We start from the raw sequence: 144,179 nt of genomic DNA on the forward strand, positions 1-144,179 counted from the left end.
GCATACACCTGTGCTCCTGCACGGTGTATGGAAAACATGTACTGTTGGGGCTCTTTGAAGAAAGGAGTTGGGGAACATGAATGTACAGTGAAATGATCATTCATATTAAATTTATCTGGATTTAGATGCAGAGTCCCCTCACTATTTATATAAATAGCACATTTAAATACTTGTTTTCACAATAAGAGCAACTACACTTTGTGTCAATGTAATTCACATGTAACATTGATCTACTGATAGACCATGTTTCTAAATAATCATTACCTCTGGTTGTAAGCTACTAAACAGTCACCTACAGTATATTCCAAATATTGAGCTAATTTCAATATGTTTTGTAACAAAAGACAACACCTGTGGGTAGAATCTATAGGATGCCTCCGAATATTGAAAATCATTAGCGAATCTCCGTCTTGCTATAGAGAGTTCTTGATGAATAGATCTGAATGATCTATTTCTCATTTTAAAAAAATGCAATTTACCAATTAAACTTTCCTCCTGGGGAGCTGGAGCTTCAATTAATTTCTGTGACTGTAAATTAAAAAAGTATTACATGAAAATATAGAACCTTTTCTAACCAACCATAAAATTACATTAGCAAACCTACGGAACTGACTTTAACCTGGGAGCATGGGCGTAACTACCATAGTGCAAGTAGTGCAGCTACTATGGAGCCCACAGCGGAGGGGGCCCATCTTCCTTGTCAAAGTTACATGTGTTATATACATTTTTCACCACTGGGTGGTACTTGGGGCCCTTACAAACTTATGTTATGGGCCCTTCAAATTCCTACTTATGCTATGGGCCCTTCAAATTCCTACTTATGCCTACTTATGTATTGTTCGACTGAAAGTGAAAGACAAATAAGAAGAATGAAAGTGAGACTGAAGAGTTCAAGTAAACTCATTGCTTAAATAACTACAAACTCTCTCAGATAGTGACATAGTGCATCTCCACTTGCAGCTTAATGGGCATAAGTCAGGGTTGCCAACATTCTGGCTTCCTGGAGGGGGCTGCCAGATCGGCAAAGCAATGGGGCGTGGTCGGCATTGGGGAGAGCGGGGCGTGGCCACGCAATTGCGTCATGTGGGCCTGTCCCCACTACTCAATGCCGAGATTACCAACATTGTGAAGCAGGGGGCGTGGCCTCTTATAACCGTGGGGGGGGCTAGAGGGGTCGGCGGCTGCCGAGATGCTTGTCTGTCTTTCCAGGGAGCCCGGAGTGGCACACGATTTCTGGGAAACTTCCAGCCGAATCAGAAGGGTAGGCAAGTATGCCGTAAGTGGTCGGCCATGGGGAGCTCACATCAGAGCTGACGAGAGCAGCGCCGGGCCCAGATGACAGGGGGTGTGGCCTAATTGGGGGAGGCATGGCCACGCCCCTTTAGAAAGAAATTGGGAAAAAAATATTTTTTTCAGCTCCTCTTCTGCGTGCCCCTCAGCCTGCCGCACAGCCAATGGGGGGTGCGATCAGTGTGATCGCTCCCCCCGTAGGCATAGGAGACTGCTCCAGCTGCTGCTTTAGCAGCCGCAAGCAGTCTCCCAGTGCAGCCCAGCACACAGCAGCAAGTGCTGGGCTGCTGTGATTTAAGAGGGATGGGGAGCGGTAATTTGTAATTTGTGCCCACTCCTCCCCCCCCTCTCGGCGCCCCTGCCTCACATGTAGTCTAAGTAAAGTTTTCATATAATTACAGGAGGTCATTTGACTTAGGTGCTGCAAATCCAGGGCAGTTCATTATTTGATCATCAGGGATTTTTTCCACCTCTATAGAACAGCTCACTATTTGGTGTGAAACATTCAGGTTTGTGGTAACACCATGTGAAGAAGAAAATACATCATCTCAGTGTTTAGTATTCTGGAAATGGTTATAAGGACGTTTTGAAATCTATTATTTTATAGTCAGAAAGATTATTTACTATGTACTTTCTGTTCCTGTGTTGTGCAGATGTGCCTAGAGATAATTAATGCATGCCCCGATATTAACTATTTGATGGGCACCAAAATCTTCAGGAGAAGCAATGGAAACCCCTATGGTGCATATGTTACCTTGTGTGTATACGGAATGGGATTGAAATGCCGGCAGAGGTTCAGCCGCCAGTTCAAATCCTGACAGCGGATGCCGACAGGGGCACATAAGTACCCTAACCCCCTTTGCCCCCTCTAACCCTCCCTTAGTGGTGCCTAACCCTAACCTACACCCCCGGGGGTGCCTAACCCTAACCCCCCATTACCGCTCCCTAAACCTAACCCTCCCGGGGGGTTGCCTGACCCTATCCTCTCCTGCCCCCTAGGGGTACCTAACTCTAATCTCCCCCAAAAAAATCCTGACCCAAACCCCACTAGACTCCCTAATCCTAACCTTCACATGACTACATCCTGTGTATACTATACACAAATACGCTGTTGCATACAGGACCGCTGGTATAAACACTGGTTAGGGAAAACCATGGGTGTTCCTGGGCAGGAATTGGGAAGTGGCCCAAAGTTGCAGCTGCGGCAATGTCTGCGTCCCCATCAGAATCAGACGCACAATGAGGCCTAGATGATCATTCATTATGTCTTTATATGTAAAAGTTGGATTTGCTCCATGTGTATTATAACTTTGCTCTGAACCTCTCTGTGTTATGGCGGCAGTACTGTTAGGTTCCAGAAATACTGCTGTACCAGACTCTTGGATATTCAACCGTGGGTTAGTTCCTCAGCTCCTTAGTTCCTGAATGGCTATGTGTTTGGACACACACCTGTGCTGGTCATTGTCTCATTGCATACAGTACATTGGAACTATTTCAGAGTTGTATCTATTTTTCATCTATGCGCAAACATAAAATGCGCCCTGATTTGCATTTTTCTGAATGTGAGATGCAACCAACTCTGCATAAGTACCAAATGTGTTCCCCGCCACTTGCAAATGATAAAAGCAAATGCATCTGGATTACAACAGGAGGCATGGCTTCATTGTGAGTACTAAATAGGGGCAAAAACAAAGTCCACCACCAATACACATTACAATAAGTGATTGTAAAGTGTAGATAATAAGTACCCAAGTCACATGGAGCATGTTAAAAGCAAATCAAACAAGACAAATATAAAACTGTAACATTTTAAACTCCACACTAATAAATATATAAACAGCATTCCTCTTCTTAAACAGCATAGGTATCATGCTTTATTATTTATATACTTTTAAATTAGTGTCCAGTACAATGTACAGTAATTTATTATAATCTGCAGCTGCAGCAATTATGCTATATTTACATAATTGGATGTATCTGAAACATGTTCGTTGAATCAGATGTGTCCATCAACTGTCATCATCATCAATTCACAACTTGCACTAGAGGCCGGGTATCCGTAAGCCTTAAATCTCCAAACAGGCACATTAGCAGCTGTTAGGTCACCATCTTAGGACACATTTCATGGTGACACCCTTAATGTTCTTTGGTTATATCTAAATGCCACCTCCAATCCCAATCTCAACCCATACAGGGCAGGCAGCCGTAAATGCAAACTATGGATGAGTCACCAGGAAAAAAGATGCCCATCGAGAAAAGACACACATGTGGACATATAGAAAAAGGCGCAAGTTCTGAGGAATAAATGCTGCAACTCACATTTACATCCAACTCTGAAGGAAGTCCATTATTATTATGATGGCAAAACACCTTCTAATCTATCCTTAACACATGTATAGATAAATAGAAAAAATAGGATTTCTTTTAAGCTGTGAAAATGAAAGCCGCCTGGAGAACCCTTAGCCCAGACTCTGTGGCCTTAGCACATATCCTAGCATAACTAAAATGTGTCTTCAAGGATATAAGAAATAATCACTGAACTTTTTGGCTCCATATCCCCACCTGTTGGTCACAAATGTTACTGAGTCAGCTGTTCTGTTTTTTTTTTCCTTTTACAATTTCTAATTTCCGTAAAACACATGTGCCATAAACCCATTAATATAGAAATTAAGTACAGTAGTTCAAAGAGAAAGTACTGTAGATACATGCCTTCTGCATAGAGCAGTGTGGTTCATGTGGCTCACTGAAGTTGGCCAAAAAAAGCTGCAATATCACAGGTAATTTCATACAGTTGGCTGGCTATTGTAGCATATATGACCAAAAAAAAAACAGTTGTAATGTCAACTAATCACTTACTGGATCTGTGACAGGTATTTTTATACATGTGGTTGGAAGATGACTGCAAATGAACTCTATCAGTCTGTGAGCAAACAACTTCCCCCTGCAATAGAAGGTCTAGGTCGTGCTGGAAGTGAGTGAACTGTACATTTATTCTGCCTCACAGTATGGTCTGCATGTAGTCAGCTTTACATTGTCTATTTATTTATTTGGTTCATGCAAACAAAAATTGTAAAGAAATTAATATATTTCACAAACTGTTTTATTTTTACTGTGTAAGGTTTATTACAACCCATTGTTTACCGAGCACAATATACATGAAACATTTTGCTCCCAACTGAGAAATTATTTATCATTGTTCCAATACTCACATTTCACATATACGCAAGAACATAATACACAGTCGAGTCACATTATTATGACCACCAGCTAGTAGCCAGAGTAACCGCCAAGTGCAGCACAGACAGTAGCTAGGCGGGCACCGCAAGTGGCACAAGTTGCTGGAACTATTCTGGAGCCATGCTGACTGCTGTGCATCCCACAGCTGCTGGAGGGTGCATGGTGGAGTATCCATAGAACAAACACAATGATCGAGGTGGTAACACAGATGCTCAATTGGGTTCAAGTCAGGGGAATTAGGGGGCCAGGGAAGTACTGGGAAGTCTTGGTCATGCTCGTCCAACCACTGTCGGACATTTCTAGCCATGTGAAATGTCGCATTGTCTTGCTGGAAGATCCCATCCGCCTCAGGGAAGATGATCAGCATGTATGGGTGTACGTGGTCTGCAAGGATGGATTCATAACCAAATCGGTGGAAGGAACCTTCCACATGGATGAGTGGGCCCAGAGAATGCAATGAAAACATTCCCCAGACCATAACGCTGCCACCACCAGCTTGTTTTCTTCTTCCAGAAATAGTTGCAGGGTGTTTGTTCTCTGATGTTTCTTGTCTGACATGCCAACATCCATCTGTTCGGTGAAGCAGAAAACGTGACTCATTGGAGAAGGCAACCCTTCGCCAATCAGCGGAGGTCCAAGTCTGATACAGGTGTGAAAATTGAAGCCTTTTCCGCCGATGCACCTTTGTTAGCATAGGTGCAGCGACCATCCATTTGCTTTGGAACCTCATATGCAGCAGGGTTCACTGAACTGTCATTTAGACACACATCTGGTGGCCCCCAGGTTCATTTGATGAGTGTCAGTTGGCCCTCACGCACCTTCAGAGCTGATGTTCACATCTCACATCAGTGGCACCTGGTACTCCACAGTTTCCAGGTCAGTTATTGCCAATGGTGCCATTTATCCAGTCATGATACACCTTAACCACAGCAGCACCCGAACAGTTCACAAACTGCGCTGTTACAGAAATGCTGCCACCCTTGGCACAAAAGCCAATAATCATCCGTGTTTGCAACTAGGATAAATCGCCCCTTTTACCCATGACAACAACACGTGATATGTGTGCAGATGGCCTATCGCACACCTTATATATCCACCAAGCCAGTGCATGGCACGTGACGTACTTCATGGGCTATGCGCTGCTGAAGTCTATGAAGGAGGTGGTCATAATAATGTGACTCAACTGTGTATAAGAGATTACTAAGGTCCTTTGGTCCCTATGGGGGGAATTCAATTAAATGTGATGCTGAAGAGTATCAGGAATGAGTGCCTGGAGCTATTCAATTGGCCACACTGTAAACTGACAAGAGGATTTCTGCTTGCACCCTCCTGAGGTGGAAGCAGAAATCTGACTAAACTAGTGCCGGGCTTACCGTGTGCACCAACAGCATCGCTCCTGGCATTTAAGTCGGAGAATGCCATTTACCACAACTAAACCCCTGTCTTTAGGCCCAGTAAACTGCATTTCCCGGCTTAAGTGCCAAGCACAATGATGACAATTGAATAGCTCCAGGCACTCATTCCCGACACTATTCAACATCGCATTTTATTGATACCCCCTAAGCTTGAAGAAAAATACTCATTAAATATGTGTATAGGTTTTATGAGGGTTGTAAGGTGACTCATATGAATAATATACAAACTCTAATAATATTGTTATTGTTGCTGCTGTTATGCTGGTATTATTGTTACTAGTAGCAGCAGTAGTAGTTAGTAGTAGTAGTTATTGCAGATCCTTCAGTTAGCATTATATGCTTCGATTTTTTTTCCATTCACATATATAACTGTACTGTAACTTTTTTTTAAAAAAAAACAACAACTCTTTGCACTTTGCAACTGGAGGTGTCATTTACACTGTATGGCCAACAAGCTGTGATATAAATGCACTCATTATTTGTAAAAGAACTGAGCCATCTAACATAACCAAAGCAGGAAAAGAAAAGTGCCTATTTTATGGCACATCGCATACAAAGTCTATCTACAGTAATTGGACTGTATGTAGTTCCTACACGTGCATCCGCTGTCCATAATGCTGAAACGTGCGAGGACGCGCTTGTTCCATTCCTGGGTACAGGGCGCTGTCCAGCCGGCGGTGCTGATCGCACACAGGGGCTTCGGGCTCTACATTGTCTTCTGGGAGCGACCAGGCGCCGCTGTCCGTGGTGCTGAAACGCGTGCTTCCTCCTTTCCTATGCACATATGCACAGGGTGCTGTCCACTCGGTGGTGCTGAACGCTCATGAGCTTAATGCTACATTAATGTCATGTGTGAACAGACAGAGCGATATGTGAGCCCTTTTCTCACACTGATCCAGATAACTTTTCAACGCTAAAGGGAGGGAATAGCCAAGACAAAGGGAACAATTGACTTCTCTGCATGTGCTACTGTATCCAGAGCCAGTGAAGCAGAAGATACTCTTTACAGGTAGTCACGATTAGAGGGAGGGAGAGCAGCAGCAGGCATCAGGCATCAGGGCAGTAAGAGAACATCTGCTGAAGGCAGCAGGGAACCATCGCACAGAAAGCACCCATGCTCCCTCATCTGTTTTGTTCGGATGCCCCATCCCCACCTGATGATGAGAGAAGCTTTAGGGTGCACCCACGTTCCGCCCGCAGTAACATCAAGCTGACAAGACCCTTCCCTACCTGCGAAAATGGGGACTCAGACTCCGCTCTGTCTTTGGACTCCAGCGTCTTTTGCAGCGATTATTCAGCAGCACCCAAGGATCATTTCACTATCAATGTTGGGGGCAGCAGGTTCATCATCTCGCAGCAAACCTTGTCCAGCCACCCGCAGACACGCCTGGGCAGACTGGCATCAGGAGGGGATGATGTGTATGACCTGTGTGATGATGCCAACTTACTGGACAACGAGTATTTCTTTGATCGCAGCTCTCAGATGTTTGAGTATATAATGAATTACTACAAAACGGGGCGTCTGCATGTCATGGACCAGCTGTGTGCAGTATCATTCCTTCAAGAGATAGAGTACTGGGGCATTGATGAGCTGAGCATTGATAACTGTTGCCGGGATAGGTACTTTAGGAAAAAGCTTAGGATTGAGACTCTGGACATTAAGAAGGATGAGGAGGAGATAGAAGCTGAAGAAGACGACTTCACTGGGGTTGTATTCGAACAACTGAGACAGAAGCTATGGGACGTTCTGGAGAAACCTGGATCCTCGGTGGCTGCTAAGACCTTTGGCACCGTCTCTATGACATTTGTAGTCGTTTCCATAGCAAACATGGTTCTAATCTCATCCGATGCCAACCCCGTAGACCAACCTTTTTTAAATGTTTTGGAATACATCTGCATCACCTGGTTCACAGTGGAGCTGGCGCTCAGGTTTCTCTGTGTCAGGGATAAATGCCGTTTCATGAAAAGTATTACTAACATTATAGACATTATTGCAGTCTTACCGTTTTACATCACCCTCTTAGTGGAGACCTGGTATGGGGAGAGCACTGAGCTGGAGAACGTCGGGAGGATTGTCCAAGTCCTCAGGCTATTGAGATCATTAAGGATGTTAAAACTCGGTAGACATTCAACAGGTAATGTATTAGCTCTTCATACAGTACTCACCCGAATAGAACATTAATAATGAATGCAGGGCTCTAGGTCAGGTTCAGTTATATACTTTGGAGTTTGGGAATTCACAGCATCACTAACATTATTGACCAGCTGAGAATAAACCATTACTTATGAGCTTTGATTACAGCAAGGGACAATCTCATGCATCTACACAGCCGGCTTAGTTTATTCAAGAACTGTTGAGTAAAATCATAATGATTGTGTTGTCAAAAGCAAAACTTATCTCATCACAATGAAGAGCCTCTCAGGGAAAAACTAGAGTGATTTATTTCCCCTACACTACTGCGATAAACCCTTTACTGTATATCCAGTATATTACCATAAACATATATATATATATATATATATATATATATTTGTGTGTGTGTGTGTATTACTGCCTAACAGCCTTGAGGTCATGAGTTCAAATCCTGACCAAAGCACTATCTGTGGTGTGGAGTTTGTATGTTCTCCCCCTATGTGGGTTTACTCCAGTACTGCTCATAGTGGTAAATGAATTGGCTTTTGAAAAAAAGAAAACAACTCTAGTTTGTATATGTGTCTATGTGATAGGGAAATATAGATTGGAAGCTGCACTGGGGCAGGAACTGATGTCAGTGACTGAAATATTCTCAGTAAAGCGTTGTAATATATGTTTGCAATACTGTACTGTAGGTTGAATGATGAGCACTGACCAGGAAATAAGGATGAAAATAAATTGCTTTCTGGAGCTGCTGTAAGATTGGTGCCATAAGGGCAAAGGCTGGACTGAAAAGCTACTGGGATGCATCTTCTCTGTTTGCCCTACGGGCTCTATTCAGCAAGCAAATGTAAACTTAAATCATGCAGAAATTAGGGTTTTTGCATAATTTAAGGATTCCCATTATTTAGCAAAGGATTAATGGAGAAGATAATGCAATTATTTTCTCTGTTAATAAGGTGCTCCTACATTATCGCACTGTAGAGGAGTAGCCATTGGCCATGCAACGGCGTTCAAATGGACAGGCACGCCTGTATTTCTCCAATCACTCCCCCATCACCAACCCCAAATGCTCACAGCCTGTCACTCACTCGGCAATGGATTCCAGAGTGTGTCCGTAATCGCAGTGTGATCGCCACGCACGCACAGTGCGGTGCATATGCATGCACAGTATGCAACAATCGGCCGATCTGCGTATGCGGTTGCAATTGTGATCCATGCTGAATCAGGCCCAATATCAGCACTGTTGCTGAATAGACCCCAATGCCTTAGCTCCCCCCACATCTCTAAATAGAGGAGGCAGCTATTTTTCAAGTTGTGCAATATTCATGAGACTGAAGCCTATTCCTAGGAACTAATGACAGCACTGAAGATATGTCTTTGTACTGTTCCTCAGAGATGCCACTATTATAGTTGTTAACAAATCGATTGGCTTCCTTCTCAGCCTGTCCGGTACATGTTGTTGCAGGTCTGTTTATTTAACATTTTTATGTCATTGGTACAAACCACTTACTGACTGTACAGTATCTGGCCTTTGATGCAATGGTGCAATCATACAGTGTCTATCACAGGATCATGAAAGCTGGAATATGATCACTGAAAACAAGCTAAGAGGTCAATTGTCAGTAGGCCCCATCCTCTGGCAATACGGCTGACTTTTAGCAAAATGGATAAATCAAACCAGAAAGCAATTTTAGTGATTTTCTTCTTTTTATAGCCATCCTGCGGTGGGAATAAAAGACACAGTGTTGTAATGATACATGGACCACCATAACATTGTTACAGTAAAGATGCTTCACCATGAAAGTGCTAAAGCCAGCGAATCCTACCACCAGCAGGTGTTACCGCCAGCACTAGCATTGTTATCCCCACCCGTAATCTTCTGTTGTATATAGTGAAGTGAAAAAAAAGGTTTTACCACTGTATAAAACATCTATTTTCAGCTGCAATAGAGCCGTTCTCCTACTGAAAATTCATTCCATTAAAAATGTAACATAATTTATTTATTTAATTCATTTAATGTTACTTCTTAATGTTTTTTTTTATCATTTCTGTGATATATTACATTTGTGTCCAATGATAATTTGAGACATAAGTGGGCCCAGGAACCAGAATAACTTTAGTATGTCTCCATCATATCCTAATAAAGTGTTTTCACATTTTCATTTATGTTTCTGTTGGTGGAAATGTTACTGTGTAAGGATTGCTTTCTCTTGGGTGGGGGGGGTATGGAACTTGAGGTTACCATTAAAACAGTTTTTTATGTCTTTTCATTGTCATTATCTTTATTTATGCTCATGTTCTCCATTACTCTCCAGCCTCATGCCCCCTCTATGTCTCCCCAGACTCATGCCACACATTGTGTTTCTCCAGTTTCATGTCACCCATGTATCTCTCCAGCCTCATGGCTCATTTGTTATTCTACTGCATAATTCTCCCTGTGTCTCTCCCTAGCCTTATGCCCCCTGTTTCTCTACAGCTTCATGCCACTTGTGTCTCTCCAGTCTTTTCTCCTCCCCCTGTGTTTCTTTCATGTATGTCCACACTCTGTTTTGCTCTCTGTTATCTCTGCCACCCCCCAATCGCTTTCATCTTTGTCCCCCTCCCCAATCATCTCCTTTGCTCTGATCTCTGCCCTCCTGGGTGGGAAGTGCTTGTGGGTGGGGCTGTGGGTGGGGGGGAGCATGCAGGGGTAGCCTGGGGGTGCCAACTCTAAGCACTGACAGGTGTCTTCACCAACCTTTCCATCTCTGCCTTCCCCCACACACCCCATCTGTCTCATCTGTCCCTTATTTTTCCCCTTCCCTTCTCTCTGTTTTTTCTGTGTCCCCTTCCTCACTCTTTTTTTTTAATCTATACCCCTATCTCTCTCATCTCTGCCCCCCCTCCCCCTGTACAAATTTGCAGCAATGGCAGCATTAGCATCCACTTCTAAAACAGACCCCCAGTCACAGAACTAGTTTGGGAAGATACTCATTGTATTCTTTCACTTTTTAAAACCAACTGCCTACAAGGTGAGTGGATACAGAAAAAGAGATATATTTATTTGATAATATACTCGCCTGCACTTTACAATCTGGAAAAAACACAGTAATAAAACAAAAATGGGAATAAACAAACAAAATGAAGAAGCGATAAACAACACTCCTGCTCCATCAGCTAATTCTATGCAGAAAATAATAATAATAATAATAATAATAATAATAATAATAATAGCATTCCTTATATAATACCAACATTTTCTCATTGTGAAACTAACAGAACTAATCTAGAATAATAACAATGATCAAAGTATAAGGAAACACAAGCTGAGAAGTGCCAGCTTAATAGAGTTACAGTATTGTCCAAAGGAGATGCAAATAATAAAATACAGTACAAGGCACAAGTGACTATTTTTTATGGTGGAGCAGTCATACAGTATACAATGAACAGTATATAAATGTATTAAGTGTCCAGTATTGCTGTAAGAACCAAACACCAAACCTGTTCCAGGGCAGGCACAAAGCCAAAGTGTGTGGTAGAGCATATATGAGGGAGGATCTAGCAAAATTAGGATGGGGTATTAATGCATATGTAGTGATATTGATTAAAAATGATAAAGAGAGGGAGCAGGTATGAATATATCTGTGGAATCAATAACACTGTACTGTTCTTACCCTATGGTATGTGACAGTGATACTCCCACTGTACTGTACTTACCCTATGGTATGTGATACTCCAACTGTACTTACTGTACGGTATGTGAGCGAGAAGTAAAAATAACTTGCCGTATGTTATGTGATATGCCAACTGTAATGTACTTACTGTATGGTATGTGATATGCCGACTGTACTGTACTTACTGTATGGTATGTGATACACCAACTGTACTGTACTTACTTATGGTATGTGATACGCCCACTGTACTGTACTTACTGTATGGTATGTGATACGCCAACTGTGCTGTACTTACTGTATGGTATGTGAGCTAGAAATAAAAATAACTTGCTGTATGTTATATGATACGCCCACTGTACTGTACTTACTGTATGTTATGTGATATGCCCACTGTACTGTACTTACTGTATGGTATGTTAGCGAGAAGTGAAGATAACTTACTATATGGTATGTGATACACCCACTGAATTGTACTTACTGTATGGTATGTGAGCGAGAAGTGAAGATAACTTACTGTATGGTATGTGATATGTCCACTGTACTTATTGTATGGTATGTGATATGCCCACTGTACTGTACTTACTGTATGTTATGTGATATGCCCACTGTACTTACTTACTGTACGGTATGTGATATGCCCACTGTACTGTACTTACTGTATGGTATGTGATACGCCCACTGTACTGTACTTACTGTATGGTATGTGAGCGAGAAGTAAAAATAACTTGCCGTATGTTAAGTGATATGCCCACTGTACTGTACTTACTGTATGTTATGTGAGCGAGAAGTAAAAATAACTTGCCGTATGTTATGTGATATGCCCACTGTACTGTACTTACTGTATGTTATGTGAGCGAGAAGTAAAAATAACTTGCCGTATGGTATGTGATATGCCCACTATACTGTACTTATTCTATGGAATGTGAGCGAGAAGTAAAAATAACTTGCCGTATGCTATGTGATATGCCCACTGTACTTACTGTATGGTATGTGAGCGAGAAGTAAAAAATTTACTTACTGTATAGTATGTGATATGCCCACTATACTGTACTTACCGTATGGAATGTGAGCGAGAAGTAAAAATAACTTGCCGTATGTTATGTGATATGCCCACTATACTGTACTTACTGTATGGAATTTGAGCGAGAAGTAAAAATAACTTGCCGTATGTTATGTGATATACCCACTATACTGTACTTACTCTATGGAATGTGAGCGAGAAGTAAAAATAACTTCCCGTATGTTATGTGATATGCCCACTGTACTTACTGTATGGTATGCGAGCGAGAAGTAAAAAATTAACTTACTGTATGGTATGTGATATGCCCACTATACTGTACTTACTGTATGGAATGTGAGCGAGAAGTAAAAATAACTTACTGTAGGTTATGTGATATACCCACTGTACTTACTGTATGGTATGTGAGCGAGAAGTAAAAATTAACTTACTGTATGGTATCTGATATGCCCACTGTACTTATTGTATGGTATGTGATATGCCCACTGTACTGTACTTACTGTATGGAATGTGAGCGAGAAGTAAAAATAACTTGCCGTATGTTATGTGATATGCCCACTGTACTTACTGTATGGTATGTGATATGCCCACTGTACTGTACTTACTGTATGGAATGTGAGCGAGAAGTAAAAATAACTTGCCGTATGTTATGTGATATGCAGACTGTACTTACTGTATGGTATGTGAGTGAGAAGTGAAGATAACTTACTATATGGTATGTGATACGCCCACTGTACTGTACTTATTGTATGGTATATGATACACCCACTGTGCTGTATCTACTGTATGGTATGTGAGGGAGAAGTGAAGATAATTTACTATATTGTATGTGATACGCCCACTTTACTGTACTTATTGTATGGTATATGATACACCCACTGTGCTGTATTTACTGTATGGTATGTGAGGGAGAAGTAAAGATAACTTACTGTATGGTATGTGAGGGAGAAGTGAAGATAACTTACTATTTTGTATGTGATATGCCCACTGTACTTACTGTATGGTATGTGAGTGAGAAGGGGTGTGGTATAACAGATAGACAAAAATTAGTTATACAATGTCTAGATCTACCCCAGTTGTTAGACAGTCAGTAGATCGACAGGTACAAAAGGTCGACAGGTACAAAAGGTCGACACACTAAAGGTCGACATGTAAGAAGGTCAACAGGTACAAAATGGTCGACAGGGTCAAAAGGTCGACATGGAAAAGGTCGACACGAAAATGGTCGACATGTTTTTTAAAAAAATTGTGTAAATACCATTCGGACCCTTGCGGGCTCGCTTCGCTCGCCACGCTGCGGGCATGGTGGCTCGCTTCGCTCGCCACATGGATTTATTCCCCCCATGCCCACTTGGATGGTAGGGAATGACATTGGATGGTAGGGAATGACATTGGACACTGGCTCATCTTAAGTGCCTGACCCTAAACCTAAAAAAAAAAAAAAATGTGTCGATCATTTTTGTGTCAGCCATTTTCATGTCGACCTTTTGACCCTGTCGACCATTTGTACATGTCGACCTTCTTACATGTCAACCTTTAGTGTGTCGACCTTTTGTACCTGTCAACCTTTTGTACCTGTCGATCTATTGACTGTCTAACAACTGGGGTCGATCTAGACATTGTCTAACTAATTACTGTCTATCTACAGTCCGGCACCCAAAGTGAAGATAACTTACTATATGGTATGTGATACGCCCACTGTACTGCACTTATTGTATGGTATATGATACACCCACTGCGCTGTATTTACTGTATGGTATGTGATACGCCCACTGTACTGCACTTATTGTATGGTATATGATACACCCACTGCGCTGTATTTACTGTATGGTATGTGATACGCCCACTGTACTGCACTTATTGTATGGTATATGATACACCCACTGCGCTGTATTTACTGTATGGTATGTGAGTGAGAAGTGAAGATAACTTACTGTATGGTATGTGATACACCCACTGAATTGTACTTACTGTATGGTATGTGAGCGAGAAGTGAAGATAACTTACTGTATGGTATGTGATATGCCCACTGTACTGCACTTATTGTATGGTATATGATACACCCACTGTGCTGTATTTACTGCATGGTATGTTAGCGAGAAGTGAAGATAACTTACTGTATGGTATGTGATACACCCACTGTACAATTGCGACCCGTGAGAGATCCCGGCTGAGGTGGTATTTGCGTCCATCTTTGAATCAGGCCCTTTGGGCAGTGCGCATGTGTGACCTGGTAATGTATGGTCTCACATGGTCAGAGGTGCTCAGGTCCCTGGTGATTTTTTTTTTTTTAATAATAATAATAATAATAATAATAATAATTAGCCATTTAAAAAAATAATTCTGGCACCACAATGAGCAAATACAAGAAGTCGCGTGCCTGATACAGAGGTGGGTTAGGTGACGATGTCGGACGCAGTGGAGAGATATTTGACTACTGCGCATGCACCACAGACGCTCTGCATACATGCAGTGATGGGCTTGAGACGGCAGTCACACCAAGGATTTTTTCTTAAACTGAGAGACAGGTAGTCAGCATTGGGGGAGTGGCTACAAAAAACGCAGGAGTGTCTGGACCGATTTCTGGGTGTGCCCTAGTAAGCCTCTGCAAATTCGTACACAGGGCTCGATTCAGACCCGATCGCTAGATACGTTCGCATGCAGCGAAATTATGCAAATCCGCGATCGCATGGCAAGGTGATAGCACGCCCACTGTAGCATGCGATTGCGGTGTGTATGCAGACGCCCACCAGCCTGTCTTAAGATGCCCACTTTCCTACATCATGTCCAGGAACTGGTGTGTGCAACCATCGGTAACATCGAGTACCATTGGAAGCGATCGCAGCACTTCTGGCTGACCATACCCTACCGCAAGCACTGCGAGTGATTCAGTGTGATTTTCAACCATGAGACGTGTACTATGATGCTGTGTCTTAATTATGCACGCCTCTGAAATTGCATTGAGGCGTTCAGGCACGCCTGCGTTTGCACCATCACTCCCCCGTTTTCATTGACCATCCCCTGTTATCACCCACAAACGGCTTGTCCTGTCACTCTAGCTAGCGAGCTGTCTATGCGTAGTTATGGGAAAAGGTTAATAGGGAAAAAGACTATGGTGGCTGTACAATGGTGAGATCTGAGGGAAACTACATTCAAATTATGTAAATTCCATTTAGTCCTTGCTCCTTACCATATACAGTATAATAGAAGTAGAAATAGAATTAAGAAGAGTGCCTTAAAAGCTTCCACCTTCACCAGTAATCTTACAAAGCAGTAGCGTCAGTGGTGACACCTAGGTTTATATATACTAAAGTGAGAGTTTTTAGAAGTGGAGATGTTGCCCATAGCAACCATTCAGATTCTACTTAACATTTAACTAGCACCTTCTAGATGATAATAGCTAGAATCTGATTGATATGGGCAACATTTCCCCTTCTAAAAACTCTCACTTTAGTAAATACTGTATACCCTCAAGTGTGGCAAATTGACCCCCTGCGCGCACCAGAGGTGTATGCGCCCAAAAAATAGGTTGCCCTCACGAGAAAGGGACATGGCCTCACAGGCCACCTACAGCTTCATCATTCTGGGGGTGTGCACAGTACTCTCGGAGATGCCGGGCTGCCCCCAAGACTCTTCCCGCACTGCCGGCTACTTCTCAGTGACCGAGAGCCGGGTCCTGCACACTAACATCACAGCCCAGTGCCCGGCTTCTGGTCACTGAGGAGGAGCCGGCATTTTGGTGTAGTCTCCAAGGAGGGTGACACTAGGAGCAGTCCCCACCTCCCGCACCCTCCTAGTGACGTCACTGTTACAGAAGTGTCCTCCTCATACACCTATCCTGTCTGTGCCATATGCATGGTGTGACTTGGACACTCCAACATGGGTAGTGATTCCTGGACTTTCATACTTAGGCACAAAACGCGTGGCATCAGGCATGGCACAGTTCACTGGTATCAGACCTCAGTCTTTTGCCTTTTTACCCAGGTTAGTGTCTGAGTCACACACAACCGCTGCATGCAATGCCAGCTCCAGTATCCAGGGTACCCATGCATTGGACTTTTGCTGCATTAGTGATGCATATTTTTTTTTAAAGTCTGTTCACCAATGCCCATGGTTCACCAATCCAGGCTATTTGGCATGATTTGAGGTTAGGAGTATCTTTATTTTCTATGAATTACAGAAATAGTCTCTGGACTTTGGGCCTGATTCATTACCGATCACAACTGCAATTACGCAGGCAGACGGCCGATTGTTGCATACTGCGCATGCGTATGCATCGCAGTGCATGTGTGCGAAGGTTCCACTTGTGATCACACTGCGATTGCAGTGACTATGTAGACCCATTGCAGAGTGATTGACAGGAAGTGACCAATTGGGGGTGGTGACGCAGGCGTGTCAGTGCGTTTAAACGCTGTTACCGGGGCGTGCATAAATTGGCCGCTGTGATGGCATACGCAGCTTTAGATTTCACTGCCTACTGGAAGGTTAACAATTCCCGAGTAAGGCGATCCTGCAATCTCGCTCACAAACTCCCCAAGCCGCAGCATGATTGACATACTACACAGCCGCTTGTGTGCGGATGGGCAAATCCGTCTCTGAATCAAGCTCATTGGTCACACATTAGTCGCACATCGGTTGCACATCGAACCTCTGACCAAGCGATGAGGTTAGCAAATTCTGAGTAAGGTCTGACCTGTTATAATTGTGCGTGAGTGTCCAATGGTACTCAATGTTACCAAAGTTTTACAGACTTGTAAAGTACTACGTATGTGAGTAAGGGGATGTGGGCGTCCTTATGTAGGCTGCGTCAACATTGCGATTGCAACATTAGCATATTTTCACAGTGGGTCTGCGTGCGTAATCGCGATAGAGATCCGTAGTGAATCAGTCCCATTGACAGCATTAAATCCATCCTTCTGACATGGATTCACATTGCAATCAAGGGACAAGAACTCGCATATTTCTGATTTAATGAATTAGGAATTTATCCGGTTGTTAATCTATGCTGGCGGAACCTCTCCCATGCCTTCTCTATCTGTATTTCTTACAAGTTGGTTTAACCTTGTCATTTCTATCTTTTTGACATTCGGCTCCAATAGCAATGGTCGGCAGTGCTGTCACAAGTGTATGGTTGCCAGGGAATTGCAGATCTTGATGACGGACACGCATTCAGGCAGGAGACAGGAGTCAGTGCTGATAGTTGTCATGAATTTTGTAAATGGTACATCATGGTTACATTGCAATAGAAAGATGTGTGCTATTACCTGTTATTGCAGGAATGTTTAGGGAGAGTGAAGTTTTGTACTAAAGGATAACTATTATTATTAAACTGAATTGTAGCATACACACAGAGATGTAATTTTAATACATGAATGTATGAAACAATAAGAACATAAAAAATAGAAGTAAATAACACAAAAAAGAAATGTGAATGAAATGTATCTATTATTCTCTGTTGTTATATGCATGGGATCAGAGAGTAGCTGCAGCTAAGTATTTATAACTAATGTGTGATCTCGCCCTGATGGGAAATGTGAAGTGTTTTTGTAGGTGTCATTTTATTCCTGATGAAGAATTCATTTTGTAAGATGAATGCACTGAAACAATGGCAGGGGTGTAACTAGGCCTAAGAGGGCCCCATTGCAACATTTTCTCAGGCCCCCCTAGGTCAATGCCCCCCCGACAGTCCTGCTGCTCCCCCTCCATTTATACATAGATATAGTATATCAATCTAAAATGTTAACTAGTGTTATATACTGTATATATACAGTATATATATATATATATATATATATATATATATATATATCATTTTATTTTGTGCAGTAAATGTCTCCCCACTCCTTTACTTATATATATATATATATATATATATATAGTAAGGGCACAGTCCTATCCATATATTAAGGCTGAATAGAAAAAAAATTAAATCTGCATAGAGAAAGAGAACTCCGAAGGAGGGGGGGGCAGGGTGTTTTAGGGGCTACACCTCAAAGCTATTGGAGGTACCGGACTGAAATTTGGCACGGGCAGTTAGAACTGTTGCTCAGTGCTGCATGCAAAATTTTATATATATATAGATAGATAGATAGATAGATAGATAGATAGATAGATAGATAGATATGCCTGATAGTGTAGTAGTCAATGTTAACTTAAATTAGATACATATATATTCATATGCGCGTACCATAAATATGCTTGTATATTAAGCATATAAGGAAACAATCCTTAGAACACAATCAATCAGTTTCCACAGCAGTCTTGACCTACAGCCAAAGTTCACCCAGGGAATCGCTGACCAGATAGCTACAACCTTATTGGAGCAGGAGAATTTCCTTCCATAGTGTGGTATGTTTTATAAGTATATGATTTTTAATACACAAATATATATTTCACACACAAAACAAACAAAAGAACGTAGCTTATCTTATAAGTTGCAATGATCAATTCCAGTAGTGGGACCTCCAGATAGAGCTAACAAAAGTCCATATAAGATGCTTTAAGGTAGGTCTAGATGGTTTGTAGAGATGGTGTATCTTCCCCAATGCATTTTGCCTTTAACAAGTCTTCCTCAGGGGTCTTACATAATAAAATTACAGGGGGCTTTTTATACCTCTGTGTCCTCCAAGATTTGGCCGGTTTTGGTGCCAAAAATGTCAAAAAACATCACTTCCGGTTCGCGGGCATCCAGAACTGGAAGTGTGCGCCCACTCAGGTGTCCCCATCCGAATTTGTGTTCCACAACCTCTACCAGAAGTGTACTTCACTTAGGGTTTGTGGCTAATGCAGGAGATGTTCAGGACAGCTCCTAACCTCACAAATCCCCGACTAGACTGAGTCTGTCTAGGGGATCTCCTATATTAACACATGACTATCTGCTAGTTCATGTGTTATCAACTCAATTTTCTTCACAGATGAGTTTTTAACTGAACTGCAAAGTATTTTAGTGTCCGGCCTGCATAATAATATCCTAACGAAAGACAAATATCAATATGTCCTCAATAGCAGACCCACTATACCAATCTACTACCATCTGCAAAAGATTCACAAAAATATGGACTGCCCTCCAGGCAGACCAATCATAGCAGGCATTGAATCATTAACAGCCCATTTATCTGAGTGCGTGGATGTCTTCCTGAATCCTCATGTGAAAAATTTGACCTCTTACTTACGACTAGTGTTTTACAACACATGGAAAATTTTAAATGGAAAACTGAATTTAAATGGGCCACTATAGACGTGCAGTCACTCTATATGTCTATAATCATGAGAAAGGCATTGAAGCATGCAAGAAAGTCTTAGAAAATGATTCTATGCTAAATGACTCCCACAAAGATTTTATCTGTATTTTAATACGTTTTATCTTAACTCACAATTATTTAAAATTTTTAGATCACGTTTACTTACAGATTTGAGGGACTGCCATGGGCACAGTTTTCGCACCCAGTTATGCAAATATTTTAATAGGCCAGTTGGAGGAGCAATCTGTATTCCAAGAAAATAAAATTCTATAAAAGATACATTGATGACATTATCATAGTGTGGGATGGTGAAGAAAGTGATTTTGAAGAATTTATTAATTATATACATGAAAATGATTTTAATCTCAATTTCACTTTTAATATAAGTAGTAACCATGTAGAATTCTTGGATCTAGTACTTTCTAGTGAAGGAGAGAAAGTAATCACAAAGAATTTTATTAAAAAGTTAGATACAAATAGCTACCTTCACTTTAAAAGTGGACATGCTATACGGTGGAAAGAGAATATATATCGTACTCTTAATTTTATCGGATTAAGAGAAAATGCTCTAAAGAAACAACTTATCAAGAACAAGTACAAGTGTATACAGGTCGCTTCAGATAGAGGGGATACCCTGAAAATATTCTACAACAAGCCCTGTCAAAAAGCGAACAGAAGAATAGACAGTAGCTTTTAGCTCTGAGTATTGAAATACCAAAAAAGAAGGAAGATTTTATTCCATTTATTACTCAATATAATAATGATGAGGTGAAGATTAAGAAAACCATCACAAAGCATTGGAGTATTTTAAAGATGGATCAGGTTTTGGGAGAGATATTGCCAGATAGACCTGCAATGGTGTTTAGGAAAGCAAAGAATTTGAAAGAAATTTTGGCTCCTAGCCGATTGAACCACAGAGATGAACCAAAAAAAACAAATCATGCCTAAATGTGTTGGCTCCTACAAATGTGGACACTGCAATGTGTGCAAGTATGTGAATCCCATTAGAAGAACTTTCACTAATTTTGACCAGACAAAGGAATATAAATTGAAACACTTCACCAATTGTATGACTACCTCCGTCATATATATGATTGAATGTGGATGTAAACGGAAATACATTGGAAAAACTAAGAGACCTCTGAAGCTAAAGATCCAAGAACATCTGTGTAATATCAAGAATAAAGTTGAAAGTCATCCGCGCTCCAGACACTTCTTGGAGACACATAATTAATCTGTAGACAGCTTTTCATTCAAAGCGATAGAACATGTCACTCTGGGCCCAAGAGGAGGTGATTTAATGAAATTATTGGCACAGAGAGAGATGTTTGTTTTGGATTTATGAACTCAATACACTTGTACCACATGGTCATAATGAGGGATATGAAATAGCCCCGTTTCTTTAATGACTTCCTAAAATTAGCAAATTCACCATGTGGAAGTATTTGTTTTATGTGATATTTAATTTATTATAATATAATTTTCAATATACTTATTGATTCATTTTATACTTTCTTCCTGTACTAGATATAGAAAAGTTTGTTACTGGTCCCTGTACTGATATTAATCTATATTTTGGTTAAAATTTGGATATTTTTGATGTGTTTAAATATATTTTAAACACACTTTTAATGTATTATATATACAGTTTCTTGTGTTGAATATGTGGATTTTAATAGTGCTTTTTAATAGAAATGGTTTTATCATTGAGATATATTTATATCTATTAATATGATTTATATTGTAGTTCCCCTTTTTATCCTGGTCTGCAAGATTTGGCAATATGTTGGGTCCCTTAGATCCCTAAGTACTGTACTCGGGCAAGTACAATTGAAACTAATATTTAGAAAAATAATCCTCTGACTAAATGTTTACTTAGGAGTTTGAGCTCCAACAAAATGGCATCCGGAGCCACAGTAAGGACTCCAAGAAAATGGAGTCGATAACAAATGGACTAGCAGGTAGTCATGTGTTAATATAGAAGATCCCCTAGATAGACTCAGTCTAGTTAGGGATTTGTGAGGTTAGGAGCTGTCCTGACCACCTCTGGCATTAGCCGCAAACCGGAAGTGTACTTCACTTCCGGTTTGCAGAAGAGGTTGAGGTTGTGGACACAAATTGGGATGGAGACACGTGAGCGGGTGCACACTACCAGTTCCGGATGCCCGCAATCCGGAAGTGTTGTTTTTTGATGTTTTTGGTGCCAAAACTGGCCAAATCTTGGAGGACAGAGGTATAAAAAGCCCCCTGTAATTTTATTATGTAAGACCCCTGACGAAGCCTTGTTAAAGGTGAAACGCGTTGGAAAAGAGACACCATCTCTACAAACCATCTAGACCTACCTTAAAGGATCTTAAATGGACTTTTATTAGCTGTACCTGGAGGTACCACTACTGGAACTGATCATTGCGACTTATAAGATAAGCTATGTTCTTTTGTTTGTTTTGTGTGTGACATGTATATTTGTGTATTAAAATTCATATACTTATAAAACATACCACACTATGGAAGCAAATTCTTCTGCTCCAACAAAGTTGTAACTATCTGGTCAGTGATTCCCTGGGTGAACTTTGGCTGAAGGTCAAGACTGCTGTGGAAACTGTTTGATTGTGATCTAAGGATTGTTTCCTTATATGCTTAATATACAAGCATATTTATGGTACGCGCATATGAATTTATATGTATCTAATTTAAGTTAACATTAACTACTACACTATCAGGTGCTTGTCCTTGTCCCCCCCTTTCTTCCTAGATTACCCGACCTACCAATCGGTATTTTCAAGGACTAAAGCTGCCACCTGAATTGTTAAAAGGAGTATAGCGTGAGTGACCATTAGAAGAAGGTAAAGATTTTCTGACCAGTACCAAACTGCCATTGAGACTGAACAAATCTAAGGAGCAGTGCCACAAATCTACTTCTTTTTTATTTTATATATATATATATATATATATATATATAAACACCATAAGTCCGGCTCTCCCTGGTGTCAGGTAACTTGGCCCGGTGCCCGCGAGGAGGAGGTAGGTATTGAACATGAAATCGCGGCACTCAGGATACTTGAAAAAAGCCAAATTTAACGCGACATCATTAAAAGCAGCAACGTTTCTGTGCCCACAACCGGCACTGTCCTCAGGCTAAAGAATACAGGACAGAATCTTACCTTAAGTAGCACCCGTGAGACATGCAGACGCCCTAGCCGGAAACGGGACCATACACCCGTGCCGGCGGCACAAGAGAGTGACGTAATCACTCTCAGCATCATATACCCATCACCAAGGTAACACAACACAACAAAACAAAACAAAACAAAAACAAAACACAAAGCACTGCTGCACCACTGTGCGTAATAGATGAATGAACTGCAATATAGGTACAAAAGATCATAACAGTATATATTACAAAACAAGACAGACTACACAAGCACTTAAGTCTAACTGTAAGGAAATGCATTGCTAATTGGAGGCTGAACAGACACTGAAACCTAACCAAATCAGCATAGCTTAAATGAAGAGCATCAATATAATAAAGACAAATACAAACATTGCATGGCATGAAACTGGTAAACTCAATATAGGTGTCACAATCACAACCACTACTCAAATGAAATGTTGTAAGCCAAGGTGCTCGTTAAGTCCCTTGGGAGCAAGAGTCCCTAAACGAAAAATCCAGCTACTTTCCAATTGAAGAAGTTTCAAAGCGCGATCACCGCCCCGCAGCGATAGAGGGACGTAATCGATCATCCGATAACGTAGAGTAGAAAGTGGATGTGGAACCTGACCAAAATGACATGCCACCGGTTACTCACTAGTGCCGCTCAATAGAGCTGCTCGAATGGCAGATCTATGGGCAGCCATACGTTCCTTAAAGGAGCGTTCGGTTTTACCGATATACGAGAGCCCACACGGGCAGATGATCTGATAAACGATAAACTTAGAATTACACGTAAGTCTAAAATTAATAGAAAATTTTTTAACGGAATGTGGATGACAAAAAGTGTCACCAGGAATTAGAAAACCACAGGTGGTACACGTACATTTGATACAACCTTTCTTACCTGCCAAAAAATGACTGGGCTTGTGAGACAAAGAGGTGTGAATATCGGGTTTAACAAGAAAATCTCTAAGATTACGCCCTCTTTTGTAACTAGCCATTAACCTAGTATCAGCTAACTTAAGATCTGTATCAGATTGAACTATGGGCCATAAATATCTAGATGTCCGATTAATAAGGGAACTAGCAGTGTTATATTTAGTAACCCATGGTAAAATATTGGTGTTAGAGCGTTTATCATGTTTCTTTAGTAAGTCCTCTCTAAAACCGAACGCTCTATCGCTGCGGGGCGGTGATCGCGGTTTGAAACTTCTTCAATTGGAAAGTCACTGGATTTTTCGTTTAGGGACTCTTGCTCCCAAGGGACTTAACGAGCACCTTGGCTTACAACATTTCATTTGAGTAGTGGTTGTGATTGTGACACCTATATTGAGTTTACCAGTTTCATGCCATGCAATGTTTGTATTTGTCTTTATTATATTGATGCTCTTCATTTAAGCTATGCTGATTTGGTTAGGTTTCAGTGTCTATTCAGCCTCCAATTAGCAATGCATTTCCTTACAGTTAGACTTAAGTGCTTGTGTAGTCTGTCTTGTTTTGTAATATATACTGTTATGATCTTTTGTACCTATATTGCAGTTCATTCATCTATTACGCACAGTGGTGCAGCAGCGCTCTGTGTTTTGTTTTGTTTTGTTGTGTTGTGTTACCTTGATGATGGGTATATGATGCTGAGAGTGATTACGTCACTCTCTTGCGCCGCCGGCACGGGTGTATGGTCCCGTTTCCAGCTAGGTCGTATGCATGTCTCACGGGTGCTACTTAAGGTAAGATTCTGTCCTGTATTCTTTAGCCTGAGGACAGTGCCGGATGTGGGCACAGAAACGTTACTGCTTTTAATGATGTCGCATAAAATTTGCCGTTTTTCAAGTACCCTGAGTGCCGCGATATCATGTTCAATATATATACATATATATATATATATATATGTGTGTGTATACAGTATATATATAGCAGATCACTCCCACCCCCATTTAAAATATATTTAAATGATTTATACTCCTCCTTACCCCCACCCCTATATATTACATTTAATGCCACCCAACCCCATAAATGATTCCTTTAATTATTCACACCCCCCAGCTCTATATTTAATTATATATTTAATGGTTCTCCCCCCTCTCCCCCAGTCCTCCCTTGCCCCAGTCCTTATTTATTTAATGTTTATCCTCCCTAACCCCCAGCCCTTATATAATATATTAATGATTAACTCCCCACCTAGCTGTAAAGTTTTACCTACAGACCTGTGGTGGGCTGCGATTCGATAAGTCCTCCTATAGTTTATTCCCAGCATGTAAGGCAGCTCCAGAGTCCAGCCTCTGTGTAGTCTACAGCAGTGTAGCTCGGCTCCTCTTCATCTTCTTTAGGGATGAGACGTCATGACCTAGTGTCAGTAGCACAGCGCCGCCACCGCCGATGTGTCATTACCACACAGGACTCAGATGGGAGGGGAGTAAGTAGAGACAGACAGGGAGTGAGCGGTGCCGGGGACACTGGAGGCTGAAAATAAGCAGAATCTGCTTCCGACAGCAGCGCCATAGTTATTCAAAATAGCAGATGGGTGGGTTCTGAGCGCAAAATAAGATCTGCTGCCTATGGCCACTGTTGGGGTACCCTCATCCCCAAGGTATGAATGGAAAATCAGATTATAATGACCTGTGCTGGGCTGCAGTGGGAAACTGCTTGTGGCTGCTGAGCAGCAGCCACAGAAATCTCCTATGCCTGTGGGGGAGGATGATCACTCTGATCGCACCCCCCTGGCTTTGTGCCGGGCTGAGGGGCTCACAGCACCCCTCTCTCCAGAGCACAGCATCTTGTTGTTTTTTGCTCAAGGGGGCATGGCCACACCTCCCTCGATTAGGCCACGCCCCCTCTTCACCTGGGCCCGGCAGGGCTCTCTACGAGCCTGGGTGAGTGTCTATTTACTGTTTAAAAGAACAGGGGTTCCGGACAGCACCCTGAACCAGACACTCACAGGCTTTAGGTAGATGATAGGTAGTAAGTACTGGTGTGCAGGTCATCTTAGCTCAAAGTCTAGAAATTAGAAGTTAGTAACTATATTGCACTAATATTAAAGAAAAAAATAAGTATATCAAAATAGCTTAAGTGTAAGGACTGAGACGCCCACTTTCATCATCTGTACATGCCGAAATACCGCCTACGGTGTCTTTATACGCCACCATCAGTCACACCAATGAATCTTACACCAGCCCTATGGCAGGTGCAGAGTTAATGTATCATCTGAGTAAGTGAACGTTTGAGCAACCAATTCAGTGACACAACCGCGACACCCTATAAGGCCCATAATACGGACCATTTCAGCGCATCTGTTTAGCCACCTACCAGTCGCCACGCAGGGAACGCCCAGCATTTGCGCCAAAGGAGATTTTAGTTATTTACAGTATGCCCCTGCAATATCAATCCACTCCGTCAACATCAGCATCGCGCGTGGCTCTGAAATAGGCCCATAGTTTGCTAAACACCCAGAAGACTTCTCATATAGATATTATGGGGTCTATGTACTAAGTCTTAGAGATAAAGTGGATGGAAATACAGTACCAATCAATCAGCTCTTAACTGTCATTTTTCAAACACAGACTGTAATATGACAGTTAGGAGCTGATGGGTTGGTACTTTATCTCCGTTCATTTTATCTCTCTCCAAGGCTTAGTACATAGGGCCTTATTCAGCACGGATCGCAAGTCTGCAATCGCACGCACCCGCTCGCTGTGAAAATATGCAAATGAATGTAATCACAGCCCCCCAGCTTATAAAGTAGCCCACTTCCCATTACATACATCCTCAAGTCAGCAAAAACATCGGTAACATTGAGTAACACCGGCCCCTCACTCAGAGTTGTGGGTGAGCTTGACATGCCTCACAACCTGCAATGCTTCCTGTCGCCGTGTAGAGCTCTGGCTGTGTATGCCATCACTGGGGCTTAATTATGCCCGCCTCGGTGACAGCGTTCAAATGCACAGGCTCACCTGCATTCCTTTGCCCACCCTCCCCTCTTCACCCACAAATGCACTTGCTGTCACTAATTTCCTTGTGTATCTGCGTATCTGCTACGATCGCATTCGTGATCGCAGCAGCTGGCTCACACACGCGAACTGTGGTGCATACACCTACAGAACGCAAACATTGACCAGGTATGTGCGAACGCAGACCTGTGACCCAAGCTGAATTGGGCTCTTAGACCACTATCCAAATCGTGATCATGTTCCATGTTGACCAGTATAGGAGGGAACTTTTATTGGAAACTATAGCAACCACAAAAATGGGTTATGGTTCTCTGCTGATTTTTATTTCTCAGCCTGATATATGATGGGAAAAAAAGATAAATATTTTAATTCTCTGTAAAAAAAACCTTTGTTATACTGTACCCCCCAGTAATTGAGGGGTTTACATTTAGAGCTCATGCAACTTTAACTTATGTCACCTCTTCCATAAGGACCTTTGGAGTGTGCAAAAGAAACACTGCTCCCAATAATTTGAATCCTTAGAGAATTTATCTTGTACGTTTCATCACAGTATTGTAACTTCCTCAGAGGATTGACATGCACATTTTTCAATGTTGTTTCTTTCTCTCGACTCTTCAGGCTATACTGTATTGTCATTGGTGGAGATTATGATTGTGAAATAGCGAGACAAAAATGGCATGCCCAAGACATGTGGCTTACTGAAAATGCATACTTATATGGAAATATCTTATATCTGGAATACTCCTATCCAGAAAATTCTCAAAATTAGAAAGCACAAAAAGTTCAATTTGAAAGCTTCATGTCATGATACACATAATGTTCTTCCATAATCCCTGTGGCGAAAGCAACAGAACAATTTACTGCTGAGGAGAATTCCAGGAGGGATGTGAGAAGATGGGGAAATAGGGATAACTTTCTACATACATTACTACATATTGGGCAAGGTGCTCCAAATTACAGAAAATATAGCTAGAAAATCAAATGTCCCAAAGCATATTGTATTGTAGATCCCATATATACTTACAGAAGTAGGAATGGTGTGTCTATAATGAGTGCAGGGTGTGTGGTATACATGAACAGGGCCGTGTCTTCAATTGGGCTTGTTGGGCTGCTGCACTAGGGACTGAGGCTTCAAGTGGCCCGCCAGCCCCCATGCCCCACAGCCGTGGCCAGTTGGTAAATAAATGATTGTGGTTTTTGAGAGCACTGTATGTATTCCGACCCCCCTTGGTGATAAGCGAAACACCCCCCTAACCCCCCCCCGCACGTGATGATGAGTACTCACCTGACCTGTCACCTCAGTGACTGCTAGATATGCGAGCCACAGCAGCTCCGCCCAGGCCAGGCAGTTTGGGCTTTAGTTTGCCTGCATTGAGAGCTGCTGCCGTCGCCGCCTGCCACGTAGTCTGGTCACAGTGCCGGACTGGAGGATTTGTTCCAATGTCGGCGTCCCAGTCTCAGCCTCCTCAGGAGTCAGGACTTAGGAGACTCCTCTGACTGCCAGGCCAGGCCAGCCACTGCCGACCCAGCAGGTAAGAGCCTGTTCTCCGTGACAGGGTCTGACTGGGCAGTCCTTCATTAGGGTTTGGGATTCGGGAATGGATCGGATGTTACATTACATGGTCTCCCACTAAAAAAGTGCAATACATACCAGGCTAGATAGCACCAATACGGGATGCAGGCTTCTCTTGTGTATTATATGGTGGTGGCTTGCATTGTCATATCAGTGTTCTAGGCAGCCAGCATATATACACAGTACTGTAGGTAGTAATACACATAATTAATGTGCCATACTGTATATATATATATATATATATATATATATATTAGGGGTGTGCACCGGCCACTTTTCGTGTTTTGTGTTTTGCTTTTGGATCTGGATCTTTCTTCGTGTTTTGGATCTGGATTGGTTTTGCCAAAATCACCCTTCCGTGTTTTGGGTTCTGGGTTTTGTGTTTTGGATCTGTATTTTTTTTTTAAAAAAAGCATAAAAACAGCTAAAATCACAGAATTTGTGGGTTTTTATGCTCCTATTCAATTATTAACCTCAATAGCCTTCATTTCCACTCATTTCCAGTCTATTCTGAACACCTCACACCTCACAATATTGGTTTTATGGCCAAAAGGTTGCACCAAGGTAGCTGGATGACTATGCTAAGCGACACGAGTGGGCGGCACAAACACATGGCCCATCTAGGAGTGACACTGCAGTGGCAGACAGGATGGCAGTTTGAAAAACTAGGCCCCAAACAGTACATACTGCAAAGAAAAAATAGAGGTGCAAGATGGAATTGTCCTTGGGCCCTCCCACCCACACTTATGGTTGTATAAACAGGACATGCACACTTTAACAAACCAATCATTTCAGCGCCAGGGTCTGCCACATGACTGTGGCTGAAATGATTGGTTCGTTTGGGCCCCCACAAAACAAGCTGGCAATTAATGTGTCTCTGCACAAACTGGCTCTACGGAGGCAAGATGTCGTCCTCATCCTCCTCATCCGCCGATTCCTTGGATAAAACAGGAAAAAGGGATTTAGGTGTCCCTGGACTGCTTACAGTCTTACCCAAAGTTTCTGAACTTGACAGTAACTTTTTATGAACGCGCTGGAGGTGACGTATAAGGGAGGATGTTCCTAGGTGGTTAACGTCCCTACCCCTACTTATTTCACCTTTACATATGGTGCATATGGCAAGACAGTAGTTGTCTGGATTTGGATAGAAATATTGCCAGACCAAAGAGTTGGAATGTTTGGTCTTCTGCCCAGGCATGACCGTGATGGGCTTTTTCATCCCACAGACAACAATTGTCTCCCCCGGAGCCTGATTTAAACAAACCACATCTCCATCAGAATCCTCCTCGCCAACTTCCTCCTCAGCGCCAGCTACACCAGTATCCTCATCCTGTTGTACTTCAACAGTGACATCTTCAAATTGCATATCAGCAAGTGGACTGTGGGTGCTCCTTTCAGCACTTGCAGGGGGCATGCAAATGGTGGAAAGAGGCACCTCTTCCCGTCCAGTGCTGGGAAGGTCAGGCATCGCAACCGCCACCACACTTGGACTCTCCTTGGGGATTTGTGATATCTTCTTAGAACGCACAGTTCTTTGCTGTGCTTTTGCCAGCTTAACTCGTTTGATTTTTTTAGCGGGAGGAGGGCTTCCATCGTCATGTGAAGCTGAACCACTAGTCATGAACATACTAGTCATACTACTATGACACACACTAGTCATAGGGAAAGACCTTAGCCGTTCCTTGCCACTCCGTGTCATAAATGGCATATTGGCAAGTTTACGTTTCTCTTCAGATGATTTAAATGTTTTTTTTAAGGTCATTTTCCTGAACTTTGTCATTTGGGATTGTATGTGGCCTCTACTATGACATTGGGCATCGGCCTTGGCAGACGACGTTGATGGCATGTTATCGTCTATGTCATGACTAGTGGCAGCAGCTTCAGCACTAGGAGGAAGTGGTTCTTGATCTTTCCCTATTTTATTTTTATCAGAGAAAGTTTGGTCCTCCATTTATGTTATATTGATTTGATATATATGTGCGGCTAAGGCGCACACAAACACAGAAAATATTTTTTTATTTTTGCTGGAGAGTAGTGCACTTTGTGGGTTACACCACCCTTTAAGAAATGAGCCATCTGGCTCTTTACTTATGGGACACAGGCGCACGCTTGGCGCTGCTCCTTTGTTGATACACGTGCAGCCACAGTGCACACAATTCACAAACACAGAAAATATTTTTTTATTTGGTTTGGAGTGTACTTTGGGGGTTACAGCACCCTTTAACGGTCAAGCCAGCCGGCCCTTTACTTATGACACAGGCGCACGCTTGGCGCTGCTCCTTTGTTGATGCACATGTGGCTACTGCGCACACAATTCACAAACACAGAAAATATTTTTTATTTTGTTTGGAGTGTACTTTGGGGGTTACAGCACCCTTTAACGGTCAAGCCAGCCGGCCCTTTACTTATGACACAGGCGCACGCTTGGCACTACTTTGTTGATGCACGTGCGGCTACTGAGCACGCAATTCACAAACACAGAAAATATTTTTTTATTTTGTTTGGAGTGTACTTTGGGGGTTACAGCACCCTTTAACGGACAAGCCAGCCGTCCCTTTACTAATGGGACACAGGCGCATGCTTGGCGCTGCTCCTTTGTTGATGCACGTGCAGCCACAGTGCACACAATTCACAAACACAGAAAAAATATTTATTTTTTTTGCACTTGGGGTGAGCACCCCTGATGGACAGAGCAACCCCTGGACAACACTACAGCACCCCTTTAGGACTGGAACACTGCACAGGATTTTGGAGTGGACACAGCCCCTATGGACAACTGACTGCACAACACAGTCCAGCCAGCCCCTATGGACTTTGAAGGAGTGAACACAGCCCCTATGGACAACAGCAGCACAGCACAGCACAACACTACACTGCACTACACTACACTACACTACACTACACAGCCCAGCCAACCCTAACTCCCACCCTCCCTCTTCACTGTCCACAGCCGAGTGAGAAAATGGCGCCGACGCGGGTACCTTATATAGGATCCAAAACCTGCGAGACCTGGAAGGCGGGATGATGACGTTTTGCCTCGATTTCAGATCCGAGTCAGGCAGGAAAAGTCGAGCCTGACTCGGATCGGCCTCGGATCGGGGGGGCTCGGGGGGGTTCGGATTTCAGAAATCCGAACCCGCTCACCCTAATATATATATATATATATATATATATATATATATATATAAAAGAGGGTGAGAAATAGGCGCTCTCTGTGACAACTTTTCTCCATTTTAAAATCGTAAATTGCGTACTTTAGCTAGAAACGACTGCTAAAGTACCGCTGACAGAATAGAATATCTGTGCTTTTTTTTTTTCTCGTGAAAAATGCTTTCATGTATTGGGGCTGGTATTTTGCAGGGCCATAAAGATGCACCAAATGTTTTAAACACTTGGCGCATTTTGACCGAAATTTCAGTGGTCGTTTTTTACCAAAGTACGCAAATTACAAAAAAAATGTTGCTAAGGTATCATTGGGGGGGCTGTCCAAAGAGTTCTGTAAGAAATCCCCACATATTTACCCCAAAATAGGCTGAAGAAAAGTTTTCTCCAGTTTTTAGGCGAAAAACGGCCATTTTTTCACCGTCGTTGGCAAAATCAGCCGATCGATATATATCGGCCGATTGGACAGCCGATTCGCCAACGACGGCGAAAACGGCCGATTTCGTCTCTAATGGAATATATTCCAAGGAATTCATCATAGTAATTGTATCTCTATGAATGAAGTATCAAACTATTGCGCAGTCCCATAGGCACCAACTTATCACCAGGTATTGGACCTTATTCATCAGTGTACGCTAGTGAACAGCTGAACCCAGATTCCCGATGGTCGAGAACCTGTGAAGGCGCCGGACCCGTGCTGCACATGTGCCATACGGGTCCTGCGTGTTCGCACACAGGGCCTGATTCAGACCCGGTTGCAAGCGCTGAGCGCTCGCAACTGGGTCGATAGTGGCCCAGAGCACATGCGCATGACGGAGCTGGCTCCGTCATGCGCATGCGCGAGACCCAGATAGCGACGGGCAATTCGTCGCTCCGGGTCTCGTATCAAAGGGGGCGTGCTGTCGATGTTGAGTGACAGCATTCCCCCTTTGGTGGGCGGGCTGGGGGCATGGCTGCCCAAACGGAGGCATTCCAATGTGAACGCCTCCGTTTGGGGGCGGCCCCACTGTCATCACGAGTGATGTCAGTGGGAGAGCTTTCGGCTTTTTTACAGCCGAAATCTCTCTGGGGCTTGTGGCAACGAGACCCTACCACAAGGGTCTCTTCGCAAGCCCGATGGTCGCGATGGTCTTGACCATCGCGACCATCATCATGGCCACTCGCAATTTGCTTTGCGAACGGCCAGGAGGCCATTCTAAAAAAAAAAGAATGGCCCTGATTCAGAGCGAGCGCTCTGTCAGAGTGTCCGGCTCTGAATCAGGCCACAGTCCGGCAGCAGACTGTCAGTGATTGACAGTCTGCTGCCATTTGTGGGCGGGGAGGGGATGGCGACGGCTTCCGTTTCCCAGTCGCCAATGTTGGAGGCGAGGGAAGAGACCAGGATCTCTGTCGGCTGACGGACATTTCCTGGCCTTTTTGTTGTGTCTGCGGCCGATATGATCGCAGATTATCCGATGCTGTGTCCTGGGACGCAGCTTGGATAAGTAAAGCATGCAGGAGGCATGACGCCATTTCGCATCATTACCGTAATTGCAAGGACAGAATTGCAAACCTGCTTGCGTGGAGCTCTGCAATTCGGTCCTGTATTGAATCAGGCTCTATGGGCCTGATTCCTGATTCTGACCCGCTCATGAGCGCTGAGCGCTCGCAAGCGGGTCGATGGTGCCCAAGTGTGCATGCGCTCGACAGATGGTGCCCGTCGTGCGCATGCGCGAGACCCAAATAACGACGGCCAAGCCGTCGTTAAGGGTCTCGCACCAAAGGGGGCATGCTGTTGATGGTAACAGAGCCGAAATCTCTCCCACTGACATCACTCGTGATGTCAGTGGGGCCGGCCCCAAACGGAGGCGTTCACATGAGAACGCCTCTGTTTGTGCAGCCGCTCCCCTGGCCCGCCCACCAAAGGGGGCGTGCTGTCACTCAACATCGACAGCACGCCCCCTTTGGTACGAGACCCCGAGCGACGGATTGTCCGTCGCTATCCGGGTCTCGCGCATGCACACGACGGAGCCGGCTCCATCGTGCGCATGCGCTCTGGGCCACCATCGATCCAGTTGCGAGCACTCAGCACTTGCGACCGGGTCTGAATCAGGCCCTGTGATTCAAACATCCACTCCTAAAAATTCTGAGGGGTTCTTGGATTGTGCTGTTTAACAATCATTTGGTTGATTTTACCCATTAAAAAATGAAGTCACAACCACTTTCAAATCAGTTAAAAATTGTCGATTTGTAAAACATCTGATCATACATCATTTGTCTCATGCGATATTGGACGTCTTCTATCGTATACAGACCAATTTGTGGATTACACAGAGAACAGACATAACAATTTCTTTGCATTGAAGTCAGGGCTGTACTGATAGTGGCGCCACTGCCCAGATTACAAAACCAAGGGGGTGGCAATGCAGTCCATCCCTGGTCCCTAAAATCGCCCCATAGGCTCTCTGCTCACTATGGCTTCACAACAGTGACACTGGGGCCAGAGATAAAGAAGAACCGGAGTTGAGTTGAGCTGTACGGCAATTGTGGGGTAAGGCACCGGAGTGGGGGGAGGGTTATGGATATTACAGGAAGTATAAGGGGGCGGGTGCTGTCTCCCTTGGTTACTGGGCCTGGACAAATGTGGTGGAGGAGATTGGTTTTTGTTTGCAATCAAAGCTTGTCAATCTACTAATTGCTCCAAATAACCAATTTTTGTAAATATTAGGACCGAAATCTTTGACTTCTATTCTTAAAAGGGCTTGTGATCTGAAACTACAGCTACGATTTTCTAATAGAGAATAAAGAAAATTATCTTTTACACTTGGAAAAATGACACTGCATCTATCTATATAGATGGCTCCCATAAATGAATGAATGAATTAATTAATTGAAGCAATTCACCGAACTAGGGACATTTTGTGCTGGGATGTAGTCAGGAAGCCGACAGTCTAAATCCCGCCCGCCGGCTTCCCGACTGTCATATCCCGGCAAGGTACTAAAGACAGGCGTCGAAATTCGTCACCTGTCATTAGATCTACACCGGAAGACTGACGCCCGGCATGCCGTACGAAGGTACGCCGGGCGCTGGGTGTGGACAGCCGCATGGAGGGAGGGTTAGATTTTAGGGCTCCGGGGGGGAATTAGGGTTAGGCACCCCACCCAGGAGGGTTAGGTTCAGGCTAGTGGAAGGGGGGGGGTTAGGGTTAGGCACCCTGGGGGGAGGTTAGGAACCCCCCGGGAGACTTAGGTTTAGGCTGCGGGGAAGGGGGGTTAGGTTTAGGCACTTGGGTCGGTTAGGGTTAGTCACTAGGGGGGATGGTTAGGGTTAGGCACCCCTAAGGGATGGTTAGGGTTAGGGTAGAGAGTAGGGTTAGCAGTACTTACCTTATTTTGCATTCTGGATCTTCACCTCTGCCCGGCGTCCGCTGTCGGGATTTGAACCGGCGGTAATACCTACTAAACCCTTTGTGCCTGTACCTGTGCCTTCCTGCAAGTAATGTTCTTTATATTGTGTTGTTGTCACCAAATAGTTTACATGGTTCTTTGAATTAACCCCTGTTCCCCCTTTATTACTGTTTTACATCAATTGTTACAACTGTCTTTTTGTCAGATAATGAAAGATTATGTGTACACTGGGCCTGATTCATAGTAGTACGTCATTTTGATATTTATGCAGACCGAGTGACTGTTTGCCATCGCGCTTGCGTATAATCCAGACTGCGCACGCACATCGATTGTTTTGCGATTACGCTCACACAGAGGATTCACTCGCAGCATTTAGGAGAGGCAACGCGGGTGGCTAGGCAAATGCAGGCGTGTCTGACCGTTTAAACCCTGTTGCCTGGGTGTGCATACATTAGTTATTGCGATCTCCGTCGTAGCATAAAAGCTCTCTGCGTGTCAGGAGAGGCGCTGTGTTTGACACAGGTCAGGCTTTCCGCACATGCTGCATGGCTGTCCTATCTGCATCGATGTTACCGATGTTTACACTGGTGCGTGGCATCGGATGGATAGGAGAAGGCAGCAGTGCGCATCTCTATCCTTGGGTAAGCTTTGGAAACATTAGTATATTTGCGCTGCATTCCGTGTAAAAAGATGAGATTGCATTAGCGTACATCAGTGTATTAGCGTACATCTCTGTATTAGCATACATCTCTGCATTAGTGTACATCTCTGTATTAGCGTATATCTCTGTATTAGCGTACATCTCTGCATTAGCGTATATCTCTGCATTAGTGTACATCTCTGCATTAGCGTACATTTCTGTATTAGAGTACATCTCTGTATTAGCATACATCTCTGTATTAGTGTACATCTCTCTATTAGCGTACATCTCTGTATTAGTGTACATCTCTGTATTAGCGTACATCTCTGTATTAGCGTACATCTCTGCATTAGTGTACATCTCTGTATTAATGTACATCTCCGCATTAGCGTACATCTCCGTATTAGCGTACATCTCTGTATTAGCGTACATCTCTGCATTAGCGTACATCTTTGTATTAGCGTACATCTCCGCATTAGCGTACATCTCCGCATTAGCGTACATCTCCGTATTAGCGTACATCTCCGTATTAGCGTACATCTCTGCATTAGCGTACATCTCTGCATTAGCTTACATCTCTGCATTAGCATACATCTCTGTATTAGCGTACATCTCTGTATTAGTGTACATCTCTGTATTAGCGTACATCTCTGCATTAGCGTACATCTCTGCATTAGCGTACATCTCTGTATTAGTGTACATCTCTGTATTAGCGTACATCTCTGTATTAGTGTACATCTCTGTATTAGCGTACATCTCTGCATTAGTGTACATCTCTGTATTAGCGTACATCTCTGTATTAGCGTACATCTCTGGCGTATTAGCGTACATCTCTGTATTAGCGTACATCTCTGTATTAGTGTACATCTCTGCATTAGCGTACATCTCTGTATTAGTGTACATCCCTGTATTAGTGTACATCTCTGTATTAGTGTACATCTCTGTATTAGCGTACATCTCTGTATTAGTGTACATCTCTGTATTAGCGTACATCTCTGGCGTATTAGCGTACATCTCTGTATTAGCGTACATCTCTGTATTAGTGTACATCTCTGCATTAGCGTACATCTCTGTATTAGCGTACATCTCTGTATTAGTGTACATCTCTGTATTAGCGTACATCTCTGGCGTATTAGCGTACATCTCTGTATTAGCGTACATCTCTGTATTAGCGTACATCTCTGGCGTATTAGCGTACATCTCTGTATTAGCATACATCTCTGTATTAGGGTACATCTCTGTATTAGTGTACATCTCTGTATTAGCGTACATCTCTGTATTAGTGTACATCTCTGTATTTGTGTACATCTCTGTATTAGCGTACATCCCTATCCTTTCTCACCTACCCACTATTTAGAAATTAGCCTTGAAATACATTGTTCTCCTGCTGCTGCTCTCTGTCAGTCATTACATTGGTGGCTTGTAGAGTAATTTACCAAATGCAATATAAAATATTTCTACTAACTAACATACAAACCCAATAACACTTGCTTGCTCACACCATGCTCAGTGGCGGTCCAGGGGGGCCCCGCACTGCACACACTGCACCCGTATTTTTTTTAAACTTACCTGTCCGTGGTCCCGCGTCAGGTGTCACTGCTGCTCAGAACACCGGAAAAATGCCCGCCGCTGCCATTCTCCGGTGTTCTGCGCATGCTGGACACACTCTAGTGCCCGGAGTCTACTATTGCTCCGGTGGCTGGCCAGCCACGTCAGTCGGCTGCCTGCCACCAGGGAGAGGGGAGGGGGCCCCGCACGAGGAGTGCACACAGGCCCCCTCCTCTCTTTTAAACGCCCCTGACCCTGCTGCATATTTAAGTGTTATGCAGCAATGTTTATAAATCATGTACTTGTCCTGCATTGTTTGCACTGTTAATAACTGTTTTTCTTGTGTGCTCATTTGTTTATGTACTGTGTAAGGCGCTGTGGAACCCTTGTGGCGACATATAAATAAAGGATAATAATAATAATAATAATAGTAATAATAATAATAATAATAATAATAATAATAATAATAATGAACAAAAGTGCAGCAACAAACATCTCTTCACTGGTTTCTCCCAGCTCCACCCCTTTATTCTATTATCTGCCCCTCCCCCCTACACACACACACCTCCAGTTCACCACCCATCTGTTTTAATAATTGTGGAACTGCCGCGATTATTATCTATTCATTTTGCGGCAGATATTTTAATTTTTAACAAAAAAAATCCCTGTGATGTACTAAGGAAAACTCACAGGGACAGCGGTTGCGATAACCGCTCTCCCTGTGAATTATATCCCTGCCATTTTATAGAAGTCTGTCACATTTGTGAAAGACGTTCTACGGGGGAAGCTGACACTGCGTATATGCACACAGAGGGCCTGATTCAGACCCGGACGCAAGTGGCCGATCGCTCGTCTGCCGTACGAGCGGAAATATTTAAATCCAAGCGCTCGCTCGTATGTTCGCTCGTAGCTAACCTTCCACCCCATATTCTCCCAACCCCTCCTCTAGCTAGCGAATGTACAAAATAGCGAGCGTCCATCTCCTCTTTGGTTGCAGTGAGCGCTCGCACAAGTCAATTCCGGAAGTGACCCTGTCAGTTTTCGATTGCCTGCTATTTCAATCAGCAAACATACTTGAATCGATTACTGGCAATCACTATATTAATTACCTTAATTGTTTGTTTCACATGTTTGCAATCCTGTTTTTTTTTTCAATGTCAATAAACTTTATTCTTGTTAGTGTGTGTCATTTCTTCCGCAGAATACGTACGGTTTGACCAAGGGGATGGTTTTTCTAATGTAAAAGTTTGTTTGAATGCTACTAATGTTTTTTTTTTTTTTAAATGCAGATTTTCCATTTTTTTTTTTTAATTTAAATTAGCTTACGCATGTCACTGCATCAAGCCTATCATAACTCACATTATAATTGTGAGGGTGTAGGTCACATGACTCATACACTAACCGATAGAATTGTTCCTGTTAATTTACAAAGTACATTAGCCAATCAAAAGTTTTCTAGGACCTTTATTAAAACTGGTTTGTGTAAAAAAAATCATTGCCATCAGGAGAGCCAACGCTTTCTGTAGGCACGAACTAATGGTGCTAGTTGAGGTCATGGACGAGCGCATTACTGACCATCCGCTCCCCATTACCAATCTACAAAAGCGTAGGGCCTACGCGGAGGTGCACCGCCGCCTGCGTTCCCTCGGCTATCACCGTAATATCGGCCAGTTGGAACGCAGGTGGTCGGATCTGAGGCGCCGATCACCACGCCTGCTGGCCCTTTTGCGGCACCGGATTGGCCAAAGTAAGTGTTTCTGTGTCTGTTTTTTTTTTTTTTCTCATACCTGCGTGTGCTTGTTTACAGTATATCCCTGTTTTTATTATTATGGTCATACCTGCGTGTGCTTGTTTACAGTATATCCCTGTTTTTATTATTTTATCCAAAAATTTTAAAAAAAGAAAAAAAATGTAATTAAAAATGTTTTTCTCCATCATTTAGGGGCAGAGCGGATAGTCAGACGGCGCCGACGTGTGGCTCGTCCCCTATCCCCCACTCCCACCCAAACATCCCCTGCCCACTCTTCCAAAATTCCCCCTCCACCCCAGACCTTGCCATCCTTCAGTCCCCTCCCTCTCCTCACCTGACCATCCCTCCAACTTCCCCTTCCCCTCAAAAACCACCTCACTTTTCCACACCCTCAATTCCCTCAGCCATAACCCCTCCTCCTTCACTTACCCACTGGCCCACCTCAGATGAGGAGGATTCCGTGGCTCCAGGCCCAGTCCGCAGTGTGGCTGGTATGTTTACATTGTAAACTATGGGGTTTTTTTTTGTTTTTTATTGTGTAAATTAATTTGTTTGATGTTGTCCTTTTGCCTGTGCAGTTCAAAGTAGTAAAGTAGTTCAAATGTTTTTTATATATATCTTTGTGAAACAATGTCAAAGATGTTTTCCCCTTACACATATGACACATGTCCAAACACTCCCACTTGTGTCTTTCTTGTTTACGGTACCAACAAATGTCGTAGTTTTGCTTAGGTTTAATACATACATACGAAGGAAATGGTTGTTTAATGAAAAAAATAAATTTATTGCACACAAATAATAAACACCAAGTGAATTGTCAAAACAAAATCACACAGTTAAAACACACACAAAGACCAAAAAATTCCAAAATCCCCCCAAAAAATAAAATCTAGAACTGTTTGAAGAAGTAGCATGCCAACATGAATCCACAAATGAGGAGAAGAAATCATTGTTCCCGAAGTTATATCCAATGTGTCCACATAAAGTCATTTGTGTTGATCAGGTAGTATGCATGGATTTTTATGGTCAATTTAGGGATTAAACAAAAAGAAAATGTAAAAAAAGTTAAAAGTGTACATTAAAATAATACATGTCTACATTGTGTCAATTAAATAACTTTGTGGAAATAATTACCTAAAAAATCTGGCAACAATTTGATCGCATATGGTCCCCCCCACATACTGACCTCCGACCAACCTCGGGGGGGCCGTCCTCAGGCAAGGCATCCTCTGGCTGCATTGGGACACCACTCCTTATGGCGATGTTGTGAAATATCCCACACATGACCACAATTTTGGAAACCATAGCCGGCAAATACATGAGGTCGCCACCAGAGCGGTGGAGGCATCTGAATCGGCATTTTAAAAGGCCGATACAGCGCTCCACCACCTGCCTGGTGGCTGTAAGTGCGGAATTATAATGACTTTGTGGCCCTGGTGTGGGAATCAAATAAGGAGTGAGCAGCCAGGGCGTGCAAGGGTAATCACTGTCTCCTGTGAAAATATAAAAAACAACATCAGGACCATTGTGTACCAAGCTTTGCATTGGTTTCAACAGAAGGTGTCAACTTACCCAGAAGCCACACATCACCAGCTTGTAGGTTATTTAATATGTGCCAAATCCCTGATTGACAGATAACGAAGGAATCATGTGCACTGCCTGGGAATTTGGCATTCAGGGACAGGATCTGGAGGGAGGCATCACATACCACCATTACATTCATCGAATGAAAGTGTTTTTGGTTCCTAAATATTGCCTCCAGCATTGCTGGAGGCTGAAGTGGTATGTGTGTGCCATCCACAATCCCTATGATGTGTGGGAAGCCAGCAATTTGGTAAAATTTATCCTTCACCACATTAAGGGAACCCATATCCAATGACATTTTAATAAATTGATGGAGGTGTTTAAATAGTGCATCCATCACTGCCCTCAGGATCCTTGAAAAGGAGGATTGGGAGATTCCAGCGACTATTCCCACGGTGGTTTGAAAGGATCCTGAGGCACAAAAATGTAACACCGACATTAATTGCGTAAGTGGTGGTATTGCTGTTGGACTGTCAATTTGCCATTCAAGATCACTATTAATGAGAGAGTGCCTATGATGATTTTTGGAGGCAGACGGTAGAGCCTTAACACCTCATCATCTGGCATTCCAAAAAGGGTGACACGTGTTCTATATATCTGGGGCCTTGCACGCCTACACTGCCTACGCCTGGGACGAGGTTAAGGTTGGTCGGGTTCTGGAACCATGGCCAAGAGAATACGACCAACATCAACCTGAAATGTTAAGCAAGGTAGTTATTGTTTTAGACAAATGTGTTAAGAAAAATATACTTATCTTTTCAAAGAAAACCAAAGAATCTTACAGGCCTGGGTAGTGTCATGTGAAAATCCACCTACATTTCAAAAGGAGAAAATATTTTTAAGAATAATTTTATAAACTAGGAATTAAACCAAATATAGTTTTCTAAAATTTAGAGAAGGGAGCACACATAATTTCGCAAAATAGTACGCTACATTTAGACTTAAGACATGATTTTACACAGAACAAGCACACATTAGTTCGCAAAATAGTATGCTACATTTAGACTTAAGACATGATTTTACACAGAACAAGCACACATTAGTTCGCAAAATAGTAAGCTACATTTAGACATAAAACATGATTTTACACAGAACAAGCACACATTAGTTCGCAAAATAGTACGCTACATTTAGACTTAAGACATGATTTTACACAGAACAAGCACACATTAGTCCATAAAATAGTACGCTACATTTAGACTTAAGACATGATTTTACACAGAACAAGCACATATTAGTTTGCAAAATAGTACGCTACATTTAGACTTAAGACATGATTTTACACAGAACAAGCACACATTACTTAGCGAAACATATGCTAAGACCAACACATCTAATTTGTTAATTAATAAAACCAAAAACACTTACCAAAAACAGACAAATATCAAAAAGTTTTAAAAGGTCACTTGGGTTCCAGTCAAAATAACTTTAAAACAAAAAAAAACAATATCAAAATTTTGCCACAATTTATTAATAAATGTTTATGGGAATTATTGAAATACTTACTCAAAAATATAAATAAAAATAGCAAATAAAAATACGCAAAAATGCTAACTTAAACAAAGAAAGTAATAAAAAAACGCTCCTTCAAAAAATAAAAAAAAACTCCTTCACTTTTCACCAACCAAACAACAAACCACTCTACACCGAAATACCTCCAACAATCAAAAAATGCCACCTCAAATGGAGTCACACCAAGCCATAAATAGTCTACATTTTCCCGCTCAAATTAAGGACGGACAATAGGAGTGCACAATGAATGATGCGGCCGAATAATGCTGACGCATGTATAAAAATGTCACTGAAGGCCCAAATCGGTCTGCTGCATTGAGAAAAAACACAATGAGTACAGAGCAGCAAAGTACTAGCCAAGAGGCGCCATGTAAGTATTTGGCTTTGTATGGGAAAATGCTTATGTTTAACATTATATTTTGAAACATTTTACATTAAAAAATTTTAAACCATTTAAAAAATAGGTATGGAGGATGCCATGGAAGAGGCTGCTGGGCCTAGTAGGCAAACTAGGGCCAAAAAAAAAGGCAGCCCCAATTCACAAGGAAGGAGATGGAGGTTTTAGTGCAAATGTGCAACGACAACCTGGCACAGGCACCAAGGAATATGGGTGCAACCCAGAGATGGAAACTGTGGGATGACATAGCCAGTGCTGTCAATGGGGTGGGTGAGTTTGAACGTTCAACCCGGGAGGTCAAACGCCGGTACGTAAAAACTACATTTGACTAAAAAGTGTTTACAGGTCCAAATACTGCAGTAATAATGCCAACTTTTCAACCAACTGATGGAGCGACTTCAAATATCGGCTTAAACAAAAACTGGCTGATAGGGCTAGGCATGCAGGGGGGACAGGTGGGGGTCCCACCCCTGTGTCACTTGAGCTCACGGATTTGGAGAAGCTGGTACAGGGGTGTGTGCAGGATGAGGAGGTGTTTGGACACGCCAGACTTTGCGGCTCCTCATGTTGCCCCAGGTAAATGTTGTAATGTTAACAACTCAGAAATGTGTTTTGGAAAATATCTAGATTATAATTTTACTCTTTTCTCTTTTTTCTCACAGAGACACAGGTGGATGAGTCTGCTCCAGAGGTGAGCTTTGGCCGCAGAATTTCTTCTGGCTCTGCAGGGGAGGAAGCAGTAGATCCGGCTGGGGACCCTGTGGAAGACAGTCCACGGCATTCCCCCTCACAGGCAGTGGCCCTCCTCACTGATCTCAATGTTAAAACAGATCAGCACACCGAGATTCTGCTGAGGATGGACGCCAATCTGCTACGGGTGGCGGACGCACTGGAGGAAACTGCTGCGGCCAACGTGAGAATTGCAAATGCCCTGGAGCAGCTTGTTCGCCAGCACATGTTGTAGCCGGCCTCCCTTCCTGCCGGAACATCAGGACCCTCCACCTCTGGCACAACAACAGCCATCCCTCCAAATGTGCCTAGCCCTATGCCTAGTCCAGAGGCCACAACATCTGCTTCTGGCCAGGCCAGCTGAAGGAGATCCCGGACCCGTTCAGGCTCCCTCCAACCCCCGGCCAAACGGACTAAAAGGCGATGACAGCACTGGATAATTTCCCCACAATCCATCTGTGTTTGCCCCATATTCCTTCATGCCAAAAACCTCCGTCTCCTTTCTTGTGAATTGTTTTTATTTGTTTTTATTTTTTTAGTTCAAATGCCACTTATTTTGTTTGTGTGTGGCCAAAATCATTTGTAAAAATAAAATAAATATGTTTATGAAAAAAAAATAAAAAATCCAAAAATGGACACAATGATTTACTAAAATTATGTTCAAAATCTGCAAAATTCTATTGTTGATTTATTAAAAAACTGGTTAAAAGGTAATCCCTCAAACAAACTTACAAACAATACAACGGAAATAGAAACATTTAATTTTTTTTAAAAAACAAGGGTTAAAAACAATTTATGAGTTTTAATTAACACTTAGCAAAAAACAGAAGGACGATTGGTTTCTTGGCTAAAAAAAAAAATATGAAAAAAACAAACATGCGTACAATATTGTTTCCCTAAAAAAGAAACACTTACAAATATTTTAAAAGCCCACAAAAAAAAAAAAACATTTGTTAGCTAATTGATTGTATGACCCAGAAATTAGCAGCTGAGTAGTTCACCTGCGTTCGGTTTTTAGCTACTAAAAAAGGTCTATTTGCTAAACACTTTACAAGCAGTTTAGCAATTAAAAGATGATTGTTTTTGTGGCCTCAATTGATAAATCACTACACCATCAATGAGCCCAGGCAAGTACGAAGAGACCATTGTCATTGCGGTAGACTATACCAGACCACAAGCTGAGCGAGCAGTCTTAATGGAAATTGGATCAGACAGTGACGTATCACTTGTTCCGTTCACATTTGGCGCTCGCATAAGATAATTTATGTACGCCCAAAAAACGCCTCGACACGCCTGCATTTTCCCATCTCCACCCCCGTCACCACCCCAAAACGGACAGTTCTGTCAATCACATTTCACATGTCACTTCCTGTTCGCTGTGGATACGATCGACTGAAAAATCACCGCATCAGACGTACGCACATGCGCACTGTTACACCGATGCATGCATGGTTGGACAACATCGGCTGACTACAAATGAACGGCCACTTGCGAGTGCCTCTGAATCAGGCCCAGAGTCAGTCTCCGCTGTCAGCTGGAGGCTGCAAGTGAGAGATCGGAAGATCTTTCTCCTGCTTGTAAGCCTCCATAACACGCCCACGAGGCTGCCATTTCTTACGCTCACTTCATGCCACCTCCTAGTCCTCACCCAGGAACAACCATCACTCTGTGCGCAGGGGCTTTCTGCAGTTTTCATGCATGCTCACCTCCGCCCCATGTATCAAACATTTAAATACTAAAGAGAATGTGAAATGGACAATATGCACATAAACAGATCAATGCTATCACCCGTATAGCAGCACCTGATATGACTGTTCAATAACACCGCACTGATATTTACAGATGTGCTCTCATAGTTCATTGCTGCGGTTGTGCCGAACAGTCCATCATGGTGCTCCAGGTCCTGTGTGACTCTCTAGCACCAGGTGTCTTTTTCACCCAAAATTGCATCTCAGTAGTAATGCATACAGTACTTGCCAGTGGCGGCTCCAGAAGTGGGGCTGCAGTACAATCCAAAAGTCAAATAGGGGAGTCACACCAACTGCCCTTGCAAACGCTGCTAAACATCACCAACTGGGACTCACTGGCAGTTGGTGTCGCTCCCCTATTTGTATTTTGGACTGTGCTGCAGCCCCACCTCTGGAGCCATTACTGATACTTGCCTACACCCCCAAAAGTTGCAGGAGACTCCGATTTTTTTTTCCAGGTAGCGCCCCGGCACCCCCGGAAGAGTGGCCGGATCTCCTAATGAAGTGGGCAGAATGGGGGTGATAAAACACAGGAATTGCTGATCTGTATGGAGAGGGTGGGCACTGGCGTCACTAGGGGGTGCGGGGGGTGCGGGCCGCACTGGGTGACACCATCCGAGGGGGTGACACCAAAATAGCAGAGCTGCTCTGCTATTTTGGTGTCACCCTGTGGGATGGTGTCATCATGACATGGAGAGAGGCAGGGAGAGATGTGGGCTGCCCCAGTAGCTGCAGGAGCGCTTTGGAAGCCCACTGTGTGCTGAGAATGGGAGGCGGCAATGCCCCAGAGATCAGCACAGATACAGGGGCATGGCTTCAAGAGATGAGGCCACGCCCCTTTCCATAAAGCCATGCCCCCTTTCGGGTGCGCGCAATATAGCTACTCCTGCCACACCGGGTGCCATGGAGGTAAGTGATGCCTCTGAGGGTGGGGCCCTAGAATTACACAAAACTGTGACATCTAGCCCCGCCTCCTCCTCCCAGACCTGTGCATCAAAGAATTTTGTGGAGACGAGGCCCTAATGATGAAGTAGCAAGCTAATGACTAATGATGAAGTAGCAAGCTAATAACTAAGATGAAGTAGCAAGTTGTATCTCCTCTCTGGGCTTTTACCATTGAGGAGATAAAAAAAGTAGATAAGTTTGTCACAATGTAATGTGACTAGGATGCACCAGGAGACTGTGCTGATTAAGTTGATATGTGATATATGCCACATAGCGTATTGAGGCTAGATGTATGAGGACACATCTGTAGGAGCAGGTAGTCCCTAAATGCATAGGACTGGCCAAGATGATTTTAATAATAAAGGGAAAAAATCTACTTTGGAACTTTTGTAAGGAGGACCAATAAGGCGTCCATAACTTTATTGCAATTAAAAACAATATAACAACATACAACTAACTTATACTAAAATAAAGACACGGACACAGACTGCTTTGGTTAAATGGTCATAACTTGCTTTTATTGAAGGTATGACCCTGAGCTTTTAATTTACTTTTGGGAGGCAAAGAAGGGTGCTACAAACACTCAGCTCCAACCTTATGTTACTTAACCAATATTAGGGAGCGACTGAAACGCCCCCTGTGGTCATTGTAAGCTGAGCTATGAAGACTCACAACCCCCTATAATACTGCACAGTATGAGCGTGTCCGCAGAGACGGATGCCCAAAGTCCTCACGCAGAGGTAGGCCATACCATACCCTTCAAAGGAAATGTGCTCCACAGCATTTTCTTACACCTTATGGGGCTGCTGGTTTGTAGCACCTTCCCGGCCAACATGGTAATATAACATAGTGTTAGTAAGAACACAACATATGAAGAGCATAAGAAATAGATAGGGGAGGGAGGGACAAACACTGTCCAGAAAGGAAGTTGCTGGGCGTACACCAGCCTTATAAAGTCCACATATACCACTCCCACAAGCTCACACATGGTCAGAAACAATTAACCAAATAAACCCCTCAAACTACTCTACCTAGCAACAGTTGACCAAAATTCTAACCAATTACAAAAAACTATGGACTCTTAAATAGTCTTAAGCTTAGGCAGCTCTCGTCTCATCTAAATACAGCGCCATAACAAGTCTAAATAGCGCCCCATACTGGTACGCCCCTTTAGCCTGACATCATTATGTCGCATGGAGGGGGCAGGGCCAGCAGCACGTCCCGATGAGAACATCCTGGGGACGCTGTAATCGGCGGCACAGACTGCAGGGTGCCTGCTAGGAGCATCTAAAGTACACTCCAACAGCGCCACAGCATTGATCCTGCTAGCCAGAAGCAAGGGCCATGGGGCAGTGACGGTCCTGCCCCCATGAGTGCTGCACTCTATGTGGTGCCAATGGATGAACACCTAAGTAAATATATTACTTCTAATATATTTATATAAAATAGAGGCACATTACTAGTTACCAGAGAAATACCATATTTGTTTACATTGGAATCTCTAAACGTGAAACTTCTCAAATAATGATCCATATTATCTAAATTATTCATTTATATATAATTTATTTTCTACTTTCAGAATTTATGAATTATAATATTAGGTTAGACAAGCGAGGAATGGTTTGATTATCCATCACAGACTAATAATAGATTTCCACTTTGAATATAGAATTTTATATTTCCTGAAGGACACATTACCCATGCTGGTTCTCTATGTCATATGTATGATTTGAAACCCGGCATGATTATTATAATCAGCATCAGCTTACTCTTACACTATATTAGGTATAGAAGATCCATGTGAAAACAGACGTATTTACTCTTCTGCACAACTGGGCATAGCCCACAATTCTGTCAATACACTCCGAACTTTGCCTATATAAAAACGCCCCATTAGGGGCCAGTTAGGCCTCTTCAGTCACATGTGGGAATATGACATAGACACGTAAGACTCTGCATCAACTGCAGTTGCGGGCGCTTGATTCTGGAGCGTGCGCAGAGCAAATATACGCAACAGACACTCCGCAATCAGATTTTTGTTCAAGTTTTATTTGCTAACATCAGTATTAATATATGTGTGGCAACTAACTCTGCCCTAACATTGAACGGGAGGTCATGCAGAGATTTTATAAAATGTATTATCACTTTTTTATTTTTAAAAACAAATTTTATGTCTTTTGGGACTGGTTGTTACAAATTAGTATGATAGTGGTGTTTGCAGTTGTTTGTGCAGACAACTAATACTGGTTATATTTATGAAGTGGCCACAATAATAACAAGGGAAAAACTGGCGCATTTCGCACTAATTATTGCTAGTGGTGAGGGTCAACTGTTGGCCACTACTGCTAAAGGTGCACCAGCCAAACACCGTCCCAGAGCTGGTTTTCACTAAGAGGAGCACGATGCGGTGGTATGATGGATTAATAGCCAATGAGGTGCAATGGTTTGGAATGTACTCTAGTCATATATATGACAGAGGGGACTCTGCAGACAGCAGGACAGGGGACTTGTGGTAGATATAAGACAGAGGGTCTTGCAGACATCAGGCCACACTAATCTGGCAGCTGGAGGCAGTCATTTGATTACACTGACAAATCATGTAACCAGGGCCAGCTCAAGGCATGTTCGACCACTGCGGTCGAACAGGGGTGCCACCCCATAGAGGGTGCACCCCTGCCAGCCATTCCCGATTTCAGCAGGACAGGCACGTTTTTCGGGCACTGCCCCCGCTGTTCCACCTGTGGGACGAAGTGTCCTGAGGACGGTCGGGAGGTTGGGCACCTCCACCGTCGCAGCTGTGTGGCAGTGTCAACCCCGGAGAAGTGTGGACGGCATGCGCGTGGCATCCATTCAGTGCAGTGAGAGGGTTGGGGGCATACCAGTCACTGAAGGAGTGCTGGGCTCGCCCCCAGCCTGATGTTAACAGGAGGCATGCTATACGGGCACGCCCCCAAATAATGTATTTTAGGGGTATGGCCAATGGTAATTAGGACACACCCAATTTTCGGCCACATGCAGCTTAGCTGTGCGCTATTAATATAGACTGGGTGCACTGTATACAAAGTGTCCAGGGGCTGAATTTACTAAAGTTTGGTTTTGTTTTCTGTTCGATTTTGCATTCGATTTCGGTTCGATTTTTTTATGAAAGGATTTACTAAAGGCCAAATCAAATGTCAAATCGAACAGAAGAATTTCTGAAAAACATTGATGCCAATAGGATCACTTCATTTACTAACATTCGATTTGTAAATCGAATGAAAAATGAACTCAAACTTGAACAGGAAATCCCCAAATGAATTGAAGAACTTCCTGCATTAGTTTTCAGCATGAGCAGTTCGATCTGACACACATATATGCATACATCAGTGAGATCCATGCATGTATGTTATTGTAACAAGCTTGTAAAGAGTTAATGTAAAAAAAAACTAACGTGGGGTCTCCCCCTAAATACACAACCAACCCCGGACTTTTCATAGCCAGCCATGGCTGTGTAAATACAGGGAAAAAATTGCGTAGGGTTCCACCATACTAATCACAACCAGCACTGGGCTCAGATCCTGTCCTGGTTCTGGAATTACAGGAGGTAAAAATGTGTAGGGTCTCCCTGTAATCTCCAGAACCAGCACCGGACCCTTTCTAGTGGGGGGCTGATGCCACATACAGGGCAGCCCTATCACCGGCAGGGGCAAATGCAGGATTTTTAAGGGGGGTTTCCAATATATATATATATATATATATATGTGTATGTGTGTGACACGCGCAGCAAACATGCACACATAACATACATACACAACATACTTGCATACATGCACATAGCAGACTTACACACACCCTAGTTGCCAGGCTGCTGCTCGGGTGGCCATACTGATCCTCCCTTTTCCCTGGGACTCCTATGTCTCACACACATACATCCCAAACACCCTTCCCCCTCCAGGACTTCAATGTCACACACACACATACATACATCACACACACACACACATACAACACACATACCACCTACCCGGGCCAACACTAGTGACAAGAGTGAACTGACATGACTCTTCAGGGTTTGAGCCTCTCAGTGACTTGCCGCCTTCCTGCGCCGCTCCGCGCCCAACAGCTCCTCCATCCCTCGTCAGCACTGTGGGAGTTCTCTGGAGAGATGTCATGACTCTCCTTAAAGCCAGTGCGCCAAGCTGGAATCGGGGGAGGCGGAGCTCGCAGAAGGGTTGTGGATAGATCCCCTTCCATAGATGTACCTATGGAAAGGGGATCTAGCATCAACCTTCACAGTAGTCAGGACAGCCGGGTGCGCCGCTGATATACACCACAGCGGGCACCCGGCAAATACACATTGCAGCAGCTGCCAGGCAGACCTCTCTCCAGAGAACTCCCACAGAGCATTTTCCCCTCTGTACGGCCACCCGGGTTACAGCCCGAGACGGAGACAAGACTGTCTCCGTCTATAAAAAAAAAAATTGGGTTGGTCAGGGGGGGTTTCTGGGTACTCGGAAACACCCCTGCGTGCGCTAGTGACCGGGCCACCCAGCCGCAGCAACAGCCCTGACCACTAGTCAGCACAGGCCAGGGATCCCTGGGGAGTTGGGGACCCCCCCAATAAAGGTGTCCCCCTCTCCAGGGCACCCCGGCCTAGACTGATAGCCCAGGGCTATCCCTGCCACCCCTGGGCGTTGGGTGGTGAGTTGATAGTGTAAGTGTAGTGTAAAAAAATACGTGTAAACATTGTCTTTACAGTAGAACTGCAGGTCCCAGCAAGCCTCCCCCACATGCTAGTACATGGAGAACCACAAGTATCAGCATTCGGGGTATTAAGGGCCTGCTGGTACCTGTAGTTCACCTGTAAAGAAATGTTTAAATAAACACAAGACACACCGTGATAGTATAGTTTTAATACATACATACACACTCACACATACTCACCTATATTACCTGGACTTGTCCTTGTCCCTGTAGGCATCCATGGTCTTCTTAAAATAAAAAATGATCAAAAATGAGCCACGCACTAAGTAACAACCACAATGGTTGTTACTTCCCGACTGAAGCGCTCAGACGCAGCTTCTTCCTTTGAAGGTCCATGTCTGATCGTTCATTGGCTGGGAGAGGTCAGCCCCCGCCTCTCAGTCAATGAACGGCTCCGTCCATTGAAGTCAATGGAGAGCTGCAGGTTTATTAAAGTTTACTCTGTGGTTCCCACCATTGACTTCAATGGAGGGAGCCGTTCACTGGCTGAGAGAGGCGGGGGCTGCCCTCTCTCAGCCAATGAACACTCAGATACGGCTCTAACAACCATTGTGGTTGCTATATGTTGCGAGGCTCGGTTTTATTAGTTTTTTTTTTAAGTAGACTATTGATACCTACTTTGGAACGAAGAGGACAGATCCACACATAGGAGAAGGTGAGTATGTTTTTTACCACAGGTACCCTATGGATAATCTACTGGAGAAGGGGAAGAATGCTACAGGGATACATAGGTGAGTATGAGTACATGTGTGAGTGCATGTATGTTTAATAAAATTATACTATGTACGGTGTGTCCTGTGTTTTTTTAATATTGCTTTTGCAGAGGAACTACAGGTACCAGCGGGCCCGTAATGCCCCGAATGCTGAAACTTATGGTTCTCCAAGTACCAGCATGTGGGGGAAGCTTGCTGGGACCTGCAGTTCCACAGCAAAGACAATATTTTAAACTAATTCAAATGCACTACACTATCAACCCACCACCCAGGGGTGGCGGGGATAGCCCCGAGCTATCAACCCAGGCTAGGGGTGTCCTGACTAGTGGTCAGGGCTGATGCTGCGGCTGGGGGGCCCAGTGATAGGTCATCAGCCCCCCGCTAGAAAGGGCCCGGTGCTGGTTCTGGAGATTACAGGAGGACCCTACGCATTTTTCCCCCTGTAATTCCAGAACCAGGACAGGATCAGAGCCCAGTGCTGGTTGTGCTAAGTACAGGGGGAACCATATGCAATTTTTTCCCGTTACTTAGACAACCAGGACTGGCTATGAAAAGTGCAGGGCTGGTTTTGTTTTATGGGGGACCCCATGTCATTACACTGATACACTGATGTCTTCATGTATTTGTGTGAAAATGAACTGCTCATGCTCATTCTGAAAGTGAAAGCATGAAGCTGTTCTTTTCAGTCGGGGATTTTCACTTTGTTTTGAAGTGGGATTTGCTGTTCGATTTGGACATGAATATGCCAAATCGAACAGCAAATCTCTTCTGAACAAGAAACAAGACCAAACTCGATTAGAAAATCGAAAGCAAAATCCATTCTTAGTAAATTTGAGATTTACTGAGGGGTTTTGCTGTTCGAGTTCAATTTGATCTCAGGAGATTTCAGTGATTCATAAAAATGAATCACAAATCGAACGTTATGCTGGGTGCACACTGACAGATACATTGGCCAATCAATTGATCGGCCAATATAGCTGCTGCACGTCGGCCAGTGTGTAACCGCGATATGTCTGTGAACGTCGTCGTTCACGACATATCGCATTGGCTGTGCTGCACAGCCAATGGACAGATATGTCTGCAGACATATCTGTCCATCGGCAAGTGTGTACGAGCGGTCGTCAGACTACCCGTACACACACACACAGCGGAAGCCACGAGGAGGGGGGTGGGACATGCCCTTGACCCATCCAACGGCTGCTGGGTCCCGCCCCCCCGCCCACCAGGATCCGAGGGCACAAGCAGATGATGGCCGTTCAGTGTGCATGAACGACCATCATCTGCAGATATATCTGTCAGGTGTGTACCCACCTTTAGTAAATTTACCCCCAGGTGTGCACCGATTCTTACAAGGCCAGGCATGCCCTGAGATTTTGTCACTGAATAGATGTAAAACTTACTCAATGTCTACAGAATAAAGGTTTTCTGTTTGATTTTTAGATAGAAAAAGTGTCTTTATTTTCATGTCACGAATGTCACAACCAGACGTTTCATAAGTAGCGTCTTCATGCACTTAAATTATTTCTATGTATTTTCTATTTCACATCACATAAAGGAAAGGACACGGCTGAATACAAGCAGAGATGAACTGATTCTATTACACATGTCAGCAAGCGAATGTGTTTTGTTGGGTGAGATGGCATTTGGGCCACATGATGTTCTAGAACCTTAGTGGGAACATTTATCCTACATTTTTTCCTGGTATTATTGGGATGTTGACTACTTCATACTTGTCTATTATAGTTGTCTTGTCAATATTAAAATAAATTAGCAAGTTAAAGAGCAACTTGATCCACAGGTTAACATTAATATACAGTATATTAACATGTTTAATACTGAGCAGAATAACATAGATAAAATACCTAAATCATTTATTCTTTATACTATTATCTTCTAATGCAGGGTTTTTATTTTACTATCACACTGACCAATATACTTTACTACTATTGCCAGGTGCGCCGACAACCGCACGGGGCCCGGGTGAAGGGGGCGTGACCTAATTGCAGGAGGCGTGGCCACATACCCTTAATGGGAAAAAACACGCTGCTGAGGGGGTGCTGTGAGACCCTCAGCCTGGTGCATAGCCAGTGGGGGGTGTGATCACTGTGATCGCTCCCCCCACAGGCATAGGAGACTGACGCGAGCAGTCTCCCAGTGCAGCCCAGCACACAGCAGCGTGTGCTGGGCTGCTGTGATGTAAGAGTAGGGGGAAGGAAGGAAGGAAGGAAGGAAGGAAGGAAGGAAGGAAGGAAGGAAGGAAGGAAGGCTCTGCACTAGAGAGAAGAACCATTAGAAAGAAAAAAAGTGATAGAGGAATTAAAAGACAGTAGGGGGTGATGGATGTGACAGTAAAATAAGAAGAGTCTTTTAGAGAGACTGATAGCTGAAGCCAGAAGCAGAGAGCGTGAGTGACAGGAAGATGTCACTAGAGAGGACTTAGCATGAGCTGATAACGACAGTTACAGACAAATGCAAGAAAGAACTTTAAGGGACTAAGGCCCTCATTCAGACCCGGACGCAAGTGGCCGTTCGTACGTTGGGCGAACGTAAAAAAATATTTAAATTCAGGCACACGCTCGTATTTTCGTTCGCATCAAAACATCCTCCCCAAACTCAGGCGACCCCTCCTCTAACTAACGAGTGTGCCAAATAGCGAGCGTACATCCCCGAAGTGGTTTGAAGGGAACGCGCGCACTAGTACTACCCGGAAGTTGGACTGTCACATTTCGATTAACTCCTCGTTTATTCTGCCTACCTCCCTCAATCGTAACATGCCAATCAATATATCAATTAGCTTAATTGTTTTTTTGTTTTTTTTACACAATGCAATAAACTTTATTTATGTCCGTGTTTGTGTTTACCCGCAGAATACGTACGGCTTAAACATTCGCTTTTAATTGTCAAAATACATGTTAGCCCCTATTAAATAATTGGTCTATTTGTTTTTAGACCCGCATATTTCCTGGAGTTCATTTCTTTATGTAAATTTGCTTACGCATGTCACTGCATTAAGCCTATCATAAGTCTCCACAGATTTCTGCCCCTGTCGAACACATGACTCATACACTAACCAATAGAATAGCTCCTGTTAATTTCCTAAATACATTAGCCAATCATAAAATTTGGGAGCACTTTATCAAAAATGATTTTTAGGAAAAACTCCATTGCCATCATGAGAGCCTCCGCATTCACCAGGCACGAGCTGCTGGTGCTTACGGAGGTGATGGATAGGCGGATCACCAGCCAGCCTCCACCCATCACCAACCGCGAGAAGCGATCCGCATATGCGGAGGTTCGGGCCCGCCTGCGCTCCTTCGGCTCACGCCGCCATATCGGGCAGCTGGAGCGCAGGTGGTCGGACCTGCAACGGCGGATGCCCCGCTTGCTGGCATGCTTTCGCATGCAGATCGCTGAGAGTAAGTTTAATGGATTGTGGTTTTCATGTTTGTCTTTGTGGCCCTAACTGCATGGCCATGTTTTCCCTGTCTTTCATATTTATTCATTCTCCTCATATCTGCATGGCCATGTTTTCCCTGTCTTTCATATGTATTCATTCTCCTCATATCTGCATGGCCATGTTTTCCCTGTCTTTCATATTTATTCATTCTCCTCATATCTGCATGGCCATGTTTTCCCTGTCTTTCATATTTATTCATTCTCCTCATATCTGCATGGCCATGTTTTCCCTGTCTTTCATATTTATTCATTCTCCTCATATCTGCATGGCCATGTTTTCCCTGTCTTTCATATTTATTCATTCTCCTCATATCTGCATGGCCATGTTTTCCGTCGTTCATATTTATTCATTCTCCTCATATTTTTTATTTTTTTGGTTTTGGGGGTGCATTTGAAATTGATTTTGTTCGCGGATTTGTGTTGGAACTAACCCCAATTTGATTCCCATCTTTTAGGGGCCCAGCGAAGACTACGCCGTCAGCGTCCCGCCAGACGGCGAGCACGGCCACTCTCCCCCACCCCCAGCCAACACTCCAACTCCACTCCTTGCCCTATTCCCCACATCTCCCCAGCCTTCCTACACCCTCAGCCAGATTTTTCTGGACTCCTTCCCCTCCGTCCCAATTCCCCCTCTCCTCCAACCACCCCTCTTCGAATGACCCCCTCCCCGGAGTCGGTCATTACACCGCCCCGATCTTTGGGTAATGGACCCACCTCTGAGGAGGACAATGGAGGGCCTTCTGTAGCTGGCGTTGGGTCTTCCGGTATGTTTTTTTTTGCAGTTTTTTATCGTCACAAACTGTTTGTATGTATTCTTTTTTTGGGGGGGTTTTTGTGTTTATTTTCCAAAATTAAGTGGTTTTGGCCGATTGCCGTAACCTGTTACTGCTGTTTTCAACATACACATAGCACACCTGTCGGAATTTGGACATAGGCCTTGTATTTTTGCCCTACACCATTTTAGTGTGATGAGTTTTAATGCAGTTTTTTTAAAATGTTTTTTTTTTTTTTTTTTTATGTGGTTTCACTATTGTTGAATTAATCCCCAAACTTTTCTCACCCACAGAGGAACAGAGGCTTCGGGCAAATTTATCCGGCTGTGTGGCCCAGATGCACAGCAATATCATCGGGGTGCTGGTGGTCCTTGACCGTATGTCGGTCCTCCTTAGGCAGTAGTTGTTTTTTTTTTCCCCATTCTGTAAATGAATTGTTTTGTTTGAAGTTACGTTCTGGCTCATTCGTTTTGTCAAAACCACATATTGTTTACCCTGACATAAGTAGAGTGTTCCTGCAAGGATTTCAAATTTTGGGCAATAAGAGTGTGTGTTGTATTTTTTTGTCTAACAGCCACAAGAAACACCTAACAGTACAAATCTGATTTCCCTTTTTTGGTGTAGTCACAATTAGATATTTCTACATTTTACAGGTTCCTAGTTGGTGTGCAAGCAGCTTAGGGCAATATTACGAAGCAAAAGGATTGTACAGGCTTCCTTTTGGTGTTGGTTTGGACCCTGAATAAAGGAAACATTTTTGCTGAAATGGCGTCAGTACTGGATTACCCCTTAGTCAAATATAACGTGTGTGAACCTGGTTACACTTGGTGGTAACGTTCCAAAAAAGGGACAACATTTCACTCTCAAAACATTTATTAGCAACATAACTGAAAATTCAAAGTGGTCACTCACAAACAAAACACACAGTGATAATCTCAAATACAACACATACCAAAAAACCAACATAAAAAAAAACAATCAAGAACTGGTTGACGAAGGACCATGCCAACATGATTCCACATATATGGCGTGGCAATAAGTGTTCCAGAATATATCCACAAAATATCCACATACAGGTTTTGTAAGGGTAGCAGGAAGTAGTCATCGTTGGAGTGCCAAAGATTATGTAAAAAAACAGAAGAGGGAGAAAAAAAATAGCCAAAAATTAGATGTTCTCAAACAAACCCAACCACATTAGGTATCAACACTGTTTTTTTGCAAATAATTACCTAAAAAATCTGGCCACCACATCATCGCGTATGGCCCCCCCACATACTGACCTCCGACCAACCTCGGGGGGGCCATCCTCAGGTAAGGCATCCTCTGGCTGCATTGGGACGCCACTCCTTATGGTGATGTTGTGAAATATCCCACACAGGACCACAATTTTCGAAACCATATCCGGCAAATACATGAGTTTGCCACCAGAGCGGTGGAGGCATCTGAATCGGCCTTTTAAAAGGCCGATTCAGCGCTCCACCACTTGCCTGGTGGCTGTAAGTGCGGAATTATACTCACTTTGTGGCCCTGGTGTGGGAGCCAAATAAGGAGTGAGCAGCCAGGGCGTGCAAGGGTAGCCACTGTCTCCTGTGAAAACGAAAAGACAACATCAGGCTCACTCTGTATGAAGCTTAACATTGTTATGTACTAAAGATCTCCACTTACCCAGAAGCCACGCATCACCAGCTTGTAGGTTGGTTAATTTGTGCCATATCCTTGATTGCCGGATGACGAAGGAGTCATGTGCACTTCCTGGTAATTTTGCATTCAGGGACAGGATCTGGAGGGAGGCATCACATACCACCATTACATTGAGGGAGTGATAGTGTTTATGGTTTCTAAATATTGCCTCCAGCCGTGCTGGAGGCTGAAGTGGTATGTGAGTACCATCCACAGCCCCTATGATGTGTGGGAAGCCAGCTATTTGGTAAAAATTGGCCTTGGCCACACTAAGGGCACCCATATCCAAAGGCATTTGAATAAAATGATGGAGGTGCTTGAAAAGTGCCTCCATCACTGCCCTCAGGATCCGGGAAAAGGAGGATTGTGAGATGCCCGCCACAATTCCCACCGTTGTTTGGAACGATCCTGAGGCACAGAAATGTAACACCGCCATTAATTGCGTAAGTGGTGGAATTGCTGTAGGACTGTCAATTTGCCGCTCAAGATCACTCTCTATTAATGAGAGAGTGTCTATGATGATTTTTGGAGGAAGACGGTATCGTCTTAAAACCTCATCATCTGGCATTCCAAAAAGGGTGACACGTGTTCGAAATATCTGGGGTCTTGCACGCCTACGATGCCTATGCCTGGGACGAGATTGAGGTTGGTCGGCTTCCGGGAGCAGGGCCAGAACAATCCGACCCATATCAACCTGAAATGACAACATTGGAATGTCAGCCTTTTTACCCCACCCAATAAAAATACATGTAACTTTGCTTTCAAATACCATCCATTGATGCTTACATGCCGGGGTATTGTCATGATATGTTGTAACTGCAAATAATAACATCAAAAATATACATCATTTTATGCTGGCCATGTCATTATCACAAATTTAAGCAAGACAAAACATAAAAGGGGACACACACACATTTGGGCATAGAGCAAAACGACGTTACGCACACTACGTCAAATAGAGGCCAAATGTAAGCAACCAATGCTCCAGGCAAAAAAAAACATTTTTAAGGGATGAATACACATTTCACAAAGCGCTAATTATTTTGCAAATACATGGCACAATAGGAAGTATTAAAAATGCGCTAATTAGTTCACAAATACATGGCACAATAGGAAGTATTAAAAATGCGCTAATTATTTTGCAAATACATGGCACAATAGGAAGTATTAAAAATGCGCTAATTATTTTGCAAATACATGGCACAATAGGAAGTAGTAAAAATGCGCTAATTAGTTCGCAAATACATGGCACAATAGGAAGTATTAAAAATGTGCTAATTAGTTCGCAAATACATGGCACAATAGGAAGTATTAAAAATGCGTTAATTAGTTAGCAAATACATGGCACAATAGGAAGTATTAAAAATGCGCTAATTAGTTTGCAAATACATGGCACAATAGGGAGTAGTAAAAATGCGCTAATTAGTTCACAAATACATGGCACAATAGGAAGAAGTAAAAATGCGTTAATTAGTTCGCAAATACATGGCACAATAGGAAGTATTAAAAATGCGCTAATTAGTTCGCAAATACATGGCACAATAGGAAGTAGTAAAAATGCGCTAATTAGTTCGCAAATACATGGCACAATAGGAAGTATTAAAAATGCGCTAATTAGTTTGCAAATACATGGCACAATAGGAAGTATTAAAAATGCGCTAATTATTTTGCAAATACATGGCACAATAGGAAGTATTAAAAATGCGCTAATTATTTTGCAAATACATGGCACAATAGGAAGTAGTAAAAATGCGCTAATTAGTTCGCAAATACATGGCACAATAGGAAGTATTAAAAATGTGCTAATTAGTTCGCAAATACATGGCACAATAGGAAGTATTAAAAATGCGTTAATTAGTTCGCAAATACATGGCACAATAGGAAGTATTAAAAATGCGCTAATTAGTTCGCAAATACATGGCACAATAGGAAGTAGTAAAAATGCGCTAATTAGTTCGCAAATACATGGCACAATAGGAAGTATTAAAAATGCGCTAATTAGTTCGCAATACATGGCACAATAGGAAGTAGTAAAAATGCGCTAATTAGTTCGCAAATACATGGCACAATAGGAAGTAGTAAAAATGCGTTAATTAGTTCGCAAATACATGGCACAATAGGAAGTATTAAAAATGCGCTAATTAGTTCGCAAATACATGGCACAATAGGAAGTCGTAAAAATGCACTAATTAGTTCGCAAATACATGGCACAATAGGAAGTATTAAAAATGCGCTAATTAGTTCGCAAATACATGGCACAATAACGCCGCAAAAATAATGTTCTAAAAACACAGAGTTCGATTTTGCAAAAACAACGTTACATGTGGAAGGCCAACCAAAGTTGCGTACAGACAAACAAGAACATTTCCTAAACAGTTTAACACATGAACTTACCAAGAGCTAATATATAAGAAACCGGACCAAAATGTCTTTGGGGCAGAGTCAAAATAAAACCTAAGAGAGATGAAATGACGGGAAAAACTTATTAGAAAAATCGACACCACAATGAGAGACAAATTGACCCAAAATTATACTTCCCCAAACTTACCAAAACTGGAAACGACCAAAAAAATCAAAATGGAAAAAAAAAGAACGGAAAACAAAGAAAAAACGAAAAAAAAAATTAAACCACAATAAACGCAATCTCCTAAACCAGCCAACAATCAACTCCAACCAACGTAACCTTCAACATTCAATAAACGCCACCTCCAGTCGAGACGCCCCAAGCCATAAATAGTGTTTCGTTTCCCGCACAAATTAAGGAAGGATCAGAGGAACGCACAATCAATGATGCGGCCGCAAAATAAGGACGCATGTATAAATACGTCACGAGACAAAAACACAATTCTGGTGTATTTCTAGTTTGAACATCACACATGGATACAGACCAGGGAAACAATGGACAACAGTCAGGCGGTAAGTATTTCATGCATTTTGACTCAATGATTAATTAGAAACATAATATTGTGCAAGTTGGGAAGTTGAGAATTCTGCAAATTTACCCAAATAGGTGAGGAGGATGACATGGAAGAGGCTGCTGGGCCCAGTATTCCGGGCAAAGCTGCCAAAAAGAAAAGGCAGCCACAATTCACAAGAAAGGAGATGGAGGTTTTGATTCAGAAGTGTGTGGACATCCTGCCACAGGCAGACAGGAATATGAGTGTAAGCCAGAAGTGGAGAATGTGGGAAGAGGTAGCCGTGGCAATAGGGTGGGTGATTATGTCCGTCTAGCCCGGAATGTCAAACGGCGGTAAGTAAACACTTGACCACCCTAAAACCAAAAACCAAATCAAATAAAAAGTAATGGTTCCAATTTAACCCACAGATGGCAAGACTTCAAATATCACCTGAAACAAAAAATGGCACACAGGGCTAGGCATGCAAGGGGGACAGGTGGAGGTCCCACCCCTGTGTCATTGGAGTTTACTGATTTAGAAGAGCTGGCACAGGGGTGTGTGCAGCCTGTGGAGGTGTTTGGCGTGTCCAACATGGATACGGACATGCCAGACTTTGCGGCTCCTCATGTTGTCCCTGGTAAATGTTGTGATGTCACCAACTGTGAAATGTTATTGTGCCAATATGTCGATTCTAATGTGAGTCTTTTCTCATTTTTCCAACAGAGACACAGGCGGATGAGCCTGCTCCAGAGGGGAGCCTTGGCCGCCGAATTTCTGCTGGCTCTGCAGGGGAGGAACCAGTACATCCGGCTGAGGACCCTGCAGAAGCCAGTCCAGGGCAATCCCCCTCGCAGGCAGTGTCCCTCCTCACAGAACTCAATTTAAAATCGGATTTCCATATGGAGATTCTGCAGAGGATGGACGCCAGTCTGGTACGGGTGGCTGAGGCCCTGGAGCAAAATGCTGCGGCCAACGTGACCATTGGTCAGGCCCTGGCGGAAAATACCAGGGCCAACATCCGCATCGACACTGCCCTGGAGCAGCTCGTTCGCCAGCACATGGTGGAGCCGACCTCCCTTCCTGCCGGAACATCAGGATCCTCCACCTCTGGCACAACATCAGCCAATCCTCCAAATGTGCCTAGCCCTGTGCCTAGTCCAGAGGCCACAACATCTGCCTCTGGACAGGCCAGCCCGATGACATCCCGGACCCGGTCTGGCGCCCTCCCTCCCCCAGCCAAACGGGCGAAAAAACGGTGACACCATTGGCTACTTTTCCCACACTCCTTCTGTGCTTGCCTCATATTCCTTTCTGGCCAAAACTTCCCTCTCCTTTCTTGTGAATTGTTTTTAATTTTTGCATTTACGTTTACCCAAAAATTATTGTTTGCACAATTAATAAATATTGTGGAACACTGCCCAAAATGTTGGAGTTCAATATGTGTTTTTTTTTATGGGTGGATACCAATAAATTTACCAGAAATGTACGACTTTGTATTCTGACATTATTGAAAAAATGGGTTACATTTAATCCGGGCACACAAGCCAACAACGTTCAAAATAAAAAATTACACATTGTAAAAAAAGTGCTCGTTAAGGAACGTTAAAAACATTACCTAAGGAGTAAAAAACACCTTGCAAACACAAAATGAGGGACCAAACCTAAACATGATGACAATATTGTTACAATAGTCCAAAAACGAACACATTGCGGCCAAAATACACCCCCACAAATATACGCTAATTGATTGTGTAATCCTGACATTAGCAGCTATGATTTCCACCTGCGTTCGGTTTTGTGCTATCCAAAAAAACTGCTTTCAAAACACATACCAAGCCGGTTTTCAATCCAACACTAATTGAGTTTCTGACAAGCCGTGATTAATCGATGCAACATCGTGGAGTGCCGGGACGGAGGAGAAGGCCATCGCCACTGTGGTCGAGTTATCCAGCCTCTAAGCTGTGCGAGCATTTTGAAGGGAAAGAGGATCATCCAGTGACGTATGAGTTGGTACGAACACATTTGACGTTCGCATTTGTTAATGTATGTACGCCCCAAAAACGCCTCGCCACGCCTGCGTTTTTCCATCTCCACCCCCGTCAACGCCCAAAAACGGCCTGTTCTGTCAATCACATTTGACATGTCACTTCCTGTACGCTATTTGACGAACGAGACAAAAAAAACTTGCAATCTGCCGTACGCACATGCGCAGTGTAACACCGACGCATGCGCGGTTACTCAACATCGGAACGCAACGAGCGTACTGCCTCTAACGAACGGCTCTGAATCAGGGCCTAAGTATAGACAAGGAGAAAGAGGCAGTGACTCAATAATTGAATATAAGAAGCAGAGAGCAGAAGGCAGGTGAGAGAGATTAGACAATGACCAACGGCATCTCTCCACTAATACCGAACATTGCCAGGACAAGTGGTGCCTGTCACAACTCTCTGATGGATGGTGTGGATGCTGACCCTAAACTTGGAGTTGGCGTAGACTCAGGGCCTGGTTTATCATGAATCGTAATTGCAGCAGCGCACGCTGATAGGCCGATGGTGCATACTGTGCATAGGTATGCACTGCAGTGTGCATACGCAGGTTAGAATTGCGATAGAATTACGATCACGCATGTAGACAGAAAGCCATCGCAGAGTGAGTGACGGGACGTCAGCATTTGGGGGTGATGACGAGGGAATAGTCGGCAGAATGCAGGCGCGCCTGTCCATTTGAACGCCGTTACATGGGCGTGCATAAATTAGCCCCTGTGATGGCATATGTAGCCTGAGTACTCATTGTGTGCGATGAGAGTTGCAATTTCTGAGACAGGTCAGAGCTGCTGTAATTCTGCGTAAGGGTCCGATGTTACCGATGTATACGCAGGATCGCGAGGCCTTATGGCTGTGAGAAAGCGATAGTGGGCATCTCTATGCTGGCTGAGCAGTTGCAAACATTAATCTATTCGCAGCAGTACTGCATGTGTAATCCCAGCTGCGATCGCAATTGTGATCCGTAATGAATCAGGCCCTTAGAACAAAGTAACATACCAGTGGCCTTCACCAGGGACACCCGCTAGGGGGTGTGGGTTTCGATGCACCTGACCGGGTTTCAATGTTCAGACAGGTGGGTATGAAAGAACAGAGGAATAGCAATGAGACTAGACATCAGGAGGCATAGTGGAGCATAGTCAACAGGAACGGGTCAGATCCAGATGGGCAATGCGGTACCAGGGGATGAGTAAAATCAGGTCAGAGGAATAGCCTAAGGGCCTGATTCAGAGCCGGACGCTCTGAACAAGCGCCTGCTCTGAATCAGGGCATTTTTTTTTTTATTGTTGCGGCCTCTTGGACGCTCGCATAGCTGTGGGTTACCACCGACAGCTTATGCGAGCGTCCATGATGATGGTCGCGATGGTCAAGACCATCGCGACCATCTGGCTTGCAACGAGACCCTTGCTGTAGGGTCTCATTCATCGCAAGCCCTGGAGTGCTTTTGGCTCTGTCAGAGCCAAAAGCACTCCCACTGACATCACTAGTGATGTCAGTGGGGCCGGCCCCAGACGGTAGGCATTCCCATGGGAACGCCTCCATCTGGGCAGCAACGCCCCCGGCACGCCCACCAAAGGGGGCGTGCTGTCACTCCCATCGACAGCACACCCCCTTTGGTGCGAGACCCGTAACGACGGCTTGGCCGTCATTATTCGGGTCTCGTGAATGCGCACGACGGAGCAGCCTCCATCGTGCGCATGCGCACTTGCCCAACATCGACCCGCTTGCGAGCGCTCAGCACTCGTGAGTGGGTCTGAATTAGGCCCTAAGTCAGAACCAGGAAATCACCAGGAGCAGTATCAGAGGAGAAAATTAGAAGAGTCGTCAGATGGATCAGATTCAACCAAAGAGTTCAGTAAGAACAGACGCTGATGCAAACGGATGCAACCTAAGGGGAGTATTCATGAAAGCTTGAATAGAGATAACATTTTGAAAGATAAAGTACCAACCACAGTGGCGAACGCGGGGGGGTTCTGAGTACCCAGAAACCCCCCTGACGGACCAAATTTGTTTTTTAGAGACGGAAACAGCACTGTCTCCATCTCTGCACTGCCTGTGGGCGCAATGGAGCTGCCGTGGCTCCACAGACAGAGAGCTCTGATTGGCAGAGCTCTCTGCAAAGGATACATGTGCAGCCGCAGCGGGCAGGTTGCGCTGCTGTGTGTCACAGTCCCTGCTGACCTATAATTGGCTGGCCTTTAGGGGGCATCTTGGTTCGGTGGCAGTAGGGGGTGGAGCAGCCGCTTGTCTCCCGGTCACTGCTCCCGCTGTTTCCCATCATGCTGTACGGATGCTCCCTGGCCGTGAAGGCTGCAGCTCTCATCGATGTGGCCGTTGTCCTGGTGCAGGTTCTCCGGTGAGCCAGGCTCAGCTCCAAGTCCTACATCTCCAGCCGGAAGGGAGCTGCTGCGCTTGCCGAGCAGCAGCAGCTCTGCTCACATGGGCTCCGGCGGTGACCCTCCTTCTTCTTATATATGTATGTATGTATGTATGCTGTGCATAAGTATGTCATGTGCTGTGTAGAAGTATGTCATGAATACCCCCCAAACACTCTGGCACTGAGCAGTGCCTAGAGACCGTGGGCCTGATTCAGAGCTGAACGCTCTGACCAGAGCGCTCGCTCTGAATCAGGGCCCTCCTACCTGTTTTTGGAGCGTCCTCATGGACGCTCGCATAGCTGTGGGTTACCACCCACAGCTTATGCGAGCATACATGATGATGGTCGCGATGGTCAAAGACCATCGCGACCATTGGGCTTGCGACGAGACCCATCGGTAGGGTCTCGCTGCCGCAAGCCCAGGAGTGATTTTGCCTCTGTCAGAGCCAAAATCACTACCACTGACATCATTACTGATGTCAGTGGGGCCGGAATCAGACGGTAGGCGTTCCCATAGGAACGCCGCCGTCCGGACGCCATGACCCCGGCACGCCCACCAAAGGGGGCGTGCTGTCAGTCACCATCGACAGCACGCCCCCTTTGGTGCGAAACCCCGAGCGACGTATTCCTCATGCGCACAACGGAGCTCCCTCTGTCGTGCGCATGCGCATTCTCACAACATCAACTCGCTTGCGAGCGAACTTTGCTTGCGAGTGGGTCTGAATGACCCCCTCCTTTCATAACGAGGGGACTCAGGTCTCGATTCAGACTCACTCGATAGATACGTTCGCATGCCCCCAGTGTATGCAAATCCGGCCAAACCACAGCAAGGCAGGTGATCGCACGGCAAGGCATTAGCGTGCCCACTATGTCTTGGCGTGCAATCGTTTTGTGTATGCAGACGCACACTAGCCTGTCTTAAGACGCCCACTTGCACACCTCATCTCCAGGAAGTGTATGCAACTATCGGTACATCGGGTACCATCGGATGCGATCGCAGCGCTTGTGGCTGGCCATACCCTACCGTAATCACTGTGAGCGCATCAGTGTAAAACCAGCCAGGTGACTTGTACTATGATGATGTCTATAAATTATGCACACCTCTGGAACAGCGTTGAGAAGCTCAGGCACGCCTGCATTAACACCTCTACTCCCCCGTTATTAATGGCCAGCCCGTCACCACCCACAAACGGCTTCTCCTGTCACTCACTCTGCTGGGCTGTCCATGCGCAATGAGCGACTGCATCCCGATCTCTCGCACTAGTTCGCGCACGCACACTGCGATGCGTATGCATGCGCACAATGTGAAAATCGGCAGGCTACAAGCGAACGCATCCTAGCGAGCGGGTCTGAATCAGGTCCTCAAATTTGGTGATTTGTCCATTGTTACAGCCGGAGAGACCTGGGGATGAAAGGGGGACCTTCACCCCACCGTCCCACAAAAATGTAAGAAGGCCATTGACATGATACAGGTATATTAGGCGTTTCCAATGACTGACAGAATAAAGTGCAAAAGAGTCAGTACACTAAATAACTTGGAAGCATTTGAACAGATTAAAAGCAGATGTTCAAATGTAAGTCAGGTCAGCGCAGACGCGAGTAGTCAGATGCTAGCCATGTTGGGTGCACAAGTGCAAAGTTTTTAGTAAGCTGTGATGGTATGCAAACCGAGAGTGGGTAGTAACCCAGGTCAGTACACCAGCAGGTAGAAGATATGTCACAAAGAGCAGGTACAGATAGCAGGAACTTAGAAAGGAGAAGCAAAGGTCGCATTGAGGGAAGTGTCTATATTTATACTGTATGTCCAAATAGGAAACAGAATCCAAGGTGGCTTCTCCTGAGATAGTACAGGCTAGATTGGATAAGGGCAAGTTAAATAACAATAGTGTCCTCTGATGGCTGGAGATGAAATTATCCAAAACTTTCCTAGTAGATAAATTCAGGTTAAGTGAATGTCAGATGATATCTATATCTACAACAGTCAGACAAAACCTTGTAAGGGACATTTGTAAAAGCAAGCTTTAAATTAAGGTGGAAACCAAACATTAAGGGTCATTACCTGGGTAGCACAGACGGTGTAATGGTTAGCATTACCACCTCACAGCATTGGGGTCATGGGTTTGATTCCCACCATGGCCCTATCTGTGCGAAGTTTGTATATTCTCCCTGTGCTTGCGTGGGTTTGCTCCAGTTTCCTCCTACACTCCAAAAATATACTGGTAGGTTAATTGGCTCCCAACTCAAATTAACCCTAGTGTGTATGTATGTGTGTGAGCATGTGATAAGGAACATAGGCCCTCCATTAAAATGGAGCGTCCTCCTGGACGCTCGTATAGCTGTGGGTCACCACCCACAGCATATACGAGCGTCCAACAAGATGGTCGCGAAGGTCTTGACCATCGCGACGATCGGACTTGCGAGTGAAACCCTGTGGTCGGGTTTCTCAACCGCAAGCCCTGGAGTGATTTTGGCTCTATCAGAGGCAAAATCACTCCGACTGACATCACTAGTAATGTCAGTGGGGCCGGCTTCAGACGGTAGCCGTTCCCATAGGAACGCCTCCGTCTGGCAGGCACGCCCACCAAAGGGGGCGTGCTGTCAATCAACTTTGACAGCACGCCCCCTTTGGTGCGCGACTCCGAGCGAAGGAAAGTCCTTCGCTCGCCGGGTCTCGCGCATGCGAATGACAGAGATCCCTCCGTTGTGCGCATGCGCAGTGGGGAACATCGATCCACTTGCGAGCGTACTGCCGCTCGCGAGTGGGTCTGAATGACCCCCATAGAGTGTAAGCTCCACTGGGGCAGGGACTGATGTGAATGGCCAAATACTCTCTGTAGAAGCGCTGCAGAATATGTGTGCGCTATATAAATAACTGGTAATAAAAATAATAAATTACCCCATCACACCTTGCACTGATAACTGACCTTACCACTCAACTAGATGCAATGGATCAGTAGCATTAAAGCAGAATACTTTATATTATAAGTCACACCACTTATTTCCAAAAGGCCAAGAGGACTGTTGAATGTTAAAACATTAAGTTTTGCATAGGTAGAAAAGAAGATGAGGTGTCTTCTCTCTGTGTCAGGGTAAGTGGTCCTTTCTTTCCATAGATCAGTGGCATAGCAGCTGCCTTCGGCAAGTCCTCAACAGGGCACCACATTGCTCCTTTATCCCAGTTGTGGTTTTGGTACTGGCAGCGATAGAGTATTCCTGCTGGTAACTACAGGATTAGATCTTTTTGTTTGTTCTGCTAGTAGTCAAGAAGGGAGATCTATATGAAGACTTAGCGGAACATTCTGCTAGTAGATAATGCATGGTGGGTGTTTGTTTATCAATATGTTTAAGCACTGCACGGTCAGGGTTGGACTGGCCCACACGGCTACAAGGGAAATCCCCGGTGGGCCCCACTGCCTGAGGGCCCACTCTCCTCCTCTAGGTGTTAGGTTCCAGACCTAAAATGATACATTATTACTCTATTAGATGGTCAGTTACCTGGTGGAGTAGTACCACTGATCAACCTGGGTGCTTGATTCCTTTCTATAAAAAGTACACCAAGAATCAACCTATTGGTTTGCCAAGTGTCTGTGGTGGTTGGCCACACCCCTGAAGTATGGGCCCCTATCACTAGATTCCCCCGGTGGGCCCTTCATGCCCCAGTCCTCTACTGTGCATGGTACATTGGAGAGTTAATGATTTACAGTAAATTGAGAGCAAAACCTGAACTTTATAATCAAGTAGAAGAAGGAGCATTTTATCTTTACTCCTTTCTCAGAATACTGCTTGATTCTACAGTTTGGAATATTGGGGGAGATTTATAAAAGAGGAGGGGAGCTGTTGCCCATAACAACTAATTAGATTCTAGCTATCATTTATCAAGCACATTATATAAAATGATAACTAGGATATGATTGGATAGGGATTTAGGGCCGCACAGACGGTGTAATGGTTAGCATTACTGCCTCACAGCACTGAGGTTGTGGGTTTGATTCCCACCATGGCCCTAACAGTGTGGAGTTTGTAAATTCACCCTGTGCTTGCGTGGGTTTCCTTCGGGTGCTCCGGTTTCCTCCCACACTCCAAAAATATACTGGTAGGTTAATTGGCTCCAAACAAAAATTAACCCTAGTGAGTATGTGTGTACATGTGGTAAGGAACATAGATTGTATATAGATTGTACAGCTGGTTCCCATTCTGTAGTATAACCTGGCACAATGTATCTCTCGTCACTTATTATTTATACCTGGTTTATTTCTGATAGCCTGTTTTGGCAATCATGAGTATATAGAGTCCAGTGATGTGCGGTCAGATGAGGCAGAGCCTTTCCTGTCATACTTAGTTATACTCCAGAGCTTTGGCTATAAAAATTATAAAAACAATTTAAAGAAAATATTGTAAATATCTTAAATATTATTCTAATCATTTGTATAGTCAAAACTCTGGAGTAAAAAGTGAATGGCAGGTGAGGCACTGCCTCCCCTGTCTACCTTCTACGCACATCCCTGATCAAAACACACCAAATTTCCAGAACTATATACTTCTGCACCTTTGTATAATGCCCACATGTACCCTCGGGTTCATATATGTATCTGTAAATCTGGCTCTGATACTAGCCAGTGCCTTCCCAGCCATTTATCTCACCGCAGTCACTGATAGAGCCATGGGATTTATTATTTGCAGAAACACTGCTGCTAGTTCAGAAATACTTTATTTTCATAGTGCTACAGTATCTATTATTTAAATAAGTTGGGTAACACTTCCCTAACCCTTTGCTAATTAATAGTCTGCAGGATGGTGGGTGGTATGGGGATAGTAGTTGCAAAGCTGTTGCATTTTGTTTAAAGGAAAGGTGGCTTTGGTGTTAAATGTTATGTTTCCGTAGTGGAGAGAAAGGAATCTGATGCCGAAATGGTGTAAAACTAAAAGGAATAGAGCTGGGGGAAAAGTGGGTATTTCCATCCACCGGCAGAGACATACACGTCTTGAGATGTACACTCCTCTACGTTTGCTTTATAACCAAAGGGCATGGCCATGAGACACTGGGGTGTGGCTGTGAGTCATTGTGGCATGGGGCATCTATTCACCTGCTGCTCTGTTATGGAGAGCAGTGGTAAGAGAGTGTCCCAACCTACCCAGAGGACACTAAGGATGGCAAGACACTGACTGAAATGCTGGACTGTCCCGAGTATGTTGGGTCAGCAGGAGAGCCTGGGCATATTTAGGGTACGGGGAGGGGGAGTTTAGGCTTAGGCACTAGGGGGGGAGGTTAGGGTTAGGCACCGGGGAGGGAGGGTTAGGGTGAGGGTAAGGGTTAGGGTAGGGATTAGGAAAATACCTACGTTCGTTCCTATGGGTGTCGGGATTCTGACTGTCGGGATGCCGCTGTGGGTATTCTGACCAGTGGCATCCCAACAGCCGGGATTACATACCCAACCCTTTATGACAAGCCAGCATCCCCTGTGCATATTTGCCGATTGCTGATCACAGCGCTGAAGGACTGGAGTAATTTTGCCCTGTAGTCGGAAGCCAAGAGGTGACACCCGTAGGAAATTCCTCATGGAAGGAAAGCCTAGCCCTCAATTAGAATTGACTATCCCATGCAAGGCACTGACAATAGATATATGCTGAAATGGATCAAATAGTAACCTGCTGTCCCAGTTGCAAATAAATAAAACTTGCACTGGATGTATTTTTAGTCCTAGAATTAGGTGAAAACTACTCTAGAGGTGTCCCACTACCCCAATTGGAATAAACAAACACAATAAAGTATAAGAAAAAATTTTAAGACATTGAAAGAGAAAGTGAAAAAAAATATATAGAGACCATTGAGTGATTCAAACAATTAGACCATTACATTTTAGTAATTTTCATGCACCTTTCAGAATTAGTCAAAGTAACTATGGGAAGGATTATGAAAAAGTATCAATTTTATTTTACTTTTACATTTATTTTTCCTCATATGACATACATTTCTAAAAATTTAATTTAAAGCTCTGTAATTCAATATACTAACAAAATTTACTCGTATATGTTCCAATTAATATATATAAAATTAAATTGGATATATAAAGAATTTAAGCAGCTATTTATATCTAAAAAATGCAGAGAAAAACCTGGAAAATAGGTTTGGTCATATACCACCTCTTGCTTCAAATGGCTTAAAAAATATTTAAGCAATATTTTTTTTATCCTTTCTGAATTTTTGTTGTTTTTTTATTTGTTTATTTTAAACTTGTTTATATCGTAACATACTGTGCAATAACTGTGGTTAAAAAAAAACTGTTTTGCACTGTGCAGCCAAGGATTTCTGCAGTCAAACACAATATCAGTATTACATTAAAAAATAATTTCATGGAGGACAGAAAAAACAGCTTTATTTATTTATGAGAAAATATAATTTTAGTTTTACTAGGCAGGAAAAAATAATTAATTTTTGGTGTCAACTAGGTGTGAGTTTGAAAGCTACAGAAGCAGAACGGAACATGGCATATATAGGAAGATGTAAAATGCAAATCTTGAGATGTGTTCATTAATTTAACAAGATTGAAAACCAGCTCGGAAATAGGAAATACAATTTTTATATTTGGGAACAAGTTGTGAGAAGTTGCCTAGTCAGGCTTCAAAATTAACTTTTTGATTAATGATGTAATTTTGAAGTAAATCAGAGATCCTACTTTAGTTTTAAAGTTTTAACACAGAATAGGAAGGAAAATGTAAAATGTTAAAATATAATAAACCATATGGTACATATTGATAGATTCTCTGGGCTATTTTTAGAATTTCAGCTGCCCATGCACTATAAATAAATATTCTCACTAGTATTCAGACTCACAGACAGGGGGAGCAGATTTAAGATGTTGTAGTCACACCCCCATTAGTGGGTGCGGGTGCTTCGTGGTGGTGAGTGGCTCCTTATAAGGGCTCCTTATAAGGGAACCTCCGTCCTTGGTTTCACCCCCAGTATTGGGACTCTCCTGAGCTCTCAGTGGCCCTGGTGGCACTTATTCACCTGTATCTATTATAAAAATAAGGGAAATTATTTGAGCATCTAGGGGTATATTTACTAAAGTGCTGGTTTTTGGAAGTGGAGATGCTTCTCATCGCAAACCAATCAGATTCTACTTATCATTTATCTAGCATCTTCTAGAAGATAATAGCTAGAATCTGACTGGTTGCCCTGGGCAACATCTCCACTTCTATAAACCCGCACTTTTGTAAATATATCCCCTACAGATCATCCTGGCCATAATGTTTTTATTTGTTGTTTTTCTTTTTAGGAAAATTGTGAAAGATAACAGTAAAAAATAAACTACTCATACTACAGTTAAGTACTGTACATATATTAGTATCCATATACTTGGGAAAAGTAGACAAATACATACCAGAGTCATTTTATGGGATTTTTCCAAGCAACTAAGAGACCTATGTAAAAACTAAATTTATTTGCTTGTTTTTCTTTAATGATTATATATATATATATATATATATATATATATATATATATATATATATGTATATATGCTGAAAAATACTAATGAGATGTGCGCCTAATAGCGTAGTATTTAAATTAATTGAACTTGTGCTCAAAAATAAGTAAGTATTGTGCATACCAAATATAAAACAATAAAGGCGTATTTGATGTCCAGATGGTACTTGCAGTGGGTGGATTAACCTCAATACGTCAACACTTCCAAAGTTTTCCAGGCGGAACTCTATCCGTATTACCTTAAAGTTTGGGCTTTAGAATTTTTTGCCCATAGAAATGTAATATGGTAGTTTCAAGCAAACAATTAGCGACAGTGGACATACAAATATCTGCGTACCAGAAGATGCATAAATTAATGCCTGTAAAGGTGTCACTCCTCTGTGTTATAGGTCAGAAAGAAGCCGGCTTCAAACCTCATCAAGTGGTAGACCTCAGACCAGAAATGGAGAAAATCTCTGTAAATAATTGCTTTAATTGACCAAATACCAAACATACAAACACAGATTAGAACAAATAACACAATTTAAAAACGCTTATCTTAATCGCAGGGCAGCTGACAGAAGTCCACTTTTTAGGGTTAAGGAAAACCAGGGACTGGTTCTAATCTGGGATTTATGTTCTAATCTGTGTTTGTATGTTTGGTATTTGGTCAATGAAAGCAATTATTTAAGGAGATTTTCTCAATTTCTGGCCTGAGGTCACTTGATGAGGTATGAAGCTGGCTTGTTTATGACCTATAACACAGAGGAGTGACACCTTTTCAGGCATTAATTTATGCATCTTGTGGTATGCGGATATTTGTATGTCCACTGTCGCTAATTGTTTGCTTGAAACTACTACACCATATTACATTTCTATGGGCAAAAAATTCTAAAGCCCAAACTTTAAGGTAATACGGATAGAGTTCCGCCTGGAAAACTTTGGAAAGTGTTGTCGTTTTGAGGTTAATCCACCCACTGCAAGTACCATCTGGACATCAAATACGCCTTTATTGTTTTATATTTGGTACGCACAATACTTACTTATTTTTGAGCACAAGTTCAATTAATTTAAATACTACACTATGAGGCGCACCTCTCATTATTATTTTTCAGCACTTTTGCTTCCCGTTGCCACACGGATTATTGAGAAATTGCAGCCACCTGCTACTACCAGAAAATGTTCTTCACGACGTATCATACATTGCTTGACATTATTCACACAAGGAATTCAATATTTGTGCGCTAGCATCACTTTTTGTTCATATATATATATATATATATATATATATATATATATATATATAAAATGACTAAAAAAAATCTTATTTATGCAAAAACAGATATCGTACCGTTAGTGCCACAAAAATATATTATAGTGCAGGGCACAATGTAAAAGTAACAATGGGGATAATTGTGTCTGTTGTTTCCCAATTGAAGCTGACCATTTTGAATGTAAGTGCCCCATTGCTCAATACCACCAGTTCCCTGCAACGTTGTCTTTAATAATGGGCTCACAAATACCTCAAGTTAAAAAATAAAAACCTAAATGCAAAAAGGAAAATTACTGTAACATAAAGATATTTTCCACATCCCACTGAATAATCCCGCACCAGGTCTAAGTCTCTGGCAACCTATATAGTGCCGGCATCTCTCTCTACGGAAATTCAGTATCACTATATCCTTGTGTAGTACTGTAGTAAAGGGAAAAGGTAACACAACTCCCAAACTTAGCAATTGTATCACTTTAATAAAATATTATATAGGCAATGTTATATGGGTTGATGCAGATGTATTTTGCTTTTAGTGGTTTTTAATCCATTTTAATTTACTTATGGTGATCAGATTCCATTCTTGTCAATTATCCTTAGTAGGATTTTAGAGCAGAGATGTGTCCTCAAAGGGGTATATTTATAAAAGTTTAATTTGCATTCGATTCCATGTTCGATTTCACTCACCAGAAATTGATTCAAATCGAATTTAGATATTCACTGTCAAAATCCTACATTTACTTTGAGTTGTATTTCAAAATCGAATTTATTGTTTTTTCGATTTTGACTATTGATGAATAACATTTACATAAATACTGCCATACTAAATATTTCTGCACTGTGCAGACTGATCTAATTTTTTGCCCAGTGCAGAAATATTTAGTAGGGCAGTACGGTATTTATGTCAGTTGTATTAATTGTTCTTATCTAATTGTTTTTTTATGAATATTGTTGCATATGTGTTCAATTAAATATATTAATTATTTTATGACATTATTTATTGTTATAGTACTCTTTATAAGTACTGTATATTATTGTACACTATACTATTGTTAGACTGTTTGTTAAATGTAAGGTTTTTAAGGGATTACTAATCCCAATAACAATTACACTTGATCGTTCAAAGCACAGCGAGAGTAAAACATTACCAAATTCAAAATAATCTGTGTTATAAACATGTTAATGATTATAACACACTTTGCTGTAAACAGGAATAAGACTTTGCCTCAGGGATTAATAGTCCCTTAGACAACTGAATTTTACAAGTGGCATTAATAATCATTGTCAGTAAACAATGTTCCATTTGCTAAAACTGAAAGATACAATCAGACTCTCAAATCTGGACTTAAACCCAAAATTTATTGGAACCATTACCCTAACAAATGTATTTTAAAAAATACAATGTTTTTTTGAAAATGTTCCATTTGCTACCACTGAAAGATACAATCAGACTCTAAAATCTGGACTTAAACCCAAACCTTATTGGAACCATTACCCTAACAAATGTATTTTAAAAAATACAATGTGTTTTTAAAAATTACAAACAGCTACCCTGAGGAAGTCACGTTGCGATGAAACGCGTTGGACCACACCCACTTTCAGACCACACATTTTAGTCTCTCCTATAGAGACATTTTAATATTTTAATCTACTAATAGGAAGTTGTTGTCTTAGAGAGATCAACATTGGCAGCCATAGAGGAAAGGGGGCAGTCAGACAGTCAGAAAGCTTTTTGTGTACTGTATGTATCTTGGAGTTTATGCTGCATGACCTCTGGTTTCAGGACATGGTAGATGTACTAAGCCAGGTAGCAAAATAGCAATCAATAAGGTCCTAACTGTCATTTTTCAAACACAATCTGTAAAGTGACAGTTAGGAGCTGATTGGTTTGTACTTTATTCTCTTCACTTTACTATATTCAAGATTTAGCCATTAGGGGTCTATACACTAAGCCTTGGAGAGAGATAAAAGTACCAACCAATCAGCTCCTGTCACTTTAGAAAAATGGGCATAGGTGAAGCTGTTTCAAATGAGTAGAGAAGCAACTAATCAGATTCTCTCTATTATTTTATAGAATGTACTTGATAAATGAGAGCTACTGTAGAATCTGATTGTTTAGGTAACCTCTCCACTTTTCCTCTTTAGAAAGGTAGAAACCTCCCCCATAGACGGAAGGCAGCCTTCCACTTTACACCGACATCATGTACTAGGTGAGCCACCTCCATCAGTAACAGAAATAAGAGGAGGTATTAATGGAACTATTGCCCTTAAGAACAAACAGTGGTTTCATTGGCCCGTTACTCAGCAGGCAGCGTATAGAGCACATGACAAACACTACGCACAGGATCATTTCTCTGTATAGTAATAGGTGTTGTGCTTATTAAGAGTGCTCTGCCTGCAGGGCTGGGAATATAACAAAAATATAATTCTGTTTCTCCTAGCAAAGGATCCGGCAGCCCTGTACACAGCAATGACCTTAGACATGCAATATCTTATGTAGTGCATCAATACCAATAGGAAACTGAGAGCGAGATTAGTATCTCCCTTGGGTTGATAACATCCATTGTTAATAGCTGTTTTGTCCTTGTGGAACATAAAAAAGTATATGAAGTTTATGTACTTGGGTATTTTCCAATGCATAAAGACATTACGATATAATAAATAACATTGTTCAACACATAACTCTACAGAGGGGCTCCATTTACTAACGAGTTTCTTTCTTTAATGATATTTTATGCTCTACCGCTCGCCGCAAGTTTTTTTTTTTTTTTTCTTTACCAGAATTTACCTCTGACCTGCTCGCCGGTGAGCGGTAGTGGTATTGAAGCAGCCAGTGGCATTTTTCTTCCCCTCTGAATATACACACTGACAAGCGCTAATATAATGAGATTTAATAGTAAAAGTAGAGACCACAACATAAAAATAGTAATAAAAAATTAAAATACAATAAATGAAATAATGATAAGTAGCAGATGATACTAAGGAAACATGATATAATGATAAAAAAGAAAAAAGATTGAATTGATGTGGTGAAACAATGTGAGACTAAAAATAGAATAAATGGATATAAATTGAGGTACATAAAACAACATACAATTAATTACTGTTTAATACACATATAAACCCTTCTAAACATATATACAAAAAGACCTAAAATAATGAAATAAGTGGTTATCAGTACATCAGTACTTAGCAGTGTTTCAATGGCTTTTCATCTGCTCCTTATCATTATTTAATTTATTGTATTTTAATTTTTTATTACTATTTTTATGTTGTGGTCTCTATATTAGCACCTGTAAGTGTGTATGGCCCTCATTCAGAGCCGGACGCTATTTGTGCTCGCTCGTTCATTAAAAAGGGGTGGCTATTCAAATGAACCGTTCGCGCTGTGCGGTCTGTTCACGCCTCTATGTCTGAATGAGCGAACAAAACTTGCGGTCGTAATTTTGAAAAAAACGCCCCCTGGCCGCTCGCACCATACATCATGTCCGCTATTTAATAGATTAATCGAGTACATCGAACACCGTCTGCACTGCTCGCTATTCTTGTGGTTGGTTTTTCCTACCGCAATCTTGCGAGCAGTTCTGACTATAAATCAGCCAAGTGACGTGGTCAATGACGCTGCTGTATTAATTATGCACACCCATAAAACGCCCGTTTTGACCTTTAAGCACGCCTGCGTTCTGATTTCCACTCCCCGTTTTCAAGCACCTTCCCCTGTTACCACCCTCATACGCCTCCTCCTGTCACTCAAAATAGCAGGCATTCGCTATTTAGCGAACAAACGATTTTCGGCCGCACTGACTGGTTCGCACATGCATATTAAAATCTGTACGCATGCGCAGATGTGCAAACATCGCTCATAACGAATGAGCGGCCGCTTACGAGCAGCTCTGAATGAGGGCCTGTATTCGGTTTTTTGGCTAATGTTTGGAGGGTCCAGTTTCCTCCATTTTTTGATGGCTGCTTTATAGTATCCATATTATTCTACTGATCCATTCCTTATTTTGTAGTACACTCCCCACCACTTTCCTCTGCCAGTTGGTTAGATATAGTCCAGCGCCTATTTTTCTGTGTGTGTTTCTCCCCTCTGGCTGCCGGCAAATGAAGAGGATCAATGTGGACACCAGCAAGCAGGAGGAAGGCAGCGGTGAGCTGGATGGAGGGGGCGGAGACTAGGGGTGGAGATTGGAAGGAAAGGGATGGGGAGTGGGAGGGAAGGGGCAGAGAAATCTGCAGCAGTGCATTGTGGGCAGGATCACGGATGTCAGCACTAGATAACAGCTACTGCATCCTGGAGAGTTTCAATTAAGACAAAGGGGTCTATTTACTAAGCAGTGTTAGGAGACAGAGTGTAAAGTGATAAGAAAGTGTTAAGGTGCCAGCCAATCAGCTCCCAACTGTCATTTTTCAAAGACAGCCAATGAGATGACAGTTGGGAGCTGATTGGCTGGCACCTTATCACTTCCTTATCACTTTTCACTCTGTCTCCTAACACTGCTTAGTAAATAGACCCCAAAGAGCGGTAAGTGACAAATATGGCTCGTTGTTAAATAGTATCACGCTGCTATTTCTTATGCAGATATGGAATTAAAATAGCGCTGCCTAAAAACCACGCTATCTGTCATGATAAATACCTCTGGCTGTAATAAACATACGCAACGAATTTGTAATGGATCAAACTCATTAGTAAATGGAACCCATTATTAGATATGACATCCTAAACAAACATCCATTAATAGTGACTGTGGTGCTACTGTAGGTATTCAGTGTTAGTACATATAAATACATAGTAAAGCTGAGAGTGAGGACCTCATTCAGAGTCGGTCAAAGCGGCCGCACGGTCGTATAGGAAAAGGGGCCGGATATGCTAATGAAGCACACGCATGTTGCGTCCCTAAGGTCGGATCGTTAGTTGGCCGACCAAGGGGTGTATGCGGTCAGATCGCTAAAAATACGCCAACATCTCGTACGCATAGCACGTCATCTCTGGCTACATAAGGATTAATCGCGAGCGTCGTATACCATCGGAACTGGCCGTAGAGCTAAAGGTTGACCTTACCTTCTCTTAAGCTCTACGATCATGTCAGTGTAAAACCTCCCGTCACGTGTGCCATGACACTACTTTGATAATTATGCACTCCCTTAAAACGCTGTTCGCATAATGAGGCACGCCTGCATTCGGATCTCCACTCCCCCGTTTTCAAGCACCTTCCCATGTTACCACCCACAAACGCCGCAATCTGTCACTCAAACTACCGACCTGGCGGTGTTCAAGGTTAGAGACATTTCTGATTGTAGCGGCTAGTTTGCGCACGCGCATTGCGAACTGTACGTATGCGCAGTTTAGCGAACATCAGCTGCGTACGACCGTGCGGCCGCTTCGACCGACTCTGAATGAAGTCCTGACTCTCTTATATCACATATTCTGCATAGCCCCAAACGTACATAATTTACATACATTCAGCTTCTCACTGCTACTTGTGAGCTGGTGAGACATTAATATGTGACTGAAATAATTATTATTAAATAGAGCTATAATTTATTTAACCTTCCCAGTTATTGCAAAGCTGATGCTACAGGGGCTCAGTTATTAACATTCTCAGCAGCTTCCCGGAGGAACAGGTCTGTGGCAGAGCACGGTCAGAAAGACATACATATGTATCAATATTCAGTAGAGCATAAAAGAAAAATGCAAAGTACTTGGCGCAAGGCATTGTATAAGGTTATATATTTATCTATTTCAACACAGCACAATATAGATTTTGTACATTTATCTATTTCAACACAGCACTATACAGAGGTTGTACTATAGCATGCTTTATTCTCTGACTGTAGTATCCAGTGTCCTGTTGGAAATATTATTATTAATTATAGACCCAACCTTTTCACTTAACAACGTATAATACACAATACAAAATGTAAGAGGTAAGAAAGGACCTATGAGCTTACAGTAAGTGGTAATTATAGACCTAAAAGCACTGGTTTGGTTTGGGCATTAGCTAAATGCAGATGATTGTAGTCAGTTCTGTATCGACCACTAATGCTGGCCATACACTGTGCGATTAAGTAACGTCACGATGTGTAGTACGATTTCCCTTGAGATTCTTCCCTTGAAATTCTCCATACGATGTGGTCAAATGGAGCACGATTGATCGTTACGATCATACGATCCCCATATGCATATGTATCACATTGTACATGATAGATCGCAATCTTACGGCTTTGCCGTAGGATCTACAATCCAGTTCTACGATGGCGGGGACGCGCATCGGCATCGTAAACAAACATAAACAACACACGATGTGCACGATTGATCATTACGATCGATCGAAATCTTACGTATCATGCAAAAAAACTACGGTATATGGGCACCTTATGAAAGATCAAGGAATGCAGGGAGAGATGTATCAAACTTTCTAAAAAGAACAAGTGGAGAAGTTGCCAATAACAACCAATCAGATTGTAGCTATCATTTATCTAGTGCAATCTATAAAATGATAGCTAGAAGCTGATTGGTTGCTATTAGAGATGAGCGCGGACCCCGTGTTTTGGTTTTGGCAAAACCACCCTCAAGTGTTTTGGTTCGGTTTTGGTTTTGGATTTCTTTAAAATTGGTAAAAACAGCTAAAATCATGTAATTTGGAGATCCAGTTTTTAAATCCGGAATCCAAACTTACAGGTAGACCCAAACCGGGAGTCGGTTCTACTCAGAACCCCAAAAGTGATTCCAGCCAGGACTCTGTTCAACTTGGAACACCAAAGCTTGTGTGTCTTTGGTTTTTAGCAAAACGGAAATGCACATCTCTAGTAATTTTTCCACCTGTCCTCTTTAGAAGGGTTGATACATACCCCCCATAGTCTTGTATTGAGACTTTGAAGAACATCATTTATATCAGTGGAACATGTCTCTTCTAGACATGTAGTGAAACATTGTCCTACCATAGTTGACATGTGTATCAGGCTCTCAGTCGAGTCACTTGTCATTACATTATATACAGCCATTTTGTATTATATTTACCAATAATTTTCACTTAAAAAACCCTTTAGACTGTTTCTTATGTTCAGATTTTATGGATGATACTAGAACCCTATGCAAATAATAGCTTGGACTATCCCCTAAGACACCACAGAAACGTCTGCCAACAAAGGCTCGGGAAACATGATATACAGAAGAAATAAATGAGATCAGACACAATGAAGATCAGGACGGAAGCAGGAGAAGCAAGGGAGATGTAGATGGGAACATTGAAGTCAAAGTAGTAAACAAGACACATTAGGGAAATTGGTGGAGTCAGACAACACGCATAGGAAGACCAGACTAATGGGGTTATTGAAAGACCCAAGTAGACTAGACCCATGTGGCTCATCAATTGAGAATTGCAAGACACAGGAGAGAGAACAGACACAGGGGGTGATGTACTAAGCCTTGAAAAAGTGATAACGTGGAGAGTGAAAAAGAAGCAACCCATCAGCTCCTAACTGTCATTTTTCAAACACAGCCTGTAACATTAGGAGCTGATGGGTTGGTACTTTATCTCCACTTTATCACTCTCCAAGACTTAGTACATAGACCCCACATTGAGGTAATGATAGAAGACAGACAAGACAAATCCAGTGAAATCAAGTGAATAGGAAAGAGATGTGGAGCAGTGACAAATATAGCAGTTAACTGAGTCAATGAATAAGAAAAAGAGTGATATGCTAGCAATACAGCATAGTTCTTCCATCCAGCTTATAAAGGCAAGCAGCATATATATATATATATATATATATACATACATATATATACACTATATGCTAGGTCATACTTGCCTACTCTCCAGGGACTGCCAGGAGCCTCCCAAAAATCTAGTGACTCTCCCAGCCCCCCCGCACCCGCTCGCGAAACTGGGTGGTCCGGCAAGAGCCGATGACGTGATTCACGCTGGATTATTTAATACCTGGCTTTGTTACAGCCCAGCTTAATATTGACTACACACTGGTATAATTACTTGGCTTACTTCTTATAAAGCACGTACTCAGAGCCGGCCCTAGGCATAGGCATAATAAGCAAATGCCTAGGGGCGACTGGAAAGCCTAGGGGCATTCCAGGTCTCTGCCACGATTCCCCACCACCACCGCATGCCCCTCCCCCCTACCCGGCTGCTGCCACGATCGGAGCTCAGCTCCGATCGGGCAGTGTAGTGGCCAGTTGAGCCGCCCAGGTCAGAATGAGCTTCTGTCCAGAAGCTCATTCTGGCTACAGGAGGAAACAAGATGGCCACGGGAGGGCATGCTGTATATGCCCAGCTGTGTCCATTCCTCCCATAGGCCTTTGCGGAGCAGAGCCGTGACTGACACGGCTCCGCCTCCGTCTCCATAGGACCAGGCACACGGCGGTAGTGTGGACCGCACATAAGTGCAGTCCGCATTACCTACTAGGAACAAACACACAGCCTCTCAGACAGACAGACTCTCATTGGCTGCTGCGCCCACTGCTGGAGCCGGGCTTCCGGCTCCCGCAGTGGCTGATGTGAGATGCGTCATGACGTCTCTCCCATTATGCAGAGCATACACACACACACATATATATATATAATATATAAAATGTGTGTGTATATGTGTGTGTGTATATACATATATGTGTGTGTGTGTGTATATATATATATATATATATATACATACATACATACATACATACATACATTCAGCCCGACACTCTGGATACATTTACTGGTAATCTCGCGGGTGCCCTCCTAGCATAATAAACAAATTCCTATACCGAGGTGAACAGCCCCGGAAAAAAACAGGCGGCACTCCTCAGTAGTTGTAACTAAGTGATATTTTGTCACAAATCACATAGGTTCTGTTGATGTTTGAAGACCCATTGTTTTTTTCATCATGACCTGTCCTGATGAAAAGACAGATGGGTCTTAAAACGTCGACAGCACCTACTGAGGAGGGACACCGTTTTTTTTCCTCAGGGGCTATCCAGCACGGTATGGGAAGTTGTTAGGGGGCACCAGTCAAAATTTTGCCTAGGGCACCAAATGGGCTAGGGCCAGCTCTGCACGTGCTGTATGTACGAAACGGCAAAAGTATAACTGAATGTTTACGCTCTGGCCCAGCTTACATAGGATTGCCTGCTTGTAGGCCAACCAGGCTTGTTAGTGTATATCTGCTACAAATATCTATTTGGTACACACTCTAGTTACTAAGTATACTGTACTGACTGACTGTCGACATTGGACTATAGCTAATACACTAGTAGTGACAGCATTTGCTTTATGTGTGCGGAATGTGTGAGCTGGGGTGTAGGGTTTCTGTCTGAGGATTAAAGGGGATAGGGAAGGGCGACATTGTGGGAGTATTCATTACGTACTGTATGTTGTATCTATTTTATGCAATGTAAATGTATACTAGTTTTATTCAGCTTGTTTGTATTTTTATAGGAATTAAAAAATAGAAATAAGACATTCTAAAGTGAGCATACATCACAAGTAAAGCATTGAAGATACACTGTATAAGTGTACAATTTCAATTATATATTTATCTATGAGAGAGAGAGAGAGAGAAGATCTGGGCATACAGGCAAGTCAAAACATCTTAAGTTGTTTGGTAGAATGGTATTGTGTGAGTGGCAGCTCTACAACCATGGCCAAAAAGTTTTGAGAATGACACAAGTATTGGTTATCACAAAGTTTGCTACTTCAGTGTTTTTACTTGTCAATATGTCATTCTCAAAACTTTTGTCCATGTCTACACCAATAGTAAGTGATGGTAAGTCACTATTAAGGAAATTATGAACAATCAAATAGTATGATACATGTAAATGGAAAGAAACATGGTGCACACTGTTCGATAAACAAAAACTCTGCAGTAAAACCAAAAATTGGAAATAAAAATAGGAATGTTTTAGTGCCAAACAAATACTATGTAGATGGTTTTAAGATAAAACATGATTTATTACAAGCGGAGAAAAACTAAATAATAGCAAGTAGCAAACATACAAAACGACATAAGACAGAACGTTTATCTATCCAGGGGGGTCTCATGTACAGCGTCTCATGTCCACCACTAACCCGGGATGAGTGGGGATAAAATAGGAACAATTTGGTAGTTATGACAACAGTCTATAGCCAAATAAGATCTAAACCTAGGATGTCTTGTTACAACGCGTTTCAGATCTAGACGATCCTTTCTCAGGGTGTCCTGAGTTAACTCAGCTGCTTAGCATTAGGTGAGTGTAATACCTATAAGTGGGGAAAAAGACTGATTGTTCCATGTTGCGCTGAAGTAGAAGTAACAAAGAAACCTTTACGTGAAAGCATCTTACCTAGTTAAGGTGAGTGTGATTGAAAAGAATCCAATCTACATAAGGACTTTAATAATTTGTTACTGGGGTGGGCTCCTTTTGTTCTTCTACCTTTTGCGAGCATCTAGGACTCATACAGCATGATCACCCGATGATATAAGGATCTTAGTTATTCAAACAGCACTTGTGAACCACTCTTTTATTTAATTCAATATAGCGGAGCCCACTTACAAAAGGTTCTTTGTGGGTAATTTAGAAAGTTTTAAATAGATTCACTGCTTTGTCTGCTCTATATTTAGTGCATTTGGTGATCACTCTTTTATTTAATTCAGTATTGACTGAGGATTTAGTACCCCTGAGTGTTTGGACCGAGCTGCAGTTTTGGGGTGCAAGTTACATCTATCTTTTGTTGTGTATTAACTAGGCGCTGCTATAGTGTTTGCTCTGAAATATTAAAATGAAATCAGCTTCTTCAGTAAGCAGCTCCCCTACATGTAACATCTCACTGACAAGAAGAGTTTGGTGTGATCGAGGTGTTGGTGCAATGATGGAGTATTATCAAAGAAGAAAAAATACTCAGATTTACAACTATAATCATTTAAAAAAAATTTCTTGATAAAATTCCAATTTTCTGCAAATATTATACCATAAATAACTACTTTATTTCATTGTTACAGGTTTAAAGTCTTTAGGAATGACAATCGCTCAGTGTTATGAAGAAGTCGGCCTGTTGCTCCTCTTCTTGTCGGTCGGTATTTCCATATTCTCTGCCCTGGAGTATGCCGTGGAGCACGGCATCCCTGACACAATGTTCACAAGTGTCCCTAGTGCCTGGTGGTGGGCGACAACTTCTATGACAACAGTAGGTTATGGAGATATCAGACCGGACACCACGCTCGGCAAAATTGTTGCCTTTTTGTGCATTTTGTCGGGAATCTTGGTTTTGGCATTGCCAATTGCCATCATAAATGACCGTTTTGCTGCTTGTTATTTTACATTAAAAATGAAGGAAGTAGCTCTGAGGCAAAGAGAAGCTTTAAAGAAACTAATGAAGAACATAAGTACAGAATCGGATATAAATGTTAACTTAAGAGACATCTACGCCAAAAGTGTAATGGAAATGCTACGGCTGAAAACCAGAGAACGTGCAAGTACAAGAAGTAGTGGAGGGGATGATTTTTGGTAACCTCTGATTTATTTGTCTACATTTTTTGTTGCTATCAGTTTTTTTTTCTTTTAATCTATGCTGCCTTCAATTTTGGTTTACCGTGCGTGAAGTTTCACATTAATTACCATTCACTTTTCAGTGGAGTGTTCTCAGTGTACTGTATTTTGGAAAGATTCACATTTATAATATCCATTACTTTCAATGTTTGCTTTGCGATGGTCACTAAACTGAAGTTAAAATAGACTTAGAATCATGTACAATTTAAATTAGAAAATCAAACAAATTGGGTAAAAATTATGTTATAATGTAACATTGTTTATACGCTTGTCTTAGTTTGACAATTGGAGTAGCGGTGACAAATTTTGATGACTTGTTTGAATCTTGCCCGTTATTGACATTTTAAACAATTTATTAACCAACCAGTACATTTTGGATGCGCCAACATTCACTTTATCAAAATTTTCATTGCTTGCTTAAACTTTACCATTAGAATATATATTTTTTAAATTAAATAAAAAAAAATAATCCACTTACATTATGAAAATCCCATTTTTAATATAGAGCTGGCCTATGACCACCGATTTAGGCATTTGAGCATTATTAAAAATGAGTCACAACATCCCTCATCTTAAACTGTGTCGTCCTCTTCGGCTAGGTACTTGTCTCCTGGCTGACTGATATAAATCTTTTGTTGTGGGTTAGATTTAAGCATCTACTGTATATGTGTAAGAGTTTAACTTCAAACTGTCATGTTAGCTTTAGGTAATGGTACATTATCAGAAGTTTTTATTTTTTTTTCAAATACAAAAATATTCTGATATTGATACATTTTATATACAGACAATAAATGAAAGTATTAATCAATTTAGATTAAGCCATATAATTATTTAATTTAATGTAGTCCAATGTAAATAAATAAGAATTATTATGAACAGTTAATATATAAATGCAATTTAAAGCCAGATTTATAAAATATACAGTAGTTTACAAATTTCTTCTTGCACATTTTGAAATGCTTGTATCCCAAAAACAAACTGAATTTTATAAAACACAAGTTATAGGCCCTGATTCAGAGCCGGACGCTCTGACCAGAGCGCTCGCTCTGAATCAGGGCCCACCTCCATTAAAATGGAGCGTCCTCCTGGACGCTCGTATAGCTGTGGGTCACCACCCACAGCATATACGAGCGTCCAACAAGATGGTCGCGATGGTCTTGACCATCGCGACCATCGGACTTGCGAGTGAAACCCTGTGGTCGGGTTTCTCAACCGCAAGCCCTGGAGTGATTTTGGCTCTATCAGAGCCAAAATCACTCCCACTGACATCATTAGCGATGTCAGTGGGGCCGGCTTCAGACAGTAGGCGTTCCCATAGGAACGCATCCGTCTGGCAGGCACGCCCCCGGCACGTCCACCAAAGGGGGCGTGCTGTCAATCAACATCGACAGCACGCCCCCTTTGATGCGAGACTCAGAGCGAAGGAAAGTCCTTCGCTCGCCGGGTCTCGCGCATGCACACGACGGAGCTCCCTCCGTCGTGCGCATGCGCAGTGGGGAACATCGACCAACTTGCGAGCGTACTGCCGCTCGTGAGTGGGTCTGAATGACCCCCATAGTCTTTGGGGTTTATTCATTAAAGCGAATATGGAGGACTGATTTGGATTTCCACTCTTTCCTCCATATTCCTGTCCTCAAAGGACGCTTTGCATGGCCATCCACTGGAGGCATGCCAGGAGGAGAAGAGCTTGTGCAAATGTGCACCCAAATGGTAATGATATTATGACCTGTGGTATGTTGTGCAGCTTTATCTTTGTCTACTCTGAGATGGTGGTGCGGCTCCATGATAGGGATGGCCACCACCATCAATGGTTAACAACCGTTGATGATAGATGGGTTTGCCCTCGATCCAATGTTTCTCTGCCATCGATGGTACAGAGCTCCCCAATGGTTTTTTTTGTCCACTCGGGACAGGGAGCCTAGCCCTGCCCCCCAACGCGACCAACAAAGCTCCAGACCCACCTCTGACTGCCTGCTGAGTAGTAGTGCAGGGATGACCATCGATGGGTGAAACCATCGATGGTACCCCATCAATGGTTTCATACCATCAAGGTCTACCACCAAAGGCACCTTCACCATACGTTTCTGCAAATACATATCAGCAGCAAACTTTTAGAAACAGGCGAATAATGGAGGCATGTTGTTTTTTTTTGTTTTTTCAAAAAGCAGAAAAGATGTTTTTGACCACTTTGGCCATTTTTAAATAGATTATTTTATGTATCCTAAAGATGCTCAGGGTCCCTTTTCCTGAACAGCTAATGTAACAAATCTCAGACTACCAAGAGCCTTCTAGTTACACCATATACTAGCAATGAAAAGGATATTTAGCCATAAAGACAATTAGTCACAAAGCGTTTTAATAATATGTAATGTGCTCTAGTCGCATTTTGGGATAGAGGGGTTTTTATTGTACATTCAATTTCAAAGGAAAAACACTTGAAAACTCCAAGTCAGGACAGACTGCCTAACCAACCAGTACACAGTGAGACCTCATGTGAAATATATAGTTTATTTTTTAAATAATTCTAAAGTTGCACCTGTTGTCTTCCCATAGTGAAAGCAACACTTTTGTGACCTGAAGCTATATTGGTGCGTGTAGCCAGTCCATAGCAGAAACTAGTACATCATATGGACAGGGTCAGAAGTGCCTCAGTGATGTCTCTAATCTCCAGTTATTGGATAGACTGTGTTCTTCTAATAAATATTAAAACCCACAAAATGGCTCCATTGTGTATAGTTGAATGAAGTTCCCCTGTAGAAAACACAAACACAAACATCAATCCGGCACTGTGTTCGGTTGCTGTCAGACACATTTTGATAGCTGTTGGTGGCAAACACAGAAAGAAATCTCAGCCCTTCAACCAATCTGTTTGGACTCTCAAATGAATTCCAATTACAAAATGCAAGAAGTTTATGTACTGAGGACGAGGTTTATGTGGAAGTGGAGTTGCTACACACATAGTTTCAAATGTTATTTTCAAACAACAAATTCTACCAAAATTAAGACCTTGAAGCAACAACAAATTGAAAACTTTATCAAATAAACATTTTTAACATATATGTGTATAATATTTTTTCCTTATAAACTTGTGTAGCTAAATGTATTGGAATCTAACTAAAACTGAAATAAATTATATTTTACTCTCAAGTTTGTATATATATTTTTTCAAAAACAATTGAAATATTATATAATACAGTACCTGTACATTACTCAAACCTGGAAGTACCATAAGAATTATTATGAACATAAGGCAAAGGGAAGCAATGGTTATGAAGTATGGGTTACAGTTTCTTGTTCCCTTGCATATATGTATATACACTGCTCAAAAAAATACAGGGAACACTTAAACAACACAATGTAACTCCAAGTCATTCACACTTCTGTGAAATCAAACTGTCCACTTAGGAAGCAACATTGATTGACAATCAATTTCACATGCTGTTGTGCAAATGGAATAGACAACAGGTGGAAATTATAGGCAATTAGCAAGACACCCCCAATAAAGGAGTGGTTCTGCAGGTGGTGACCACAGACCACTTCTCAGTTCCTATGCTTTTTGGCTGATGTTTTGGTCACTTTTGAATGCTGGCGGTGCTTTCACTCTAGTGGTAGCATGAGACGGAGTCTACAACCCACACAAGTGGCTCAGGTAGTGCAACTCATCCAGGATGGCACATCAATGGGAGCTGTGGCAAGAAGGTTTGCTGTGTCTGTCAACGTAGTGTCCAGAGCATGGAGGCGCTACCAAGAGACAGGTCAGTACATCAGGAGACATGGAGGAGGCCGAAAGAGGGCAACAACCCAGCAGCAGGACCGCTACCTCCGCCTTTGTGCAAAGAGGAACAGGAGGAGCACTGCCAGAGCCCTGCAAAATTACCTCCAGCAGGCCACAAATGTGCATGTGTCTGCTCAAATAGTCAGAAACAGACACCATGAGGGTGGTATGAGGGCCCGACGTCCACAGGTGGGGGTTGTGCTTACAGCCCAACACCGTGCAGGACGTTTGGCATTTGCCAGAGAACACCAAGATTGGCAAATTCGCCACTGGCGCCCTGTGCTCTTCACAGATGAAAGCAGGTTCACACTGAGCACATGTGACAGACGTGAGTCTGGAGACGTCAAGGAGAACGTTCTGCTGCCTGCAACATCCTCCAGCATGACCCGTTTGGCAGTGGGTCAGTAATGGTGTGGGGTGGCATTTCTTTGGGGGGGCCGTACAGCCCTCCATGTGCTCGCTAGAGGTAGCCTGACTGCCATTAGGTATCGAGATGAGATCCTCAGACCGCTTGTGAGACCATATGCTGGTGAGGTTGGCCCTGGGTTCCTCCTAATGCAAGACAATGCTAGACCTCATGTGGCTCGAGTGTGTGAGAAGTTCGTGCAAGACGAAGGCATTGATGCTATGGACTGGCCCGCCCATTCCCCAGACCTGAATCCAATTGAGCACATCTGGGACGTCATGTCTCGCTCCATCCACCAATGCCACGTTGCACCACAGACTGTCTAGGAGTTGGCAGATGCTTTAGTCCAGGTCTGGGAGGAGATCCCTCAGGATTCCATCCGCCACCTCATCAGGAGCATGCCCAGGCATTGTAGGGAGGTCATACAGGCACGTGGAGGCCACACACACTACTGAGCCTCAGTTTGACTTGTTTTAAGGACATTACATCAAAGTTGGAGCAGCCTGTAGTGTGTTTTTCCACTTTAATTTTGAGGGTGGCTCCAAAACCAGACCTCCATGGGTTAATAAATTTGATTTCCAATCATAATTTTTGTGTGATTTTGGTGTCAGCACATTCAACTATGTAAAGAACAAAGTATTTAATAAGAATATTTCATTCATTCAGATCTAGGATGTGTTATTTTAGTCTTCCCTTTATTTTTTTGAGCAGTGTATATATATATATAGTATGTCATTAATATATAGATATACTCTGGTAGCTGGCTGCCACATTTTGCTGCTCTTAGTCAACATTTAAAAAAGTTTTTAAGTTTGTCTGGCTCACGTGTGAGACAACACATCCTGAGACCCCTATGTATGAAGGTTTCTCCCATATCATTATACATTTGGTTTCCCCCGAGATATTGTGGCATTCGATGTGCCCACAGCTGATTCTGATTGACTACACCATCTATTAGTGTTGCTACCATATTTCCTGGGTTTGTACCCCTGATGAAGTCTGTGAGAAGGATGAAACGCATAAGGTAGGGGTGCCGCTTATAACGTCCATGGTATCTCCATTGTGAATAGGTATTAAACTGTATTAAATTGCGCAAAACATTCCATTTGTTAGCGCCCTCTAAGGTTGTGTCCTACTAGCGGGGGACTCTCTTAGCAGTGCTGCTGAATTGATTAATGCAACAAATAGGCCCTCCAACTTTTTATATATATATATATATATATATATATATATATATATACATACATGCTGTTCTGTATTTATATATGCAGCTGTGTTCTAATATACTGTAGTTTCAGTCACGCCAAATAGTCCTTCTCGATGTGACAGTCCCGGGTGACTCGGTTATGCGTCTTTCTCATTCAAAATGTGCATCTTAATCACATAAATAACACAACTGGGAGCCACAAAGCTACCTTTGATGTGTGACATTTGTACATCTGTGTGTGAATGAGTCTGAACCTAAGGGGCATATTCAATTGGGTATGTGAATAGTAAAAATCCCGCACCTGCGAGGTTGGATTTTAGCTATTCAATTAGGTGCGTGTTTTTTTAATTTTTGTGCCCTGGAGGTTTATTTTCACGCACCTCCAGAGCAAGTGTGATTTTTTCAAAATCGTTATTTTTGGGGAAAATCACTGGGACTGTGTGACCCCTGCGGTACCCCTCCTGAGGACTAATTGTGCAATTGGATGTTTCCAATTTGCTTAATTAGTCCTTAATTACTTACCTTCTGTAGCGCTGTCTTCTGCATCTTCTTCTTCATCCAGCGTTGGAAGCCGGGTCCTCTGCTGCAGGGTGAGTATGTCAGTGTGTGTGAGTTGTTGTAAGTCTGTATGTGTGAGTGTGTCTATGAGTGTTGTGTGTGTGTGACCCCCAATGTGTGTGGCCCCCCCAGTGTCTGTGTGCCCCCCCCTGGAATGGGCGCTGGGAGAACTACATCTCCCAGCAGCCATTGCCCCTCCCACCAGCCCCTGGAGCCTACCAGCAGCCCCCGAGCTCCCAGCAGCCACCTCTCCATTGAGAAGATGGAGAAAAGGCCACAGGGAGCCGCAGAGGTCACCAGAGACCCCCGGCCAGGTAAGTGTTTTTTTGTTCCTCGCGTCGCGCTGTTTTCAGAGCTGAAAAATTTGTGACCACTTTACCGCGGGTATCGGGAGCGCGCATACCCGCGTTTTTCCAAAATTGGGCGCGAGGGACGCAAGGTTTTTTACCTCGCTAACCTCGTGCCCAATTGAATATGCCCCTATGTACGAAGTGTTACGATGCAGCGGCCAGAGATTTTTCTCACTCCAGGTTACTTTGGGCTAAATCTGCGACTTTGTACGTGTTTAAAACTATTTCCTGTGCAGTTAAAGCCCATAGCCCAGCATCTCTAGTACTCTGTGAGTGTTGCTTCACTACGCCTGCAATGCCAATAAGAATCGCAATGTAAAGAAAATGATGGTACACTACTCCTCTTGTAACGGCTCAGTCGTTCCAGGGAACTCACGCCATATGATGTACAGTATAGATGCTAGGTGTATGAGGACACATCTGCGTATATATGGGATCTATGTGCTAAGCCTTAAAGAGAGATAAAGTGGACAGAAATAAAGTACCAACCAATCAGCTCCTAACTGTCATTTTACAAACATAGCTTGTGAAGTGACAGGAGCTGATTGGTTGGTACTTTATCTCCGCCTGCTTTATCTCTCTTTAAGGCTTAGCACATAGATTCCTATATATGATAAAGTCAGGGACATCAATAGTTCTGACCAGGACATGTACTGTGGGGGGGGGGAATGGCCAACCCCAGGGCGCATGGCCATGCCCTCTCCCAAAAACTTTAAGTAACTACTATGAATGGCGCCACATGCTCGGCACAGGGGTTGTGGCCCTAGGGGAGAGGGGTGAACGATTGCACTCACCTTTAGCGCTTCTCCTCTCTGCCCACTACCACTGGACACCCCTGTATAGTGGCACAGTGGCACATCGGGCAGTGAAAGAAGTCTCCGCGCTCTCACTGCCAGATGTGCCGCTGCCACCGCGCTACTATACGGCCAGCGGTATAGGGCAAAGTAGCAAGGGTGGTCGCTGACCCAGGCCCACGACAGGCCCCTCTAACCAGACTGGGTAAGTAGTACACCCCCCCGGGGGGGTGGCGGCAACCCAGGACACACTAGCATCTTTCCACACTTGCAATATGAACAAATGTTTCCTCTCTTAAACCCTTGGGGAGAAGTCAGTTGTGTGATTCCTGTCATGGCCAAATGACTATATGCAGATGGATCAGTACTTAGTGTGCATTGAACTCTTTTAGCTTCCCTGTTGCCTCCAGTCAGGTGACATGCTGTTTCCCTCGTTGCGAAAGAGGATTAGCCATGCTGGACATGCAATAAAGCCTACCCCACAGTAGGTGCAATATACAGTGGTCCTGATTCAAAGCCACTCGTAAGCGGCCGCTCGTTCGCTCCGAGCGATGTTCGCACATCTGCGCATGCGTATGGGTTGTAATGCGCATGCGCCAACCAGTCAGTGCGGTCGGAGATCGTCGGAAATCGTGTGCTCGCAAAATAGCGAGTGCCTGCTAATTTGAGTGACAGAATGAGGCGTTTGTGGGTGGTAACAGGGGAAGGTGCTTGAAAACGGGGAGTGGAGATCCGAACGTAGGCGTGCCAAACGGTCAAAACGGGCGTTTTAAGGGTGTGCATAATTAACAAAGCAGCGTCATCAACCACATCACTTGGTTGTCTTTTAGCCTGAACTGCTCGCATGATTGCGGTAGGAAAATGCTACCACAAGAATAGCAAGCAGTTCATACGCCTTTCGATGTACTCGATTAATCAAATAAATAGCGGAGATGACATATGATGCGAGCGGCCAAGGGGAGTCTTTACAAAATAGCGAGCCAGACATAGAGGCATCAACAGACCGCAAAGAGCGAGCGCTCAATTTAAATAGCCAGCCCCTTTTTCTGAACGAGCGAGCGCAAATAGCGTCCGGCTCTGAATCAGGCCCAGTGTCTGTGGGTCAGAGACAGATCATACATTAGGCAGCCACGTCTCTTACCCGGAGGTCGTTGGTCACTGTGAAGCCTTTTTCCTGAACTTTTTTTTGTATGGAGTTTTTTGCAAAAACATGTGGAAAAGTGGGCCCAAACTATTGCCGTGCCTATCGCCCCACGGGGTAGTACTCAGACGCTGCCATGGATTAAGCTGGGTACACACTTGCCGATATTTTGGCCGATCAATTGATCGGCCAATATATCTGCTGCACATCGGTCAGTGTGTACAGACGATATGTCTGTGAACGACGTCGTTCACAGACAGATCGCATTATCTGTGCCGCACACTTGATAGACAGATATGTCTGCAGACCTGTCCATCGGCAAGTGTGTACGGGCGGTAAGCAAATCACCTGTACGCACACAGCAGCAGCCGCGAGGAGGGGGGGCAGCCCCCACCACCGACCCGCCTCCTGTCCAGCAGGACCGCGGCTCCCACATAAAGGTGGTTCAGTGTGTATGAACGACCATCATCTGCAGATATATCTTTCAGGTGTGTACCCACCTTTAGGGTTGTTCTTAGGCATTTTGCTGCTCAATGTGGCATTTTTCTTATCTCTTACACCAATTGCCATTAACCTTCTTTTCGCATCACTTTATAATTTGTATGCACAATTAGATTTACCAATATGGCAAATAGCACTAATTAGCAGAAAATTGATTGTCTCATTATAATCTTATGTTGACCGCTGAGTGCACTAATTGCATTCATGGCCTGATTAATATTTGAAGTCTTCTCTCCTTAGAATTCCCTCGATACCAGCCCTCATCGGTAAACACAAGAGGAACCCTGGGGGCAGTGACCCTTCTGCCCTCCGCTGCCAGCTTTGACTACTGAAGAAAAACATGTTTGTATAATATGTAACTATTTAAAAAAGCTTTTGTGCTTGCTAAGTGTAATATACCAGAGCAAGGTCATTCTACACGTGATATGAATACAATAAAATACTGCGGGCCTGATTCATTACGGATCGCTATTGAGATCGCAGCTGCGATTACGCACGCAGGCCCACAGCGAAAATATGCTAATGTTTGCAATCGTAATGCCGTCGCAGATCAACATAAAGACGCCCACTTCCCCTTCTCACATCTGTAATACTTTGCAAGTCTGCGAAAACATCGGTACCATCAAGTAACATCGGAGCCTCACGCACAATTACACAAGGTCAGACCTTACTCAGAAATTGCTGACTTTCCTGTACGCAGTGTGAGCTCAAGCTGCATATGCCATCACACTGGATAATTTATGCACGCCCCTGTAACTTCATTCAAACTCACTGACACGACTGAGTTTTGCTGACCACCCCCCCTGCCAACACCCCCAAATGCTCAACTCCTGTCAATCACTCTGCGATGGATCTGCGTGGTCACTGCGATCGCAGTACGATCGCAGCGATACCTTCGCGCATGTGCACAGGAATGCATATGCATGCCCAGTACCCAACAATCTCTGCCATCTGCGTGCATAATATCAATAGCGATCCGTAATGAATCAGGCCCTGTATACAAAAAGGCATACAGTTACTGTGGATATATCATTTTCTCCCCCTGGAACCACCAACCCGGACTGCAATTAGCAGGGAGAGCACGCCAATGGGAAGCCACTCCCCTGCTATTACAGCTGCCCTATCTGGCTTCTAGGGGCTGCAGCCAAAGCCTGCTTATTGCAGGGCCGCAACTAGGGGGGGGGGGGGTGGAGGTGCCCGTGCACCACCTCCAGTGTCCTCCAGCCCGGCGCTTCAGGGAGGCTCCGAGCCAGACGCCCACTGAGATTTTATTACCACCGGGCACCCAGCTATTTTCCTGCAGCAGTGCAGTGGTAGCCGGAGGCTGGAGTTCTCTCCTGAACTCCAGCTTCTGGCTCTCCCCACGGGCACTATGGGAGAGACGTCATGTTCCGAGGAGCAGCCGGGTGGACCGGACGGCGGCGGATGGTGGAGCGGGGTTTAAGGTAAATAATGTTTTGGTTTTTTCTGTAAGTGGCACTACAGGGGCATTACTATATGGGCACTGGAGGGGCATTACTATATGGGCATTACCATATGGGCAATACTACAGGGGTATTACTATATGGGCACTACTACAGGTGCATTACTATATGGGCACTACTACAGGGGCATTACTATATGGGCACTACTACAGGTGTATTACTATATGGGCACTACTACAGGGGCATTACCATATGGGCACTACTACAGGGGCATTAACTCAGGGGGCATTACTATAGGTGCACTGCTGAAGAGGAGCATTACTATAGGGGCACTGCTGCAGGGGGCATTACTATGGGGGAATTACCAGGGGGGCGCCAAATCACTGTCTTGCCCTGGGTGACAAGCCGCCTCTGGACCCAAGCATATCAATAAATGGATCCCATATAACACCTCTAATAATACACCTTACATATGAATACTACATAATGTAATTCTTCTATAATATATTTACTATAAGTTTCAGCAATAGTAACCATGTCGCAGGCCGGCCATGATTACTCGTGCATTGCGTCCACTGAAAAAAATGTGTATGTACGCCCTATGCAAAGTTGTAGGTGTCTCTGCGGCTGGACCGCCTGTATCCACGTTTACGGTTTGCTACCCATCAGTGTGTGCATGTACCAGCCCTATACTAGGTGCAAAAGATTTGTCTAAAAACTAGCGCACTTATACTACCATCCAAATTAGCACTGCCTGCAGTTCCGATCTCACAACCTCACTGAACTTGTTCTAGGTGAGAACGCCCCATTACCGCCCAATCACGCCCCTTTAGTCGGAAGCGTAGATACAATTGAATTGCGCATGACTATGCATCGCTTGTACTTGAGTGCGCTCAGTTCTGGAGCATGAGCAGCCAGAGCTGGGGACCCGGGACAGTGAGGACTGGGAGTCCAATATTTGGGATCAGGTCATCATGCATAAGTCTTTGGCATGGCCATAAACAGGGGGCGTGACCATTGCGTTCCCATTTCACTTCATGCTGGGGGTGTGACATCGTTTCCCAGCTGCTGAGCTGCCCCCCGCCTCACGTGCACAGCAGGTGGGAGCGTTTACTCATTACCTTTAGTCCAGCCCTATGGTGAGACAGTAACCAAAATTGTGATGGTTGGAGGGATATGCATACTATACATACTGTACATAGTCATACACATACAGTACATACAGTCACACAAATATATACATAGTGATGACACAGGGGTATTTATCTCGGTAGATGGGTGTCAGTGGTGCAATGATTAGGTGCTCAATCAGGATCCAACACAGCTTTCAAGTAAATAAATGGAATGGTGCTGTACTATTCAGCATAAATCAGGTACAACACCAAATGAACACAAAATAATAAACGCCTAGCCCAATTTAGGGCAACTAACTCACTTCTTCGCCCCTAACTATCATTGTGCAGCTAATCTGCCAGTGCACTGCTGAATGCAGATTCCCGATGTTCGGGAATTTGCGCAGGCGGATGACCCTTTCTGCGTATGTGCAGAACGGGTATGCGATCCCGCTCACAGAGTGGAAGCAGACTGTCAGTGATTGACAGTCTGCTGGCATTTGTGGGCAGGGAGGGGGCAGCGATGCCCTCTGTTCCCCAAAATGGAGGCGTGTCGCCGCCGTTGGGGGGAGGGAAGAAGCCAGGATCTCTGTCGGCTGACGAAGATTTCCTGGCTACTTCATCTCAACTTCGGTGGCCGGCTGCGTGACTCCATGGGTCACCTTACCCGGCCGATGTTCTGCAAGTATCCGACGCTGCGTGATGCCTCCTGCTGCATTACCGTATCGGCACAGACAGAATAGCTAAGCTGTTTGCAAGCAGCTTAGCTATTCCGTCTGAAGCTGAATCAGGCCCACAGTCTCTCAAAGTCAAAGTCCCGGTCCTGTCTCTGACAGGTATTCTCGCAGGCTCCGGCCTGGCTATGGCTGCCACTGCTGCACAATACAGCCTCACAATCTGCTTCCTGCTTGCAGTCTCACACTCTGCTCCCAGCAGAGTAACATACACAGTATGTGGAGTTTTTGGGTTCTCCCTACCTCCTGTAGGTTTAAACCAGGCTTCCTAGCCACCAGTGGCTTCCAAGCCCACACTGGTCTCCAACTGTAGTCCCACCTGGACAGGACACACAGGACCCTGCCTGTCCTGACTGCAGAGTCTTGCAGACTGACTCTCTCTCACTACAGCCCATAGGTTTGACAAAACTTAGTATTTCTACCCTGTGTGGGCGCCACACAGAATCTGCTGCTCACCAGCGCCATCTCTGGTGATACTGCCACAACACATACATATATATACGATCACACACATATACACATACAGGGATGTAGTAAATAGATCGGCGGACTAAATGCCGCCGGGCTATATCCCAACAACTAAAGCCCGACAAGGGACTTAAGATAGGTGTAGAAATACTGACGCCTATCTTAATCCCGACGCCGGAATGCAGAAGGACGCCTGACCGGTTAGGCACCCCCCCCGGGAGGGTTAGGTTTAGGGTGCTGGAAGGGAGGGTTTGGTTTAGGAACTACCGGGAGGGGACTTAGGGTTAGGCACCACCCCGGGAGTCTTGGGGTTAAGCACCACTTAAGGAGGGTTAGGGAGGGGAGAGGGGAGGATTAGGGTACTTACCAGCCCTAGTCGGGATCGTGTCCTGTCAGTCTTCTAACCGCCAGTATTTCATACCCATTCCAACATACATATGTACAGTCACAAACATAGTCAAACACTTATACATATAGTGTCTCACCTCATCCCTCTTATCTTACATATTCACTAGGCACACTGGGCCTGATTCAGATCCGCACGCAAATGCCATCACAGCTGCGATCTCTCACAGATCACAATTGTGAAAATATGCTAATGGATCACCCACCCTCCAGTGCTTAGAGAAGCCCACTAAAAGTATCTCACATCCGACGCTCACGTACCAAACTGGAAACATGGAACGCAGATCAGACAGGTCTCCAGACATGCAGAGGGCTCTCCTGCTGCTAGCATGAAAGCAGTGACTAATTTATGGATGCCCAGGAACATACTGCCAGGAGGAAGCAGCCAGGTCAGCAGAGTGGGGGGGAGTGATGCAAGTTTGGAGGTGGGGCAGGGGGTGTGGCTGCACGATTGCATCATTGTGACCCCACCCACTACACAATGCCATGATGACCAGCATTGTGCAGCAGGGGGCAGGGTCACAATGGCACGGTTGAGTGCGAATTGCATCATCTACTCCCTTGGAATGCCCACTTAAATAAGGGGGAGCGGAGGCCAGTGGAGGGGTCCAGATGGTTGGCGCAGGCCGGGAGACTAACCAACTCTTCCGTGGGGGGTGAGAGCACTACCGATATTTGGGATCCTCTCAGCCGTTCCGGGAGAGTAGGCAAGTATGCCCAGGAAGCAGTGCCTAAACGCTACCGACACGCCTGGCACACTGACTACCGGTCACTCAGTTTGTGCGTGAATCCTCTGTGATAGAATAATCACAATTTAATCACTGTGCATGGCCAGCGCAGCTTTGGCGCATGCACAATGGCTGACAATTGTTCATTGTGCGAAAACATCAGCATTCGCGTGCGGATCTGAATCAGGCCCACTGTCTGCAGCTGCTCCTGCCTTCTCTCCTCCTCTCACCCATGCTGCTGCTGGCACTCACTGACTGACTACACAGTGCCACCCACTTTCCCTTTCATTTTCAATTACTACAGCTCGCAGTGCACTGCAGCTGTTAAAAAACCCTGGGAGCCTCCCTGAGATAGGGGCCCCTGGGGCACTTGCCTCCTGTGCACCATTCCTCATTTCTCCTCTGGGCGCAGCACCAAAACATGCCAGATACATGCCACAAAGGAGATTAAGGGGCAAATTTACCAATTATATTATCTCCACATACCGCATGTAATAAAGAAATAAGGATCGCCTGAATTTAGTAAGAATCACATGTAGGGACATGGGGCTCTGCTGATGCTATCACTTTACATCTGGATTCAACTCCTGGCCTCACTACTGAGCATGCTACTGGGCATGCACGCGGGTCTGCAATGCTTTTAGGGGGTGTCTTTCATCCTCAGACGCCTCTTGCGGCATTAGCATATGTGTCCAAATACACAACAGCAATGCTAACAACCAGAGCCGTAACTAGACTTTTTGGTGCCCTGTGCCAGAAAGAGCATTGGCGCCCCCCTCATTTTTCAAACTGACATAATGCACCCAAAAAAGGGCCATGACCTCATGGGGAAGAGCCAGGGAAGAGATAGGGGAGGCCAGGAGATGCTGGGGATGAAATAAGAGGAAGCTACAAGCAAGAATGATAATAAACAGATATTTGACAGGTCCAAACAGCGTCCCCTGCCCTGCGGTGCCCTGTGCGATGGAACCGGCCACACTACCCTAGCCATGGCCCTGCTAACAGCATATAACTCTGTACCAGGCCCAATACCGGGATAGGATACTGTGAATTCGTCTCCTGTGAAAAGACTACAATACCTAATGCCATCTACATTTCACAGCTTAGCAGCCCCCATAGACACGTTTGAGGGATGCTTTTGTGATCTAATAAGGGGGACTGCAGAAGACATCTCCGACACAGGGGATCCTGGGCAGGATGCTGTACATCCCCCACGTATTGGGCGGTCCTTTTCCAAAGAGGACTTCCAGGTTTATGACCCAGATGTATTTCTGCACATGAGTCGTATGTCGTGCACTCCACGGTGAATGCTGGGAGGGATCCCTCTCAGGTCAGAAAGTGAAAAGAAGTCCATAGGCATCTATTATACAATGCCATCTATAGGGCGTTACCCACTGAGTCCAAGCTCCGTAAAGTATTGCATTCCAGAGCTTGGTACATATCGGCAGGGGCATAACTAGGTATTTGAAGGCCCCATAGCAAAAGTTTGTAAGGGCCCCTATGTACCACCCAATGGTGAAAAATGTATATAACACATGTAAGTTTGACAAGGCAGATGGGCCCCCCTCAGCTCTGGGCCCCATAGCAGCTGCACCCCTCGCACCTATGGTGGTTACGCCCCTGTATATGGGAATGCTGTGAAAACTCTGAAAACTGCAGTTTTCTGTGTTTTGGATGCATTTTCCCCTTAGTACACCCCCCCCCCATCTGCTGCAGTCCCCTTTACATATATTCAGAGGATTCTTAATATTTGTGGCTACCCCCTGAAAAAGGCTGTTTTCAGGGTATATCCCACAATTTTATTTTTATAGATATGGTCCAAAATTTGCAGAGAAGCTCAAACAGTATAATCCAAAAACAGGACTTCACCGAATACAAGTTCAGTTATTTCTGACTAGACTGTTTTCTTTCTTAAGCCAATATTAGTTTTACACATAAATGATAGTTTAGGTAGTAATACAGGATCTGACTCAGCAAGGAACGCAAGTGTGCGCACGCACGCAGTCGGCCGCTGCAAATATATGCTAATCAATGCATACGCATGCCAACCGCAGCATAAAATGCAGATGCCCAGCACTACACAATGCCGCCCACTGCCCTTTACTCAAAGCCTGAGCAGTCCGCAAGAGAGCGGAGACATCGGTAACATCGAGAACCATCGGAACCATAAGCACAATAGAGGTTGACCTGATATCGTGCAGGATTTTGTCCACTTCCTGCACGCATCGAGTCGTCTGGCTGCGTATGCCGCTGCGCTGCCTTAATTATGTATGCCCCTATAACAGCATCCCAACACACAGACATGCCTGCGTTCTCCCGGCCACCCCCCCGTCACCACTCACAAACGGCTCTTCCTGTCAATCAATATCAGAAGGGTCTGAGTACACACTGTGTGTAGCCTGCATACCCTTACCCGCTCGCACTGGCTAGTTTGCGCACACGCAGTGCGATGCCGTGCATGCGAATTCTCATCTGCGTTCCTTGCTGAATCAGCCCCAGAATGACTTGGCCTGGCACATGAACTGACTGTAAATTGAGACAGGGCCGGACTGGCCATCAGACACTTCTAGCATATGCCAGAAGGGCCGATGGCTTAAGGAGGAGGGGGGGAGGAAGAGACCCCCGCCCTCCACCCAACGGCTCCGGAATCATTAAGATTTCACGGAGATGGAAGGGGTGGAGGCGTGAATGGGCCAGCAGCGGCTGTGCTGGGCCGGAAAGAGTCAGGGGCGTGCAGCGAGGCCAGCCCCCGTGACTCGCGGCACACCCCCTTGCTTTAACCACGCCCCCCTTACCACGCAAGTGCAGGGCGGACTGCCAGGGCTGAAATATAGCCCCAGTCCGTCCCTGCTTAGAGATAAGCTCGGCTTTACTGTACCTCGTACAGTAGTGGGTGAGACACGGTTTATACCTCTTAGCAGGTATATTTGCATAGTCACATGATTTAATAGGTGACGTGATCGACTTTGGTAAAATATAATTGAAACCCCGTAGATCTACCAATTTGCTGGTATGTTAAAAATAAGATTTATTGTAAACTGCAGATTTTTCTCCCAAGCCTTGGAATTTCTCTCCTGCACTTCATTACGTGCGTGACCTCGATCAACTACTCTCTCCGGAATCGCAGTTTGTAAAAACGTCTGCATGACCCATTTCCAACCACGTCTCCGTTTCCCCAGAGCTTTCTATAACACAAAATGAAGACGTTTCCTGTCTCTTTCTACCACAATTGATTTCATCTGAAAACTTTCTGTGTGATGGTATAATGAGCGTAATGTGCTCTGCTTTTGTCATTTTTCGGTTAAGAAATTGAAAGCTCGCCTCTGATTGGTTGCTATTTATGTTTCTAGAACCATGATATAAAATAAGAAGGAAGAAGGCGCAAGATAAAAATAGAACTAGCATTAGGTCATTCAACTTGAAAATGAGCTGTGACACTGGGCAAAACACTTGGGGGTAAATTTACTAAGATGGGAGTTCTATTTAAGAAGTGATGTTGCCCATAGCAACCAATCAGATTCTACTTCTCATTTATCTAGCACCTTCTAGAAGATAACACCTGGAATCTGTTGCTATGGGCAACATCACTTCTTAATAGAACTCCCATCTTAGTAAATTTACCCCTTGTTCTGTCTTTGTTACTGAGCTGTAGCACAGTGTGATCAACAGGTAATAACCCCAACATCACAGAAAAATCATGGCATCAAGGTATGGTTAAAGATCTCCCCCAACCTGGCTTCCAATAATTAAGGGACACCTACATTAATGAGAGCAGGGTTCCTGTACACTGGGGGGCTCAAGAGAAGAGGCCCATACTTCAAATGATGCGGTCTTTTAGCAGCTAATGTCTGGTGATCAGCTGTGCGAAGTGGACAAACAGAAGCGCCACCATGTTCGACCCCATATAATTGAAAATAAGGTCTGCAGGTAAGTCTATTCTTTCTTGTTAAATCAGGTGGCGTTCCACGGTTCTTCTTTGAACCCATCGGGCCGTGGGGGAAGGGGTGTTGGAGTCATTGGGGGGTTTGGAGCCCTGTAGGATTCAGACGAATGGAATTCTGAATCATACGATGTCTGTGGGCCCTGCATAGAAAAAAAAAAGATCAGTGATATTGATATTGGAAGGTGACTACAGCTAAGATATTATGTAATGTTTTACAAAGCAAAAATAAAACGCAGCAAAAAACAAGCCTATTGCCATTTAATTGCACTCCCCTGTATGTGTGTATGTATGTATATTTATATATGCATACAAGTATATTTATACATATATATATATATATATATATATAGTATATGAATGATAGAATGTAGAAATATCAGTATATGAATGATAGAATGTAGAAAAGGGTACACAGCATAGTGCAGTGCATTCATAAAAAGTTTCATTGTACAGAACAAAATTGGGTTCGGATTTACTCGGTTCTCAAAATGGCATTTTATTGGCTATCGGCTATCATGTGTTTTGGATAGCCAATAAAATAAATCCGAACTAATCCGAACTTGCGGTAAAGTGGTGAAAAGAACCGAGTAAATCCAAACCCGCTCATCCCTAAAAAATGCATGTAGAACATATTTATAATATCAAGAATTTGCCTGTCTGGGATAACCAGCCTCTCAAACTAGAACCATCCAATCGTCATACACAATATGTGGAGATTATCAAAGTGGGAATAGAGGTAAAGTACCAACTAATCAGCTCCTAACTGTGATGCTACAGGCTGTGTTTGTAGAATGACAGGAGCTGATTGGTTGTTACTTTATATCTCTCCAAGCTTTGATAAATCTCCCCCCAGTATCTCACAGAGACAGAACATAAACTAACTCCTGCTGCACAACTACCGCTCACTGAGACATCATCATATTTCACCCTTCACAAAGACATAATAACAATTTTAATTTGCACCCTCCCTTTTATATTACTGCCCACCCATCCCACAATAGCCTATTGCAGTAAGAAGGAGGATATGGATAATATTAATAATAATAATAATAATAATAATAATTCATCTTATTTGTTTATTTCTTTGTTTATTGTGGATCTTTTCAACTTATTGCAGAAGACAATGAAGTCACCTAAATAAATTCCGTGCTGCTCCTACAGTGACCGTCAGACACCCCGGGCCTTATTCTGAGTTGGGAGCAAACACAAACGTAAAATGAGATCGGAGAATAAAAGTAGCATGTTGCTGCCTATTCTAAATTGAGCAGAGCGCACGCTCTGAATGAGGGTCGCCCTCCATAAAAATGGAGCGTCCTCCTGGACGCTCGTATAGCTGTGGGTCACCACCCACAGCCTATACGAGCGTGCAGTTTGATGGCCGCGATGGTCATGACCATCGCGACCATCGAAACTGCGAGCCGGAGCCTGCGGTTGAGGTTTTCAACCGCAAGCCCCGGAGTGATTTGGCTCTATCAGAGCCAAAATCACTCCCACTGACATCACTAGTGATGTCAGTGGGCCGGCTTCTGACGGGAGGCGTTCCCACGGGAACGCCCCCGTCAGGGAGGCACGCCCCCGGCACGCCCACCAAAGGGGGCGTGCTGTCAATCAACATCGACAGCACGCCCCCTTTGATCAGACACAACGAGCGAAGGAAAGTCCTTTGCTCGTCGCGTCTGGCGCATGCGCAGGACGGAGCTCCCGCCGTCGTGCGCATGCGCAGAGCACAACATCGACCCACTTGCGAGCGGACAGCCGCTTGCGAGTGGGTCTGAATCAGGCCCCATATCTGCAAATGTGACTCCTTCCCCCATGCCAGTAACAGGAGTAAGCGCACCAGCAATATGATAGGAGGAACGGCTAAATGCAAACCAAACACAACGCAAATATAAAATGCTCACTTTTCCTAAAGCCCCCACTAATACCTATATAGTATGCCCTCCCTTTCACAAAAAGAGTAAGAAACATTTTTGTAAAACAAGTAGTCAGTATAATGCACTCGTTCTTTAAAATCACAGATGCGACATAGATACAGCCATCATCATCATCAGTTCACAATTTGCAGAGGGTTTGCATACCCGGGAGTCCAGTACCTGCAAACAAGCACATATGTGACCTACAGCCAGATTGGTGGCAGTTTACATCAATGCGCCCAGATCATGTCCTTGTTGTACTTAGGTCATGTCTACAGACAGGGCTGGTTCTAGAGATTGTGGAACACACAGTAAAAGTTTCCTTTGGCGCCCTGAGCTCAGGTGGGCGTGGCCTGATCAGGGCGTAAAGAAAATAATAATTGCAGGTCCACAGAGTGCACTGCACAGAAGGGTTTGCCGTTTGCCAAGGGGGGAGGCCTTTTTGCCAGTGGGGCCGTTTTCCTAAGTCTTACCTTCTGAAGGCAAGTGGGTCCCTCCACCTTGCTGTTGCTGCTCTTCTGTCCTCTCTCTTCAGCAGGCGCTCCCAGAATGCCATGTATGACAACATCACATGGCACGACATCGTCATGCCCGGCACTGGCATTCTGGGAGGCTGGGCTCCCAGTGGCAGGGAACAACAGACGTACTGTTTGGTAATATGGCACTGCCACAGTTTATAACTAAATGGTGGTCATTAGCATGCCCACCATGTCTTGGCGTGCGATCGCAGTGTGAATCTAGACGTCCACCAGCCTGCCTTAAGATGCCCACTTATACACGTCATCTCCAGGAAGTGAATGCAACAATCGGTAACATCGACTACCATCAGAAGCATACGCAGCACTTGTAGCTGACCATACCCTACCGCAAGTACTGCGAGTGCTTCAGTGTGTAATTCAGCCATGTGACATGTACTATGATGCTGCGTCTTAATTATGCACACCTGTAAAAGGGCGTTTAGATGCTCAGACACGCCTGTGTTCGCCCCACCACATTCCCGTTTCCATTGACCATCCCCTATCACCACCCACAGATGGCTCGTCCTGTCACTCAATCTAGCGAGGTGGCTATGCGTAGCAAGCGTATGCTTCCCGATCCCATGGAGTAGTTTGTGCACTGCAATGCATACGCACATTGTAGACATCGGCAGGTTACATGCGAACGCAGCCTAGTGAGCGGGTCTGAATCGGGCCCTCAGTTCCAAGCATGCTGGTGCCCAAAGTTCCACAATGACTGGAGGTCAAAAGGTTGCAAAATACTGGTCAACTGAATCTGACTACTGTACAGTGGGCCTGATTCAGAGACGGACGCTCTGAAAGAGCGCTCGCTCTGAATCAGGGTGTTTTGTTTTTTTTAGGAGCGGCCTCCTGGTGACCACCCACAGCTATAGCGAGCGGCCATGAAGATCGTCGCGATGGTCAAGACCATCGCGACCATCAGGCTTGCGACAAGACCCTTGTGGTAGGGTCTCATTCATCGCAAGCCCCAGAGAGCTTTCGGCTCTAACAGAGCCATAAGCTCTCCACTGACATCACTCGTGATGTCAGTGGGGCCGCCCCCAAACGGCAGGCGTTCCCTCGGGAATGCCTCTGGGCAGCCACCCCCCCGGCCAGCCCACCAAATGGGGCGAGCTGTCACTCAACATCGACAGCTCGCCCCCTTTGTGTGAGAGACCCGGAACGACGGATTGCCCGTCGCTAGCCGGGTATCGCGCATGCACACGACGGAGCCGGCTCCATCGTGCGCATGCACTGTGGGCCACCATCGACTCGGTTGTGAGCGCTCAGCGCTTGCGACCGGGTCTGAATCAGGCCCAGTGTTATTAGAATGCATTACCAATGGGCAACGCTCTCTGTTAGTCCTGTAGTGTGGGGGGCTTATTTCAGTCATATACTTATGTTATCAGATTCTAGCCATCATTTTATAGCTATAATCTGATTGGTTGCTATGGGCAACTCCTCCACTTGTTTTTTCGATAAATCTCTCCCTTAATGTCTACATATGATTTAGATTGGAATATAGCCAGTGGCCCCTATGTTAAATAGAGTTGCATGATCCTGATACAATATATTTGATTGTCTTCATAATTATGATGTAAATGTATGTACTCTGGTATCTCTGTGTAAACTCTTTCCTGGGGACGAAATGCAAAACGTCTAAATTATATTTTGTGACTCAACTGTAAAACTGAGCTGAGGACATCAGATGAAGTAGTCATGAATCTGACACCAGGAATAAACATATGATATGTTTGCTGATCAGCTCACCGTCCAATATTAGATTCACATAGCAACCAGGAGAATTTCATCCATAATAAATGCACTGAAGCCTTGTCACATTACATGCAGCTTTAGATTGAAGACTGCAGAAAAAAATGTTTGTTAAGATTATTATAATGTAACAAACATGAAAAGCAGTATTGTGTGTTTTCTTGTTACAATGTAACTCACAAGTACATTTACCTGTATTGTGCAGCCAGGCAGGCTCTCAGTGCACCCAATAGTTACTGCCTATGCTTTACCAGCGGTGAGCACAGACAGCTGATACCAACACAGTGTCCATTATGTAACAGTATTGTGTTTAGCACAAAGTATTTTTTCCTTTGAAAAATGTTGTAAAAACAAAGCAATGAATAACCTCAGAGGAACAATATTCACCTACAGTATCAGCATTTGTTATGTACAACTAATATTTTAGCAGATATTGAATGAGACAATAGTAGATTAATGACTGTTTCTTGGGTATTAAATTGCATCTATAATTATAGTGGCCATTAAACTAATGCTAAGTTTCAAGAAAATATTCAAGAATATATTTGGATATGGGGGGGGTGTAATATTTTTGACTTTGCTCATACATTTCTCGAACATCTCTCTAAATTCAGGAAGTCATTAAAAAGTTACTCATTGCTTTCTGCCATATACTGCACTGTATGCTATTCTAGAGATTTAGCGGGAGATGTATCATGCCTTCCTAGGAGGACAGGTGGAGAAGTTTCCTATAGCAGCCAGGTTCAAGCTATCATTCTATATAATGTGCTAGATAAATGTTAGCTAGAAGCTGATTGGCTGATACTGTACATCTCCCCGTTATGTCTCCAAGGACGGTGCAATACCGGATGCCTGTGCCCATGCACTAATCGCACTGGTCACATCAGTCACTGCATCTGTTCATCATAGTGAGAAAGATGGCGGTATGGAATGTCCTATCAGGTAACGATCAAGGTTTTAGGGTGGGATCCCACATATAGAACAACTTCTCCACCTGTCCTCCTAGGGAACAGGTAAGCTGTTAAATATAATTAAAAACTGGATATATGTCCTAACAAAGGGCTTGATCTTTCCACTATCTCTAAGGTGGTGTAGGTCCAGTCTTGTTATATAATTTTAATTAAATTTTATTGGCATGCATTTTGTACCTTCTAGCTGCCCATTTCTGGTCAACCTATGAACCATGCTATGAAAACTTTCAAATTATAATTGCCTATTGCCAGGGAATATTCTGGAAATTCGGGGATCTCACCCACACTTCCGAGATGGTGGTCCTCCCTCAAGGGTCACACCTATTCCCTAATGAAGTGGCCGTTCTGGGGGCTTGGCAAGGCATTGCATCACCATCGCCTCTCTCTCTTCTGCCTCATGCTGCAGTTCATAGCATTCCACAGCAGGGGCAGCTTCTCGATGATATGTTCACATCGCCATGCTCCTCGGAGGAGAGAATGGAAATTTGTGTGATGCAGACCTTCACCACAACTTCAGTTCCAACTGACAGTCACCTGAATGGGCGATGTCATTTATAGGCCCGGTCATGTGTCCAAGATGCCATTCTCCTAGTGCACAGGGCTAATGGACACTGATAAGACAGTAATAATCCAGGAGTGAGATTGCAGCTATCAAGCACAGAGGAGGGGGCTGGAAGACATGACTTGTATGACTGTCTCCAGCAGCCATTAGAAAGTGTGCCCCATTCAGTGGTGCCTGTCATTTTTGGACATTTTCTTTGTCCACAACTTATAATATTTTCAATAGGGTGTTACTATTGGTTATTCTTAACTCATCAAATCGATGTCTGAAGGTTCAGCACAGACATAAGGCGGCTGCAGCCCCAGAACCCTGTGCTCAGACAGGATGTGTGTCCTGAGCAACATAGGAGCTTCCGCGGAGCAGCACTGCAGAAGCCGGTCACGCAGCTTAGTCACACAACATGTTAAGAGGGGCCAGTGAGAAGTGATGGAGGGGTAGTGAGGAGGGACAGTGAGACATCTATGGAGGAGGCAGTGAGACAGCTATGAAGGGGCCAGTGAGGAGGGGGCAGTGAATATGGTTGTCACCCCATCCAGTATTTTAAAGGATCATCCCATAATTGAAAGGTACATGCAGATTGTCCCATTTTTGTGTTGCGGTGCAGTACCATCTGTTAGAGGCGCAATCTGCTTCTTTAACTCTGTTTGCTACCAACAGCTATTGAGCACTAGGACCCAGAAGCTCTCCATGCTATGCAACGTGGCGTGGTGTACATTGTGATGTCATCACACCACTGAAAAGAAGAGGATCATGAAGAGGAACATGCAGCAGGCTGTCAAATAAGAAGGTAAATTGGAGGGCGCTGGGTCAGGAGTTGGCTTTTGGGGTGACATAGCAGGCTGGAGTGACAAGAGGCTTGAGTGGCAGGCAATAGGAGGCTGCAAAGACACGGGGCTGGAGTGACAGAGGGCAGGAGGCTGGAGTGACAGGGGGCAGGAGGCTGGAGTGATGGGCAGAAGGCTGGAAAGACAGGAGGCTGGAGAGAAAGGGGATAGAATGCTGGAAAGACAGAATGCTGGGGTGACAGGGGGCAGGAGGCTGCAGAGACATGGGGCTGGAGTGACAGGGGCAGGAGGCTGGAGAGAAAGGGGACAGGAGGGTGGAAAGAGAATGCTGGAGTGACAGGGGGCAGGAGGCTGGACTGACACAGGGGGCAGCAGACTGGAGATATGATGGGGCAGGAGGTTGGAGGGGACACTGGGCAGAGGTTTTTTGGTTTAAACCAGGTTTTTTTTGCATTCATGTTTTAATGGAAAAAAATGTATCCTACTTATTATATTAATACTGTGAAACATTGCTATGTTTTAATGCTTTCAACATTGTTTTAATGCTTTCTAACATTAACGTTAAAAAGTTATTAGGATTTTTAATCTTGCAAAAACAGAGCTAGACTGTCTTTCTTTCTTCTATTCATCTCAGTAGGACTGAAGGTTTTGAATTGAAATAAACATGAATGAGATTAAACCATGAGGTATGTGTATTGCCTCTTTAATGTGTTGGAGTTGTTTACCCTTTTAGATTGAAAATGTTAGTTGTGGATTTCTCCTGTCCTATAGGATTGTTAGGGAAATAGTTTGCGGGGTCTTAGGTTATGGTAGGCAAATTTAGTACAGTATCTCTTTGATCTGGTTCACCCTCCCAATTTCTCTGATGTGTGTGAATTTACTGTGTTGGTTCAGCTCAGTCAAATGAAGACCACAAGCTCCAAGAATGTGGAATAATAACAAGGGTATTGCCTTATAATAGGCTTTTTTAAGAAGTCACAGTGCTGTTTTTGTAAAAAAAAAATATAAAAAATTGGTTTAAACCAGCCAACCGAGGCGCAATATTAAAAAAAAAAAAATCCAATAAGCTAAATATGTTATTATTATAGTTGTTCTCTCTTTTGACCAACAAAGTCATTTATCATACAAACAATATTATAAAATAAATTTTTATCGCACCAGAGAACTTTTGCATCCTTCTGCATCTAGTATTACTGTACATTGTGTTTTTGATGTCGCTTTAAAAAACCAATACTGTAGCTGATGTAAGAAATAGGAGACATGCATAGACAATGGAAGGATATTTATTGCAGCAACTACATGTTTGCAATGCTAAATGTTTTAATCTATGCATTGGAAACAATTCATGGATTTTAATTCATCTATTCCAAGAAACGGTTCATAAAGGACATTTCTTCAGGCTGCAATATCTATTCACTTACCAACGTGACACATCTTAGAGCACCGTGTTCTACAGTCCTTTCAGTTTTCATGAACAATATTGGAAAGGTCTCTCGGGGTCAAAACGTCAGAAAGCATTGTAGAAGCTTTTAAATAAACATATAAATGTATTTGCCGCCTACACTGAATTTTTTATGATTTTTGTTTGATTATATTGACATTATCTTCTATTGCATTATCTTTTACCAACATTTTCAGTAATTCAGCAAAAGCTCTTTACTGTCATTGGCCCTCAGTCAGAGCCACTCGTTAACAGCAGTACGCTCGTTGCGTTCCGATGTTCAATAACCGCGCATGCGTCGGAGTAACACTGCGCATGTGCGTACTGCAGATTGCGAGTTTTTTGGGACTCGTTCCTAAAATAGCGTACAGGAAGTGACATGTCAAATGTGATTGACAGAACAGGGCGTTTTAGGGTGTTGACGAGGGTGGAGATGGAAAAGCGCAGGCGTGGCGAGGCGTTTTTGGGGCGTACATACATTAGCAGATGCGAGCGTAAAATGTGTACGGACCGACTCCTACGTCACTGGATGATCCTCTTTCCCTTCCAAATGCTCGCACAGCTTAGGGTCTGGATTACTCGACCACATTGGCGATGGCCTTCTCCTCCGTCCCTGGACTCCACGATGTTGTTGCGATTAATCGTGGGCGGCCAGAAAAGCAATTAGTGTTGGATTGAGAACCGGCTTGGTATGTGTTTTGAAATCAGTTTTTTGGGATAGCACAAAACGTACGCAGGTGGAACTCAGAGCTGCTAATGTCAGGATGACACAGTCAATTTGCGTACATTTGGGGGGGTTTATTTGGGCAGCAATTTGGTGGTTAGGGCCTATTGTAACAATAATTTCATCATGTTTTCAGTTTCGCACCATTTTATTTGTGCCTCTTGAATTTGGAGAATTATATGAATTTTTAAACGTTCCTTAAAGAGCCCTTTTTTTTTTTTTTTGGCCGAGTTTTTGCCTTTTGGCCCAGGATTAAATGTAACCCATTTGTACAATAATTTCACAATCCAATGTCATTGTTTAATTTCCAATTTATTGCTCAAACAAAAAAAGTTATTTTTAAAATTTTGGGGACATCTTTTTTGCCCAAAGATATGTTCCCAAATCAAACAAATTGGCCCAACATAACTGTTGACATAAACATACATCAAAAAAATAAAAACATTTCACAAGAAAGGAGAGGGAAGTTTTGACCCAAAAGGAATATGAGCCAAGCACAGAAGGATTGTGGGAAAAGTCACCATTGCTGTCACCGTTTTTTCACCCGTTTGGATGGGGGAGGGAGGGCGCCAGACCGGGTCCGGGATGTCATCGGGCTGGCCTGTCCAGAGGCAGATGTTGTGGCCTCTGGACTAGGCACAGGGCTAGGCACATTTGGAGGATTGGCTGATGTTGTGCCCGAGGTGGAGGATCCTGATGTTCCGGCAGGAAGGGAGGTCGGCTCCACCATGTGCTGGCGAACGAGCTGCTCCAGGGCATTGGCGATGCGGATGTTGGCCCTGGTATTTTCCGCCAGGGCCTGACCAATGGTCTCGTTGGCCGCAGCATTTTGCTCCAGGGCCTCAGCCACCCGTAGCAGACTGGCGTCCATCCTCTGCAGAATCTCCGTATTTGAATCTGATTTGAAATTGAGTTCTGTGAGGAGGGCCACTGCCTGCGAGGGGGATTGTCCTGGACTGGCTTCTGCAGGGTCCTCAGCCGGATGTACTGGTTCCTCCCCTGCAGAGCCAGCAGAAATTCTGCGGCCAAGGCTCCCCTCTGGAGCAGACTCATCCGCCTGTGTCTCTGTTAGGAAAAAAGAGAAAAGCCTCACATTACAATCTACATATTGGCACAATAACATTTCAGAGTTGATGACATCCAAAGATTTACCTGGGACAACATGAGGAGCCGCAAAGTCTGGCATGTCCGTATCCATGTTGGACACGCCAAACACCTCCACAGGCTGCACACACCCCTGTGCCAGCTCTTCTAAATCCGTCAACTCCAATGACACAGGGGTGGGACCCCCACCTGTCCCCCTTGCATGCCTAGCCCTGTCCGCGAGTTTTTGTTTTAAGCGATATTTGAAGTCGCCCCATCTGTGGGAAAAAATGGAAGCCATTATCCTTTGGTTTAAAATGTGGTTTGTTTTTAGGGGGGGCAAGGGTTTACTTACCGCCGTTTGACATCCCGGGCTAGACGGACATAATCACCCACCCTATTGACAGCAACGGCTACCTCTTCCCACATTCTCCACTTCTGGCTTACACTCATATTCCTGTCTGCCTGTGGCAGGATGTCCACACACTTCTGGATCAAAACCTCCATCTCCTTTCTTGTGAAATGTGGCTGCCTTTTTTTTTTGGCCGCTTTGGCCGGAATACTGGGCCCAGCAGCCGCTTCCATGTCATCCTCCTCACCTATTTGTGTAAATTTACAGAATTCACAAAATCACAACTTGCCTAATCTTATGTTTCAAATTAATCGTTGATAGAAAATGCATGAAAGACTTACCGCCTGACTCTTGGGCATTTTTTCCCTGGTCTGTCGCCATGTCTGAGGTCCAAACAAGAAATACAACAGAATTTGAATGTGTTTTCATGACGTATTTATACATGCGTCCTTATTTTGCGGCCGCATCATTGATTGTGCGGCCCTATGATCCCTCCTTAATTTGTGCGGGAAACGAAACACTATTTATGGCTTGGTGTGTCTCAAGTCGAGGTGGCGTTTTTGGATTGTTGGAGGTTATCTTGGCTGGAGTTTATTGATTGCGTAGAAAGGAGTTGGCGGTTGTAGATTCGTTTGTTGGTTTGATTTGCGTTTTTTTTTTCCGTTATCTTTGTTGGTTTATATTTTTGGGACCTCGTTTCTTGATTTGGTAAGTTTTGTGAAGTCTAACTTTTGTTCAATTGTTGTTTCATTGTGTTTCTTATTTTTTTTTAATTTTGGATCCATAATTTCATCTATTTTAGATTTTGTTTATTTTCGACCCAAAAGACCTTTTGTTTTTGACTCTTATATATTTGCTCTTGGTAAGTTCATTTTTTATCTTGTATTTGCGAACTAATTAGCGCATTTTTAGTAGTTACTCTTGTGACTTGTATTAGCGAACTAATTAGCGCATTTTTAGTAGTTACTCTTGTGACTTGTATTAGCGAACTAATTAGCGCATTTTTAGTAGTTACTCTTGTGACTTGTATTAGCGAACTAATTAGCGCATTTTTAGTAGTTACTCTTGTGACTTGTATTAGCGAACTAATTAGCGCATTTTTAGTAGTTACTCTTGTGACTTGTATTAGCGAACTAATTAGCGCATTTTTAACAGCTTAATAATCATTCTAACTTTTTGGTGGTTTCTCTTTCGCTTTTTGGGCCAACATTTCGACCCATTTTGATGTACTGTGTTAAATGTCGCTTTGCTGTTTTGCTAAATGGGTGTTTGGCATATTTTAACTTTGGTCTAGCACAAAATTTGTAAACAAAAATGCACAGAGTGAAATGTGTCAAGTAATTTTGGTGTTTATTTTCAGTTTGGACGTATCATGACAATACCCCGGCATGTAAGCAGCAATGGATGGTATCATCAAGCTAAGTTGTTTTAATATAGTTTTGGGGTGGGTCAAAAGCCTTACTTTAAAATCTTTGAATTTCAGGTTGATCTGGGGCGGATTGTTCTGGCCATGCTCCCGGAAGCCGACCAACCTCAATCTCGTCCCAGGCGTAGGCATCGTAGGCATGCAAGGCCCCAGATATTTCGAACACGTGTCACCCTTTTTGGAATGCCCGATGATGAGGTTTTAAGATGCTACCGTCTACCTCCCAAAATCATCATAGACACTCTCTCATTAATAGAAAGTGATCTTGAGCGGCAAATTGACAGTCCAACAGCAATACCACCACTTACGCAATTTATGGCGGTGTTACATTTCTGTGCCTCAGGATCGTTTCAAACAACGGTGGGAATAGTGGCGGGCATCTCCCAATCCTCCTTTTCCCGGATCCTGAGGGCAGTGATGGAGGCACTTTTCAAGCACCTCCATCATTTTATTCAAATGCCTTTGGATATGGGTGCCCTTAGTGTGGCCAAGGCCAATTTTTACCAAATAGCTGCCTTCCCACACATCATAGGGGTTGTGGATGGTACTCACATACCACTTGAGCCTCCAGCCCGGCAGGAGGCCATATTTAGAAACAGGAAACACTATCACTCCCTGAATGTAATGGTGGTATGTGATGCCTCCCTCCAGATCCTGTCCCTGAATGCTAAATTACCCGGAAGTGCACATGACTCCTTCGTCATCCGGCAATCAGGGATATGGCACAAATTAACCAACCTACAAGCTGGTGATGCGTGGCTTCTGGGTAAGTGGAGACCTTTAGTACATAACAATGTTAAGCTTGATACACAGTGTTCCTGATGTTGTCAATTCTTTTCCATAGGAGACAGTGGATATCCTTGCATGTCCTGGCTGCTCACTCCTTATTTGGCTCCCACACCAGGGCCACAAAGTGAGTATAATTCCGCACTTACAGCCACCAGGCAAGTGGTGGAGCGCTGTATTGGCCTTTTAAAAGGCCGATTCAGATGCCTCCACCGCTCTTGTGGCGAGCTCATGTATTTGCCGGATATGGTGTCGAAAATTGTGGTCCTGTGTGGGATATTTCACAACATCGCCATAAGGAGTGGTGTCCCAATGCAGCCAGAGGATGCCTTACCTGAGGATGGCCCCCCCGAGGTTGGTCGGAGGTCAGTATGTGGGGGGGCCATACGCGATGATGTGGTGGGCAGATTTTTTAGGTAAGTTTGAACAAAACAGTGTTTTAACCTAATGTGTATGTGTTTGTTTGCGAACATCTAATTTTGTTTTCTTTTTTTCAACATCTTCGGTTTGTTCACATAATCTTTGGCCCTACAACGCTCACTACTTCATGCTACCCTTACCAAACCTGGATCTGCTCATTTTGGGAATATATTCTGGAACCCATATCGCAACGCCATGTTTGTGGAATCATTTTGGCATGGTCCTTCCTCAACCAGTTCTTGATTTTTTTTTTTTGGTTTTTTTTTTATTGGGTATGTGTTGTATTTGAGATTCTCACTGTGTGTTTTTTTTGTGAGTGACCACTTTGATTTCTCAGTTATGTTGTGAATAAATGTTTGGAGAGTTAAATGTTCTTCCTTTTTTTGGACGTTACCAGCAAGTTTAACCAGGTTAACACACCTTACATTTGACTAAGGGGTAATCCAGTACTGACGCCAGTTGAGCAAAAATGAAATATGGTTTCAGGTTCCCAACCCACACCAAAAGGAAGCCTGTCCAATCATTTGGCTTTGTAAGATTCGCCTAAGTAGCTTGCCCACCAACTAGGAACCTGTAAAATGTAGAAATATCTAATTGCCACTACACACAAAAAGGGAAATGACATTGTTACTGTTATGTGTTTCTTGAGGGTGTTTTACATACAAATACAAAACCCACTCTAATTTTTAAAAAATGCAAAACCTTGCAGGAACAGTCTACTTATGTCAGGGTTAACTATCTTTGGTTTGAAAAAACGAATGAGGCAGAACGTATATTAGAAATAAACAATTTATTTTGAAAAATATAAAAACAAAAAAAACCTACTGGCGAAGGATGCCAGACAGCCGGTCAAGGGCCACAAGCACCCCAATTACATTTTGGCGCATGTGTGCCACACAATGTTCGACCTCTTGCCGACGCCTCTGTTCCTCTGTGGGTGAGAAAAGTGTGTGGATTAATCAAACAATAGGGAATCCACATTAAAAAAACAAAAACACAACGAAATCACTCCAAAACCAAAATTTAAAAAAAAAGGGGTGCTGGAAAAATTACAAGGCCTATGTAGAAATACCCACAGGTGTGATATGTGTATGTTGAAATCAGCAGGAATAGGTAAAGGCAAACTGCTAAATCACCAAAAAAGAACCCAAAAATCACGAATAAAGGAACGACACATGATTACATACAAACAGTTTGTGGTTAAAAAATACGCAAAATAAAAACATACCGGTAGCCAAAACGGCAGATCCCGAAGTCCCTCCATCTTCATCCTTGGAGGAGCCTTCATTCCCCAAAGAACGGGGCGGGGTTATCACGGACTCCGGGGAGGGGGTAATTGGAAGAGGGGTGGTTGGAGGAGAGGGGGAAGGGGGACGGAGGGGAAGGAGGCCCGACAGTTCCGGGAGAGGCTCTTGGAAGGCTTGGGAGGAGGGGGGAATAGGGGAATTATTTGGGGTGGAGTGTTGGCTGGGGGTGGGTGAGAGTGGGCGGGACCGCCGTCTGGCCGGACGGTGACGGCGTAGTCTTGCCTGTCCCCCTAAAAGATGTCAAACAAATTGTGGTTAGTTTATGGCCAAATCCTGCCCAAATAACATTTTAAAATCACCCACCACCAACAAAAAACATGCAAATATGAGTAGAATGAATATATCAGAAATAGAGGGAAAACATGGTCATGCAGATATGAGGAGAATGAATAAATAGGACAGACATAAAAACATGCACACGCAGATATGATGAGAATGAAAAAATAGGACAGACATGAAAACATGCACACGCAGTTTGCCCCACAAAGACAAACATGAAAACCACAATACATAACACTTACTTTCCAATATCTGCATGCGAAAGCATGCCAGCAAGCGGGGCGTTCGCCGTTGCAGGTCAGACCACCTGCGCTCCAGCTGGCCGATGTTGCGGCGTGAGCCGAAGGAGCGCAGGCGGGCCCGTGCCTCCGCATACGCGGAACGCTTCTGCCGGTTGGTGATGGGTGGAGGCTGGCTGGTGATTCGCCGATCCAGCACCTCCGTTAGCACCAGCAGCTCGCGCCTGGTGAATGCGGAGGCTCTCATGATGGCAATGGTGTTTTTCTTAAAATTCATTTTTGATAAAGTGTGGCAAAAATTTCTGATTGGCTAATGTAGCTTGGAAATTAACAGGAGCAATTTGATTGGTTAGTGTATGAGTCATGTGTTCGACAGGGCCAGAAATCTCTGGAGAGTTATGATAGGCTTGATGCAGTGACATGCGTAAGCAAATTTAAATAAAGAAATGAACCCCGGAAAATATGCGGGGATCCACAGCAATAGAACAATTGTCTCATTGTGGCTAACATGTTTTTTGAGCAATAAAAGCGAATGTTTAAGCCGTACGTATTCTGCGGGTAAACACAAACAGGGACAAGAGTAAAGTTTCTTGCATTGTGTTGAAAAAAAAAACCATTAAGCTAATTGATACATTGATTGGCATGATACGATTGATGGAGGTAGGCAGAATAAAGGAGCAGGTAATCGACATCTGACATGGCCTCTTCCGGTTTATACTTGTGCGTGCGTTCCCTTCAAGCCATTTCGGGGATGTACGCTCACTATTTCGCACGCTCGTTAGTTAGAGGAGGGGTCGTCTGAGTTTGGGGAGGATTTTTAGATGCGATCGAAAATACGAGCGAGACCTTGAATTTAAATATTTTTGTACGTACGCCTAACATACGTGCGCCCGCTTGCGAGTGGCTCTGAATGAGGGCCATTGTCCGCACAGAACTGAATGTTTTAGAAACCGTCACATGCTCTCTTATCATTTCTGCGGCCTTGAGTCTGATCCCAACCGTGGCACTATCTGTGTGGTGTTTGTATGTTGGATGGGTTTTCTTCACATACTGTAGTGATTTTTTTTTCTCTACAGTCCAATAAAGCACTTGTTTGGTTTTGGACAAAATTCACCTCAGTGTGTTCGTGTTGTACAGAGTTTAGTAAGTAAATTCCATGGGGGTAACTGATGTGAATGATACATTCACTACAAAGTGCTGCCTAGCTACTGTATGATGGTGCTAAACAAAATAAATAATAATTATGTCTCATTATTATAGAATTTAGTAGATAATCATTTTACATTGTATCCCCTAAGTTGAGAGCTCAGAACATTAAAAAATTAAAAACTTAATATTAATGACAGATCCAGCATGAAGGCCTGCATTGAAAATATGCTGTTCAGTAAAACCCTAGACGGAATGTTTCTGTTTTCCCTGTGTTCCATTTTAACACTGTCTTTTCCAGTTTAGACAATGGAGACTTGGGAACCTGCTTAACTTTTTTCAAAAGATTATTTTCAAAACATATCTCCTATTGTATATGATGAAAATTTCTTGTTCAGTTGTTCATTAGCACTTTCATCCTGCGCAACATCAGATCTTTCATCCTGCGCAACATCAGATCTTTCATCCTGCGCATCATCAGATGATTCATCCTGCGCATCATCAGATCTTTCATCCTGCGCATCATCAGATGATTCATCCTGCGCATCATCAGATCTTTCATCCTGCTCATCATCAGATCTCTCATCCTGCTCATCATCAGATCTTTCATCCTGCGCATCATCAGATCTTTCATCCTGCTCATCATCAGATCTCTCATCCTGCTCATCATCAGATCTTTCATCCTGCTCATCATCAGCTCTCATCCTGCTCATCATCAGATCTTTCATCCTGCTCATCATCAGCTCTCATCCTGTTCATCATCAGATCTTTCATCCTGTTCATCATCAGCTCTAATCCTGCGCATCATCAGAAATTTCATCCTGTGCATCATCAGATCTTTCATCCTGCTCATCATCAGATCTCTCATCCTGCTCATCATCAGATCTTTCATCCTGCTCATCATCAGCTCTCATCCTGCTCATCGATCTCTCATCCTGCTCATCATCAGATCTCTCATCCTGCTCATCATAAGATCTCTCATCCTGCTCATCATCAGATCTTTCATCCTGCGCATCATCAGATCTTTCATCCTGTGCATCATCAGATCTTTCATCCTGCTCATCATCAAATCTCTCATCCTGCTCATCATCAGATAGTTCATCCTGCGCATCATCAGCTCTTTCATCCTGCTCATCATCAGCTCTCATCCTGCTCATCATCAGATCTCTCATCCTGCTCATCATCAGATCTCTCATCCTGCTCATCATCAGCTCTCATCCTGCTCATCATCAGATCTTTCATCCTGTGCAACATCAGATCTTTCATCCTGCGCAACATCAGATCTTTCAGCCTGCGCATCATCAGATCTTTCATCCTGCGCATCATCAGATGATTCATCCTGCGCATCATCAGATCTCTCATCCTGCTCATCATCAGATCTTTCATCCTGCGCATCATCAGATCTTTCATCCTGCTCATCATCAGATCTCTCATCCTGCTCATCATCAGATCTTTCATCCTGCTCATCATCAGCTCTCATCCTGCTCATCATCAGATCTTTCATCCTGCTCATCATCAGCTCTCATCCTGCTCATCATCAGATCTTTCATCCTGTTCATCATCAGCTCTCATCCTGCGCATCATCAGATCTTTCATCCTGCGATCATCAGATCTTTCATCCTGCTCATCATCAGATCTCTCATCCTGCTCATCATCAGATCTCTCATCCTGCTCATCATCAGATCTCTCATCCTGCTCATCATCAGATCTTTCATCCTGCTCATCATCAGATCTCTCATCCTGCTCATCATCAGATCTCTCATCCTGCTCATCATCAGCTCTCATCCTGCTCATCATCAGATCTTTCATCCTGCTCATCATCAGATCTTTCATCCTGCTCATCATCAGATCTCTCATCCTGCTCATCATCAGCTCTCATCCTGCTCATCATCAGCTCTCACCCTGCTCATTATCAGATCTCTCATCCTGCTCATCATCAGCTCTTTCATCCTGCTCATCATCAGCTCTTTTGTCCTGCTCATCATCAGCTCTTTCATCCTGCTCATCATCAGATCTCATCCTGCTCATCATCAGCTCTTTCATCCTGTGCATCACCAGATCATTCATCCTGCTCATCATCAGCTCTTTCATCCTGCTCATCATCAGCTCTCATCCTGCTCATCATCAGATCTTTCATCCTGCTCATCATCAGCTCTTTCATCCTGCTCATCATCAGCTCTTTCATCCTGCTCCTCATCAGATATTTCATCCTGCGCATCATCAGATCTCTCAACCTGCGCATCATCAGATCTTTCATCCTGCGCATCATCAGATCTTTCATCTAGCGCATCATCAAATCTTTCATCCTCCTCATCATCAGATCTTTCATCCTGCGCATCATCAAATATTTCATCCTCCTCATCATCAGATCTTTCATCCTGCGCCTCATCATATCTTTCATCCTGTTTATCATCAGCTCTTTCATCCTGCGCCTCATCATGTCTTTCATCCTGCTCATCATCAGCTCTCATCCTGCTCATCATCAGATCTTTCATCCTGCTCACCATCAGATCTTTCATCCTGCTCATCATCAGATCTCTCATCCTGCTCATCATCAGCTCTTTCATCCTGCTCATCATCAGATCTCATCCTGCTCATCATCAGCTCTCATCCTGCTCATCATCAGCTCTCATCCTGCTCATCATCAGATCTCTCATCCTGTGCATCATCAGATCTTTCATCCTGCGCATCATCAGATCTTTCATCCTGCTCATCATCAGATCTCTCATCCTGCTCATCATCAGCTCTTTCATCCTGCTCATCATCAGATCTCATCCTGCTCATCATCAGATCTCTCATCCTGTGCATCACCAGATCTTTCATCCTGCGCATCATCAGATCTTTCATCCTGCTCATCATCAGATCTCTCATCCTGCTAATCATCAGCTCTCATCCTGCTCATCATCAGCTCTTTCATCCTGCTCATCATAAGATCTCTCATCCTGCTCATCATCAGCTCTTTCATCCTGCTCATCATAAGATCTCTCATCCTGCTCATCATCAGCTCTTTCATCCTGCTCATCATCAGATCTCTCATCCTGCTCATCATCAGCTCTCATCCTGCTCATCATCAGCTCTCATCCTGCTCATCTTCAGATCTCTCATCCTGCTAATCATCAGATCTCTCATCCTGCTCATCATCAGATCTCTCATCCTGCTCATCATCAGCTCTCATCCTGCTCATCATCATGATCTTTCATCCTGCGCATCATCAGATCTTTCATCCTGCGCATCATCAGATCTTTCATCCTGCTCATCATCAGATCTTTCATCCTGCTGATCATCAGATCTTTCATCCTGCGCATCGTCAGATCTTTCATCCTGCGTATCATCAGATCTTTCATCCTGCTCATCATCAGATCTTTCATCCTGCGCATCATCAGATCTTTTATCCTGCGCATCATCAGATCTTTCATCTAGCGCATCATCAAATCTTTCATCCTCCTCATCATCAGATCTTTCATCCTGCGCATCATCAAATATTTCATCCTCCTCATCATCAGATCTTTCATCCTGCGCCTCATCATATCTTTCATCCTGTTTATCATCAGCTCTTTCATCCTGCGCCTCATCATGTCTTTCATCCTGCTCATCATCAGCTCTCATCCTGCTCATCATCAGATCTTTCATCCTGCTCACCATCAGATCTTTCATCCTGCTCATCATCAGATCTCTCATCCTGCTCATCATCAGCTCTTTCATCCTGCTCATCATCAGATCTCATCCTGCTCATCATCAGCTCTCATCCTGCTCATCATCAGCTCTCATCCTGCTCATCATCAGATCTCTCATCCTGCGCATCATCAGATCTTTCATCCTGCGCATCATCAGATCTTTCATCCTTCTCATCATCAGATCTCTCATCCTGCTCATCATCAGCTCTTTCATCCTGCTCATCATCAGATCTCATCCTGCTCATCATCAGCTCTCATCCTGCTCATCATCAGATCTCTCATCCTGTGCATCACCAGATCTTTCATCCTGCGCATCATCAGATCTTTCATCCTGCGCATCATCAGATCTTTCATCCTGCTCATCATCAGATCTCTCATCCTGCTCATCATCAGCTCTCATCCTGCTCATCATCAGCTCTTTCATCCTGCTCATCATAAGATCTCTCATCCTGCTCATCATAAGATCTCTCATCCTGCTCATCATAAGATGTCTCATCCTGCTCATCATCAGCTTTTTCATCCTGCTCATCATAAGATCTCTCATCCTGCTCATCATCAGCTCTCATCCTGCTCATCATCAGCTCTCATCCTGCTCATCATCAGATCTCTCATCCTGCTCATCATCAGATCTCTCATCCTGCTCATCATCAGATCTCTCATCCTGCTCATCATCAGAGCTCTCATCCTGCTCATCATCAGCTCTCATCCTGCTCATCATCAGCTCTCATCCTGCTCATCATCAGATCTTTCATCCTGCATGCCATGAGATCTTTTGTCCGGCTCGTTATCTGATCTTTCATCCTGTGCATCATCAGCTCTTTCATAAAGCACAAAAATTTACAGGCGCTTGCGAATTACTATAGGAGGTACCAATATGTAGAATAAATATAATAAAGAGAATTCCTATTTGCTGCAGGTATAAAAGAACCAGCTGTGAGGGTTCTAAGGCAATTGAACACAACAGAAGGAAATATTAGACCTGCGCATAGGAAATTCACATTAAACAGAAGTGTCTCCTAAATATAATTAATTTAATAAACAGAAAAAGGGAAATTACCAAATAAATAACATACAATTTAATAAAATTATATAGACATCTCAAAAAGGTATGAAAAAATAAAAAAGTAAAAAAAACAGCAGTCTGCTAAACCAGGGATATCCCTTAAAAAACTGTCCAAGTACTAATGAGTAAAAATTAGCAGGGTGTCAGCGACATTGATATAAATATATTCTAGTGTATCTGGACTGAAGTATAAATGGATTAAAATTGTGAGTATGAGTGAGAAGTTCCTCCGTAATTATCTAAGGTTCCAATATTAACAGGCAGACCTGTTAAAACAAGTAATAAGAGACTCACAGTCTTTTTCCTCCATCTGTCTCCGGAGTCCCGCTCATGGAACTGAGCAATCCAGCGCTTGTTGTAGCGGGGAGGGAGAGCCCGTTGATGTAAGCACAGATGTGTAACAAGTCTGTCTGAGTGTCCTCAGAGACTGTGCTGGGCAATACCTCCACCGGCGGCTGTAGTGCAGTTAGCGGGATTGGGCAAGAGATGAAAGGATGGTTCCGTCCTCCAATATGTGTAGCAATCAGGTAGTGGAACCCCCTGTAGTCGTGTCCCCTGTAGTCATGCCCCCAGTAGTAATGCCCCCTGTTGTATTGCCCCTGTAGTAATGCCCCTGTAGTAGTGCCCCCAATAGTAATGCTTCCTGTAGTAGTGCCCCAGTAGCAATGCCTCTGTCACGCTTGGTGCTGGGGAAGTGGAAACTCTGGGTCCGGGTTGTGGGTGGAAACGAAGGCGAGGGGCCTGGATATATGTTCTCCTCATCCACAGCTCTCGAGTGTTGACGAGACCTGGGCAATGGTGCGGGGTCTAACCCACAGGATGGTGTTCACCAGTGACCCCTCCAATCGGGATTTGGGCTTAGCTGCACCCTGTGAGCAGGTCGCGGTCCTTTGACCAGGTACCCGAGCTCAGTGGGAATTGGAGACACAAATAAGCGTGGCCCTAATAAGAGATGCCTAAGATTTAGGGCACTGTGGAGTGATCCACAAACAACGTAAAGAAGTCTGGCAATGCTGTAGCACAAAGTTCACTAGTGACACGTTTAGCACACAGGCAGATATGGAAATTCACTGTTGTATGAAGTTCACTAGAGGCTCGTTTAGCACACAGGCAGATGGTAATTAACTGTTGCACCTGGTTCACTAGAGACTTGTTTAGCACACAGGCAGATGGTAATACACTGTTGCATGAAGTTCACTAGAGACACGTTTAGCACACAGGCAGATGGTAATTCACTGTTGCACAAGGTTCACTAGAGACACGTTTAGCACACAGGCAGATGGTAATACACTGTTGCAAGAAGTTCACTAGAGACACGTTTAGCACACAGGCAGATGGTAACTCACTGTTGCACAGGGATCACAGTAACGTCTTGGCACACAGGCAGAGATGGAACACACTGTAAAGGAAATAGAACGCCAGGAACCTGGACCGGAACTCAACTAGGCACTAGGAGACAACCGTTGTTCAGGCAGTTTGCAGAAAGGTGGAAGCAGGCTATATACCCCACAGAACCCTTTGATAGGTGCACAGCGATCAGCTGACGCTCACCTATCCCAGGCCAGAAGTACAGTCACATGGGCCGACTGACATGGCGGCGCCCATGCCGGGAACCCCGATTCCAGACACCGGACCGCCCGCAGTCCCCTATGCACGGGGAGAATGCTCAGCGTCCTCTCAGCCGCCGCGCCAGCTGCCTGACCGCCCGGGAGATTAAAGGAAGCCGGCGAGGAGGTAAGGCCGCGCTGATCCCCGGCAGAGCCCTGACAGTACCCCCCCTTTCAGGGTGGGCACCGAACACCCCATAGGCTTATTTGGAAATTTCCTATGGAAGTCTCGGACCAACCGTGGAGCATGCACATCGGAAGCCTTGACCCAAGCCCTTTCTTCGGGACCACAGCCCCTCCAATCGATGAGGTATTGAAGAGTATTAAACTTAAGGCGTGAATCCAAGATCTTCTCCACTTCAAACTCAGTACCCTGTAAAGTCTGTACTTGAGGCAATTTGGGAGGAACAATATGAAATCGATTGAGCACCAGAGGACGTAAAAGAGAAATATGGAATGTATTGCAGATTTTCATTTGTGGAGGAAGTTCCAACTTATATACTACTGGATTGATTATCTTAATGATGCGATAGGGGCCAATATAGCGTGGAGCAAGTTTCATCGTGGGTACCTTCAAACAAATTTTCTTGGAAGATAACCAAACCCAATCCCCAACTTTTAAAAAGGGAACAGCCAAATGTTCCCTATCGGCAAATCTCTTATAATTCTTTAAGGATTGTACCAAGGAATGGTGAATTTTATTCCACAGGGTTGAAAATGACTCAATCTCCTTGACTGCTGCCGGAACTTCTACCGCTGGAAGATGTTTGAAGTCAGGGACTCGGGGATGTCTATCGAAGACAGTGAAGAAGGGTGTGGACTTGGATGACCACCCCATCATCCTGAGAAGATTATACAAAAAGCCTGAGGAAGGTCTCAAGTTCTTGATTAACCCTTTCGGTTTGACCATTCGTCTGAGGGTGGTATGCTGAAGAAAATTTTAATTTAACTCCACATGTATTGCACAGGACTCTCCAAAATTTGGCCACAAATTGGACCCCACGATCAGAGATTATCTCCTTAGGGAGACCGTGTAATCTGAAGATATTCAGGATTAATATTTTAGCCAATTGAGGAGCCAATGGAAGACCAACCAGAGGAATGAAATGTGCCATTTTTGAGAAGCGATCCACGACCACCCACACCGTATTGTGTCCCTTACATCAAGGTAGCTCGGAAATGAAGTCCATAGAGATATGAGTCCGTGGGGCAACTGGAACCGGTAATGGGCGTAATGGACCCATCACCCTCCTGCGAGGTGTCTTATGCTGCGCACATTTAATACAGGACAGGACAAATTCTCTGACATCTCCCTTCATGTTGGGCCACCAGTAGGAATGTAGTAGGAATTGATAAGTTTTAGTGATTCCTGTATGACCAGCAAATAACGAAGCGTGAGCCCACGCGTAAACTGGGAATAACAAAAAATTTTCCCGGAGGCGGAGAGGATATCTGTGTAGGAGCAAAAACAATTGGATCAAGAATTGGACGTATCTGCGGATGGTCCTCTTCCTCTACCATAGTCATAAAAGAACGGGAGAGAGCATCCGCTTTTTTGTTTAAAATGCCTGGTCGAAATTGAAGCCTTAGATTGAACCTGGAAAAAAAAAAGAGACCATTGGGCCTGCCTGGCATTCAATCCATGAGCAGTTTGTAGATAAGTTAGGTTCTTATGGTCTGTAATGACCGTAACTGGAAATCTAGCTCCTTCCAGAAGATAACGCCATTCCTCTAGTGCCAAGCGTATAGCTAATAGTTCCTGGTCTCCAATAATATAATTTTTCTCTGCGGGAGAGAATTTCCGGGAGAACAATCCGCAGGGGTGGATCTTCCCATCTTCAGCGATCTGAGACAATACTGCCCCAATTCCAACAGAGGATGCATCCACTTCTACCGAAAATGGTTGATCCAGCTGAGGCTGGTGGAGAATTGGGGCTGTGGAAAATGCAATTTTTAATTTTTTAAAAGCTTGTATTGCTGGATCAGGCCAAGAGGATGGGCTGGCTCCCTTCCTTGTGAGACAAGTGATAGGAGAGACCAATGTTTAGAAGTGTGGAATGAACCTCCTATAATAATTTGCAAAACCCAAGAAACATTGAGTAGTGAGTAGCTTTCAACGAAGTAGGCTGAGGCCAGTCGGCAATAGCTTTCAGTTTATCAGGGTCCATTTGAAGAATTTTTCCAGAGATTATATGCCCCAGGAAGGGTACCAAGGTCTGATTAAAGAGGCATTTTGACAACTTTCCAAAGAGACGATGATTTCGGAGACAAGACAACACTTCTAGTACATGCCGATGATGGTCTTGTAAGTTTGCAGAAAAAATAAAAATATCATCGAGATAAACTACCACAAATTTATAGAGAATGTCCCAAAAAATCTTGTTGACGTAGCCTTGAAATACAGCTGACGCGTTACAGAGTCCAAAAGGTATTACCAGGTACTCGAAGTGTCCATCCCTAGTATTAAAAGCGGTTTTCCACTCATCCCCTGCCTTTATCCGAATTAAATTGTAGGCCCCGCGTAAGTCTAGTTTGGTGAAAAACTGAGCTCCTCGGACCTTGTCGAAAAGTTCGGAAATCAGGGGTAGTGGATACCGATTCTTTATCGTAATTTGGTTTAGGCCCCGATAATCTATACAAGGGCGGAGCCCTCCGTCCTTTTTCCCTACGAAGAAGAACCCTGCTCCAGCAGGAGAGGATGACGGCCGGATAAATCCTTTAGCAAGGTTGTCCTTAATGTACTCTGCCATAGCGGTAGTCTCAGGAACAGATAATGGATAAACACGGCCACGAGGAGGGGTCTTCCCCGGAAGCAGGTCAATATAGCACAATCCCATGGTCGATGTGGAGGGAGTTTATCTGCCGCTTGTTCGCAGAATACATCAGTGAAATCCTGGTAGGGCTCTGGTAAATTGGACTGAGAGGGACCCACAGAGATAGAGGGTGGAGAGAACATCTCCGATGGACAGGTAACTGTGGTTAACTTACGCAAAGGAACCACCTTGGACAAACACTTCTGTAAACAACTTGATCCCCAGGACAAAATTTGCATCTTATTCCAATTGAACACAGGGTTGTGCTTTTTTAACCAGGGTAGCCCCAACACCAGCTCGTAGGGAGACTTAGGTAACACAAATAATTCCAGCCATTCCTGATGAAGACATCCAATCTTGATGGATACTGGATGGGAGAGAGAAGAAAGAGATTCTCCTAGCACTGTTTTACCATCTAAGCCGGAGAGTACTAGTTTATTGGGTAATGGAACGACAGGAATACCTAGAGTCCGAACGAGAGTATCTGAAATGAAATTGCCTGCTGCTCCGGAATCAATTAGAGCTTTAACCCTCTTTGTCCTGGACCCATGAGAAAGCGACACTGGTAGAAGACTGTCTGTTATTTGGGATGACTTGGACATAACCCCTAACTGAATGCTCCCTACTTCAGTCAGGGTCTCGCATTTCCCGCAAGCAGAGGACAATTCTTCAAAATGTGGTCGGGAGCAGCACAATAAATACATAATTTATTTTGGAAACGCCTGTTGCATTCTACAACTGTAAGCTTGGACTTATTGACCTGCATGGGTTCTTCTTCACTACTAGGAGAGAGAGAAGACTGGTTCACAGGAGGAGTACGGACCTGAAAGCGTTCCCCCCTGCCTCTACTAGCCCAGCGTTCCTGATGGCGAAGGTCAATCTTGATGCAGAGGGAGATGACATCAGCAAAGGACTCTGGTAAATCTCTGGAGGCCAACTCGTTCTTCATCCTTTCTGATAGTCCATGGAGGAAGGATGCCTTGAGAGCTTCCTCGTTCCACTTTAGCTCAGATGCCAGGGTTTGAAACTGAACTACATACTGACCAACAGATCGGGTCCCCTGGCGCACACGAAGCAAATCGGATGAGGCTGAAGCGGAGCGGCCTGGTTCATCAAAAATCCTTTTAAATGCTGAAACAAATCCTTCAGAATTTGACACAATGGGGTCAGCTCATTCCCACAGGGGAGCGACCCAGTCCAGAGCAGCCCCGGTCAACAGGGAAATAACATACGCCACCTTTGCTCGAGAGGTGGGGAAATTCTGGGGGAGACATTCAAATTGGATCTCGCATTGGTTAATAAACCCTCGGCACCGCCTGGGATTACCATCAAATCTCTCCGGGGTTGCCAACTGGAGACGAGATTTAGATCCCGAAGCCCCTTGAGGCAAAACAGGTGGAGGGGGTGCAGCGGCTGCAGCTGGTGGAACCGGGAGAATAGATGCCAATGTAGTTTGGATCGAGACCAGCTGTTTAGAGAGCTCCTGCAGGTACTGGGCCACTTGCTGTTGGGCTGCCTCCTGGTTATCCATCTGAGAGGCCAGGTCATGAAGGGACCCTGTACCTTGGGACCCAGCGGCTTCCATTGTGCGGCCTGAACAAACTGTCATGCTTGGCGCTGGGGAAGTGGAAACTCTGGGTCCGGGTTGCGGGAGGAAATGAAGGCGAGGGGCCTGGATGTATGTTCTCCTCATCCACAGCTCTCGAGTGTTGACGAGACCTGGGCAATGGTGCGGAGTCTAACCCACAGGATGGTGTTCGCCAGTGACCCCTCCAATCGGGATTTGGGCTTAGCTGCACCCTGTGAGCAGGTCGCGGTCCTTTGACCAGGTACCCGAGCTCAGTGGGAATTGGAGACACAAATAACCGTGGCCCTAATAAGAGATGCCTAAGATTTAAGGCACTGTGGAGTGATCCACAAACAACGTAAAGTTGGCAATGCTGTAGCACAAAGTTCACTAGTGACACGTTTAGCACACAGGCAGATATGGAAATTCACTGTTGTATGAAGTTCACTAGAGGCTCGTTTAGCACACAGGCAGATGGTAATTAACTGTTGCACCTGGTTCACTAGAGACTTGTTTAGCACACAGGCAGATGGTAATACACTGTTGCATGAAGTTCACTAGAGACACATTTAGCACACAGGCAGATGGTAATTCACTGTTGCACAAGGTTCACTAGAGACACGTTTAGCACACAGGCAGATGGTAATACACTGTTGCAAGAAGTTCACTAGAGACACGTTTAGCACACAGGCAGATGGTAATACACTGTTGCAAGAAGTTCACTAGAGACACGTTTAGCACACAGGCAGATGGTAACTCACTGTTGCACAGGGATCACAGTAATGTCTTGGCACACAGGCAGAGATGGAACACACTGTAGAGGAAATAGAACGCCAGGAACCTGGACCGGAACTCAACTAGGCACTAGGAGACAACCGTTGTTCAGGCAGTTTGCAGAAAGGTGGAAGCAGGCTATATACCCCACAGAACCCTTTGATAGGTGCACAGCGATCAGCTGACGCTCACCTATCCCAGGCCGGAAGTACAGTCACATGGGCCGACTGACATGGCGGCGCCCATGCCGGGAACCCCGATTCCAGACACCGGACCGCCCGCAGTCCCCTACGCACGGGGAGAATGCTCAGCATCCTCTCAGCCGCCGCGCCAGCTGCCCGACCGCCCGGGAGATCAATGGAAGCCGGCGAGTATTGCCCCCAGTAGTAGTGACCCCATTAGTAAAGCCGCTTGCATGAAGAAACACAAAATGACTACTTACCTTAAGCCCCGTTCCTGCATCTGCTGCCGTCCAGGCCACTTGGCTGCTCCTCTGCACTGTTGGAGAGGCATCATGACGTCTCTCCCATAGTGCACTGTGGGAGATTGAAGCCTCCAGTTGCTACTGCGGGGAGGGAGCCGGGCGCCCGCTGGTTACAAAATCTCAGTGGGTGCTGGGCAAATAGAGCCTCCCTGCAGCGCCGGGCTGAGGTGGGCTGGAGGAGGCGGAACTGGTTCCGTCTTCTCCGGCCCACTTTAAACCTGATGGGTGTAGGGGCACTTTATGTTTGGGGACACAGGGACAACCCCCCCCATTAATCCGACCCTGGTGTTACACATCAAAAGCAATAACATTTCTTGTGTGCTTATTACGCCTGGATTGTACAGATTAGCAGTAGCATTGTTTGGATGGATGGATGGATGGATGGATGGATGAATGGATGGATGGCTTGGCGCATTCATTATGCAAAACCATCTAGCCATAACAATACACCTAAGGTAGATCAAGGACAGGGATATATAATGGGCACAAGATATTAAGCAGAGCAAACTCGAATTTGTCCATAATTTGGTCATTTAATCATAATTGGGCCATTTAGACTAACAAGTTTCATGCACCCAGCAGTAAAACACTGAAATATAAATATATCCAGAAACTCTAGTAGTACAAATTTTCCATGAAATAAAGATGCAGTAGCCCTAATGAGTTATTCATGAGGGTTTAAAGAATAGAACAGTACGTTAGGACAAATCATGAAAATTTCATTTTATTAATGGCGGAAGTCCAAATGTGAGGAGACTGAAAGGAATAGCAGGTGCCAATAAAAGTTATAAAATGTTCCAATAAGGGCCCTATTGGGATATATTCCTAAAACCGGTTATTGTATTTGATATATACTCACATGATGTATCTCCCATAATGCAGAGTGGGCCGGCCCGGGAGGATGGAGGAGCTGACGGCGGTGGGAGCAGGGGCTGGAACGGGGATTCAGGTAAGTTTTTTTCCGTTTTTTTTTTACTTTTGTGTCTATGTCTGCACTATTGGGAGCACTGCATGGGGGGGACTACTACTGGGGGCACTGCATCGGGGGACCACTAATGGGGGCACTGTATAGGGGGGACTACTACTGGGGGCACTATATAAGAGGCACTGCATAGTGGGGACCACTACTGGGGGCACTGCATAGGGGGGACTACTACTGGGGGTACTATATAATGGGCTTACTACTGGGGTCACAAAGGGCACTGCTCGGGGGGACCACTACTGGGGGCACTGAATAGGGAGGACCACTACAGGTGGCACTGTATATGGGGCACTGCATAGGGGGATCACTACTGGAGGCCCTGTATAAGGGGAAGTAATGGGAGCCTGCATTAGGGGGACCACTACTGGGGATACTGTATAAGGGGCACTACTGGGGGCCTGCATAAGAGGGACCACTACTGGGGCATTGCAAACTTGGGGGTACTGTATAAGGGGCACTACTGGGAGCCTGCATAAGGGGCACCACTACTGGGGGCACTGCCTAGGGGGGACTGTATAAAGGGCACTGCATTAAGGTGCATATAGAACGGAAAGGAATGTTCCCAGAGTGATGAGATAGTGGTGTGTATCATGTTGATATACCCCATTTTTCAGTGACCATGCCCCTTGTGACCACACCCATTTTGTGGCGAGTGCACATAGGGGGGGCTCCATTTTTCAATTTGCCCTGGGTTCCAAATACCCTAGTTACGCCACTGGCAAATACATATATTTTTATGCATGCAGGGTAAATACTGGCTGCTTTTGCATGAGCCCACAATTGCCGGACAGCTTTATTCTTACACTGAAATTTATATTTGAGTTTGGACATGCCCCTCCCACATCTAACTCTCTCTGCACATTGTACATTTGCCCCACTTTCAGGGCAGAATGGTTTTACCCAGGTGCAAAGTTGCTCTGGTCCCAATTCAGAATCAGCCCCACAGTCTATAGATTTAATTTATCTTCCTATACTTATCAGATGTTGCTGAGAAGGTTCTTTAAGCATTGAACAATAGTTAATTCCCTTTTCCACCAAAGACCTGGCACAAACCGGGACAATTGACCATGGTCTAAGCACATGTCGGAGACAGGTTTTACCCCCTTTACACTGACGGCTGGACCCAGGTTATTCCCGGGTCTAGCTGTTCACACCAAACCTGGGTCTTCTGTGACCCAGGTCTTCCGGCATTACAGTGGGCACTACTGCAGCTAGAAACAAAATAGTCTAGAGATAGATATACAGACCTTAGACCTTCAATTAGAACCATATAATCAAGAGCAGTAATTCATCACTTTATCAGAATTAACATCACATTGAATTCTGAAAGGAGAAAACCGACTAATAGAAACAAAAAAGAATAAGATTATAAGAGACAAGTCTGGAATAAAAACAAGGAAAAGCAAGGTGACACAACAATCACGCTTCATACAAATAAACAATCAATCAATCTAAACAGATCCTGAGGAGCAACAGATCAAAGTGTCCAATATATAAAAATCTTAACTTAACCTACCAGCAATATTTGGCAAAAATACACAATACAAATCAGTTCAAGTCTGCACCCACAGATAGGTTAGAAATATACTCATTTGAGAACTCAGAGGCATTAGAATTCGAACATTCTTTTTCTGTATATAAAATAGAGGAAGAGGAACAATATGAACAACTAGCAAGGGTCTCCCAAGAGAAGGGCTGGATCAATAGCAGCCTTACCGCAGAGACATGCAACAAGCCCCATGAACAATCAATAGTATTGACTTCTAGCTCAAAGCCAAATTCAGAGACAGAACATTCAAGACAAGAACATTACAACATGTGTTGCCCATTCTTTTTTAGACGATTTCCCATTGACACAATTACTACCAGACAAACCACTACAAATGGGAAAAAGGAAACTAGAAATACCAGGAGAGGATGTAGAGGAGGAGATAAAAGAAAAAAGATGAAAGACGACCAACCACAGAATTAGGGTTTTTTAACCTTAGTGACACTACACTAACAAACGACCAACTCAAACTCCTAGATAAAGGACTCAAATTTGCTCGTGTTAATGAACTAAACTTAATAAACTAAACAAATTTCAGACTTATCTAGATTTACATAATTTTGCCTGTAAACTAACCCTCAAGAAATTATTTGCCACCACAAGACCAGCACAAGTTAAAAATGACACAAAAACAGGTCCATACAAACATACAACACTTAAACCCAGATCTTCCTTCTACCCCAGTCATATGCAAGGACCACAGATTGAGAAATTTGTTAAAATGGTAGAAAAAGACATTTAAAAAACCAAGGACAGAAACCGAAGCAGAAACAATCTTTCACACAAAGAAACTACCGCACTATGCAAACTACAGGATAATCACCAAATCATTATTAAACCATCTGATAAAGAGGGGGGGGGGGAATAGTGATTCTGAAAAAACAAGACTACCTGAAAGAAGCACACAAATTACTTGAAGACCAAACTACATATAGAAAACTCAAACAAGACCCAACAACCATTTTCCAGACCAAACTGAATAAACATCTACACGACGGTTTGAATTCATACTTAAGAGATTCCACATATGTACTAAATTGTCTGAAAGACATACAATGGGAAGAATAGCTACGGTTGGTCACAGCAGACATAACATCTCTATATTCAGTTACAGACCATGATCAAGGAATTACAAGTGTCAAATACCACCTAAATAAATATCCAGAGATGACAGAATTACAACGGAATTTGACATTACTATGTATAGATTTCATCCTCAGGCACAATTATGTATGGTTTGAAGATGTCTTCTATCTGCAGACAACCGGTATCACAATGGGTACGAGATTCGCTATGAGTTACGCCAACCTGTATATGAGTTGATGGGAAGACCTACACATCTGGGATATCCCAGAGCTCGGAGCGAATCTCATACTCTGGTAGCGATATATAGACAACATCCTTATCATCTGGTGTGGTGATGAAAGACAATTGCAGAATTTTTTTAGGACACATTAATCAAAATGAGAACCATCTCAAATTGACAGCAAATTACAGTGAGACACATGTCTAATTTTTAGATCTCAATATCCACACCAAGATACCAAACACATTTTTTTCAATGTTAACAGTGTTAACAGTTTCATTTTATCCAGTAGCTGGCATCACCCAAACTGAAATTGCTCTAAAAAAGACGACTTTGAATCACATGGAAAACAGTTGACAGAACAGTTTCTAGAAAATAAATATGATACCATGTTAGTAGAACAAACATTTAAAAGAGTAGAAACAACTGATAGAAATTATCTTTTACAATACAGAAGTAAAGATGATAGGAAGGAAAACATCACAACCCTCTTTATTACTGACTACTCAAAACAATATAGAGACGTACAAAATAGCCTGAAAAAACATGGGCCCAGTCTTACTTGAGGACAAAATACTGGTAGATCATTTACCAGAGGCACCAAAAGTAGTTTTCAGGAAGGCCCCAGACCTTAGGAGTAAACTAAACTGGTACATAACCACATCCCCCCCCCCCAAACAGACAAAACAGACAACTGTTGATAAAATTACACCAACTAACGGCTTCTATTATTGTGGAACATGTTTAGGATGTTCTAACAGCAAAAAATCAAGCACCAAACCGACCATCACTTTCAAATCAAATCATACAAACACCCATTATGAAATTAAAACCAGGATTACAGCAAAAGGGTAATATATCTCCTGGAATTCGGTTGCCACAAACAATATGTGGGACGAACAATTAGACCACTTAAAGTATGAATCCATGAGCATATACGCAATGTTAGAAAGGGCCTCGAAGATCTAATCTATCGAAACACTTCAAAGAACACCATGATAGTGATCCTCAATCATTAAAATTTATAGGAATCCAGGAAGTGAACCACAATTGGAGAGGAGGTAACTTCACTAACCAAATAAACAGAACCGAACTGAGATGGATGGACGAATTGAAAACATTTGTAACTCGGGGCTTGAACAAAGACAATGAGGTTAAATCCATAATAGCAAAATTATAAAGTGTTATATAGCTTTTAATACCTTAAAAGCAACAACAATAAAGTAATAGCATAAAACCATGAAAGATAGAAATATAGGAGGACCAATCGAGGTATTAGCTATACATGACAAACACCACAATTACCTATATAGGCATAGATGGACTAACATATTTCTAGATCATATGTTTATTGCAACACTTTTTTCACAATATAAAGGTAGTCTTAAGACTTGGTGGGGGCATATTAACATGAGTTCATACAATAGAAATCAACCCATAGACCACTATAAGCTACACACAACACAAGAAGATTCATAATTCTTCTGTAGCCTTAGATTAAAATCATCCATATCCTGCTCCAATAAACATATAACAAATATGAGGATGATATGAACTTATCACTTATCCAATCAGACCTGTTCAACCTGTTTGTGACAATTCTAACAACCTATTATAAGGAAGCTATTATCCATCTATAAAACTCTGCTGGCACTAATTTGCATATACAATGACCACCCCCATCCACCTTAAATAAGGTGATGTGGAAGCCACCCACTACAATACCTCCCAAGGCTGAAACGCGTTGGGGTAGCTCATATTTCTGACTTACACCATCAACAATTACCATCAATTATTACGTAATGTGAAATTCAGGCTCCGTTCCCAAACAGCAACACATCACCGATCATGTTATGCGACCCACCTGTACAGGGTACACAAAGCAGTGGCGACAGAAGACATCGGAGCAAGTAGTGGAGCGCAACTGAGTTATTGGTAAATGAAGGTAGGAGCTGATGGATGAAGGATGGTGTAACACCCCTAATTTGGTGGGATGTCAGTGAGTGGATCATACCTGCTGTTCTTCTGGAACCTGCTTGGGAGTGGATCAGGGCAGTTCCTCTTTCAGGCTCCTCCTATCACAACAGAGAGACAGGAGACCGCCCAGAACCCAGCAGAGTAAACAAACTTTGGGGAAAGTAACATTAATTTTATTATGCTAAGACACTTAGTCACGCTTGTACTGTTCGGAGTAAAGGTAAAGTATACAAGGATACGACAATACCAAAAATATACACAGTTACAGGAATTAACTTATGATCAATTTCCAAAGCTCACTATAACTTGCTCAATATGACATTTATAATACCTGTTTCACATTTGCTATTACTGACTGTCAATGAATAATTCTAGTTTAACTTATCTGTAACACTAAGCACATTACAATACAATGTCTCTGAGTATAATTATACCCAACTGTTCTGGTGTAAGGTCTTACTGCAAATTGCCAATAAGGAGCACAATGTCCCTCTCTGTGTGTCCTTGGGGTATTGTCACTTAATCTTCCCTGTACAGGCTCTCGTCGGTGCACATAAATACAAAGGAGGTGCAGGTAATCGCTGTATACTGAGATGCAGGAGTGCTGTCCCTGTAACTGTGATCACGCAGAACACATACTGTGGTACACTGGTGTTAGCAGTATGATTACGTCTCCCTCACTGCAATGGGTACAATATAGCTTGCTGCTGTACCTGGATAGCTCTCACTGATATAGCAGGTACACTGACACACTGGAATAGTTCTGTACCGCACTTGTGGGCACTGGGATTGTCCTTGTTGCAGAAACAATCAGTTCTTGAGCTCTCTTCTCTATGTGGTCATTCAGTGTCAGTTCTTGCATTGGTTACTCACTGTGTCCCTCTGCAGCAATAGCAGGCTCTCTGGTGCTGACAGTTACAATTGTCAGACTCTGCAGGAGGCTCTTTCCTCTGTCAGCTCTCAGCATGGGCCAGTCTGTCTCTGGGGATCCTCACAAGCAGTGCAGCTCCTATCACTACTGCAGCTCTCAGCATGGGCCAGTCTGTCTCTGGGGATCCTCACAGGCAGTGCAGCTCCTATCACTACTGCAGCTCTCAGCATGGGCCGGTCTGTCTCTGGAGATCCTCACAGGCAATACAGCTCCTATCACTACTGCAGCTCCCAGCATAGGCCAGTCTGTCTCTGGGGATCCTCACAGGCAGTGCAGCTCCTATCACTACTGCAGCTCTCAGCATGGGCCGGTCTGTCTCTGGGGATCCTCACAGGCAGCGCAGCTTCTATCACTACTGCAGCTCTCAGCAAGGGCCAGTCTGTCTCTGGGGATCCTCACAGGCAGCGCAGCTCCTATCACTACTGCAGCTCTCAGCATGGGCCAGTCTGTCTCTGGGGATCCTCAGAGGCAGCGCAGCTCCTATCACTACTGCAGCTCTCAGCATGGGCCGGTCTGTCTCTGGGGATCCTCACAGGCAGTGCAGCTCCTACCACTACTGCAGCTCTCAGCATGGGTCAGTCTGTCTTTGGGGATCCTCACAGGCAGTGCAGCTCCTATCACTACTGCAGCTCTCCTCAGGCACCACGTGTGCCCAGAAACTCAGCCTCTGCTCACAGTATGCTGCTCCTCTCCCTGTCTTGTGCAGGACTCACTGGGCTTCTCTAGCTCCACCCCCAACAGCCTCTCTAGTTTCCTCCTTAAGGCTGGTAGAACCATCTCCAGGGGATCAGCAGGGTCCTAACTCCTGGCCATTAACCCCTTCCATGCTGGAGAAATCACTGCTGGTGTGGGGGTATCACAATTGGTCACCTGGCAACAGGCTCCTTGGAGACCAAGCCGAGTTTGTCCTCCCTATGACCACAGTCCGCTGTTCTCAGAGCCGTTACTTTGAGGGTAGCCTGTGTTAGGCGTGCCATAGGAGTCCCGACATCGAACACCTATCTGCCCACTGAATCACACACAAATAGACAAATTAACTCCGGTTTGAGCACGGACATTACTTTTTATTATTTTTTACATTTCGAATCAGACAGATCGGCGGGATACCACACTTTGCCACACGTTGAACAATCAATCACTGACTAGACTTTTATATTGGCCTGCAGTATCGGGAATGGTACTCTGAATTACGCTATTGGGTGATTAACTCCAGGATATATTGATTTATGTGTCCATTTGACGGGACATTATTGATGCTTTCATTTGGATTTTCATCAATTATCTCCCGTAGGATTCGTTTTGTGATTTTATATGTATACGCATCTTCTGCCAAGTTGAAGTAAATACTATTAACAGTATTATTTACAGGTCCTGTTACTATCATACCATCACTATAAGAATTCACGCTACTGCAACATACAACATCTCACCAATTGAGAGTATAACTAATACATCTAGTTACAGTAATAGGCTAAGTGCTGCACCTAATTTATTATTTTTTTCTATGTGATTTGCGGTTGGGAGAACCTTGTGGATATTAGCAGCTGGCCATTACCCAGGAGCTCAGTGCGCAGAAAATACCCATATTTACTATCTAGACATTGTTGACCTTTTAACTGTCTACCAATAATCCGGATACCAGGTTGAGGCATGACCATGGTCATCATGAACCAGGACATGCCATTTATGCTGAACTGTCACCCGGGTCCTTCACCGGGGTCAACCCTGGCCGCGACCAGGCTCGAGTTCCCGGGTCACTTGACATGGATTGTGTTTCAGGGATCCTTTTCCACTGGGCTGCGACCTTGGTAGACCCGGCAATAACATGGGTTATTGCAGCAGTGGATAGGGGTATTGTTCTATACACATATTTGTTTTTCTTACTCTGCCAGGAGACTACCTATACTGTATGGCTATGTAGTGGTTCATTGAAATTCTAAACACATTTCCTATCATTTTACTGTGAAATTCTTTTATCAGAGAGTAATTGATACATGAAATACTCTTTGGCGGCTTACATAATTTACCTTAAAATTGGTAGACAGCTTCTGGGGACATGCATACAAATCCACTGCCTTGCATATTAGAATGTAGTGTTCCTGTAGGCACACAGGATGAATTTTAATCTGTATTTCATAATATAACAGCGGATATGAGACGAGCTTCATTAATATTAATTGTAAATATACTGGAAGATTCGGTGGTAAAGGAATGTGCATTTCAAAAATCTGATGTTCATCTAGTATCTTTTGACACTTGCATAATGATTTCAAAAATGGTCCTCTCATTTCCATATCCTAGACATAGACATGAGCTCACGCTGCAATGCAAATGTCAATATTTACTCACGTATTTATTAAAACATAAGCCTCAATGCATAATACATGAAAATAGAAAAATGCTTAAAAAAATATCTTTATAGTATGCATACAATGTAAAATACTGGTAGTGGGCACAAGAGTGTTGGGCCAGTACGTAAGGTCTATGGGTCTGATATACAGTTGTTCGCAATGTTGAAGATTTCACAAATGGCGCGATTATTTGCCCCTGGGAATGCATGCGAATCGTACTGTGCATGTGTCCAGTTACATTACCGTAGTCGCACGCTGCAAGTTTTTATTCGCAGTTTGATTGCCAGGCAATGAGCATTTATGGCAGTGTGTAGACTAAAAACACAGGTGTGTCTTGACCATTTTTAGGGAGTGTCCAGGGCTGTCAAGAGCAGCACCGGGCCCAGATGAAGGGGGCGTGGCTTAATCAAGGAAGCATGGCCACACCCCCTTTAGAGGAAAAAAAAATAGTTGCAGCTGTGCGCTGGGAAGGGGGGCTGTGAGCCCCTTAGCATAGCGTAAATCCAGGGGGGACACGATCAGGATGAAAGCTCCCCCCCCACAGCCAGAGGAGACTGCTGCTGCTGACTGCAGCAGGAAGCAGTCTCCCTTTGCAGGCCAGCACACAGCAGCGTCTGCTGGGTTGCTTAGCTGACAGGGGGAGGGAGGGGCGGTGTTGGACCCGGACCCGGGTAATTAGTACCCGCTCCCCCCCTCTTGGCGCCCCTGACCGTGTCACATCTGCATCTGTGATTTCCTACACAGGAAACAGGCATCCGACATCTCAGTTGACATTAGAAGACAATTTACCTTGTATCATGAAATTAAAATGGTGAAAGATAATCCTCTAGGGACCGACTTATCATTTCCCACATTTTAATTGCGGATGGCATATGATAATATTGCCTAAAATCTTACCGTGTAAATGAAATTTTCAAGCAAATTTCGTACTAGACTCTTGTTGGGACTCGGGTTCCGACGCTTCCAGATCCAGATGAAGCACTCAAACTATGCATGCACGGCCGTCGGACAGTCCATGCATCATTGAGGGCAGATTCAGAACCACAGCATGAGTGGGCACTGGGTCTCGCAGCGCTGGGGTCCTGGCTGGTGTAGGGCAGCGGCTAGCATCCTGGCTTCCGGTGTTTCCTCCCCTCCTCGGCGGCTGCATGTGCAGACGGCCACGGGTCACCTAGGGGTGCGCACGCCAACCTGCAAGGAAATTTAAAGGGCAGCCAAGGCCAAATTTAATGCCATGTTCGCCACGAGAATTGAACTCCTCGACATAGAGAAGAGGCAGATGCCACAGTATAGGCTCCCAAACCATACTCCAGCATTCCTAGTGACTCCTACTGCTGCTCGTTCCTGACCTTGGCTTGCTTGTGACCTGATTCCGTCTCCTCCCTGGTACTGCACCTGGTATTCCGGTTTTGACTTTGGCTATTCTACGTGACCTGGTTTCGTCTAATCCCTGGTTCTGTCTTGTCCATGTAGTTTTGACCCGGCTTATCGACTACGTTACACGCTTCCATTGTAGTCCATTCTAATCCACAGCACACCACCACCTGTACAAGGGAACAAAGTCTAAGGGGCTGCGACCTGCATGTCAGACGCAGCTAAGTCCAAACCTCCATGCAGGGGTCCCTGGTGAATACCACCAGCACATTAGTCTCTGCGCCTCAGTACTGGGTCTTGCCAATAACGAAGTACGGGCAAGCATCCATCATCCATCTGTGTGTTGTGATACTCCGTTAAGATCAGCGATACAGCCTACTCATGTTCAGATGGCGTTAGCGAGCAGGAACAAACTTGGAATGCAAAGCTTGGTAAATCCAACATGATAGCATCACCCATACAAATACGTAAGGGGGCTGCTTTGGAGTGCAAATATCTGAGATTTGCAGGTACCCCCAAAAAGGGTGTTTTCGGGGGAATTTGCCACAAACATTCTTTAATAAATATGCAGCTTAACATCAGCAATCAAAGTGAACACAAGTTGAACTATTGACATAAGACATGTTGCATCCATGTTCGATCCCCAAATGCTCACGTGTACTTCTGCATATTGAAGGAGATGTATCACAGGTAGAGAAGTTACCCATAGCAACCATTCAGATTCTACCTATCATTTTATAGAATGTATCAGATAAATGACACCTAGAAGCTAGAAGCTGATTGATTGCTAAGGGACAACCACCCTCACATGTTTTAATTTTGGTTTCGGATCTGTATTTTAAAGAAAAAAAAAACAGCTAAAATCATGTAATCTGGACCTGCATTCATGCAATCCAAAGCCCAAGTTCGGTTTTAAAACAGAGTTCCAAGCTGACCGCGAATCGGTACTCAGTTCGACTCGGAACCTCAAAGTGATTCCAAACTTGGGGGTATATTTACTAATGTTCGATTTTGATTTTTGAGTGATTTGACATTCGATTTTGCATTTGGAGATTTACTAAAGGCAAAATCGAATGTCAAATCGAACCTAAAACAGAATTTCACTCAAATCCCACTCAAAATCGTATATCTGAAAAACATCTGACCTTTTACATAGACCAACACACAAATGCCTTATTTACTAATATTCTATTTGAAATCGAACACCAAATCCCCAAATAAATAGAACTGCTTCATGCTTTTGATTTATCAGGTCTGACTGACACATGCATGCATGCATAGATTAGTGAGATCCATGCATGCATGTGTGTGTAAAATGCTTGTAGAGTGTTAATTTTTTTTTTTAAATGACGTGGGGTCCCCCCCTAATAGCACAACCAACCCCGGACTTTTCATATCCAGTTCTGGTTGTCAAAATACAGGGGACAAAAGATGTGGGATCTTCTGTATTTAGCACAACCAGCACTGGGCTACGTGAGCCGGTCCTAGTTCTGGGAATACAGGGGACAAAATGAGTAGGGGTTCCCTGTATTTGCCATAACCAGCACTGGACTCTTTCTAGCGGGGGGGTAATGCCACAGCCAGAAGAACCATTTTACTGGGTCCCCTGGCCAAAGCATTACCCCTGACTGCTAGTCAGCCCAGGCTGGGGATCCCTGGGGAGTTGGGGACCCACCCAATAAAGGGTTCCCTCTCTCTATCTATCCCCAGCACCCTTGGGCGGTGAGTGCCAGGTTGATTTTGTAAAGTATGTGTAAAAATAGAAGATAAAACATTGACTTTAACAGTAGAACTACAGGTCCCAGCAAGCCTCCCCCACATTCTGGTACTAGGTGAATTAGAGGTACCAGCGGGCCCTTTATACCCCGCATGCTGGTACTTGTGGTTCTCTGCTGATTGCTGTCTTCCAGGCACCTATTATTAGCTGGTTTGCTATCACCATGGCCACGGACTTAGCTTGCGTTCCAGGCCAGTTGCAGAAGTATGTTTTATCACTTCCGGTCTGGCAACATTTAAGCAAGAGAACGGCTTATCTGCATGTACATTGTGGCGGCTGACTCCTGGCATCCGGTCATTTTCTGACCAGGTCACTTAGAACATTGACGCAGGTTCAAGGTAGGCTAAGCCCTAGTGACACTGTGATCTAACTTGGTACCACATACCGTAGTGACGATTTATGCATATTTGCAGGCTTTTATTGGACCGCAATGAATATCATACAATAGTGTGGGGCATTGGACGTTGGTTCCAGTGCACATTCAGGTATGACTTTAACATGTTTTCTGGTAGAAGTCACTGACAGATTTTATGACTTGGTCACCTGTTACAATTAATGCGGTGATGTCACAACTTCAGTTGCTGAGGACACGGTGCTATAGTAATTAGTCATCACAGAGAGTGATCACTATATTTATATATTTTTGTCATATGTGTTTATAGCATGTACACCACTCTGAGATTTCAGATTGGTAATAATTTGTTTGAATGATGCATATTCTTTCATTGGAGTCTTGCAGACTTGTCATCAGTGCTTCCTTCATTCACAGATCACTTGTCATATACTGCTGACTTATTATCAATATTGTATAATGGTCTTGATAAAGGTTCATGTTAGAACCGAAACGTCGACCGGTTCTTGAATACCATATTTTTGGTTTATTTGGGTGATGTTTAATCACGAATAAAAATTGACTGTCTGTATAAATGGAGAGTGCCTCCTTCCTTCAGTGGAAATCCATTACTACTTTATATTATATATACAGTCAGGTCCATAAATATTGGGACATTGACGGAATTTTCAGATGTTGGCCTCTATTCACCACCACAATGGTTTTGAAATTGAACAAACAAGATGTGCTTTAACTGCAGACTTTCAGATTTAATTTGAGGGTAATTACATCCAAATCGGGTGAACGGTGTAGGAATTACAACAGTTTTAATATGTGCCTCCCACTTTTTAAGGGGCCAAAAGTAATGGGACTATCAACTCAAAAGCTATTTCATGGACAGGTGTGGGCTATTCCCTCGTTATTTCATTATCAATTAAGCAGGTAAAAGGTCTGGAGTTGATTCTAGGTGTGACATTTGCATTTGGAATCAGTTGCTGTCGACTCTCAATATGAGATCCAAAGAGCTGTCACTATCAGTGAAGCAAGCCATCATTAGGCTGAAAAATCAAAACAAACCCATCAGAGAGATAGCAAAAACATTAGGTGTGGCCAAATCAACTGTTTGGAACAATCTTAAAAAGAAAGAACGCACCGGAGAGCTCAGCAACACCAAAAGACCCGGAAGACCAGGGAAAACAACTGTGGTGGATGACAAAAGAATTATTTCCCTGTTGAAGAAAAACCCCTTCACAACAGTTGGCCAAATCAAGAATACTCTCCAGGAGGTAGATGTATATGTGTCAAAGTCAACAATCAAGAGAAGACTTCACAAGAGTGAATATAGAGGGTTCACCACAAGATGCAAACCAT

The 144,179-nt window shown here is 43.8% G+C and overlaps 1 protein-coding gene across 1 annotated transcript; it reads left to right on the forward strand.

Annotated features, from left to right (window-relative positions):
* Positions 1 to 7,056: 7,056 nt before the first annotated feature.
* On the forward strand, positions 7,057 to 84,960 carry KCNV1 (potassium voltage-gated channel modifier subfamily V member 1). The gene is made up of 2 exons (XM_088444369.1): positions 7,057 to 8,077; positions 84,452 to 84,960. The coding sequence occupies exons 1-2, from the start codon at positions 7,057 to 7,059 to the stop codon at positions 84,958 to 84,960; spliced, it is 1,530 nt and encodes a 509-aa protein (XP_088300495.1).
* The last annotated feature ends 59,219 nt before the right edge of the window (positions 84,961 to 144,179 follow it).

The sequence above is a fragment of the Taudactylus pleione genome, unplaced genomic scaffold, assembly GCF_031769625.1.
Source record: "Taudactylus pleione unplaced genomic scaffold, aTauple2 ptg000360l, whole genome shotgun sequence".
Classification (NCBI taxonomy): domain Eukaryota; kingdom Metazoa; phylum Chordata; class Amphibia; order Anura; family Myobatrachidae; genus Taudactylus; species Taudactylus pleione.

Bases quoted from the DNA above. Each gene is read 5' to 3' on its own strand.
- KCNV1 (XM_088444369.1), top strand. From the start codon at position 7,057: ATGCTCCCTCATCTGTTTTGTTCGGATGCCCCATCCCCACCTGATGAT. The intron at 8,078-84,451 runs GTAATGTATTAG...TCATTGTTACAG, and splicing joins ACTCGGTAGACATTCAACAG to GTTTAAAGTCTTTAGGAATG.